Here is a 144,179-nt window from a genome sequence, read left to right as displayed (position 1 = left end):
AATCGACATGCTGATTAAGCATCGAGTGCAACCGGTGTCCACAACTTCCCCGTATACTCCTTTTTGGATACTTGGAGGTTGACTTGAAAGGCGAAGGGGTGGATGGGTGCACTAACCATTGGATCATCTTCAGCATTTCCCTCCTCCAAGGCCTCCCCATTGGTAGGACTCTTCATCACCTTAAGTTGGGGATCTTCTTCCAGAGGTTGTTGGCCCAAATGACTCTTTTCTGGTGGTATCTGGGGCCTTCTCTTTACTGCCGTGGTGGTTGGTGCACACGTTTGTGGCATTGGGGCTGGAGCAAAGCACTCTGATGATCTGTGGCCACATTGACAGCAATGGTGGCATTTTATTGGCCACACGAGGGAAGGAACCTAGTTACATCTCTAAACTTAGGAACCGCCTCATCACATTGTTCCGCTATCCATCCTGCAGCTTCCCCCTCATTCATCCCTTTTTCCATTGTCAAGAACTCTTCTCTGTAGGAAGGTGGGGTAAGAACCTGTTGGGGCATTGCAGGTGGGACTGGACTTGGTGGAGGGGTCAATCCCTGGGTTGGCCACTGTCCAGTTATCTGCCATGGTGCCATCTGCTGAGGGAGAGCAGATGCCCACTGGCATCTCTCACATCCATGACCTGGGAAGGAAACCCATTCTGAGGTTGCTTGATTGACAGGTTGCAGGCCCACCATCAGTTGATGGTTAGGGGAAGAAATGACCCATGTTGATGGTCAAGCTGGTGCCCACTGGCATCTGTCCCATCCATGACCTGGGAAAAAAGCCCAACCTGGTGGTGCTTGATTCACAGGCTGCAGCCCAAATATCGTTTGCTGGCTGGGTGTGTGTGTGTGTGATGTTGGCCAAAATCCTTCCTGCTGGCTGGTTTGAATTCCCCATTTTAACTGGGAATCTGTCTTCAACTCAGTTGCAGGGTAATGTGTCATTTCATTTATTGCTGTTTGGAAGGAGTCAAAATCTTCACTCTAGTTTTTTTCCCCCCAAGCCTTGGCTGGGGAAGGGAAGCATCACTCATGTTTAGCTGCTGTGCTGAAGTTGATCTGGGACTTTCATTCTCTAGCCATGCGGTGAATTAGTTTTTCCAGTCCCCTCCGGTTGCATCTTTCCAGACGCTATTTTTCTGAAAATTTCCTCTCCCACAAATTCCTTTGCTGCTTGGGATATATGTAGAGAAGCGTCTCATCTCAGCTTCTTATCTCAAAAAGCTTTCTCTTAATTGTTTGCTGATATTTTATACTGACCCGATCAGCGTTGGGAGTCAGCACCCCTCACCAGCCCCGTGCCGGAGTTTTTAGGTAGATTCGGGAAAATGTCAGCGTTCCAAATATCATCCAGAAATAAATCAGAGTCCAAGGCAGAGCTTTCCTCAAAGTTCCAATTTAATAAGAGAGACATGTTGGCACATCTATAGCAATCCCAAATCTGAAAGCTTCCTGGGTTCCCACCCAGTTGAAAGTTGAATATCTTGCCCCCACACCCACAGGTTCATCACATGGTCCAATCTTCCTCTGCCACGCTGGCATTTGAATTTCAGTGAATGATTTCATTTTCTTGGTCATCGAAGAGCATTTTCTCCCCCAATCTTTTCAGAACATATTTTTTAATACCTTGGATCATATTCATATATTCTCTATTAATTATTAAGATCTCTACCATGAAAGAGGAGATTATATTTCAAATGTAACCATTTTCTCAGATGTAGTCATCATTAGTCATTCTTACAATTGATTAACTATTTAGCAATACTGGTGATTGAAGTACTACTTTTATTATTGAACTCTGTCAGCCTCATTTCCCTTCCCAGCCTCAAAGTGATTCGCAATGGGCCTCAGACTTTTTCTTAGAAACTCATTAGACAAAACAAACACCCAGCCTCGGTGGCAGGATAAAATGTATTACATTTTTCATTGTGGTCGCGCAATTTTGTAATATCCCAAATCAAAGATACTCCAGTCCCTTCCTTTCCCTAGATGTCTTCCTTCCTCTTACCTCGCTGGTGGTTCATGGCCTCAGCGCCCATCACTGCCACCCAAAGAGAGACGTGAAGAAGCAATGGGCTTTCAGAGGAAGCAATGGGCATTCAAAAGATGAGCTGGAGCAGGCAACCCCACACGTGGCAGGATGGGAAAGGAGATTGGTTTTCAATCCATCCCATTTGAACTTCTCTCACACTGTTTCCTCTCAGACAGAAAGAAGCTTGGCTAAAAGGTCTTCTGGTGCGCCGTGTCCCTGCAGGCCAGTTACCTTGGAGACAAAGGGAAGATGGTGACAGAGCAGAAAAAGAAAGAGCAGCAGCAGAATTAGGAGGGAATAGCAACGGAGCCTTTTTACGCGCTCCCTAACTCCATCCGTCCGAGTTGGAAGGAAAAGGAAAAATCTCTAGCAGGCGGGGTCAGCAACTCCTGGAAGTGCAGAGCCCTTCGGGTTAACTTGAAGTGCTGCTGCTTGATTCCATGGCATAGATTTGCCAAGTCTCCTCCAGGATGCCTTCATTTCTATCGCAGGGGTGTTCGAAGTGATCATCCATGAAATAAAGTGTTTCCCAGACCCAGTAGGAGGAAATTTCTTTAGACAAGTGTGGTAATACTTTAGACAAGTGTGGTAATAACAATACTAGAAGTGAGTTGGATGTTCAATTAGGACTAGGGACAGAAACCATGATTCATTTCCCTTTCTGCTAAGAAAGCTATGGGATGTGTGGATTGGGATCCTGGTGTGCTTCCATGCCAAACATGCCAAGATTATTGTTGTGGACATAATGTTAGAGAAAGTCCTAGGGTGCCTGAAATCCCTAGAAAGAAAGGGAGGAGATAACCAAATAAACATCAGATATACAAAATAAAATTTCTCCCAGGCTCAATTGTTTTCCCCAACCATCCTCTAGATCCACCCAATTTTTCTGTCCCCCAGTATCTGCCCTGCATCAACCTCTCCTTCAGAAAGTTATGCAGCCTTTAACCCCATTTAAATAGCCTTAAATGTTGTGATCAACTATTGGGCAAACTTAATGGGATGTTTGTGTTTCATGTGTGCCTTATTGCAATAATTATTTGAACTAATGAACTAACAGTAACAAAATCATTACTCTTGGCTAAGTAAAATACTGATTGCTGTTTTAGAATAACTTGCCAGAAAGCCCTGAGATACAGTTTTCTTCCAAATAACTTTGGCATCAGTCTATATATCATATATAGACTAATTCATTCCTAATAGTTAAGTATTCCTCTCCTTCCTTTTTTTTCAGAAGGAAGACAGATTGGATGGATAGGAACAATGAAGTTTTGTTTGCATACAAAGGTAACATTTAGCATATTTTTATGCTGAGCTTCATTTCACCAGCTGTGAAACATTCTGTTTTGTGAGAAACAATAAACAACATGTGAGCTATTGTATGCATGTTTATTCAGAGACAAGAACAACAATGTATTGTTTGGATTCATTCATATATATATAAATAAGATATGCCCTGTTAATAAGCCAATCGGGCTTTTCAGAGCATGCACCATAATAAGCCCTCCCCCGAAAAAAAGCCCACCCCAACTATTTAAGTGCATGCGCAACTGGTCCCCACCATTACCACTGGTTGCTTTACATGCAAACAACCAAGGTGAGGAGGCGAGTCCGGAGTGGGGAAAGGGGGGACATGCCCCACGCACACAGCCCTTGCCATACCTACTGGGACAGTTTGCTGGGCAAAAAGAGGGCCCTCCACAAGAAGAGCAGCTGTGAAGTTTCCAAAAGTTACCCTAATTAATTTACGAGCCCCGAGATGAAATTCAAAGTAAAACCATTCATTTATTAGGACTAACATCTTGGCACGAACTTCTGTGTAGCTGAAACTAAATCACACTTAATGGCGTCTAACCTTTACCCCTGTGCCCTGTCCCCTCTGGCTGAGATCATCAATCACATTCTCCAACAGGACGTTATGGCAGGGTTCTGGACATGCGCATTCACATCCCAGTACAGAAATATGAGACTTTTACTCTGGCCAAAAGTATGCATGGAATTTCCCTCCCCTTCTCAAGGTGATAATAGTCATGGAAACGCATTACGCATTGACATCTGGCTCCCCTCACTTCCTGAAAGCGACCTGTATAAAACAAAGCAATTTGAGTACAGGTGTATAACTTAGGGATGTGTCCCTCCCCCAGGCTTGCTTGGATTTTATGCATGAAATTTTGCTATAAGGCGATCAGCCTGGATATTTCTACTTTTCACGCAAGATGCTTCTGATAAGGGGTAGCCCTTCCACTGATTAAGTATTGGAGTTGTCTCCTGTGCCACTTTGAATCAAGGATACGCTAAACTTCATAATGGGTTTGGCCCCCTATGACCATAGGGCCCAGGAGCTCCCAGGGTAGTGGTCTCAGAGTGGAACCAATCATGGGTTTTAAGAGGCTGCTATGGAATGCTGGGTGTATCTTCCCCAACAATCGAGGCAGTTTCAATTGCACTGTGACTGGGTTGATGATCTTTACTATAGGAAATGGTCCCATAAACTTTGGCCCCAGTTTCTTGCTAGGCAGTTTTAATCTCAACTATTTTGTGGAGAGATAAACCTTCTCTCCCACCTGGAATGGCCGTTGCGGAGCCTGGTGTTTTTCTGCCTATTTCTTGTAGGTTTGTGCCGCTTTAACCAGTGCCTTTTTGACATTTTCCCAGGTCACTTTCAGCATCGACATCCAGTCAGCCAAGCTGACTGAGGAGGGGGGATCCTTTGGATACTCAGGCATTGGGATGAAGTCCATACCGCTCACTATTTTGAATGGCATGAGTCCTGTGCTACTGTGGACAGCATTATTGTACGTGACCTCAGCAAAAGATAAAAGATCTGCCCAATTGGACTGCTGATAGTTCACATAACACCTCAGGTACTGCTTTACCATGGCATTCAGTGTCTCTGCTGCCCCATTGGTGCTCGGATGAAAAGCTGAACTAAGACCCTGAGATGATCCAATGGACTGCAGGAATGCCCTCCAGAACTGAGCCGTGAACTGGACTACTCTGTCTGAGATAATTCTTCGAAGTACTCCATGCAGTCGGTAGATATGCTTCACAAACAGTTTAGCTAGCTTGTGAGCTGAGGGTAGTCTGCTACAGGGTATGAAGTGTGCCTGTTTGGAGAACAGGTCTATTACAGTCCAAATCACTGTGTTTCCTCCACTTTTTGGCAACTCTACTATAAAGTCCATTGCAATCTCCTCTCACGGCCTCGTTGGCTCTGCTACTGTTTGCAGTAGTCCAGGGGGTTTTCCTGGTCGTCTCTTCATTGTGGCACAAATGGTGCAACTTTTCACATAACTATCTACATCTTTCTTCATGCCAGGCCACCAGAATTGCCTCCGGGCTAAGTGTAAAGTCTTTAGGAACCCAAAGTGGCCTGCTGGTTTGGCATCATGACTCCTCTGGAGAACTAGGGTACACAGGGATTCTGGGATGTAGAGTTTTGCCCCCTTCCATGCAAGGTAATCTCTCTTTGTCAAGATGTGTTGGTTGGTTTGGAACCAGGGGTCTGCTAGCAGTTCAGTTTTGAGCCTCGTGGTTAGGTCGCTTGCAAGTTGGTCTTGCTGGTCACTTGGGCAGTGGTTTGGCCAGCGGGAATAATGGCATCCACTATGTGCTCCCATTTACATTTGTACTGAGGCATGTGGGAGAGGGCGTCAGCTAGAAAGTTCCTCCTGCCTGGAATGTGCTTTAAGACAAAATAAAAATGGTTGAAGTATTGAGCCCATCGGACTTGTTTGGGTGATAGTTTCCCTGGGGTCCTAAGCACCTCCAGATTTTTGTGGTCGGTCCAGACTTCAAATGGTTTCTGGCTCTCTTCCAATAGGTGTCTCCAGGTTAGCAGTGCCCATCTCACTGCGAAAGCCTCCTTTTCCCATGCGGCCCATTGTCTCTCTGTGTCTGTGAGCTTGTGGGAGGTGTAGGCGCAGGGTTATAAACTTCCTTGGTTGTTTCTTTGGAGTAGCACCACTCCCACTGCCACATCGCTGGCGTCTGCCTGGATCATGAAAAGTCAGGATGCTTCAGCACTGGCTCCTTTGCAAACATTTATTTTAGTGTCTCAAACACCTCTTGGCAGGTTAGGTCCCATGGTAGGGGTTGTCCCAAATGAGGTTTCGTTCCTGGGATCCCTGTCTTCAGGAGGTCTGTCAGGGGTTTGGCAATCTTCGCAAAGGAGGGGATGAATTACCTGTAGAAGTTCGCGAACCCTAGGAAGCTTTGTAGCTGTCTGTGGGTACGAGGGGGATGCCAGCTTAGGACGGCTTGCATTTTCGCTGGGTCCATCTCTATTCCCTCATTTGATACTCGGTAACTCTGGTAGTCTAACCATGCATGGTGGAATTCGCATTTTGATACCTTGACGTACAGGTTGGCTGCCAGAGGTTTCTCCAGTACTTGGTGGACCAGGGCTACGTGGTCGTCCATGGTCTCCATGTAGATAAGGATATCATCTAGGTAGACGAGAACCCCCTGTTTCTTTCTCTGTCCTTTGCCTTCCTTTCCTTTCCTTTCCTTTCCCTCCCCCATTCTCTTCCTTTCCTGTTTCTTTCTCTTTTCTCTGCCTTCATTTCCTCCCCCATTCTATCGTTTGTTTGGAGTCTCACAAAGACTCATTTCTAGCAATGTTTACCGATGTAGAGGAGGGTGGCAGGTGGGGGGGGGGAGATGCCAGGCGCGCGTCCTAGAGCTACCAGAGATTGACAGCTCCGCTGAATTCTTTCGTCCAGAGAAGCTCCTTGTAAAAAAACCTCACAAGTTGAACTCATGAGGTTTTTTTTTACATGGGGCTTCCCTGGAGGAAACTGCAAGGAAAGCAGAGGAGCTGTCAATCTCTGGTAGCACTAAGACGCACATCTCGCTTCTGCCCCCCACTGCTAGCCCTCACTAAAGGGAGGTTGGGGAAGGGAAGCAGCCAGGCAGCCATTATCATTGGGGCTTGGTGGGAGGTGTTTTTGCTTGGAAGGGAATGGGGTGCAAGGTGCGTTGCTGGCCTGCCAGCTCCCACCCCATCACTAATGGTAATGGCTGCCTGGCTTCTTCCCTTCCTCAACATCCCTTTAGCGAGGGGCAGGGAGAAGCGAGATGCATATCCTAGAGCTGCCAGAGACTGACAGCTCCTTCGCGTTCTTCGCCCTTTCGCCTATTGAATCCCCTTGTAAAAAAAACTCATGAGTTTTTTTTTTTACAAGGGGATTCAATGGGCAAAAGGGCAAGGAATGCAATGGACCTGGAAAAGTTAGAGGCGTGCCTTACTTCCCCCCCACCTGCCACCCCTCACTAAAGGGGCGGTGGGGAAGGGAATCAGTCAGGCTGCCTTTACCATTGGGGCAAGATGGGTAGTGTTGGGCCGTGAGGTGCACCTCTTACCTTTTCAGGTCCATTGCGGTCCTCACCATTGTGTCCAGGGAAGCCCTGATAAAAAAAACTCTTGTGAGTTCAAGAAGTTGATTGAACTCACGAGAAGAGGGTTTTTTTACCAGCCGCTTCCCTGAGCACAATGGCGAGGAACGCGATGGAGCTGGAAAGGTAAAAGGCGCACCTCGCTTCTTGCCTGCCCCAGAAAATAATTTATTTATTTATATTTGATGCTTCTAGACCGCCCCCTCTCCCAAAAGGGACTCGGGGCGGTGCACAGTCCATACAGAATATAACAAAATACAATAAAAAAGTTAAATATGTACAGTTGGCATGGAGGAGGTTAAAATGCAATTAAAAGAACTGTACAAAGCTAATATAAATATAAGTTTTTAAACCCCTAAAATAGACACAATAAATTAAAAAACCCCTAAAATAACCAGATGATAATACATTTGCCAGGAGGGACAGTTGTAATTATGCCAGGCAAATATGCCCTCCCCCTATAATAAGCCCAAGGACATATATCGTGGGGCAAAAGAAAATAAGACCCTGTCTTATTTTCGGGGAAACACAGTATATATATAGAGATCACAGATCAACTCCATAGGCAAGACCCTCATGTCCAGAACCAAACGCCTAGCCGACAAAGACCACCTGAAAACTGAATTACACACTCTCACAAACATATTAATTTCCAACAGCTTCCAAAGAAATACAATTACCAACCTAATCCAAAAGGAGACACCCCCAAGAACTGAGACACAGAACAGGACCCCCAAACATAAAATTTCTTCTTCTTCCCCTCTCTTTCCTCCCCTCCTCCTCTCTTCTCTCCCTCTTACCTTCTCTCCTACTCTTAATTCCCCTCCCTTACTTCCTCTGCTTTTACCCTTTCTTCCTTTCCCTCCTCCTCCTCCTTCCCTTCTTCTTCCACTCTCTTTCCTCCCCTCCTCCTCTCTTCTCCTCTTTCTTACCCTCTCTCCTACTCTTACTTCCCCTCTTTTGCTTCCTCTGCTTTACCCTTTCTTCCTTTCCCTCCTCCTCCTTCCTCCCTTCTTCTTCTCTCTTTCCTCCCCTCCTCCTCTCTTCTCCTCCCTCTTACCCTCTCTCCTACTCTTGATTCCCCTCCTTTATCCCCTCTGCTTTACCCTTTCTTCCTTTCCCTCCTCATCTTTCCTTCTTTCCATTGTTGCCCTTGCTTATTTACTTTCTCTGATGGGTTCTCGGGGTGGCATTTCAGGAAACTCAACTTTATATTTTCATACATATCATTTTCTCTGTTGCATTTTATTTCTAATAATAATTCCACTTGTATCATTTTTAAAAATTGTTTACTTGCATTGCAATTTTTTTTGCTCTTTTCCTTTGTGCATGGTTTATGGTTCTTTTAGCAAGCAGGTTTTCATTGTGTGAATGGGGCCAATTCAGGCTCCTGAGCTTGGCTCTTGGGTGACAGGTTTGGTTGTGGATTTAGATATAGTTAAAAGTACCTGGCAGTGGCAGTGGAAAACATAGCTGCGTGCATGCCCCACACAATTACAGCCCGGAGCAGGACCTAAGCCCCTTCCTCCCTCGCAGGAACACTTTCCCTCCATTACGAAGTCTCCGAGGCTAATTGTACGGGGTATGCGCCCGGACCTATGTTTTTTACGGCATGGAGCTCTGCACGGCCACTCATGAGCCCATCTGCAGGGATTTCAAGGAACGTGAGGTGGAGTCTAAACTTTAGAGTTGTTCCAGTCTCAACGACCCCTGTGAAACGGTCATTTGACCCCAAAAGGGTCGCGACCCACAGGTTGAGAACCGCTGACTTAAAACATGTGTGCAACATCTGTAGGAAATATAGAACCTTCAAATCCCCCTCCCTAACCTAGGTCAATGGTGAGGAGAAAAATGCAGCTAATGTTTTATAGATGGGAAAAGAAGGAAAAAAGAAAGTATCCCATTTGAAAACAGTCATGTTCTTTATTAGATAAGACACATGCAAGTCTTCAGATAATAACCCTTGGGGGGGGGAATTAATCTTCAAAGTTCCTATAGAGACATCCCTTAGTAATCTGTCAATCTATCATTGTTACATTTTTGCAAAAAAAAAAGTTTCGTTATTTATTAGATTTGTATTGCTGGCCAGCTTAATTAACTTTGAGCAGTTCACAACCCAGAATTAGTTCTCAGTTTTGTCCCTCAAAGAGAAGGTCATGGTGCACTCCGACCTCAAGAACCAACATTGGACCCTGTTGTAGATAATGTTCATCTAGTCTCAAGTGGTATGCTTTGATCCTGAGCTGACCAGGTTTTATTCCAGTGCATGGAAATTGTGCAAGTTTTGTATCACAGCTTCAGCAAGGGAAAACCTGCCAGACAAAATATGGGTGTGATGATGCTGGGTAGGGGAACAGGAAGAATTCCTTGGTCAAAATAAAGAAACAATGGGAAGCACAGGAGAGGGTAGATACGGGATGGTTGGTGCACAGCAATTGGAGCAGGTACTATGAATGTTGTCTGAAGAAATTACAGCAGATAGGAATCAGGGGAAGCAAAAAAAAAAGAGCAGGGGAAGATGGAGGAAGAACATGTGTGTGCACAGTATCTAGCTGAAGGCTGACATAATCTGAGTCAGATAGTCTGTAATCAGAACAGAATAGAATAGAATTCTTTATTGGCCAAGTGTGATTGGACACACAAGAAATTTGTCTTGGTGCATATGCTCTCAGTGTACATAAAAGAAAAGATACATTGTCACAAATCATAAGATAAAACACTTAATGATAGTCATGGGGCACAAATAAGCAATCAAGTCATACTAGGAAACAATAAATATAAATTGTAATGATACAAGCAACAACATTATAGTCATACAGTCGTAAGTGGGAGAGAAGGGTGATAGGAACAATGAGAAGATTAATAGTAATAGTAATGCAGACTTACTCATAATGTATGAAAAAGCACTGATGGAAGTGTCCTAGACTTTGTCAGCAATGTGCTAAAGTCAAAAACATAGCCAGAATCAAGAGCAAAAATACATAAAGTGATATGCCAAGGTTGCTTCCAGCAATGGAAGGCAATTCCTGCACAGTTTAAATCTTGTCCTTCCCAAAGATACATAGCTGAGACTTTTCTTGCTCAACTGTTGCCAGTAATGAGTCGTCAGCCTTACTTTCAGAGACAGCATCATGCTGTTTGCTTATGAGGTGCTTACTTTTTGCAGGGTGCAGGATTCATGGAGTAAAGGGATTTGCCCTGCTTCTTGGCAACCATGCTGGCTAAAGAAGAATCAATGCTGGCTTAGGAGGGATGTGAGGGTGTTTGTGATGGTCACAGTTATGAGGATCTGTTAAAGAACCACTTGTTCAGTGCTGTTGTAAGTTCAACCGGGGGCTCAACTAGTGGTTGTTAATTACTTGTATTCTTTTGTCTTATGCTGTGTGTGTGTGTGTGTATGTGTGCGTGCGTGTGTGTGTGTTTGTATGGAGGGGGGGTTGTATTCTTCTTTGCTTTAACAATTGTCAGCCATCCAGAGTTGTTGGTAGTTAGGTGGCACATACTGTATATTTAACAAAAAATTAATAAATTATTATTATACGGTTAGGTTGAGAAATCAGTATAATGGGTATTATTTAAAATTGTAAAATTCAGGATTGATCCTTTAGTTCAGTAAGCACTTCTTGCAACTTATAATATATTACTAAATAATCTTAGATTTTAGAGAAAATTCAATAATTTTTTTTAAATGCCCATTAAAGACATAACAAGATAAGATCCTGATACATCATATAGCATTCTATATATTAAAAAGCAGCTTATGGGTCAGTTTTATGAATATATGTATCTATATCTATATCTATATCTATATCTATATCTATATCATCTATATCTATATCTATATCATCTATATCTATATCTATATCTATATCTATATCTATATCATTATATCTATATCTATATCTATAATCTATCTATCATCTATCTATCTATCTATCATCTATCTATCTATCTATCTATCTATCTATCTATCTATCTATCATCTATCTATCTATTTATCTGTCTGTCTAATCCTATCTATCTATCTATCTATCTATCTATCTATCTATCTATCTATCTATCTATCTATCTGTGTGTTTTCGTAGATTTTCCCAGGTGTAGGTATGCTGGTCTTGTTGTATTCCAACCACTGCCTAACCAACACATACTTCATCCACAATGGACAAAGATACAAACAAATAGAAGGAGCACCCATGGGATCAACCGCTTTCTTATAGTCTATCCAAGCCATGAACAGCTTGGTTCGTCTTTTCTTTGAATTCTTTAGGATTAGCTTGTCAATCAGCAGTTGGTCCTTTGTTCCTCTTGAATTTTTGCAGCATCCTTTCTGTTCTACAGAAAGCAAATCATTTCTTTCCAAGTATCCGTAAATTTGGTTTGCAATGATACCAGTAAGGAGCTTGTATGTTGCTGGCAAACAGGTGATTGGCCTATAGTTTCCAGGGTCCTCTCCTTTTTCTTTATCTTTTTGGATCAAAAATGTCCTTCATTTGTCATCCATTCATCATTATCAGGTGTTTTTAAGATCTGGTTCATTTGGGCTGCCAATCTTTCGTGCATATTTGTAATTGTTTAGCCAGAAACCATGTAGCTCATCTGGTCCAGGTGCACTCCAGTTCTTCACTTTTCTTGACTGCCTTTGCACCATTTCTTTTGTTATTTTCACATCTTCCATTTTATGCACTTTAATAGAATCCTCAACCTGCTTGATCCATGTTCCATTTCTGTTGTGCTTCTTGTTATTTTCCCACAAATTCTTCCAGAATTTCAGAGCTTTCTCTTTATCAGGCTTTTCATTTGTTGTTACCCCATCTCCACTTTCTAAATTCTTATAAAACTGGTGCTGATTTGCTCTGAACTGTGAGTTTTCCTTGAACTGAGTTACTTGATTTTCATACCGTTTAATCTTTTCAGCAATGGCAACAACCCTCTGCTTCAGTTCTTCAATTACTACCACAATCTCCTTATTTTTCAAATTGTATCTTGCTTCCAGGCTGCTTTTGACCTGCTTGTTCTTTAGCTGACCTTGCCTTAAGTTCTTCAAGTTGCTCAAGTCTCCATGAATTTTTTTGATCTTTAATTCCAACCAAATTTTCCACTTAGGCTTCCCCTTCTTCCCTCTTTGGTTTCTTTTTATTTTCAAACCCAATTCTTTGGTGGTTATGAAGGCTGCTGCATGGTTTGTTTCAGCTAATGTAGTGGTTTGAATGGTTTGAACAGTCTCATTGACCTTTTTTAGTACATTTCTCAATTCTTTCCGGTTCACTTGGTTCAGCTTTGGCAAATGTGTTCTTTTAGCATCTTCCATTTGATGCTTTATTTTTTGTCAGCTAATTGAGCACTATCTGTTGGTGCTTGCTCTTCAGTGCTTCCTTGTTCTTTATCTTCATCCATTTCAGCAGCTTCTTCCTCTCTTTCTTCCTCAGTTTGCTTTTGAGTCTGCAAATCATTCTTGATATTACTCTTCTTTGTTGGTATACTCAGACCATTAGTTGCTTTCTCTTCGATTCCTGTTAATTCTGCTGTAGTGAAAAATTTGTGCCTCAGAATTACACGTCGTTGGTCCATTAGCCTTTGTTCACTGATATCACAGTCCATGTGGTTCACCTTCCAAATCTGATACATTCGTTTTTGAAATCCATGTTTTTCTGGTTCAGACTGATAGTAAGCTTCCATTATAGAGATGTTTTCCTCCCTATTCCAGATTTTTCACTTTTTTGCTTTTTCTTCCAGTAGCTTGTCAGCTCCATGCCCTGGTTGCGTAGCAGAGGGAGCTGAGCCCTGTAGCTCATTTTGTGCAGAATGCCCAGGAGCCATAGCATCCAACAGAACCCTTATTAATCCGGGCGACGGTTCAACCAGCATAAATTTCATTTTTCTCATTTTCACCATGTTTGAATGGATTGTGGAGCAAATTTTGTCTGGCCCTTCACCTAAGACGTGTCTGAAATGGTCGCACCTGTTCAGCATAGCCCTTAGAATCACTAGAGTGTGCAAGCCCCTCCACCACGACAAGGTAAAGCTCCCCGGAGGGGTTGCTATTATTATTAAAATAAAAAACAACCTGTATTTAGTTGTATTTTTATACCAATGATCTCCAAAGCTACCGCTACCATTAACTTCATAAAAACATAAGATACGATGAAAACTTCAAAGCAGAGACAAAATGAAATGGACATTTCCAATAAAATAGTAGGAACAATAATGACCATTTGTTCTCCAAATGCTCTCCAGGACAGCTCGGTCTTTCACAGTTTCCAGAGGGCAAAATGATTGTGCTGATTCAATTTCTAGAAGGAGTAATGTGGAGGTGCACTGGTTATGAGCTCTTGTCTTCTTCACTTCACAAACCTAAAAAACTCCATTTAAATATGTTTGTGGCATGGGTTTGGTAGGTGAAAAGTACATTGGTGCTAACCTATCTATGGTTTTATAAGTGAAAACCAGTACTTTGAATTATACCCAGAAACTTAATGGTGGCTAGTCCAGCAACTCTCAAATAGGTATTATATGGGTCTAGCAACTTTGACTTGCTAATATTTTAGCCATTGCATTTTGTAATGATTTCTGACTCTGATGTTGAGTGGTAACCCAAGCACGTCAATAAGTGGCTAGGGCTGCAAGAAGTGCTGTAACTAATATACCAGTTGTAATTGCAAAGTCTTCCAGCTATGGCCCCTATCTGCTTATCTAGCACAAAAGTTTGTGTACATCCTACACAAGTAGAACCATAAAAATAGCTCTGAAGGATTCTACATTATATCACTAGGACTCTGATTCATATTCTAAGCAAGTGTTTGAAAACCAGTAACATTGACTGGCCACCATTCTGTGGATCCAATCTCTATTTATGATACAATGTCAGTATCAAGCCAAATAATACCAGGAAAGGAAATCCCTCTTCATGAGGATGTTTTGAAATCTTATATGTATTTTGGTCAAATAGCAACAAGCTATTAGAAATCTTAATACTCCTCCTTCTAAAATATGGTGAAATAAAATTGTCCTAAAGCAACCGTCTAAAAAATAAAGAAAAAACAACAACACCCTTGTAATGGATGTGCTTTTCAGAATTACAGAAGAGTACAAAGTAATCAGCAGAATTTGAATAGCTTAAGCCAGTCAGACAAATAATTACTATCAGAGCCTTTAAAAAAACACACTATTATCTTCTTATTAGGTTGAGACGATGGTTAAATGTGTTCTTATATGTGATTTGTTAATTGGGTTTTAAAGTTTTAGGGTCTTTTTTTAACTTTTACATTACTCAAAGTCATAGATTATGATTTGGGGTACATTATCCCTTTTTAACTTACATTAACTGAATGTATTTAATGCTGGCAAATATACCAGTAACATAGCTCCACATGCAATAAATATGAGTGCTTGAAAGCTACTGTGCTTGCTGTGGGAATTGGGGATGATGAAAAAAAAAAAAAACAGAAGAGCACATTTGATTACTGTGCATGAAGTAACCTTTAATTTACAGTATACAATGATAAATTAAGTAATTAATTTTTTTATCTATCTGTGACACCTTAAGCAGCTGCTTCAATCTGCCTAATGGTAAAGTCAGCTCTGCCCCACTGATACGTGATCTGATGCCTTTGTTTTTTTCTCCTAATTTAGCAGTCCAATCAATTCCAGGCAAGCATCTCCAGGCCACTAAGTTGCCAATTTATTATAATTTGAGAAAATAAAGAGCATTTTTATGAGGGAACCCATAAAGCCCTATTAAAATACACACCATGGTTTAATATCATCACTTCTCTGTAGACTTGTCCACTCAAAATGTGGGCCCAGATCATGAGGAAGGGGGAGAAGGAGAAAGAAAGAGGGAGGAAGGGAAGGAGAGGGAGATGGAGATGAGAAGGTGGGGGAAGGGAGGGGTGTATGTAGAGGCTAGTGTAAGTTGGACTTTGGTTTTAGCCAGCAGAGTGACTTTGAGCCTCTTTCTCTCTCTCAGCCAGAGCCACCTCACAGATTGTTGTTGTGGGAAAATAGGAGGAGGAGGAAGTATCTGTTATGTTTGCTGCCTTGAGTTACCTATACAGAGTAAAAAAAGCAGGGGGGGGGGGGAAATCTAACAAATAAATAAAATATCATCTCTAACCATCTCCTCTTCCAGGACTCCTTTGACTTATTTAGTTCTAAACATTAAGGCCACCACCCATTTTAATCTTGAATCCAGTCCTGAATGAACCAGGAAGTAAATCAGCCTTCCATTTAGAACCAGACATTCACGTAGAAATGTGGCATTCTGCTGTGCTATAACGTTTTTTCTGTGACAACATTTTTATTTACCAAAAAGGTCCAAAGCTTTGCTTTCTCTATGTCTTATCTTAATTTACAGCTTTACTCTAGCGAAGCAGAGACATTCCCCACAGATCAGAATGAGTGAAGCAAACATTCAAGCCTAACGGTCCAAGAGATATTGGATAAGTGCTTAAGAGACTTGAATTACAGTATGTTGTAATCTACAGTGTTTTTTTTATGTCAAACAAGTAATTATCATGTTGGACTCAAATTGGGTTTAATCTTACCCGCTGAAGTCACGTCTGGAGATGGACATGACACTACCTGCAGGACCACATGAAATTTTAGTGTAATATTAATGCAGCAAACTAATTCTGTCTACCCCCTCTAATTCTCATCTATCATAGATAGGGCAGCAGTAGCCCCTTGAACAGTTCCTTTGCTTTGTCTGGCTTTCTTATAACTGATCTTTGTGAGGTCATAGATACTCCATCTAGATATTCTTTAGAATTAGTTGTCATGGGCTCACTTCCTAGTAGAAGAATTCTCTGTCACTTGAGAATCATCATGATCTGAATACTGCATTCAGATGTCTCTCCCTTTTGATTGATTGTGCACTGTTTCTGCCTCTTTCATTGCTGTATGAGGTAACATATTAAGATAACTAATGTTTGTGTCTAAGTCTCCCAGACATGGGGATTAATGTTTTTACTTGTATTCTTTACAATGTAGCATGGAATACTCATTTCCTAGATAAATTTAGACATTGCAGAAAAGTGCCTTTTCTATTAAGAAGTTTAATAATTGTAATAATGTATGGTCCAAAACCTCAAATTAGGTAGTGATTAATACTGATAACTTGTCTAAAGTTGAAACCCATGATACAGTCTGATACATTTAGCAACCTTGAAATTGGTATACATAATTTAATTTCTGTCCCAACAAATTGACCAGTATATTATTCCATGCACTGGGAGATTATAACAAATAAACAGATCAAAAATATTCAATGTATTTACTTTCCTTCTATAATTATATATTTTGAAGACAATTGTATATTTTGAATATATTGATTATATATACACTGCTTTCATATTTTTTTAAAAGAATACATATAGACTTTATTGCATTAATGGTTGCTCTTTGTCATATTTGATCCAGACTTTGCAAGGCAGCAAAATTATCTTGTCCCATTTTTTCCCCACAACAATAATGAAGTGAGCTAGAACACACTGACATAGAGAGTGACTGAGCCAAAGACATCAACTAAAAGCAATGAAATCAGGTTTTCCCCATGCTGGTCCATTAATCAAATACAGTGTTTTTACAGTGTTTCTTTCATAGCCCGAGATAAAATGGGTTGCTAAGTGTAGTGATTAAGGCAGCAGGTCATAAACAGCAATTTTTAGACCTCCTTTAGGCATAAAGTAACCTTAGCCAGACACTCTTTTTCAGCCCTAGGCAGGAGGCAATGGCATTTCTGAAATCTTGCCAAGAAAACTGCAGGTAGTTAATTAACCAGGCAGTTTCTGCAAGTCTCACAAGAAGGCATATTCTCTCACACAAAAGGGTAGATCACAACAATGTTGACATTAAAATTTGACATACAACTAACATCTCTCTAAAGTGTGCAAGGTTGCCTTGACCTATGGCTGAAATTATCTAGAGATGTAGACATATGTTTTTACTACTACTACTACTACTACTACTACTACTACTACTACTACTACTACTACATGCTTTATTCATAAAACATGAAACTCAGCCAACTGAACATTCAAAAATGCATTACAAATACCATTGACTGGTGCTAATGGTTGATACGGGTTGCTGCCAGTGTCTTAGGTATCAACCAAGTACCTTCTTAAAATATAAGATGTTCCAAGTAGCGTAGTTTTTTGCAGTTCTGCTTGTGTTATTGTAGGAAGCTGCTATTTTTTGATATACAGTATCTTATAAAACTCTTGGACATGGTACCAAGTGCCCCAATGACAATGGGTATCACTGTTACATGCTTCATCCATAGCAATGTAGTTTTGATGGTCAGGTTGCAATATTTTGTTATTTTTTCTAGTTCTTTTTCTTCGACTCTGGCATCTCCTGGAATAGCAATTTACTTAGGGGATGTGTCATTGCAGAGAATTCCACAGTTGGGAAGAAATATATTTCTGTAGCAAAATGTGGTATTAGATGTGAGGTAAATGTACCCTTCTAAATAGTATCCTAGGCCCAATTTGGTGTAATAATTAAGACATCAAGTTAGAAACTGGAGCACCATGAGTTCTAGTCCCTCCTTAGGCCCATAGCCAGATGGATGATCTTGGGCTAGTCACTTTCTCTCAGCCTTAGATAGGAAACAATGGCAAACCATTTCTGAAAAGCCTTTCCAAGAAAATTGCAGGGACTTGTCCAGGAAGTCTCTGTTGCATTGGATATAACTGAATGAAAGGGGGGAGGAGTATTATTTTGCTTCTCCCAGGCAAACAGTTAGAACTTGTCCTCTTAGCTTTTGAGTAGACTTTACACCTCTTGCTATCTGGTTTTAGCTGTGGTCATTATTTCGTTATTAAGGTTTACTTTAAAAAACACCTGTTTTAAATTTCATTTAAGTGAATAAAAATGTTCTACCTGGAAAGATAACATTTTGAAGAGAAAACTTTTATATGAAAGAATTACAGGTATAGAACTGGTGTTATTTCCCTTTAGAGAACTAGCAGAGAAATATTTGTGTCTGTCCTGGATCTCTAACAATGAGATCATAGCAAAACATGCAAGCCCAGTCTTATTATGATGTGAATTTTGAAATTAGCTAAGCCTATTTCACTGCCTCTTCCTGCTTTAATTGGATACATAGATTAAATGAGTTGCATTTTTCTGAGCTGCCAGTATGCTTCTTAAGGCTGGATCTAAATGTCAGATAGCTCAAGCAGTGAGTGTGATTGATGGGAGGGGGGGAGGAATACCACATTCATATCATTTGGAATACAAATGTCTCCAGCTCACAGTCCTTAGCTGCCTTAACAATCGAGAGTAATTTCCCCTGACAAATAGTCAAAATATAAACTGATCTTGAGAGCATGAAATTCCAGCAAGCAATGACAACATTGGATGTGCTAGAAATTATTCATTCTATGCCTTTTGGCACATGAAGCATCTTCATGAGTCTGCTTGGTGTTTCCTACTGAGTTAGTCTGCCAGTCTGGAAAGCTATATTTCCCAGAAGACTGTCAGATATATTGCAGTTTCAATATGCTAAGCATAAGAAAAGAATTAATGATTTATAGAGAGGCCTCCTGATTTTCGCTACTATCAAATACATTTGGAGTAAAAATAAGGTCTTCATTTTATAATATTTAAAGATACACATAGGATTGGCAGGAAGTCCCATTTTACTACCAATCCAATTCTAATGAAGTTATAGTGTACTTCCAAATTTCAGACTTGTGAAGAAGTTATTTCCTATTAGCGTATCATTCTGAAACAATATTATGAAAAGTTAAACAGCATAGGTGATGTTAGTCACCTTTAACAGGTAGGCAAATACAATAGGCTATTAAAAACCTATTTCTGTTTGTGTGATTCTGCTTAAAGCCCATTGGGATATTTTTGGGCTATTTGAATGTAATTCTTATGGTGAACATGCAACATACCAAGAAAAATCTATGATCATTATTGATACACAAGGAGATATCCAAATTTGCACAAGGAGTGTATCAAGGAGTGTATGGTATAGTTTTATCTGCAAATGACACAAATATCCTTTTATAGGTAGTCCTTGAAAAAAGATCTTACACTTTAAAAAATCACTTATGACCATCTTTCACACGACTGTTGTTTGCAGCATCCCCATGGTATGTGATCAAAATTCAGATGTTTGGCAAATGACTCAAATTTATGACGATTGCAGTGCCCTGGGGTCCTGTGATAGCCCTTTGCGACCTTATGACAAGCAAAGTCACTGGAGAAGTTAGTTCCACTTTACAACCGTGTTACTAACTTAACAACTGCAATGTTAACGATTGTGGCAAGAAAAGTTGTAAAATACAGCAAATCTCACTTATTTGTTGGCTCAATTGTGGTCGTAAGGCAAGGACTACCTGTAATTGGAATAAAGTTTCTTCTTCCTGTTGATCCAGGAATAAGAAACTTACCTTTACTAAGTAAATTTTGTATATATAGCTGCTGAAATTGGAGGAAAACTGTAGAGTCAAAAATAAAAGTGACACAATTATAAAAATAAGAGGAAAAAAATCAGAAAAATAAATAATTGGATCTTGAGGAAATAAGCTTCATGACTGGAGCAACTTCAAACTGTTGTTAATATTGTATAAAATTCTAGGCTACTTGCTATTAAATCAATTATCTTCTCTTTCCAAAGCTTTGAGTTTAATGACTTTGAACATTCATATGCTGTAGATTAATGAAAACCTGAATATAAAACGGACAGACCCCTGTTTTGAGGTATATTTATAACTTTATCATTTGCAATCTTTTCTATCCCCCTCTTCAAAGCACAATCCAATATTCTATAACATTCTGCCAATTATTTGTAGGAGTTCTGTTTGTGTTCTTACCATTTACTTGATATAGATAGGTCTCATTGTGATAAAAAATAATATCTCCCACAATCTCAGAAATGCTGGGATCTGGATATTTTCTAGCTCGCATTGCAAATTGAAAAAAAAAAAAAAACCCTCTTGGAAGGAGGCCTAAGTCACTTAAGCAGCCAAGCAAACTGTATTGTTGTATGCTGAAAATCACCAAGAATTAAACTCTAAAAAGAGCTATTTTTATCTTTATCTGCTCTACACAAATCATTTACTATTTACTTAACTTCTAGTGTATTGGGATTCTTTTTTGTGTGTGTGTTCTTTTAATACAGTACATATTTTTAACATATTCTGAAATTCCATACTATTGTGTCTGTGTTCAAATGTATTTTGGAAGACTGCCATTCCACTTTTTTATTAATGTTCTTTTTATCATTTATTTATTTTTCATTTATATAACCCTCCATTTCACAAAATTATTGCATTTTTGTAGTGATTTTTTAATTTATTTTTAATCAGGTGTACAAATTCTTAATAGTGCTTTCTGAGTTCTTTTCTTTTTCTTGCTAATGTACTAAAGATGACACCTTATGTCTTGATTTTTTTTAAAAAAAACATCTATGTACATGTAGATTAGAAAATTAAGCTATAAACTTTTTCTAATATTTTGCCATAGTAAGTAATATATTGCCATCTAGTGGCAATTTATCCCAATGTTTATTCCTGAGTCAAACATTCATTTTACTGTAAGGAATCAGTTTACAGTTAATATTATGAACACACAAAACAATAATTTGATGTAGCTTTTTCACTGACTACATTGACATAGTAGACAATTTAAATAATACCAGAATCATTTAATAATCCATAACAATATAACATTAATATAATTATAGTGTTTATAATAGTAATTAGTTAATGCTAGAGAAGTGTATAACAACAATTGATAAAATGTCAGTAGTAGACACCATTTAATAATCTATATATTGAATTAAATATAAAAATACACTAATGAAAAATGAGTCTTAAAAATATTTTGGTTGTGTCTATCATTATATATATAATGACAGTATATATCTTTTTGCTTTACAGGGTCTTATATAACCTCATCAAAGGCAAATGCATCAACCTATTATATGTATCCTTTTTATTGTTGCTTCGGTGTTAACCTTTTGTGCTTTCTCATAGTCGTTGTTATATATTTTCTTCACAAAAAAAAACCCCACAAAAACATTTCCAGGCATTGTTTGAAGTGCACGAACAGGAGAGAAAACATCATAGGCCAAATCTTAAATACTGACTATTGTGGTCAAAACTTTAAATATTTAATTCAGCACTGAATAGAATAACATTGATGTTTGAGGGGAAACTTAGTTGTCCCACTATAATGTACAAACCGGACAACTAAGTTTCCCCTCAAACATCAATGTTATGTAAACAAATAAAACATTGATTCCTAAAAGAAATGGGATGATTGTATCTCAGGGTATGAATGTGAATTGAGATTTATTTGTTCTTTTGACTATGCTGACTATTACTTTGCATACTAGGGATGCAGAGGCTTAGTGGCTAAGACACTGAGCTTGTTGATCAGAAAGGTCGGCAGTTTGGCGATTTGAATCCCTAGTGCTACATAATGCCTCTGTGTAATCGCCAGTTAGAGGGAAAAAAATAAAGCTCAGAGAGATATGTTTAGTCCTGCCCTGCCATGGGAAGGGGTACAGAAAAGCGGATTTGAGATTGATAAAAGCCTTATCCTTTAGGATGACCAAGCCCCCACACATTGCGGTTTTCTCTCCCCGACCCCCAGAAGCACTTTGCAGGCCTCCCAAACTCTCTGCATGCCTCAGTTTTCAGAGGGTTTGGGAGGCCTGCAGAGTGCTCCGGGAAGCCGGGGTGGGCAAAAACTTTTTTAAAAAAATTACCTTTTCAAAATCTTGGTGAGTATTATACTGAGGTGTTTTATAATCCCAAAAATATGGTACTTTAGTATATAAAATAAATAAATAGTATATGAAATAACATTCCTAAATAAGACTTGCACTTTTACTAAACCTATGTTGTGGGTAAAGAAACAATAAAGATAACTTTGTTGGTCCATGAGGGAGGAAAATTTGGAAATAGTCTTATTATGATTAACCAAAATCTCCCCATTCCCCAAGGGACCAAGCTTTTATAATTTCCAGAGCTTTTTAACAGTCTGGCTCTTATAAAAATGTAGAAAGGAGAGAATTTGAGACTTTTTTCTTTCTTGCCATATCTCATACCTTTTTCTTTACTTAATATGCCTGACATCAGATTAACAAACCCTAATCTAACTCTATCCAGGTCTGGGGACATGAATGCACACTTGGCTCCATGTAAATTGAAATTTATTTTGATGTTCCTGAAAATTTCTGCTAATGAAAAAGCATTGCATAGCTTCTCTCTTTCATATTTTTTCTTCTTTTTCCTAGCTGAAAAAAAGACAAAAGCAACAGTATGAAAACATTGGACAGATTACAAATCAAATATGTCCTATAAAATTTTATAAAAGAATCTTGACAATTCTAAATAGATTCACATGGAAGGATTCCTTCAGATATTATGTTTGTTAGTCACTTTGTGCAACTGTAAATAATGACCCCAAACATGGGGAAAAGAGGGTCCAACTAAAGTTCAAAGATGAAATAGGAGAAAAATTCTATTATATTTCACTGACATTCATTCAGTAATTGAAGTTTTAAAATATATGATTTTTTTTCATTTATAATTTGAGGGAAATGTATAATCAAATTTGCCTTGTAACTTTTTTGATTATTTAACAATTCCAAATTATCTAGCAAAAGAATATAGCTAAACATAATTTTGCTTCTTTGAATAACACACAAGTCCTAATAAACTAGTCTCAAGTAGCTGTCACAGTTATGTGATGATATATATTGTTTCATATGTTGTATTTGGAGTTGTATTTATCTCCATATTGTAAAAATGGATTAGTCTGGTATACTACTATAGATTCTAGTAGTGTGGTGTACTACATTAGTATGCAAGAATGATATAACACATAACAATGTGTCCGAATTTATACTACAGTGTAGTGGGGCTGATGGGAGTCATATATTAGTAACTATAATATTTATTTGGAATCTCATTTTGAAAATAATAAAGGATTCCTGCAAAAAAGCATTTTTCAATAGTTTTTTTTTTTGTTTCTCCTTTTTGATTCCTAGTAGTTCAAATAAAGTCCTTGAATTGGTCTCCCTTGTTGCCAGGTTTCACGTTAACTTTATTCCACCGACAGAGACACTATTTCCAGGGGCGTTTAAATGTAAATTGTAAATGGAGTCCTAAGGTAAAATAGTTGTTTCTTAGCAACCCAGATGACTTGAATACAATTATGCACTCAGGCTTCTTTGTGCCACAAACAGGCATAAACATCTTCCAGAACAAACACGACTGTGAGTTTTTCTCTTTGCTTGGTTTGCTCTAACATTTTGAAGCAAAGTCTAATACAGCATGAGAAAGGTGAAGGTGAGTAAAACTATTTAACATGTTTAATTCATTCTACATTTTACTCTGGTTACTTTTTAACATATGCATTTGCTTGTTTCAGAGGAAATCATGTGATTTGTCGTTGCGGTCTATCCTCTTATATCTCATAGTTTTGTTGGAACACATGCTATCTAACTTGCGAGCTAACTGGTGATTTCGTATATTTATTTGTTACTGATGATTCTCTGCCATTCTTCCCCAAAATAGCTATTTTCATAGCACTGAGTTTGCTTGACATCTTTGAGTTGCTGCACAAAAAAACAACAATACCCCATCTTGAAGTACAATGTTTGTTTCTCTTCATTATGTTCTTTAATAAGTTTTCACAACTTTGTTAAAAGAGATTCTTGCTATTTTGCTTGTAAATTTTTTGTTTCTCTACCTAATTCTCACAGCGAGTGCCATGTTGCATAAGCTTGAGATGTGCTGCAACTCGAGTGTTTTATATGCCTTCCAATTATTAGTTCTGAGAGAGTTTATTGAAGGACATTCTTATGTAAATGTAATAATATGCACTGGTGAAAATATTATGAGTGTACATGAAAGGGAATTATTGTAATTTTAGATATTGATATTAGAATAATACATTTATTTACTGCTGTAGAATACCAAATTAATAACCAATAATAATAAAATTTATTTTTTAAAACTTTTTTCAGACTTAAGGGAGAAGTACACTATGTTTCCTAGTGCCCTTATCAAGAAGTCATCCTTATGTTCTTTTGACTCAAAAGAAAAATTTTCTACAAACCTCAAGTTAGCATTAGAACGAAATCAAATCCGTATATCGCAGTGCAAAGCCCCTCCAGAAAGACAAGGGTGGATGTGCCAACCACCAGATTTTAGCTATAAAGTATATTTATCTTCACGTAAGCCAGTTGGACAGTTCCAAGAGCTGAAAAAAAAGGAAAAAAAGAAGACATTTTTTGAAGATTTACATAGAATAAGATCAGGATTGATTGTCCCAGAGGACAATCTGGGAAAAACAGAAGAGGACAAACAAACAAAGATTGTTACCAGCTTTCCTTATACAAGCTCCTATGAATCCAAGTTAATGTTTGTGAAGATGGGAAAATTTACTAGCAACATATACCAAGATCCCAAACCATATGATTACAGACAGGTAAAAGTTCAGCGGAGGCTGAAACAATAATCTGTATAATTGTCCTATATGGGACTTATGCTACTTTATACAGGTGATATCAATCCTATTTTGTATGAGCTACTAAACAATAATAACGATCGGGTATCCTTTGAGAGGCTCAAAAACAAGATGGGAGCTATGACCACTCAATCAAAGCCTTACCCACTTTTGAACACGAGTGGCAGACACAACACATATAAAAAGGGGGCAGGACTTTGTCTGAACTGCTATTTTGAACACCTGTAAGTGTTCTCCAACAAATAAAAAAGTGCATTTTCTGTGCAGTAGTACACTTGTAGCAAAAGCCTTGGCTATATGAAGATTGTGGTGTGGATCATATTTAACTGCCCTTTGGGAGGGTTAGTTTATGTGGCTAATAATAGCCTTTGAAAAATTTCTTTGAAGCCACGGGGGTTCTCAGAAAATTATTGAACTATTGGAATATTTATCTTCAGTCCCCTTGCTAAGTTAGTGCTTGGAGAATTTTTGAGTTTTCTTATTAGACTCAAGTACTTTTAGACTAGTTCAACTTAAAATTTATTTCTTCCACTTATGTTCCATTGGTTTTCTCCACCCGTTCACAGCACGAATTACTTGTAAATTAGCCCCTCTGTGATATTGTTAAATTAGCAATATTACTTTCATTGCTGTAAAACTTTGAGAACACAGCTGAGACAATAACCTTTCCTAATGTAATGTTTTCATGCAAGAGCTGTTTTTGAAATGATTCATATATGGAAATTATTTCATATTTTTATTCCATAATATTTTTCACAGGAAGGTCTCTTTGTAGTTCATTTGTATTGCCTGCACGATTGTTACAAAAGATAGCATTTTGAGAAAACATGGTACCTCCCCAGAATGCACCAAATAGAAATTTATAATTGTGATTAAGGATGTTTTGTCGGTTTCCTTATTGGCTTCTAGACTTACAAGATTGACATCAGCTCTCATAATCAGATAGGAAACATGACCAGATGCACTAATTCTACTTTATTGTAAGGCTACATTAACAGAATCTTGCAAGTTTCAAGGTATAAACTTCCTGCCACCACTTCTAACTGCTTGCCTATTTAGGGTGGGTCTTTCCTAAATTTCTTTCTTTGATCTATAAGCTATTGGAAGGGGACTCCTCCCTCATCTGACTGTTTCCTAGGTAGCATCTCTTCTCTCTATCCCCTCAGGTCATCCAACTATTCTCTCACATATTGTGAACTTAATTTTAAGGGACAAAATAGTTATATCCAGAATAAGTTGAATAACATCACCTTGAAAAACCCTACTAGAGTTTATACTGTATATCCATCTTACTAGGACTGAGAACTGTTTTAAACAGCTCATCTCCAATCCAGTTCATTAATGGTCAAATCATTGATCTGTTGTCCAGATTTGAGTGAAAAGGAGAAATAGTTTTATTACCATTAATGTGTTTATGAGACCATATGTATAAAACTTGCTCAAACATCTTTAAATAACTGATTTGTGTAATTGAGATCTTTAAAAGGTAAGATATGCTCTAAGATGATTTTAGAGCATTACAAGATCAATATTATGCCACCATAAGTCTTCCAGCAATGTGTTTATGAATTAAACTTTTACTTTGAAATAGACTACAGAATATAGGGAAGGGTGTGGTGTGGTATGAAACCTACTGCAAGCATTTATGTGTGGCCAATTATCAAAATACCAGACTAATTGGAAAACTTATTTCTGACTTAAAAGGACTGTGTATTATTAACAGACTGTTTTATGATCTTTAAAGCCTCTAAAGAAATGAACATATGGTTTATCACTGAAAATGTAGCAATAATTGATAGCAAAAAATGTCAGTCTTTTTCTGTTCTTTCTTTTTTGCATAAATTCATTGATCAGACTATGGTTAAAAAAAACCAATACACATATTTATAGTACATTATACCTCTAAATGTTCATTTTCTTTTGCATTCTAACCCCAAACATGCATTTTACTATTACCACATTTCCTGAACTGCAAAGTATGAAAACTGAAAGATAGCTTCATTCTGATCTCTATCTTAGTTTTTGAAAGAGTGAGAGCAGATCCTTTTACCTTAAGAGAAAAAACAAATAAAATGTTTTCTAGTAGCCCAAAAGAAATTCATTTCAATTCCTGGATAGATTGATTAATTACATGCCATCAAGTCATTGTCAACTCTTAGTCACCATGTAGATAATTTTTGTCCATGATAACTGTGTCCCCAAACTCATATTTCAGATCTCCCATAGTACATCTATTGCCATTGTAATTGAGTTTATTCACCTTGCTGCTAGTTGTCCTCTTCTTCTCAAAGGTGCTTTTTCAAAAACTGGACTTTCTTTTTTCCTTAAGGAAGAACAACAAAACATTTTGCTTCTCATCCAAAACTCTCCATCAGTTGTGATGGCAATTGGGGGAGGGGGAATGGAAGGATAGATATTGACAGTTGAGATTGAATGGTGGAAGTTGGAAAGATACACTCTAACCAGGTAATATGGGAGGGGAATGGAAGGATTGTATTTCTTTACAGTGATCTGGTTGTTATATTCTCCCTTAGAGCTCTCGAGGCCACTTTGGGGGGTTTTCTTTGCCCTAAGAGTCACATGAATCAGAGTGCAATTTGTGGAATTTTCTTGGAACTGCTGCAAGCTCCAAACTTAATTGCAGAAAATATTTCTTCAGCAACAGAGTGGTCAATGCCTGGAAAGCATTACCCAACTCTGTTGTTACATCCTCAAACTCCTAAAACTTTAACCTTAAACTGTCTACTGTGGACCTCACCCCATTCCTAAGAGGTCTGTAAGGGGACCTGCATAAGCACACCAGCATGCCTACCATCCATGTCCTACTGTTCATTTCTTATGCATATACTTATACCTGCTTATACTTATATGTATATAAGTTATATTCATACTTATACTTGTTTTATCATACATGCTTGACGAACCAAAGTAAAAAGGGCTTTATTGTCTACTGGAGATAGGTTGCATTTTATGCCCCCACCCTTCTCTGTTGTGAATGGCCTTTTTTTCCCAAAAGAACAGGTCAGAAATTATCCTTCCATCCCATACCACAGTCTCAACTATCAGTCCATCCTCCTCCCCCCCCCCCCCCATCATAACTGATGAAGCTTCTTGGATGAGAAGAGAATTGTCGTCTTCTTCTTCCTCAAGGAAAAACCATCCAGTTGCCTTTTGAAAGAGCATCTTTGAGACCACTATGACCTGGTTGACTGGGAATCTCTGCAGACAATCCTCTTCTTCCCTTATCTTTCCTAGCATTAGAAGCTTCTCCAGAGAGTTAGATCTGCACATAATGTATCCAAAGTAAGATTGAGTTTGTTCCTGAATTGTTTAATATTAATTGCTTATTTTAGAGTAATTATTCAAAAGATCCATTATGAATGCCTAATTGGAGACAATTCATGAAAAATGTCTTTAGAGTTGCTTGCCATCAAAACATATCTTTCTCCTTTGTTTCCCCCCTCCCTTTGCAGTATGAACAAAGAATACCAGATTTTGTGACAAGTTATGCCAGGGATCCTTTAAATCTAAAGTTCAAATCACAATGCTTAAGCAAAAGTAAGTCTTTGCTGATGTGTTAAGGTAAGTATGAAACTTTGAATGGATCATATAAACATTATAGTTTAGCATAATCTTCTCACATTAATAGATATTGAGATGAAGATACTTCAAGAAGTCAAAGAGGTGCTTGAAATTTAATCTATGACCATTAATTTTCTGGAGTGAAAACATACAATATATACATAGGTTGAGCCCTTGTAGCTATTTGTTTACTTTTTAGAACAAGTGCAAGAAAGATTAGCTGTTAATGATTGTTAATAAAATATTTGTTATGAGTTCCATTTGGCACTCTATGTATAGGATTCTTGTGCCAACATTAATTATTGGAGATGTTTAATGTTCAACTAATCTTTACATATTAATAAGTATAAAATTCAATAAGTAGCCCCATTTTATATGTTTAGGGCATGACAAATAGTCTAAGCTATATATTGTGTTCTCCATACTTCACAGATACAAAAATAGCAATGTTAAATGATAGATTGTGATCCATGAAATTACCTTTGGTGGAAAGTGCTGCAGTTCTTCCAAAATTTCACACAAGATTTAACATAGATCCCCACAGTTAATATTAGCACCACTACACGTTTTGCGCAGTGCTATAGTAATGTGGAACAATTGTGTTGGTCAATAAGTTCCAAATGAAGGATTTATTTTTTCTGCTTTCATTCTTATAATGTAAGATAAATTTAAGCCTACAGCTCTTATTTCTATTGAAGATGGAAAATATAGTCTAATGGTAGCCCATATTTTTTTTAAAAAGAACATCTTCAGATAACTGAAAATAATTGGGAAAATAATGAATCGTTGTATTAGGTACTCAGTAAAGAAGATAAAATGCTGACAGATAACAAATTCATCTGCAATTTTGGGTACGTTTTATTTTACAAAAGTGTATGTGCTCCACTAAGAAACTTTGAAAAATATAGAACATAGAATAATAAGAGTTGGAAGGGACCTTGGATGTCTTTTACTCCAACTCCATGCTCAAACAGGAAATCCTATACCATTTCAGACAATTGACTCAATCTCTTCTTTAAAACCCTGCAGTGATGGAGCACCCACAACTTCTGAAGGCAAGCTGTTCTATTTTGATTGCTCACCATCAGGAATTTTTTCCTTAGTTCTAGGTTGCTTATCTTCTTGTTTAGTTTCCATCAATTATTTGTTGTCAGTTTGAAGATACAAGACATTGAATAGGTAGGCATGTCCTGACCATCCCCCTGATTTGAATTTAAATCAGGGTTTCCAGTGAGGATTCATGTTGAATTAGGCATCCCTGAACGACCAGGGTAGCACTGCAGTGGAGACCTGAAGCCAAACAGTAAATTCTGACTACTGCAATCTTCCCAGATAAAGGAGAGATCGTAAGGTCACCCAATTGGATTCTGAACGGTTGCTCCTTGTTAATAGATTGCAGAATCTGAGGTTTTTATAGTTGGTTCCTGAGTTGAGGGAGAGCAAAGGCTCAGGCTGGGCAAGTTTTGGCCTAATTTTCTTCCTAGAAACAATTCAGAGGCTTCGTTTAGTTCTCCTCCACCTCACGCACAATGCCAGATCATATTAGGCGGGGCCTAAATCTAAACTTATAATTTGTACTCAAATAGAAATATTCCCATCAAGATATATATAGCACATATATAGCTTTTTGTATGATGCCCATACTTGCTTGCCTATTTGCCTGTTTGAGGTTGATTTCTGTCAAGTATGTTTAGCTCTAGGTAATGTCAATTATTAATAAATAATATCAGTAGTCCTTGACTGACAATCAACATTTAGCTCAAAATTGTTTAATGTGAAGTGCATTTGTTAAGTGAGGTTTGACCCATTTTTCGACCTTTCTTGCCACAGTTGTTAAGTGAATCACTGCAGTTGATAAGTTACGTGGATCTGACTGTTAAGTGGATCTGGCTTCCCTACTGACTTTACTTGTCAGAAAGCTGCAAAAGGTGATCACATGATCTTGGGACACAGCAACAGTCATAAGTATGAAACAGTTGCCAAACATATGAATTTTGATCACATGATCATGGGGAAGCTGCAAAGGACGTAATTGTGAAAAATGGTCATGAGTAACTTTTTTCAGTGCTGTTGTAACTACGTTGTAACTAAATGAACTTTTGTAACTACCTGTATAAGGAAGAAGACATTTATTGTGGGAAATAGGATCTTGGACTGAGTAGGTCTTTAATCTCATCTATAGAATTCCTTTTACTTTTTTCAGTTCTACTGAACTTGCAAAATTGGTGCCTTGCATGTCTCTAATTCTGTCTGTTTCTCTTTTTAATAATGTGTGTTGCTGACCAAAATCAAATAGTTACTGAGCTGGAAGAGTATTCATTATTCAGTATTTATTAGGAATACTGTACTTAATGTTTTTAATAGGCAGTTACTGTAATTATAAGATTCAATCCACTATCTGCATACTTTGCAAAGTGCCCAATGATACCTGAGGGAGAAGTTAGATGAGGATTTTTTTTTGGGGGGGGGGTAATCCTATTGCTCAACAAGTTTTTTTCCCCTGGAGCCATTTTAGGGATACTTCTGTGAAACTTTGCGGGTGAAAACTTGCATCCAGATACTTTTTATTACATTATTTTCATTTTAAAATTTGATGTTAAAACAACTTCCAAAGCTCTCTTTTTTGTAAATAGTCTAGACATGCTTTAAAATGGTTATTTCTTAATTGGTTATGGATATAGTAGACTGAGCAGTTTAAAAAAAAACCAAAAAAGGAAAATCCACTACCATCTGATTACCAGAAAATTACTGGTGTCCATGGATACCTTACTTGAATACTTTACATTGTATTTTAAAAATGCTCCTGCCTTTTCTAAAGTAATAAGAATAACACACACTCTGCTTATTATTAAATTAAGTGCAGACAATTTGCATTGTATTTTCAAGTCTGCCTTGGATTGCAGGATTAAGTCCTTCTATTGTTAACAATAGTGTGGTATGGTTATTAAGCACAAACTATTGTTTGTTTGTGAATTTGCTTCAGTTTATGGACTGCCTGCTTTGAAAGATGAAAAAAAAAAGTCCAGCTCAAAAGAAAAATTCATCACCCACAAGCCTAAAGAATTGAAGTGGGATTCAAAGCTATTTCTACGCAAGGAGCCTTGGCCTACAAAAGCTTGTTCCTTTACGGTTAGTATAAGTCAGTTTGATACTTCTGCATTTGTCCATAGTTTTTGAGCATTTTTAAAAGAAAAAATTAGTTGCTGGACTTTTAAAAGCCTCAGCAAATGTTATTTGCTGGAGTTTAACCTCCATGGAAACAATCGAGAAAGCAAATATCTAAAGATGTATTAAAAATCTAGTTCTAGACTTTCCTAAATTCCAAGAGTAGTTATTGCTAATGAACTGATTTTGAAAATGTAACCTTTTTTTGCTTTGCATAAATTGCATCATAGGAAGTATGCAGGGGTGGGTTCCAGCTTCTGTTACTGTCGATTCACTCAGGGATGCACTTTTCATGTGCTTGATGCACACTATGTGTGCATGCACAGTAGTAAAAAAATTGCTTCTGCGCATGTGCAGAAGCAAAAAACAAGATGGCAGCCCCTACCGCATCACCGATACAACTGGTTCGGGGGCATGGTCGGCCGAGTTACTACCTACTCGGCCAAACTGGTCCGAACCGGTAAGAAACCACCTCTGGAAGTATTTTCCCCTACAATTCTTATGTTATGTAATCACTCACACACTCACACACACTCACTCACTCAAAATGCATAAGATTTATTTTCTTTTGTCTTTTAAACTATTTCTATAAGAAATCTCCTTGTTGTTCTGATTCATTGCACAGTCAGCCACATGTTTGGATTGGATTTGGTTTTTTTTTTATTTATGTTTCAAATCTTTATTATTTTGTTATTAATCTTTATTATTACATTATTATTTTGCTGTGACTTCCAATTTAGTTTAAAAAATACTCTTTTGACTGCAGAAGTATTTAATTGTAATTCCAAACCTTTTTAATTATTTTATTTTCAGAGGCATAGAAAAAATTGGGGTGCACCTTGTGCAATTATAGATCGTGTAGAAGAAACATTAAGCAAACTGTTGCTGAAAGAGGCAAGTGATTTTTCACTGATAATTTTTAGTGGCCTACCAAAATATTTTAGTTTTGCTTTCTGAATAGATTAAATAAATATAAAAAATGCTTAACTAACTTTTTCTTTTGCTGTTACTTGGTTGATAAACATATAAAATATGATTTTGAACTTAGAGATATCTCCAATCTTATGTCCCAAAACTGTTTTTTCCAAAAGGCAATCTGACTTTCTCGGGGGTTTTTTTCTTGAAATCTTTCACTTTTTATCCAAGAATCTTCTTCTGAAAAAACACCTTTGGGACAACCATAATCTGGGTGATTGAGAATTTCATAGACTACAATATTTTTTCCTTGAAATAATTACTTTCATATTTCATGATAACTTGTACGATATACTCTGAGCATATTTTTTTAGGACATAGCTAGAATTTGTTTTGGCCTGGAACAAACATGGTTCATTAAAACCACTGTGTTATACATATTTTGTTTTAAAAGTAGCTTGTTATTTGAACTCCTGAAAAGTATCAAACAATATTGAGTCTTGTTGTGTAGCTGTTGAATTTTTAAAAGATGCTAACTGTTATTATGAGGTAAAAAGTTGCACAATTCGGCAGCCAGTGTTGCTGTCATTGGAGAGTTAGATTTTTTTTAAATGATAAAAGGTAGAGGTAGAGGTTCCCCTCACACATATATGCTAGTCATTCCTGACTCTAGGGGGCAGTGATCATCTCTGTTTCAAAGCCGAAGAGCCAGCACTGTCGGAAGATGTCTCCGTGGTCATGTGGCTGGCATGACTAAATGCCAAAGACACACAGAACGCTGTTATGATAGACAAATGATAGACAACAACAAAAAAGAAGAAGCATATAAAATGCTGATTAGTTAGACAAGTGGTGAGGAGGAGTTTATTAAATAGGTGCATTCTAGGAGAAACAAATGAAGTTTCTGTGGGTTACAAAGGGCATAAGATAAATTGCTGGAGAGGAGAGAATGAAAGAAAAGAGATCTGAAATAGCAAGATTAGGATGCATGTTCTAAGATAATGTGCAAATGGATTCTGGCAAATCCTTGGATATATTTTCTAGGAATCATGGTGAGTGTTTGTTCAATTTTTTCATTCCAGGCAATTAAAAATCAGAAAGAAATCAGAAGGAAAACAGCAGCAAATATAAAGCAAAAATTACCAAGTATATCTGTTCCCATTCAAAAACAACAGCTGACTGGAAGGAAGGAAGAAAAAAATTTACCCAAAACACTCCATTCCCCATCACTATCCTTAGGACGATGTGAATGGTCAATGGCTAAGGGCCTGAGCCTTGTAAAGCCAGAACCTTTAGGTTTCTTGCTGCCCACAGGTATAGCTCAAACTGTAGAGGAGCTGAAATACAAGGAATGAAAATATTTCCAAAAATATTTGCCTAAATGTTATTACTATTGCTTCTTAACATTTAGAATCGATGGCATTCTGGCTAGTATAGATAATTTATTTCATATGTATGCACCCATGCTATTAGTTAATGTTAAATTAAAAAAAACAAAACACATGTACATACATAATATTTCATTTCATTTTCATTTATTAGCACTTATATACCGCCCCCTCTCCCGAAAGGGACTCGGGGCGGTGTACAGTCCATATTAAAAAACACCAAATAAAATACATGTATGCATAGGAGGAGGATAAAATAGGCCAAAACTGTACAGCTAATAAATAAACAATATAAGAATTTAAAATATCATACAATTTATGCACTATCCCTCTAAAAACCCGTAAAAAGTATATGCCAGGGGGGCAGACGTTGTAAATTATGCCAAACCAGCCAGTCGGAACAGGTGTGTCTTCAGTTTCTGTCGGAAGGAGCGGAGGTCAGTAGTGGTTCTAATGTCGGGGGGGAGGTCATTCCAGAGGGTTGGGCCCATCACAGAGAAGGCCCTACTCCTCGGTGTCGCCCGTTGGCATTGCCTCGTGGACGGCACCAGGAGAAGGCCCTCCCTGTGAGAGCGGATTGGCCGCAGGGATGTGTGCGGGAGGATGCGATCCCGCAGGTAATAAAAGATCATAAAATGTCATTATATAATTAAACTGCTATCAGGACTTTGATTAATGTACTTTAAAAGAAGAGCTAAATTATTATAAATATAATTGTTATTAATATTATATTATAATCATTATATTGTAAATAAGAATATGTGTACAAAAATACAGATAGTTCTATTCAGTAAGTGATTGCTCAAAGCTATAATGTCACTTATGAGGGGCATGTGAGAACTGATGACAACCTGTGAAGTTGTGGCCATTGCAGCATTCTTAGTCACATTATTGTGATCAAGGTTCTCTGTGCTCAAATTGCAATGACAACATTGAGTGAGCTGTTGTTATATTAGAACAGGGTGCGGAACTATGTCCCTTTTATGGCTGGCTCAGGATTTCTGAGGGTTGAAATCCACAAGTCATAAAAGGGATGTAATTCCCCATCCCTGCATTAGAAAATTCTAATGTTCCCTACCAGGGGTGGGTTTCAAAATTTTTTGAAAGAAAGAAGCCGATCTTGGGAGAGACCTTCTCTCCCCCTCCAGAGAGCCCTTACAGGGGGAAAGGAGGCGGGCTGGTTTGATTGTGGATGGGTGGTTTGTGGCTGGCATTCATTGCTTGTTGGATGGCTGCTTTGTCGGCGCCTCCTTCCTTCACACGGCTGAGTTCTTTGCTCGTTGGGGCGCTCCCCTTCAGACAGCAGACTAGTTTTCAGCTTTAATACTAAGCCACGCCCAGGCTCCATGCTGTCTCCTTGTTGCTCATACAGCAAATACTGTTACAGTTTCCAAACAGTCCCCATTGGCTGGCCCAGTTGCCATTTCTATTCATTGGCTGACGTTGTTGCCTATTCCAGTCTATGAACCTACTCTGACACTCTTTTGCTTCCTGGACTCATTGACTTGCCCTGCAGGATTTCTTGCTTTGCAGCCATTGTGCTCACAGCACTGGGCTGAACTACTTGCAGCCAGAGGCTGCTGGAGATGTGTGTGTCAGTGGTGGGATTCAATTTTTTTTATTACAGGTTCTGTGGGTGTGGGATGGCTTGGTGGCGTAGCAGGAGAAGGATACTGTAAAATTTCCATCCCCTCCCCACTCCAGGAGGTTACTGCAAAATTCCCATTTCCTCCCAATCAGCTGGGACTCAGGAGGCAGAGAATAGATGGGGTCAAGGGCAGTCAGAGGTGGTATTTACCGGTTCTCTGAACTACTCAATTGGTTCTCCAGAACTGATCAGAACCTGCTGAATACCACCTCTGTGTGTGTGTGTGTGTGTGTGTGTAAGATTACTTTGTTCTGGGACTTGCCAGAAATGTGGGAGCGCTTGGGTAAACTTGAAGCAATGAGCTGCCCAGCTGGCTGTGTTGCCTCTGTGCCATGCCCTGAGTCATCACAATATCTTTAAAACAAAGGTTTTCCATGAATTGGGGACCAGAAACAAGATCTTGAAGGTCATTTTGAAGTGCTCACTTCAAAAAATACATTAGGTCAGTGCAAAGAAATGAATGGAACTGGGAGGAAAATACCTTAAATATCAGTGATTTGGAAGACTTTGGGGGATGTATACCTCCAAATTTAATAGTCCAAAGAAATGTCATTTGCATTAATAATCTTTTTTTTTTAATCTGAATTTATTTTTTTCTTTTTGTATTTCTTTTAATAATGAAAACTGTTGTGACTTACATTTTCTCAATAACAAAGGCAACGTCTGTTTGGTCTCTGGAGTAAAGGGAAGCCAGAAAAAGATTGGGCATTTTATTCTGTTTTCCAGGAAGTGTACTTATTAATAAGCAGAACAGGAATTATACTATGCTTTGATATGAAATAGTTTTTCTTTGATCCTGAAAAATACTTAGCAGTTTTGTATTGGTTTTTTCCTACCAAGGAGCTCCCTAAGACTTCATTCACCTCTTGAAGTTTTGGATAGAAACAAATACTTTATTTCTATCTATTTTTAGGAGAGTAGAGTTGATCTCTAAATGACATGTGAGTTAGTTTGGAATACAAATGATTTTCTTCCATCTGATTTTAATTGTCCAACTCTTAAAGCTCCTCCAATTTTTTGAAATCAGCAGAAAAACCAAACATTGATCTGAAAGAAATTTGAATCTATCACTTAATTTCTGTTAGCTAACTGCATAACACTACATTTCCTGACTAATGTCAACAGCACTATTGATTATCTGCCATCAAGTCATTTTTGACTTTTTATGACCATACAGGTAGGTATTCACCATGGCCTTTGTGTGTCCCAAATCTGTCCTTTGAAATCTCCCAATGGTGCATTCATCTCTACTATAACTACCATCTACCTTGATATTGGTCATCCTTTTCTTCTCTTTCCTTCTCCATTCCCAACATTAGAGTCTCTCTTAGGGCAATTCAAAATATAGCATATTCACTAAGTTTGGTAAAGACTATATCATGTATTAAATAAATGAATAGAATAACAGAATAACAGAATTGAAAGGGACTTTGGAGGTCTTCTAATTCAACCCCCTGACCCTGCTTGGAGCACCCACAACTTTTGAAGGGAACCAGTTCCAATGGTTAATTTCTCCATAGTTCTAGGTTGCTTCTCTTCTTGTTTAGTTTCCATTCATTATTTCTTGTCTTGCTTCTGATGCTTTGGAAAATAGGTTGACCCTCTCTTCTTTGTGGTAGCCCTCAGGTTTTAGAATATTGTTATCATGTCACCCCTAGTCCTTCCTTCCATTAGATTAGACATACTCAATTTCTGCAACTGTTCTTCATATGTTCTAGCTGCCAGCCCTCTAATCATCTTTGTTGCTCTTCTCTGCATTTCTTCCAGACTCTGAACATCTTTTTATAATATAGTGACCAAAACTGGATGTAGTATTCTAAGTATTCTAAGCAGTAAGTAATACTTCATGTGTTTAGAAAGCAGTAGTAATAGTTCATGTGATCTTAATTATATTCCTCTGTTAATGCAACCTAGGATTGCATTGGCTTTCTTGGCTGCTGCTGACCACTGCTTGTTCATATATTTTAGATTAGAATAAAAGAGCTGGAAGGGACCTTGGAGGTCTTCTAATCCAACCTCCTGTCTAAGCAGGAAACCTTACACTACTTGAGATAAATGGTTATCCAACATCTTCTTAAAAACTTCCAGTGCTGGAGCATTCACAACTTTTTGATTCCACTGATTAGTTGTTCTAACTGTCAGGAAATTTCTCCTCAAAGTTACCTCTCCTTTATTAGTTTCCACCCATTGCTTCTCGTTTTTGGGTGCTTTGGAGAATAGGTTGACTCCCTCTTCTTTGTGGCAGCCCCTGAGATATTGGAACACTGCTATCATATCTCCCCAGTCCTTCTTTTCATTAAAGTAGACATACCCAATTTCTGCAACCATTCTTCATATGTTTTAGAGCTATCTGGTTCCTTAAATTCTGATGTATTTCAAGAAGATTTCTGATGATTATGGATGGAACAAACTTTCTATAGCTTATGTTCTCACATACTGTATATTGTAAATATACAAAATCAGATTATGTTATTACAACGTTCTCTCAGAAATGGAGAGCACATAAACATTTTAATAATACATATTCTTGCTCAGATTTGGCCTATTTCCTTGAACATGTATTTATTATTTGTATATATACTTATAATCCCCACTACTCCAGGAGCAAAACTTAGTATGTCCTGGTTTTTTTCCTGACTCTCAATTTTTCCATTCTTTAAAATATACTAGGATGATAGATGATAAATACCCAAAACTGGATATGGCTATTTTCTACTGAGGAAACACAGGACACCCAAAAAATTGCAAACTGATGGAAATATGTCAAACAGAAAAAAACAATACCAACCGCAACCAATACACCATCATAAAAGGTTCTGAAAATAAGATAGGAGAGCAACAGAACTTTTACAGCAGATTCACCCTTTCTGAAGGCGTGAAGCACTTACTTTCACCCGCCTGAACCTAAAGCACTTTCTTTCGCCTGCCTGAGCTCTGCCGCGAGCTCAGGCGGGCAAAAGAAAGTGCTTTCGTCAGTGGGGTGTCGGTGGAGAGGAGAGAGTGCCTGAACTCTGCCATGGGCAAAAGAAAGTGCTTTCCCCTAGCGAGCTTTCCCCCATGGTCTGGGCCAAGCTGCAAATGATCAATTGGCGGCTGCCGCTCAAATAGGGCGCTTCTTGGCGGACTGGAAGTTGAAGGGAAAAGAAGACTTTTGCCATGCTGGGAACGTCATGGCAAAAGAAGCAGCTGGTGAGGTTGCTGGGAGAGAGCCCAGGAGGAAAGGTGCGCACGCAGAGGAGAGGAGAGGAATCTAAGGCGAAAACAGCACGTGGCTCTCTCTGACGAGCTTCCTCGCCCCTCGCTGCTTTTCTCCGGTTGCTGCATTTTGTTGGAAGTTGCCCCCCCCGTAAATCTGATTGTAATGACATCAGTGCCTCACCAGCCATAAACCTCACCGCATGTCACTGCAGCAGAATAATAATTTTGGGAAACTGGAAGATATATTTCAGTTCAGAGAACAAAGCTTTTAGAAGCTATAGATATAATATTCTGCCTTATAGGATTGATGTTCTGTCTTATTTATATTAAAGGTCTACATAACAGGGCATAAGATTATACTAGGACCATATTGTACAAAATGATCCTGTTCATCCTGTGAAATCTTGGATGATTAAGCAAATCTTCTCTGAAGGGGGCCACATCAGTATGGAACAGATGACCTCCAGGGTGTTTTTGACTTCTTTGATCCTATTATTCCAGAAGGTTTTGAAGAATTTGTTAGCTTTCAAGGCCTAAATTGATGGTACTGAGAACCGTTTGATTGCCCAAGCCTTTTAATTTGATTTTTAAAGGGCTACGAGTTGTTTATTCAAATATGCTTTTATTTATCGTGCTTTATCATATATTTATTCTGAGTCATTTTAGTAAATGATCTAAAAATTGTGTAGAATAAATGATAATTAAATTAGAACTCTTGCATATATACAGCATTTCTCTTTCCTGTTAGAAACAGGAAAGAAAGGCACAATTATCTCTGCACCTTTACAATAAGAGTAACTTTTAGATAAAATTAATCAGCTACCGCCTGATCGCCTCTTTAAAGTGCTCTGAAGCCTGCAATGGAATTCCTGAGGCTAAACTGAAGAGCATTTGGCTTGCAATTCAATTAAAAAGCACTTTGAAAAATGCATGCAAAAGGCAAAAATAGTGAAGCTGTGAGCTAAAAGTCTTTCCAAATTGAAATATAGAGCTAAAGGGAAAGTAGAATCTTAGCCTGAATATGTACTTAATTTAATATTTTTTCTAGACACTTAAAATAATATTAATCCACTTGTTTTTCATATATATCTAAGCAGTGACGTGCAGTGAGGTTTATGGCTGGTGAGGCTGGTGACGTCATCAAATCGCGTGGTTGCTCCGATCGCACGGGTGCAGCCCAAACGGAGAAGTTTCTCTTCTCAGAAATGTCAGAAAGGGACAGGCAGGCTGCCACAGCTCCACTGAGAAGACATTTCTGAGAAGAGAAACTTCTCCTTTCTCCTCCCCCTCTCCCCCCACTCCCTTCTAGCACAGATGATGTTACCTAGGCATTTTTTGCATCGGGTGAGCCCGGGATCCTTGCAAGGGGAATGGGACCACGTGTGCAGGAGGCTCCTCAGCACCAGCCTCAGATCAGTGCGAGCCACGGTCCTCTTCCCCTGTACACGTGGTCCCCTTCCCCTCCTTCCTCAGCCAACATGAAGGGGACCGTGGCTGCGCTAATCTGAGGCTGGCGCTGAGGGCCTCCTGCACACATGGTCCCATTCCTCTTGCAAGGATCCCGGGCTTGCCCGATGCAAAAAATGGCGAGATCGGCGCAGTTGGGGCTGCTGCTCCGATGTGCAGGGAAGCTAAACCCAGCCGCGCGCCTCTCCCAGCCACTTTCGCGGCTTCCCGGAGTAATTTTTTTTAATTTTCATGATGAGAGCGGTGAGGCTTTGCCTCCCCTGACTGCACGTCACTGTATCTAAGCAATCATATCTAATGTTCCTTACTCCTGTTTTTACATAGCAACCTTATGAAATAAGTTAGGTTAAAAGAAAATGACAGGGGACACAGTGGCTCAGTGGCTAAGACCGGGATGGCGAAACTATGGCACATGTGCCACAGGTGGCACATGGAGCCATTTGTCATGACACGCGAGGTGTGCCCTGATAGCTGACTTCCGGTTTGCTCGTAGGGCCATTTTTAGTCCTGTGGAGGCTTCAGGGAAGCCTCCTGAAAGTCCCTTAAGCCTCTGGAGGGCCTCCGGGGGGGGGAGGCTGTTTTCGCCCTTGCCAAGCTCCTATCAAGCCTCTGGAGCCTGGGCAGGGCGAAAAAAGCAAGTAAAAAATGGGGGGGGAGTCCCTCTCATGCACGCATGTGCACTGGGGGGATCACACGTTGCATTATGGGTGTGGCACACCCATGCACGACCCCCCTGTGCTCCCCCCTTATGGCACACGAGCCAAAAAAGGTTTGCCATCCCTGGGCTAAGACGCTGAGCTTGTTGATCAGAAAGTTTGGCAGTTCGAATACCTAGAGCTACATAATGGAATGAGCTCCCATTCCTTTTCCCAGCTTCTGCCAACCTAGCAGTTCGAAAGCATACAAAAAATGCAAATAGAAAAATAGGGGACTTTGGCTTTGAAACAGAGATGAGCACCACCCCCTAGAGTTGGGAATGGCTAGCCCATATGTGTGAGGGGAACCTTTACCTTTTAAAAGAGAATGACTGGCTCAAAGTCACCCAGCCTTTGACTGTGGGGTTGATTAGAGTTAGAAAGAAATAGGTTGTCAGAAGACTAGAGTGCCACCTTATATAGTCAATATAGTGCTGTGACCATGTGGTTTGATATCTCAAATAATAAAAAAAATATGATGAGAGTTTCTTCTTACAGCTTAATGTATAGTTCAAATTTTGGGAGCAATCTCCAATTTGCCATCCGTGTAAGTGGTGTGATGAATTGTAAAGAAAGATTCTAACAACTCACTCTCTCATTGTGTTAACACCACAAATCCCAGAATTCCTAGCTAGAATGATTTATGCTGGCCAGAATTCTTTGGAAGAAGATAACTTTAAATTATCAAACACCACCAATTTGAATATTTTAAGTAATTTTTCAGATTCATGCAGTTATGTATTAGTCTGAATGTAAAGACCTTTAAAAACTGTGGTGGGTATTAGGTGAAAACTACTTGCAAAGGTGACTGAGATGAGACAATGTTCTCCCTAAGGAGTACTTCTAGTAAGAACTTGTTCAAATGCTAAGTAGGAAAGTAGGAAACGTACAGAATGTCAGTGGTGCAATCAGAGATAGATGACCTAATTAAAATGTAGTTTCTCCTCAAGATCTAAAAATATCTCTCAATTACTGGCAATGCAAATTTCTGTCATTCGAAAAAGAAAAAGAAAATCCTTCGAAATTCTATATCCAATATATATAGGGATATAGTGATTGAGATTTGCCAGTAATTGGATCCCATCTTTATTATTTTTACAATTATCCAACCACCGTCACCATGTCAGGGTGGTGAACATATCTTCCTCTCCTCCTCCTATTTTCTCCACAACAACCACCCTGTGAGGTGGGTTGGGCTGAGAAAGACTAGCCCAAACTCATTCAATGGTTTTCATGACTAAAGTGGAAGTTTAACTCATATTCTCCATTTTAAAGTCTAATGGTGCCTTAACCATTAGACCAAATATTCTCTCTCTTGTGCAATGTGTGGATATATAGAATGGATACAGTGCTTTATTTTTCACTTGATATAATTTTGCATATCAAACATTCATTCTGAAGAAATGTAGATATATAGAAAAGACTGTGGCCTGTGAATCCAAAACATTTATCTAATATCTTCCCAATATTTCAAAATAATTTACTAATTGTAAGTCAAAAGAAAAAAGAAATAGCACTAAAAAGGTGAATTACTTTTTTTAAATAAAATCTCTAATAACCAGAAAGACAGTTGTTTAAGGAAGATTAGTATCTCCTGGACAATCTGGATATTTATTTAAGAGTCAGATACAGTAACTCTAGGCAGCAAATAAGGATTAAGTATGAAACATAACATAGCATAAATACTACAGTAACCCAAACCAACCGGATAAACATGAAAATCTGAATCTAAAAACATACCAGTTCTAATCTAAGGAGTGAAACCAGAGATCAGCCAACAGTGCTCATTTAACCTCCTGGCCTCAAACATTGGGGATCAGTCAGTTCTTTGGTGCCTTACAAAAAGCCAAAATAATCAGAGACATCCAGATCTTCAGAAGATGTGCTGTTCCAGTTGATGTGCAAGACAAGACACTCTGGCAAAAAATTTCAGGGGAAATTTTTTTCATTTATTCCTGCAATGTACATGCAGAACTAAGAGAGCAAGAAGATTGATAAAATACAATATTTTTCTAATTTGTCTAAGGAGAGCACATCTTCCTCCTTCTGTCCTGGGCACAAGAAGCACGGTTGAGAGTGTTTTAACAGTTTAGTGGTAACAGTGTCTCAGATAGAAAGTCCATACAGAAAGAGGTAAGGACAGCTAGGAGTTGATTGGAAGCTCGTTTCCTGTTATTCAGTATATTGCTTATAAGCGCTATGTACTTAGTGCTCAAAGCATTGTTAGAGACCCCACACATCCACTTTGCAGTCTGTTACTGTTGCTCCCCTCTGGGAGTAGGTTTTGAAGTATTTCTAGCTAGGACTATCTGATTCTGTAACAGCTTCCTGTCCTATGCCATCCATCTGTAAACTCACAAGATTCACTTTTCTTGCCATTTATACATCTGAACTAGATTGTGTTATTTCTCTGTGTCATATAACATATGCGGGTATGTGGGTATATGCATATTTTTCATTGTATATTTATTTAGTCATGTTTATGTAGTGTACATTGGAGGTGGTGACTTTTTGAGACCTGTATGCAATGAAACTTCATTTTAATGTATGCCAATTAGCATACATTTAAAGTGACAATAAAGTCTAAGTCTAATTTGATTTTCAATTTCCAATCAGTTTTTTTTCTCATAAAAAGTATTTAGATTATATTCAGCCACCTTTTTGCATACCTGGGCCAGGTGTTTCTTTCAGAGCTGCATTCAGAGACACTATAGAACTATCACAAAAGCGTAACTGTATACAAACCATATCTGAGCACATTATTTTCTTCACACTGTGGGAACTGTTTTAGGTATTTTATCTTCACATAAGATCTCATACTATCTAAAGGGCTGTGGGTTGTAGTTCCGCTATATGATTTCCTGTCTTTAGCCCTTTTTTTCTGTTGAAAAATAATAATGCTGTTTCCTTAAACTGCAAGAAATGGGGGGGGGGAGACAGAGAAACACACAGAGAGAAACAGAGAGAAAGAGAAAGAAACAGAGAGAGGGGGAGGGAGAGACGAAGACAAGGAGAAGATGAGAGGGAGAGGGGGGAGGGAGAGAGAGGAAAGGAGGGAGGGAGAGAAAACATTTCCTTTGAACAGGATTAATGACATTTATCACCCAGTCAGAAGAAATGGGTGGTACATAAATATAATAAAATAAATAAATACATAAATAAATATTTAAAATAATGTTAAACCAGGAATATAACCTATATTAGATCTAATAATGACCTTAAAGATTTCCAGCTAAAGTAATGCTTATTTATTTTTATTTATTTAATGTTGCATGTAGTTGCCCGACTCTCTGAATGCTACTTTAGGCTGTCTATAAACAATAAAAACAAAATCACATTATTCCAGCAATGATCATAACGAATCAACAATAAGAGCAAAGCACAGTCATAGCACATCAATATGTACTTCTATTCCCCCTTTGCAAGTGTATTAACATCCTGGTCCTAATATCTAAAAAGATGGCCTCCAATGTTAGCCTAACAGGGAGTTGAAGCCAGTCAAATCTTGGGGAAAGGGTGGGGATGGGAAGATTATTCTATAGGGCAGGTGTCAGGATCTGAAAAATTGTTAGGTTACGAATAAACTCCGTACTAATATTATATAGTGCAAATTTTTGCCTATGTAAATTTAATCTGCAGATGTTTTTTATAAAGATTTAATTTGACATTTGATTTTGTGAGACAAAAGATAGTGGTTAAAACATCAGGCTAAAAAATAGTACATCATGAGTTCTGGTCCTGACTTAGGCACAAAGCCACATGGGTGACTTTTGGCCAATCATTTTCTCACAGTCCTAGGAAGGATGTAATGGCAAATCACTTTAGAAAAACATTGCCAAGAAAACTGCAGGGGCTTGGCAGACAGTCTCTGAGAATTAGACACAAATGAACAAAAGGAGGGGAAAACGTTATCAATTGAAAAATTCATCTGATTCTTAGTAGTCAATAGTCATCTGATCTATATTTTCAGTACATTTTGGACATTTATCTAGCTAACAAAGATTTACTGGGGTAAATAAGATGCTCAAAGAGCTTAAGTCTCTATCTGAAAATTGCACAGTTGTTATTTGTTTTTATAAAAGCATTACTTGTATGCAAAAATAAATTTGTTTGACCAGAAAAAGATTTTTTGCTGTATCTGTTTCAGAAATATAAACATATCTATTTAGGCAGAAAATAAATTCTTAAAAATAAAGCACTTCCCATGACATCTTAAAGACAAGTCCCGTAATAGCCTAAAGAGAAGCAATGTTATAGTTATATCTATCATAATGAAATTTTTTCCATGCTTGTATGCCAAAATCAATGTTAATTTTCTGAATCTACTGGATTATTTATAATTCTTCACAGGGTGAGTCTTTCTCTGGTCTAATATTTCCATAGTTGTTCCAATTGCAGATAACTGCTTATTAGATGTTTGCCCTATGTTTATAATATGCATATTGTACTAAGACAGAAGTGCTTAATCATGGTGATTGTTGTTGTTTTTAATAAGTTACAATTGGCTGGGTACGTACTTCATGCTAATTTCTAAATTACAGCCAAATGCCAAAGTTCACATACCATATTAAACCAAAATCAAACAATCCATATTATGAATCCAGAGATAGACAGTCTTCTTACAGTGACTACTGTACCCAACGTTATTTCTCCACTACACTGTAGTGACTCATAAAGTCATCTCAAATTACCCAACCTTCACTGTGTTGAAATAATAGTAAGGACAGGTGACACCAGATGTATTGTGGTAAATCTCTTAAGTCTTAGCTTTAAGTCTTTGCTCTAAGTTGCTAAGATGAAGAAATTCTGGAAGTTGAAGTCAACTCATCTTGAACTTGCCAAAGTTGAGAAACACTAATCTAGAGTTATGTTATCTATACAATGCAGCAAAAACTGGCTGGAATTAATTTCCACTCCTGCTCTCTTCCCAATGTTTCTTCTGCACTGTTTGTCTGCTTCACAAAGTGAGCATTTGGCTCCTAATTCTATTTCATTGCAACCTCTCCATCAAGTCACGAATATTTTTGTTCCAATTTTAGTTGGCATAGTCCCCTAAGCTGGTTCTGCATTCTACCAGCTGAATTAATTTATTCAGTAGAGAATGGTATATGTGAAGCTGCATTCACATAGTGTTTATGAAACCATATTCTTAAATAACCATCAACCTTGCTATATAATAGTCACTAATTGCAGTTTGCTTATTGTAAGGGCTGGATTCATATGACCAATGTAGCCCCCTCTCCCCTCCACACCATGCCGTTTACGACTTAGCTAGATATGGACATTTGCAGTCTTGCAAATCTTATTTTACCCCACACATTACATCTCTCACATTCAGAAGTTCGAATGAAATGTATGTCAGGATGACCGGAGATTCTGACAGCAATCCTGCCGTACGTCCGTACGTTCATACGTTCAAAGAATGTCCTCCCTAAAAAGGGTAAACATAAAAAAGGGGGTAACGCTTTATTTTTATCGATTTGTTTGAAAAAGGCGTTGACTGGATCTTTGCGCTATAAATGAACTTGTAAAGAGAAAACCAGGTTGTTGGAAGAAAAGCAAGTTTCGCAGCCCTTTGGCCGCCCCGAGGTTTCCTGCTGGCTCTTCCTGAACGAACTTGCTGTTCCCCGAGACAAGTCGCCTTTCAACCGATCGGAGGCGCGGTCAGTGGACTTCCCTGTTCCCAGTGGAGCGTCAAGGCAAGAGGCGGCTCTCTTGCCAAGCCAGCCCAGGTGCGCTTCCGAGCTTAGCAAGGCGTCGGTCGTCTTCTGAGCTGGAGGGCTAGTAAGAAAGTGTAAACAAGACACGCCTATCGGGACGGCTCCCCCTCCCGGGGCGCTGGAGGGCCCGGGCAGACTAAAGTTTATAAAGCGGAGAGAGTTGCTTTGCGTTTCGCAGATGAAACTGAGCATCTGAGACGTGCACCCGACTGAAGTGAGGACTTTGGTTGGTCTACTTGGTTTGACTGCTTGAAGCAACGAGATGGCACCTCCGGAGCTTTATCACAAAGAGTTTGCCCGGGCAGGCCAGAAGGTCGGGCTGCAAATCTGGCGTATAGAGAAGATGGAACTGGTGCCGGTGCCCGAACCTTTGCATGGCGATTTCTACGTCGGCGACGCCTACCTGGTGTTGCACACCTTCAAGAAGAGCAGTGCCACCTTCTACAATCTGCACTATTGGCTAGGTAGGGCGGCTGGGTCATCTGCTGGGATGGGATAATTAATGGGGCGAAAAACAAAGCTACCTAAAACCATACTAAACCTTAAATAAGCTTTCTTGAAACTAGAGCTTCCAGACGGATCAAACTACAATTGCCAACATATTCGATCAACTCTGGCGTAGTCTAGGGATGAGCAGGATAGCTCCATTGCAGAGATATAGGGCTGGAAGGAGAAGTTAAGCATGATAGTCCAACATGTATTGGAAGAGGAACTGAGTTTAATAGTATCCAACAGAACTAAAAGTACCCACTACTTGGGGAGGGGTTAATTATAGTCCAAGACATCTGAAAAGTGTTGCAGTATCAGGAACATGCTTGAGGAAAACTGACTATCTTTGATAACTGAAGTTGCTCTCAGTTAGGAGGAACCAATTTGCTGGAAAAGCAGCTATTGTTCCTAGTGGATTTAGAGGGGAAAAAAAGAAATATCTCAGCTTTTAGTTGAACAGAGCACAAAGAGCTCAAAGTGAATTTAGGAATGCATGAATAAGTCTTTCTGTAGAAAATACTCAGCTCACAAATTATTGCTCGCCAGATGTTGTATGGCTGCAACACATTTAAAGTTTGCTATCCAAGTGTTACCCAACTTCACTCAGCTTTTCCTTGCAGTATGTATAGCAAAGGTTGTTGCTACAGTTTGATTTAGTGGCATAGGCATGTATAGCAAAGTTGATTCTGGAGAACAAAAGTTACATTAAAATGTTACAAAAAGAAGGGAGTCTTGTACACTAGTTCAGCCTTTCCCAGTTTAGAATTCTCCAGATGTGTTTCAACTGTGGCTTTTATAATTCATAACAAAACTGTTGGCTGTGAGTTCTGGGAGCTGTGTTGCAACATGCCAAGTTGAGAAAGTTTGGATTAGATTGTATACGTCTGGGATAGAAATACAAGTATTTTGTACTTTGCATTAGGCACATGTACAATAATGGTGATTCTATTGATATATGAAATAAAGTCTACAAATGTATAGTGATATTCCTATAATGCAGCCAGATTTCTGGATAAGGTTACCTGGCATTGGCAAGATTTCATCTCTGCTAAAGCAGCTGCATTTGCTGCCAATTAGCTAATGATCAGATTCCACATTTTGCTTTTTCCATGTAAATCCAGTCAATTTGGGAGCAGGATATCTGATAGGTCATCTGTTCTGTTCTCAGCAGTCCAGTTGCATTAATCAAGATTATCAGTGTCAGCAGGTAAGTTATTTGTACGATCTTCTATGTAATGGCATCAGCAATGATACTGTGACCTGGAATTGGTGAGGTTTCTACTTAAGGGAGACCAGTTAGCAAGATACAGCATCTCCAGATTAAGTGGACAAGTTGGCATGAGAAAGTATTTATAAATTGCAGAGTACATCACAATTTACTTGATTTACATTATAGCTTCATTATTCAATTGAAGAAAATTTCATCATTTGCAGCAGTTTATGTGATTTGCATACTGATGCAAATTATTTAATTTGTTATAACTGGTGCAAATAATATGATTTCCATAATGACATGAGGTAAACTGCAGTGGCAATTTGCTCCAGTTAGTTGAATCAATCTCTAGAAAGTGAAGGTTTCAAGGTGTTGAACATATTTTATGCACTTTTTAAAGACTTATTGAATGTTGAATGAATGGTTCAGTGCTTTTTAATTTCACCTTTTAATTTATGCTGTTTAATTTATTGTCATTGTCAAATTATTTCAGTAACATATTCAACATTACTTTGTGATGCATTTATGTCAAATGTGTGAAATAAATAATTCAGGGTATTTTGAAAGACAAATTCCAGGAGGATGAAGTCAATTTCATATCTTATACTGTAAGAATTGCAGAAAAGAATGTCTTATCAAAATAAAGCCATTATATTTTTATAGTACCACCAGGAGCTATCTGGTGTAATAGATATCACTTTCTTTTTCTGAAACTGGATTTTCGTAGTGCTGGGCAATTATGTATAGCAATAGCATTTACACTTATATACTGCTTCACAGTACTTTCCATCCCTCCCTAAGCCCTCCCTTCTTCCCCTCTGTGTGTTTGTGTGTGTGTGTGTGTGTGTGTGTGTATGTGTACAACCCTCGCTTCTCTCTCACACACACACTTTCCAATTCATCAGACAAGAGTGTTGGTTCATCTCTGTAATTTGGATTATGCTTAGTAGAAATAATTATTTCTGGGTGAAGAAGTGATGTAAGGACAGAGGGGGAAAAATGTCAGCCCATTTCTCAGGATTTCCTTATCCAAATCAGAACATGAAAATAAACTAGAAAGGAGCTGAGAATACTGGCAAACTGAGGAATTCCACATTTTTACTATGAGGTTTTGCTATTTTAAATACAGTACAATGGTATGTAAGTATTCTCTGTAATTTGTAGCTGAGATATTTAAGCAGCTTATGACATAGCTTTTTTTTCTGGCTCAGTTTTGTGTACTTTTTATATGTTTACATGTGAAAGAAAAAAAAGTCTTCAGCTGCTTAACATGCTTCTTTTAAATATTCAGCTATAGTTACAGTGTTATGCAATATAAAAGCATGTTTCTTTATTCTTGATTTATTTAAAAAATATTCAACTTTTTCCCCAACATTCAATATCAGTGTTCTCTGCATCTGATGGAAAATGATTGGTGCTTAAATATATGAAACTATTTTGCTAATGCTTCTGAGGTAGACATCTCTTTAAATTACAGCTAGACATGCTTTAAATTAAATTTGCCTGGATAATCTTGCATTCACATGGGAGTACAAGTTTCATTACAAAAATGGTGTTCAATTCAGTAGATAGAATTCAACTTTATTTTCAAAAGAAAATAGCCTCCGAGAAAACAGAATTTGGACATTTCAGTTACAGAGATAGTCCAGACATCAAGCTAAATGAAAATTTGCAATCCTAGTTTGAAAGACAAGAGCAGAAATTTGCTACTGATAAATGATTTATCAACAAATTATTATTCCATAAAATAGACTTCAAGTGGGGGGATATGCAACTCTGTTACCATTTCAAAGGATAGATGATTTATTGTTAGTTTGGAAATGAAATCAAGCTATAATTTTAAAGCAACGTATCTGTTCCAGAATTCACTTCTTTCAGCTGTTTGTTGAATAAGTTTGTATAGCAGCCTCACAAAATAAAACAAAAATAATTATGTATTTACAATGTTGTGTCTAACCAAAGTGAACATATGACTGGTAATTTCACTAAAAATTGGTTTCTTATTGCAAACATTAATTTGCCAATTCATCTCTACCCCAAACCACCCAAACGATGCCCTCGATGTGATGTCCCGATGCCTGGAGGTTGTGCAGATCTGGATGGGGTGGAACAGCCTCAAGCTCAATCCCTCCAAGACTGAGTGGCTGTGGTTTCCGTCATCCCGATTTGTGCATCTTCTTCCATCTTTGATGATAGGGGGAGAAATTTTAGCCCCCTCAGAGAGGGCCCGCAATCTGGGAGTCCTCCTGGATAGGTGGCTTAGTTTAGAAGAACACCTGATGGCTGTGACCAGGGGGGGCTTTTACCAGGTTCGCCTGGTACGTCAGTTGAGCCCCTTCCTAGATCGGGATGCTCTATGCACAGTCACTCATGCCCTTGTCCTTTCTCACCTGGACTACTGCAACGCTCTGTACATGGGGCTGCCCTTGAAGAGCACCCAGAGGCTTCAGCTGGTCCAGAATATGGCCACAGGGGTTATCATGGGGGTACCTAGGTGCTCCCATGTTACACCCCTTTTAGGTGGCCTGCACTGGTTACCGGTTGTTTTCTGGGTGGGATTCAAGGTACTAATTATGATCGTTAAAGCACTCCATGGCTTAGGCCCAGGGTACCTACGAGACCACCTACTGCCACCAGTAGCCTCCCACCGTCCAGCGCGATCCATAGGAGGCTTCTGAGGCATGGAGCAGCGGTGAAAACCAAAGGGAGTGTGCTCCTGACGTCATGCCTTGGAGCAGTGGGGAGGAGACAAAGGAATGTCATGCATTGGCGCAGTGGGGAGGAGACAAGGAAGGTGGTTCTGGATGCCCAGCAACGAAGGGCTAATAGCCGTAAAAAACAGCTACGCAGTTACAGGAGATAATTGAATTCAGGTTGTTGTAATTAGGCTCCTCTCAAGACTGTATTTAAGGAGGGACTTTCCGCAAGCTGTTTGCAGAAATCAACATATCTACCAGAACTGGAGAAGCTATTGGGTCTTGTCCTTTTGGCAGGCTGGATTGCTGCCAAGTTCTCGTCTGTGCTGGATTGCTGCCAAGGTCTTGTCTGTGTGTTAATAAATCATCATGCAGTATCTTTGTCTCGGCGTGCTTTGGTGTATGAAGAGCACTTATCTAATTTCCTTTTAACTTTTGTGATATGTGTTTTTTAATGTACGCCGCCCTGAGTCCTTTGGGAGAAGGGCGGCCTATAAATCCAATAAATCCAATCCAATCCAGATAGTGCTCTTATCATGTGGCATGATGGTGTGAGTTGTGTCTAATTTGTAAAGTGAGGTAGTCTCTTATATTTATTCATCACTCTGTTAACATATCAAATGACCAATTTTCCATATGGTTCATTGAGGAAAGAAGACGCTTGATTTCTACAAGAGCTGTGGTGGCTCAGTGGTTAGAATGCAGTATTGCAGACTACTTCTGCTTCCTGCCAGCTGCCTGCAATTTGACCATTCGATTCTCACCAGGCTCAAGGTTGACTTAGCCTTCCATCCTTCGAGGTTGATAAAATGAGGACCCAGATTGTTGGGGGCAATATGCTGATTCTGTAAACCACTTAGGGCTGTAAAAAGCACCGTGAAGCGCTATATAAGTCTAAGTGATGTTGCTATATATTTAGGAGAAATGGAACTAGTTACAGTATTTTGGTATGATGAATAATACAAATCTTTCTGAAGGAGTTTTATCATTTTATAAAGTATTAAAAGATCGCAAAGATCATTACACTTTCCTGAAACATCCCACTTAGCTTGGATGATGTCAAAAAGGAAGGAGCAGTGGAAGTCATTGAAACAAGACCAAGCTTAGAAGAAAAGAAATTCATTGCAGATGGTGTCCTGATTCTTTAGTTTTATTAAGTGCTTTTTGGTAGTTCCCATTAAAAAAAATGAGCTTAGTTTTTTAAAAAGTGAAATTTGCTGATCCTAACCTGAAAGATGGTATTAGTGATATCTTTGCTGTGAAGACAAACCTTCAGCTTAGTTTGGATATGCAGAACTAAAACAATTTTTGGAGATGAGCAACCCCAACATAAGTAATTTTCAAAGCCAAAGTGGGGAAACTATGTAACTAAACAATAATGGAAGTACACAGATTTAATTACCTAAAAATAATGAAAGTACACAGATTTATTTAAGAAATAAATAGAAGAAAGAAAATATAAAGCATTGAGATTATAGGTAGACCTCCCTGTACGTACAAACAGTTGCTTAGTAACTCTTTAAAGTTTCAATGGACTCTCCAAAAGTTACTTACAACCTGATTTCAGACCCAGGCTCCCATGGTTATGTGATTATATTTTGGCTGCTTGGAAACCAACTCACCGTTATGGACATTTGCAGCATTCTGTGATCATATGGGCACATTTTTTGACTTTTTTTTACTGATATCCTACCAAAAAGACCCATTGGATAAAATGGATTTGCTTAATTACCATCATAAAAAAATGTTGAAAAGCTGGGTCTAATAAATGATTCCTCAACTTACAATGGTAATGATTTACGACTGTAATTCCAGCTCAATTTCAGTTGTAAGTCAAAGATTACTTTTAGATAATTGAGAATACATCTATAACTGAGGAGAAAGCAAAAAAAATTGTCATCAACTATTTCTCTAAGTAGAACCATACTACACTTTCTCATAGGTAAAGAATGTACTCAGGACGAAAGCACTGCAGCAGCCATCTTTACTGTTCAGCTGGATGATTATCTTGGAGGGAAACCTGTGCAGCACCGAGAAATCCAAGGCTACGAGTCCACACAATTCGTTGGATACTTCAAAGGAGGCATTAAATATAAGGTATAGCATGAAAATAAGAGACTTTTTCAAGAATTGTTTACATTAAAATATCAGTGTAATATTAAATGTGGAATCAAAGGAGGTCGCAACCCTCCTATCCATTTTAAATAATAGGCATAATTACTACCAAGCCTCTTTAGCTAAAGAATTATGAACTCAGTGAGAGAATTCAGTTGACGAACTCTTAGATTAGTGTACCTTCTTCAGTGTACTAGAAAGTTGTTTCATGAACTATAGTTTCCTGGCTATCAAGGATAATTGTTAATGAAGAAAATGACAGGAGTTTTTTTTCCCTCTAAGTGTTACTGATATTTTTTTTTCAGATTTAAAAATTATAGTAACATAAGGGAAAAAATAGAAAAAAAGAAAAAGCAAGAAACAAGAAAAGTCATTAAAATTGCTGTATTGTTCTCTAATTAATTTTTCAGAGAGTTTGGAAACCTAAGCAACCGGGCTGCAGAATTTTAGTGATGTCAACTGAATGATAGTGGAATTAATTAAGCCTTAAATGTTTTAAAAATGTTAAGATAATATTTTAAAAGCCCCCAAAACTAGAAAAAAATGGGAAACTGCTTCTAACATTCCCTCTCTGTTTGCATTGTAGCCCTGTTTATTATAGCTTCTTTCTGCCAAAAGTACCAAAAGAGATATCTGTCTTTGATGTGAAGTGATTCTCGTTTATCTCCCATTTCTGCAAAAGTCACTTAGATGGAGTTGTTATTGCTGATTACACCTGAATGCGGGAGAACTAAAGCAAATAAGTTTTATGGTTTGCCCTTATGTACTGGAAGCTTCAAGCATATAGTGCATGCATAGTATCCAAATTTAAGTTTTCTGGAAACGTGTTTTGTTATGATCTCTTAATACATGCTGCTAAAGCCTAGGTTCTTTGATGTGCTTGTTCTTCCAGGCAGGTGGCATTGCTTCTGGTTTTAAGCATGTAATTACAAATGACCTCAGTGCTCAGAGACTCCTACATATCAAGGGCCGGAGAGTAGTTAGAGCTACAGAAGTCCCCCTTAGCTGGCAGAATTTCAACAAAGGAGACTGCTTCATCGTAGATCTTGGAACGGTAAGTTGTCACAGATCTCATGTTTTCAAAACAAACAAGAGAAAGTCCTGCAAATATCATCTAATGCATAAGTTCAAACCAGAATGTCTTGTCTAGCCTTACTCTAATTTGAATGCTTTGCCAAATGTGTTGGTTAATAATCCCCCCTACTGAAAATCTGAAAGCACCAGGTTGAGAAAAGGTTTTCTGAAATTTATATGATTTAAGACTCAATATTAAGCATCAGATGAGGTTTGCTACTATTAATTTATAGTTATAGCTTGTACAAGTTACAAAAAGAAAATTTGCAGGAAATCCTGTTTCTTGGAAATCCTAAATTTGTCAAATAAAATCTATATTTTATTTAAGAAATCTATAATCTTATCTTTAAAAATGGGTGTATATGTATATATTTCCCTCTGTGTATGTTTTGTTTTGTTTCATTTCTCAATAGAAAATAGAAGTGCTATTGAAGAACTGAAACAATTCTATTCTCACAAGATAAGAGTCAAATTTGATATATCCTCCATTTAGTTTCCTCCCACTATATATGGTCAGGAGGTATGATTCATAGATAGGGATTATCATGGAATGTGGGCCAAGTGTCATAGACAGAATTATAAAAAAATACCATTGATACAATTTTACTGCAAAAGGAAACAGAAATTGCAGAAGTGAGATGCTCAAAAACAATGGGACGAGAATGAATTACAAATACACCTGTCCATATTGTGGGCTTGAGTAGGCCTTTTAGATCACAAGTTAAATAAGAATCTGAAATGTGAAGCAGCTGATAAAAAGATAAATTAGATATTAGGATTCATTAATATTGTAGAAGCATGGAGTCCAGGGTATGAAAAGTAATTGTTCCACTCTATTCTATCCTGATTAGAGCCCACTTTTCTATGCACCACATTCATACATTACTCTGACAAATTGGAGCACATTTCAATGATGGCTACCAAGAAACTAGGGAGTGGAAACCAAACTTTTGAGGAAATGTTAAATGAATGCATACAGTTTGTTTAATCAGTGGTAGATTATTGAAGGGAGATAAGCTATGAGTTTTCAGATAAAGAACCACATGAAGTTGTAAGTTCTTCCTCCTCAGGGTTCTTCAAATAGAAGCCACTTGGTCATTTGTCAACAATTATGTAATGCATCCTATTTTCTGCAAGAGGTTGGATGAGGTGATGCCTAAAGTCATTCCAGCTTTATGGTTTTATGATTCATGTCATTTAGAAGATTGTGGTCATTTCTCTGGCAGGTAGACAAAGAGAAGCATGGAAATGTAAAACATGGCTTTTATAGACACAAAATGTTTTCCTAGTGGCAAGAATATGGTAATACAGTTTTTATTCATAGAGATTTGGGAAGACAGAAGTTTGTTATTCATTAGAAACAGCCTGTAGTAATAAGTATGGAAATTAAATGGGCCAAGACCAAATGCCAGGCGCTGTTGGTCAGTGCTATGACAAGGAAAGAGTTTTGCTATTGAGATCTTGCTTTCTTCCCTTTCCTACTTGCTGTAGAAAAGAAGAATATCTTTATTGTCTTCCTTATTCTTTTTTTAAAAATACTAACTGGCAAACAACACATACACCAACTTTCAAGGAGCTACATGGGCCCTATATTAAAAGTTTTTGATCCAGGCTGTCATGGAAATAATGTCTCAATTTGTTAACAGTGGAAAATCCCAGTCTGAACAGGATGTTTCTCCAGAGTTCTGTGTGGGGAAAAGCAGAAGCTATTAATGGAAACCTTGAAACTAGTTCTTTTCATATAAGTGTATAGCAATGATTGTTTTACTTCTGATGTTCTAAAAAGCACTTCAGGACCTTGTCTTGCCTTCTTTTGTTTTAACTCTACTTTTACCATAGGAAAATTGAAGCAAAGACAGAAATTGCTACATAAAGGGTGATGGTATTGCCTGTATTTAAATCAATTTAACTTCAGCTAAAATTAAGTGTTAATTGAATAGAATTACATGCCAAGCAATCATTCATGTAATATATATCTAGAACAAATATTGAATATTTACTAAAACAAAATTTTGACATTAATTTTTTGTCATATGCTTTAATACCATTGAATGTATTTGTAAATTCATATTGCAGTATGATTTTAATTTTTGTTCCTGTTTTGGGATGTATTATGTGCAATAGAAATTGATGGAAATTCAAATGCTCCATGATATCAAAAATAGAATTAGTTCTGTAACTTTTTCTGAGCAAATGTACCCCAATGTTCGTAAATGAGAACATGCTATTTGCTTAACTGTTAGTACTATTTATTGCTAAATACCATCCAGTATTAACAGATTATCACATTTTCCCTTTGCTCTATTTCTGGAAATAAGAGGAAACGTTTGTAGCAATGGATCAGCCGTAGCCCCAGAGCTGTCAATTTTTGTACTTGGGTGGCTGAATCATGTAGAATGAGAATGCATCCCATTTTCTTTATATGCCTTTTTATTGGAGGTATAAGAGTTCTGAGTTCGCCTTTTAAAATCCTTGTTGTAAGTCTTCTGAGTTCAGGTAGGTGACCACTCAGTCAAGATGGGTATCTCAAAGTATTAGAGGATTGGATCTAATTTGTACTTAAAATGTGTTTGTCAGCAAGAACAGAATCAATTTCTAATATGAGATAGCTTATACTAATTTTCTATGTTTTTCATCACATTTTTTTCATTAGCTAGATGTTAATAATTGGCAGAAAGGATCCTTTGAGAATAAATTTTGGAACTTGTGATTTGGAATGTATATGCATAGAGAAAAAAACATGTGCAACAACTCTGCTTCATGTTATGAAAATAGAACCTTCCTTGTGGAAATATAGAAGCTCCTGATTATTAAGGTTAACCTACTGGATTGCATCATCTCTATTCTGGAACTACAATTCCAGAATTTTATGGCCATAAAATATGGAAAGCAAATCGGGAGGCACTAAGCTTGAAAAGACTGGCCTAGAACTTTTCAGAAGAAAAAAACCTTTCATAAATGTAATCCATATTAATATTAAAAGAACAACATATAAATTCCTGTGAAGTACAAAGGGGGTATCACAATTTTCTCAACTATGATTCTACATTCTAAGACAAAACAAAAAAGAGAGGAAATGTTTAACTTCTGCATTTGGCAGTGAAAGACAAGCACCTGGAATTCTGAAAATAATTTCAACAGTAAAATACATGTTAAGGAGGTTTGCTTGGATTGGGGGCTCATGTTCAAGTCCCTGTTGATCACAGAGCTTAGTGGATGGTGGCTGTCTCTCAGTACCCCCTCACTGATTGTACGAAGGAAAGTCCTCAAGCATCCTACATTTTTCCTACTTTACATTCATGCTTTCCTAAGTGAATTCTGTTAACTGAAATTCTGTTTGTTTTGTTGTAGCATATTTACCAGTGGTGTGGCTCTACCTGCAATAAATATGAGCGCTTGAAAGCTACTCAGGTTGCTGTGGGCATTAGAGACAATGAACGGAATGGGAGAGCACAGTTGATTGTTGTGGATGAAGGAAGTGAACCCCGTGAGCTCCTAAAGGTATCAAATTCATTTGCTTTAAAAATGTCTGTTAGTTGGGTACTTTATCTATCCTGCCTCAGGCATAGTTCCAGATCTCATGAATGATTTTTTTTTTTTTTTTTTGGTATATGTGAGACGGAATAAGCATCTTGTCAAGGATAGAAAAGAACTTTGATTAAAACTCTCATCCTGCAGTCAATATTGATTTATGTCAGAAGTATCAAAAATGCAGCCCGTAGGCAGGATGCGGCCCATGATAGACTCAGAGTTGTCCCACAGGGCTGTCCTGAAAATGGTGAGAGACAAGCCTGTGCTGCCCCGGGCCTAGCCCAACCCGGCCATACCCACCCAGTTGGCCACGATGACCATGCCATGCTCCCCCCCATGGGTAAACAAAATCCTGATACAGCCCACAATGGGATAGACATTCCTGATTTACATAGACCAGTAGTGAGCTGCAGGCTGAAGAAAGTGAAACAAACCCCAGAAAGGAATGGGTATTAAAAAGTGACCTGATGTAGTTTGAATGAGTGAATGAATGAGCAAATTGAAATGAAATTATCCTATGAGACACCAGATAATATCTCAGTAATTGGACAACCCAGTATAAAATAGGATCAGGTGTATCAGGAAATAAATGTTTTTATTCAAAATTTGCAGAGTAAATGTTTGTGTATTTATACAATAAACAGATTTTATTTCATTCTCCTTCTTCAAGGAAATGTAGAGACGTGAACAGGCTACATTCTTGAGTTACCTAGGAGAAGCAATCATATTTAGTAAGAAACCATACGGATATGACTTTGGGGCAAGCAGAGACAAGGTTTATTTGTCATAGTGTATAAGAGACAACCTTATATGATGATAGTATAGAATTCTGTTGAAAGAATCCACTGTGGAAATCTTTATACAACAATGCTATATTGCTCTTAAGGAACAGTTTGAAACCTGGGAAAGAAACAATTCAGAACTCTTACTTGAACCCCCATACTTCAATATCACACCAACAGTGGCTGAAGAGAAGGCAAAATTTGGATCCATGCATAGTGATAAAAGTATAGCTGTCTCTGTCCAGTTTGTTTCAAAGGAGACAAAGACAACTCAAATTCTGTGAGCTTTGGTTTTTTGAGAAATAGTTATGAAAATGACAGGGGATTTGGTGTCAGTAAATTCAGAAATTGAACAGAAAAACAAAAACTTGCTTGGAGGATGATTTGCTTTGTTTATAGGTAGCTGTACTTTCCATATAATATAATTTGGAATAATATAATGTAATATATGCATACACACACACACACGCACACACACACACACTTTTCCTGTACTTTCAAACTTTTTTAGGCTGTGGAATCTGTTGTTAAAAAAAAAAAGAAACCCCAGAATTCCTGATCAAGATGCAAAACTCTTATGATGGAAAATTGCCTATGATCAAGCAGACTTTTTTTAACCTTTACTCTCTCACAGAACTCCTGACTATTTATTATATTAAAATGGCAGAACTGAGTCAAAGGTAATGTATTCAATTTATTTTTTTAAAGTCCTTGAACGAATACAACATGTGATGATTATAATCTCTAAAGCACAGATTTCTCTACAGAGAAGCCAACAAGAAAGTTATGAGTTTTTGTTCCTCTTACTCAGGATTCTAATTTGCACTAGATAACTGCATGTTGAAAACTATGGGATAGATGTATCTCATTAAATCTTGGAAAGGAACACTTATTTTTTAACTAAATATACTGCCATTTTCTTCCCCCTTTCCTGCTGGCATTATTTCAAAGTATAAAATAACTTCCTTATATCTTTCACAGAATTATAAAAGTTAAACAGCACATTCCCTTTTCAACTTGCAGATAAGATGATAAATGATCCATGCAGGGTGACTTGACATTTAAAAGGCACATGTCAAACCTGCAGAGAGAGAAAGAGAGAGAAAGAAAGAGAGAGAGAAGGAATAGCGATGTAAAAAAGCACCAGATGGGATAAAGTAATCTGCATTTTCATTTCTGCCCTTTGAGTAATGAATTTGAAGTTCTCTGATTTGACTGTAGCTCTAATCCCATCTTTTAGAAGCATTAAAATATCACAAATCTGCCGTGCTGCTATGCAAACTTTTTGAGAATAGTGAAATAGTGGCTGAAAGTACTATAGTTACAGTATTACAAACAATTAGCAACTGCAGACTTTCTGCTTTTGTGTTTTCAGTGGTTATTTTATCCTTAAGACCATTGGACCATTTATCAAAGTAATTGACCATATGCTTCATGAAGCGTGCAATAGCTGTTAAAGACTGAGGGTGGTGGGTGAGCATTATTTTATTGTATCAGCGTGCATTAGATTTATTGGGAATCAGCAGTTCCCAACTTTCTGGCTTTGCGGACCGATGGGGTGGGGGGGAAGAGGGGATGGTTCACGTGAACAGTGGGCAAACGTGTACCAGTGGTGAGTTTCAATTATTTTTACTACCTATTCTGTGGGCGTGGCCTGTTTTGTGGGTGTGACTTGGTGGTCATGTGACTAGGTGGGCATGGCCAACTTGTAAAATGTGGTGAAACTCACTTAACAACGCCCTTGCTTAACAACCAAAATGTTGGCTCAGAAACTCTGGCATTTGAAGTGTGCAAGTCTTAAAGCTGTCAAGTTACAAGACCCTCGCACCCCTAACCCATTTAGAAAAAAAAACCCAGGGATGTTCAAACTTGACAGCTTTTAGACTTGTGGCCTTCAACTCCCAGAATTTCTCCTCCAGTCATGTTGGCTCAGGAACTCTGGCAGTGAAGTGTGCAAGTCTTAAAGTTGTCCAGTTACAAGACCCTTGCACCCATAACCCTTTAGAAAAAACCCTCATGGGTGTTCAAACTTGACAGCTTGAAAACCTGTGGACTTCAACTCCAATAATTCCTCCTTTCCTCACTCAGCTACTATTGCTCAGCTGCCATCCTGGGGTGCTGCCTGGCAAATGAGGTCTTGGGAGGGACCTCCAGAGAGCCCATGTTGGGAGACAGGCTGGTTTGAATGTGGGTGAGCATGTGGTTTAGTGGCCAGTGCCTCCTTCACTTGTTTAGGCAGGTGGAGAAAGAAAGGAGGCTCATGATAGCCAAGGGCGAAAGCGCTCCCGTTCACCCTTGGTGGCGGGGGTGCTTTATCACGTGCCTCCTTTCTTTCTCTTCCTGCCCGAACGAGTGAAGGAGGTACTGGCCACTAAACCACCCGCTTGCCCACATTCAAACCAGCCTGCCTCCTCTCTTCCGGCATGGGCTCTCTGGAGGGGGAGGGAATGTCCCTCCCAAGACCTCGCTTGTCCTGATGGCAGCCCAGAACAGTAGCTGAGCAATTAGTTATCTGGCGCGGTGGCGGGGCTCTTGCCATCGCTGAGAGCATCGCCACTTCTTGCCATCAGATTCACCAAAAGCCACTTCTCGCCATGCCAGATTCACTAAAAGTGGCACCAGCAGCAATGGGACATGCTTGGGGAAGGGAGAGCCAGAACTGACTACCCAGGATTGTGCTTCAGCCACTGCCTTGAAAATTTCTGTTTTGTCAGCTGGGAGGCTGGCAAAAACGTCTCCATTTCCCTGTCACTGCCAAATGGTCCATGCCCTCCCCCTACGGACTGACACTGCAGGAGGAAAGAAAAGAAGCCGATCTTGGGAGGGACTTTCCTTCCATCGCCAGAGAACCCATGCTGGGAGAGAGGAAGTGGGATGGTTTGAACGTGGGCCATTTGGGGTTGGCACCCCCTTCGCTCATTGGGGCAGGTGGAGAAAGATAGGAGGTGCGCGATAAAGCATCCCTGCCACCAAGGGCAAAGGGGAGCATCTTCGCCCTCAGCTATTGCATGCCTCCTTTCTTTCTCTGCCTGCACAAATGAGTGAAGGAGGCACTGGCCACTAAACTGCCCGTGTTTAAACCAGCCCGCATCCTCTCTCCCGGAATGAGCTCTCTGGAGGGGGAGGTCCCTCCCAAGACCTTGCTTGTCCTGGTGGCACCCTAGCGATAGCAGCTGAGCAAGGGAAGGAGGTGTGCCATAAAGCAGTCCCGTCACCGCCCCCAAGGGCGAAGGAGAACACCTTCACCCTCAGCACCTCCTTTCTTTCTCTGTCCGCCCGAACAAGCAAAGGAGGCACTGGCCACTAAACCACCCACCCGTCCGCGTTCAAACCAGGCCATGCCCTCTCTCCCCACATGGGCTCTCTGAAGGGGGAGGGAAGGTCTCTTCCAAGATCTGCTTCCTTTACCTCGCGGCACAGTTCCGGGACAGTGGGGGCATAGCCTTGACCCCTGCCTTCATGCTGCCTCCAGCCCAGCCCCGCGCAATCACCCTGCCACCCCACAGACCTGGGGACACTCCTGGATCTGCTGGATGGTCGTTCCTTTGTGTCCCATTGCTGGCTGCAGTTGGCTTTCTCCTGGCTGGGAGAGACTCTCTGGGGCAGCCCTGCCACTCTGGCCATGCACTGAGCCCCAGAGCAGTCACATGGCAGGTGCACATGGGCTGCTAACCAACCCAGGGTCCGCTCCAAAATCAGCTTCTTTGAAGAAGCCCCACACCCACTTCCTTCTCTTTGGGAAGCGGTTTGCAAAGTCCCAGTTTTGCAAGGTGCTTGTCAAAGAGAAGGAAGTATGGGCTTCTTACAACAGCTGAGTCCTCCACTCCAGCAAAGCAAGTGAGTGGGTGGGACAAGCATGGTGCAGACAGTTGGAGTGAGTAAGTGGGGGGACAGGCCAGGGGAGGGACCATTCTGGTACGGGGCCTCCAGAAACCCTGATACACAAACGGATGCCGGATTTCCACTGGTACGCACATACTGGACCAGATCAGCTGAAACCCAACTCTGATGTGCATGCAGAGCTCCAGTTGTGTGAGCAGCAGGCATGCACATGCACCGCTCACACAATGGAACTGTGTTCACACAAGCCTGCTGCTTGTGCAAATGGACCTATGCGGGTGCATGTGCTTGCCTGCTGCTCATGCAAGTTGAGCTGTATGTGCACATGCACTCCCCCACTGCTTCTGTGGTCCTGTTCTGAAAGGCTTACAGTGAAGTAGTGGGATTTGGGCCCCCCTGATTTAGACAACATGGACCTGAATCTGAAATAACAGTATTTGATCTTTGCAGTGATAAAAGTATAGAAATTACATTACTATGTTATAAAATGAAGATAGAGCATAGCAATTGAGATTGCAACATAATTTCTTCTGTTTGAGAAATGTTTGCATGTAGAAATACCCATAAAATTTCTGCATCATTTATACATAAAACTGATTTTATTTATTTTATTTCAATGTAAGCAGAGTTATCCTGTTCTTTTTTTGTTTGTATACATAGAAGTCTTTTAATTTTTTCTGCTTTACAAGTAGCAATTAAATAATGTTATTAATTAACCTGCAATTCTTTTTTGTAGTTCCAAATGGGAAGCAGATCTCTTTTACAAGTAGCTAAATTTCTAAACTTTAATTTGAAAAATATTTAAAGTAGTTTATCCTGGCTTCATTATTCCGAGTATGTCACAATTATTCCATGGATTTACCTATATTTTCTATTCACGATTTTTACATGGCAGAGTTTTTAAATGTTCCTTCAGTGACTATACATAAACTAGAATATATTTTTTTCTCATAAAATCCAAGATATTAAAAAGTGTTTTTTCTTCTGACACATCAAAGCAATTTTTTGAAAGGAAGCTTTTATTTATTTAATTTATTAAGCAATTAATTTATTCATTGACTTTCAATATACTCAATTGGTTAAAATCCATAGAACTATAACTAACAAACTGAGAATATCATTCTTTTAATAATACAGAATTCACTGGCCAGTCTGTCCAACTTTATGATTACAGAGTGACTGGCACGGTGGGAATTCCTACTGTGGGAATTATTTGGTTAACTTGAGTGCTTTTAACATGAGGACAATTGAAGTAATCTATAGCAAACATGTTTTTCTTTATTTCTTTCTCACATCTGTCATGACGTTCTGCTCATGCTTTTCTGAAAAACAAACTTTAAAAAATTGTTTGAACAGGACCAGGATTGGCTCCCATTGCTTAAACTAAAAAAAAACACGCTTAATTCAAATGCAAACAAATAATTTTTAAATGCCATTTAGGAGCGTTAGATTTGGTTGGCAAATCTCCTGTGTATCATTGCCTTTAAAATAATTGATTTAGGGATTAATCACATATGCTTTGTAGAGATATATGAATAGGATCTCCCATAATTTGTTTTCCCATTACATATGTTATTGTTCTAAGTGTAAATTGATAGTTAACTAGAAAAGGGTGTTAGCCAGATGAAGCAACAAATAAATAGTATAAAAGGTGTAAGATAAATCTTTAAAAATCCTCCATTTGGATTTAAACACAAATGATTATTCTGATCAGAAATCTTTCTTTTAGTAATCACAAACTTAGAACAATTAACCATGGGCCCATGGCTGCGTTCACTTCACCGTGCCCCACCCAACACAGCTGACACATTGTGGGTGTTTATCCTCAGCTGGCCCCCCATTGGTGCTTTCCCCCCACCATTGGTCACCTGTCATTTTTCTGCCACCCCGTCATTCCAGGTGATTCACAGAAGAACACTTGTTCCCAGCCAATAACGTGTGGGACAAATAGCCACACATCTGGGTGCTGGGCTCCACTCCACAGCTTCTGCTTCCACTGCCTGTTGTGTCCTCCCTGATCCTGCTCTGCATTCAGCTTCCCTTGGATGCGCTAGTGTTGCAAGGTGGATATGGGTGCAGAGCGGGGTGAGGCAGGAACAATAGGTAATGGCAGCTGCTGCCTCCTGAAAGGCTGGGAAGGAGAAGGCCGTGCCCCTGACTGCTCTCCCATCAAGTGAACTGCCTGGAGAGCCACCAACCTGGCATAGGCAATCTTGAGGGGCCAGGGCAGCTTCAAGCTTTGAAACCGTGGCTTTGCTTATCGACCTAGAGCCAATTTGTTGAACTGATGGGATTTGAGGTCCCTGCGCCAATGCTTGGACAGGTGCTTCCCAGGGCAGGATGACCAGTCACCAGAGCCATTTGTAAGTATAGCTTGTGCAACTCCCTCTGGATCACTTGCAGCACTGTATTTTTTTATTAAAATTTTTAAATAAGTTTTACAATTATTTTCCCCCTTTCCCGCCCTCTTCCCCCAAACCTACCCCTCTTCCCTCCCTCCCTCCCTCCCTCCCTCCCTCCCCCCAACCTCCCAGAGCAGAATACAGGGTATAAACATTTAACAACCATATGCTAACATAAGCTAACTAATTTTAACATGCTACCATTCTTGTGCTTTAACTCCCCCTTTATTAAACTAACTTTAAATAAATTGTAGCATTCCTTATGCCTTCATTCATAAGCTAACTGAATTTTTTTAGTCCGGTATTTGTTTTGAATATAGTCAATCCATCTTCTCCAGTCCAGCTTATACTTCTCATATGAGTGGTCCTTCAGATATGCTGAAATTTTGGCCATCTCTGCTAAGTTTACTACTTTTAACATCCATTCTTGGATAGTGGGCAACTCTTCCTTCTTCCAATACTGCGCCACCAACAATCTTTCAGAGTCTATTTCTATCAATACATTATACAACCTTTTTATATGCATTTGACCCTGGTCCCTACTTTGTTTTACCAAATTATCCTCATTTTGGATAATACCAGTTTTCTGGTCTTTTTTCCATCTAGCCTGTAACTGTCCATACTGAAACCAGGTTTGAGTTATCCTTTCCTCTCTTAGTACATTCAAATATTTTAACTGTGGTACACCTCTATCCATACTAAGAAGTTCTGAGAATGTAATTACATCTTGTTTTTGTTCTATACTTATGTTCTCTATAGAGTGTCTGGGCACCCCTCCCTCCATAGGTATCATTTAACCTATATTGATATTTTTTCCAGACACTCAATCACGCTGAAGCTTTCTAAGAGCTGCCTGAAAATCTTGCTGAGATTTCACCTTCAGTCTAGCTCCTCCCACAGCTTCTGTGTTCATATTTATATTTTCTTGGACTATCATCTGGGCTTGTTGAGACTTTAATTCTTGTTCTTTACGTTTAGTGGCCACCCGGGTTTGTCTTTGTTCCATAATTTCTTCTGTTTCTTGCAGTAAACTCACAACCCCAGTTTGTGCCTGACTATCTTGCTGCCTGGGGTCCTCTGTCTCTTTTCTTTCTTTGGGACCTGGAGATGGAAGGCATCCTGCCTTTAATACTATACTATAAAAATCTTTTGCCTTCCAGACAGTTGAGACAATGTCTTTCTCCCAGGTAATTCACCACCAATCCGGCTGGGGTCTCCCATCTGTATTGAATCTGGCGATTTCTAAGTTCATCCACTAGAAATGCATAGTCCTTTCTAAATCTCAACATTTTTGGGGGGATTTCCTTCAATACTATCACATCTTGACCTGCCACTTGTAGTTTATTTTTATAGGTTGCTTGCAATATTTCATTCCTAATTTTCCTGGTGACAAAATAGATTACAATATCTCTTGGCAGTCGTCTTTGTCTGGCAATCCATGAATTAACACGGTAAATTTTGTCAATTTGCCAGGCATATTTGGCCTTTGGTTCCCCAGTTAATTGAGCGAAAGTGGCTGCAAAAATCTCTCTTAAATTTTCTTGGTTATGTTCTTTCAAACCCATTATCCTCAGGGCAAATTCCATTGTTCTATATTGTATCATTGTAAGCTCCACCTCCGACTTATCAATTTTACTTTGTGCCTCCATAAGTTTATTGTCTAACTTTATATTAGACTCATTAATTTCTTCCACCTTCTCATCGAGAGATGTTACGTAACCAAATAAGCCATTTCAAAGTATTCAAATCAAGCTTTTTAACAACCAATTTATTCAGTCCAGAAAATCCACCTATTCTCTCAAGTCTTCCAACAACACTAACAAGCACTTAACAAGTGCTATTCTGCTTTCTGCTTCACTTTCGCTTTCACCACACCCTTTATTATTCCGGCGCCATTTTTTAAAGTTCCCTTTAGGTTTACAGAAGGAGATATAATCTACGGAGTTAAGGCTTATTTATTTATTTATTATTTATTTATTTATTTATTATTCGTATTTATAGACCGCCCCTTCTCCCGAAAGGGACTCGGGGCGGTGTACAGTCACTAAAATGCGTTATAAAATACATACATAAAACAATTAAATAATTAAATACGTAGGTGGAGGAGGTTGCAAGACTGTATATAGAATAATAAATATAGTACATTAAAAGCTCATTAAAACCCCAAACCCAATTAAAATGAATAAATCCCCGGGAGGTAAAACTAAGAAAGTGCCAGGCCAGCTGATTGAAATAGGTGAGTCTTTAACTTTTGCCGGAAGGAACGGAGGTCGGTGGTAGTTCGAATGTCTGGGGGGAGGTCATTCCAGAGGGTTGGGCCCATCACAGAGAAGGATCTACTCCTAGGTGTCGCCCGCTGGCATTGCCTAGCAGACGGCACCAGGAGGAGCCCCTCTCTGTGTGAGCGAATAGGTCGCAGGGACGTGTGTGGTAGGATGCGATCCTGCAGATACCTAGGTCCTATGCCATGGAGCGCTTTAAAGATGGTAATCAATACCTTGAAACGCACCCGAAAGGCCACAGGCAGCCAGTGCAGCTCGCACAGGAGAGGTGTTACGTGGGTTATGTTGATCTCCTGATTTGTTCTGCCTGTGTCTTGTTCAAATGTAGATTAAATGTTAGAACAGCAGAAGTGGTCGCTGCCTTTTGTTTTTGCAAAGGCAGAAGCATCCCGAGATGAAGAGATTGTCGGGCTTCCTGGGGAGTTCACACCCTTCATACCACAGAATTACTTCTGGGGCCGCTGGGGAACTTTACCCTATGCCAGACTGCTCACGTCCCCCTCTTTTCCCGAGGTTTTTTTCCCCAAACCGCTAAACAGCTGATTTATGCTGTCCTAGCAGCTTGTTACTCAAACACGGGGCTGGCATTCCCGAAGGCGGCACCACCGGAAGTGGACTTGCAGCACTGTTGAGTGTTCCCTTCCTTGAGATTTAGATGGACAGAATAGGACATGGGAGCAAATGGGGGGGGGTCTCTGCTAGGGTCTCAAAGCTTGAACTTCACTGGCCCAGGAGCCAACCACAATGTCATCCACCCTGTCTCGTCCAGGTTGCCTGTACCAGGTTGAGGTGGCTCACATGGGCCTGAGGGCTGGTTGGGGGTCTTCTATTTTCCAGCTTTTCAGATGGTGGCAGTGGCTGCCGCCCATTGCATCCTGCCTGGCCTCACTCTGCACTCAGCTCTTCTTCAGAATGCCAGTGTGTCCCAAATATTAAGCTAAATATTAAGTTGAAAGACTTCTCAGAGGACTACCCCAATGATTTCTCACATAAAAATTTTCAAATAAATGGACATTTATCAAACATTTCAAGGGAAACTCTTGCAATGAATGGTTACACACATCATTTCTTTCTTTATGCAAGCTGAGACATTCTTGTATAAAGTGATTAAACAGCTTTCTTAAGAAATTACGTTTTTTCAACTCTTTACACTTAAATTACAGTATACTCAATCAACTTATCTATTCTGTATCATTGTGTCCTTAGCATGTTAACTACTCATAAGATCAGAGGTGCTTGGATAGTTATAAATGACGTTCAAGACGCTACCTTGCAGTTATCAATATAGTCATGTCTTCTTTTACACAGAAAGTTGTTATTAAACTGTTACAATTTATTGGAAGAAAATGAAATATTAAAAGTTTTAGTTCCACCAAATATGGAAAATTAAATTTGGGGTTGAAATAGGGCACTTGCTAACTAAAAACAGTTTATTTTTCGTAGGAACTAACTGTGAAGTTTCCAAGAGTTGCCCTAATTAATTTACGAGCCCCGAGACAAGGTTCCAAAAAACCCCATTCATTTATTACGACTAACATCTTGGCACGAACTTCTGTGTAGCTGAAACTAAATCCCACTTAATGGCGTCTGACCTTTACCCCTGTGCCCCCTCCCCTCTGGCTGAGGTCATCAATCACATTCTCCAACAGGACGTTATGGCAGGGTTCTGGACATGCGGATTCACATCCCAGTACAGCAATATGAGACTTTTACTCTGGCCAAAAGTATGCATGGCATCCCCCCCACTTCTCAAGTTGATAGTAGTCATGGAAATGCTTTAGGCGTTGACATCCGGCTCCCCTCACTTTCTGAAAGCGACCTGTATAAAACAAAGCAATTTGAGTACAGGTGTATAACTTAGGGATGTGTCCCTCGCTCAGGCTTGCTTGGATTTTCTGCATGGAATTTTGCTATAAGGTGATCAGCCTGGATATTTCTACTTTTCACCCAAGATGCCTCTGATAAGGGGTAGCCCTTCCGTTTGATTAAGTATTAGAGTTGTCTCCTGTGCCACCTTGAATCAAGGATACTCTGAACTTCATAATGGGTTTGGCCCCCTATGACCATAGGGCCCAGGGGCTCCTGGGGTAGTGGTCTCAGAGTGAATCCAATCACGGGTTTTAAGAGGCTGCTATGAAATGTTGGGTGTATCTTCCCCAACAATTGAGGCAGTTTCAATTGCACTGTGATTGGGTTCATGATCTTTACTATGGGGAATAGTTCCATAAACTTTGCCCCCAGTTTCTTGCTAGGCAGTTTTAATCTCAAATATTTTGTGGAGAGGTAAACCTTCTCTCCCACCCGGAATGGCCGTTGCGGAGCCCGGTGTTTGTCTGCCTGTTTCTTATAGGTTTGTGCCGCTTTAGCCAGTGCCTTTTTGACATTTTCCCAGTCGCTTTCAGCATCGACATCCAGTCAGCCAAGCTGACCGAGGAGGGAGGAATCCCTTGGATACTCAGGAATTGGGACGAAATCCATACCACTCACTATTTTGAATGGCGCGAGTCCTATGCTACTGTGAACAGCATTATTGTGCGCCACCTCAGCAAAAGATAAAAGGTCTGCCCAATTGGATTGCTGATAGTTCACGTAGCACCTCAGGTACTGCTCTACCATGGCGATCAGTCTCTCTGCTGCCCCATTGGTGCTTGGATGAAAAGCTGAACTAAGACCCTGAGATGATCCAATGGACCGCAGAAACACCCTCCAGAACTTAGTCGTGAACTGGACCCCTCTGTCTGAGATAATTCTTCGAGGTACTCCATGCAGTTGGTAGATACGCTTCACGAACAGTTTAGCCAGCTTGTGAGCCGAGGGTAGTCCTCTACAGGGTATGAAGTGTGCCTGTTTGGGCAACAGGTCTATTACAGTCCAAATCACTGTGTTTCCCACATTTTTTGGCAACTTTACTATAAATCCATTGCGATTTCCTCCCATGGCCTCGTTGGCTCTGCTACTGTTTGCAGTAGTCCTGGGGGTTTTCCTGTTCGTCTCTTCATTGTGGCACAAACGGTACAACTTTTCATGTAACTATCTACATCTTTCTTCATGCCAAGCCACCATCCTCCGGGCTAAGTGTAAAGTCTTTAGAAACCCAAAGTGGCCTGCTGGTTTGGCATCATGACTCATCTGGAGAACTAGGGTACGTAGGGATTCTGGGATGTAGAGTTTGTCCCCTTCCATGCAAGGTCATCTCTCTTTGTCAAGATGTGTTGGTTGGTTTGGAACCAGGGGTCTGCTAGCAGTTCAGTTTTGAGCCTCGTGGTTAGGTCTCTTGCAAGTTGGTCTTGCCGGTCACGGCGTTGCCGTCTGGTGGTCACTTGGGCAGCGGTTTGGGTAGAGGGAATGATGGCGTCCACTACGTGCTCCCGTTCGCATTTGTACTGAGGCATGCAGGAGAGAGCGTCAGCTAGAAAGTTCCTCCTGCCTGGAATGTGCTTTAAAACAAAATCAAAATGGTTGAAATATTGAGCCCATCGGACTTGTTTGGGTAATAGCTTCCGTGGGGTCTTAAGCGCTTTTAGATTTTTGTGGTCAGTCCAGACTTCGAACGGTTTCTGGCCTCCTTCCAACAGTGTCTCCAGGTTAGCAGTGCACATCTCACTGCGAAAACCTCCTTTTCCCATGCGGCCCATCGTCTCTCTGTGTCTGTGAGCTTGCGGGAGGTGTAGGTGCAGGGTTGTAAGTTTCCTTGGTTGTTTCTTCGGAGTAGCACTGCTCCCACTGCCACATTGCTGGCGTCTGCCTGAATCACGAAATGTTGCTCAGGGTCAGGATGCTTCAGCACTGGCTCCTTTGCAAACATTTCTTTTAGTGTCTCGAATGCCTCATGGCAGGTTAGGTCCCATGGTAGGGGTTGTCCCGGATGATGTTTCGGTCCTGGGCTCCCTGTCTTCAGGAGGTCTGTCAGGGGTTTGGCAATCTTTGCAAAGGAGGGGATGAATTGCCTGTAGAAGTTTGTGAACCCTAGGAAGCTTTGTAGCTGTGCGAGGGTGATGCCAGCTTAGAATGGCTTGCACTTTCACTGGGTCCATCTCTATTCCCTCATTTAACACTCAGTAACCCAGGTAGTCTAACCGTGCATGGTGGAATTCGCATTTTGATACCTTGACATACAGGTTGGCTGCCAGAAGTTTCTCTAGTACTTGGCGGACCAGGGGTACGTGGTCGTCCATGGTCTCCGTGTAGATAAGGATGTCATCTAGGTAAATCAGGACCCCCTTGTAGAGGTGCTCATGCAGCACCTCGTTTATTAACTGCATGAATACCGCTGGGGCCCCTGCAGCCCGAAAGCATCACTTTGAATTGAAGCTCCCTAGGGGGCAGTTGAATGCTGTTTTCCACTCATCTCCCTCTCTGATACATACTCAGTAGTTTGCTTCTCTGAGGTCTAGTTTGGTGAAGACTTTTCCCTTGGCCAGATGAGACAGCATGTCCTTCATGAGGGGGAGGGGGGTATAGGTTGTGTACGCACACCCCATTTATCCCTCGAAAGTCCACACATAATCTCATGGTTTCATCTTTTTTTTCTTTGAAGAGGACTGGTGCCGCTACCCGTGGCTTGGCTGGCTCAATAAACTCCCTTGCTAGGTTTTTGTCTATGTATTTGCACATCTCTTGCATTTCCCGGGGTGTCATGGTGTACAGTTTGGGCTTGGGTAGTTTTGCCCCAGGGATGATTTCAGTGGCACAGTCTGTCTCCTGGTGGGGAACATCGCACTCGGCCTCTCTGCGAGATCCTGATATTTTATCGGAATCAGTTCGGCCTCTGGGGTTTTGTTGGATGTGGTTGCCAGTTGTTCTCGTGGGCTTTCTTGGGGAGTTTCCAGCGTGGGTGGTGTTTCTGCTTGCTGGTGTGGGAGGGGTTTGGCCCCCCCTGATATCCTAAGTTTTTGGGTACCCCCTTGCCCTACTTGTCTAGCCAGGAAAGTCCCAGTATGACTGCGTCTGTCATTTTGGGGGCTATTATGAATCGAATTACTTCCCAGTGATCTGCTAGTTCTAGCCTCACTGGTTCAGTTAGGTGGGTGGCATAGGCTCCTCCCATTAGGGACCCGTCAACCTGCTCGAACTGGATCGGGTGGGCCAGTCTTTTTGCTCTGATCCCCAGTTTCAGGACTGTGGTTAGGTAGATCAAGCATCTTGTACAGCCTGAGTCTATTAGGGCTTGAAAATCCCCTTGGTTTCCTGTTTTTGGGGCTGTGAGGCGTATTGGAAAAAGGAAAGGGTGAATTGATTCACTCACCATTGGGTCATTTTCTCCCTCGTCCTCGCTGTCATATGATTCGGGCGACTGGTTGTCGCTGCCTGGAGTTCCATCACTTTTGCCTGAGGGGAAAGGGGACTTTGCAGCCTCGAGGGCTTTCCCGGACATATTGGTGGTCTGTTTGGACCCTCGTTCTGGTTGTGCCCTGGGTGGTGGGTCTGGCCTTGGTTTGGGGGCTGGGGTTGGGCATGCAGCTGCCATGTGGCCCATCCTCCCACATCTGTAGCATTTCAGCGGACTCTGAGGGAGGGCTAGTCTCAGAGCCTGCTGTGGTGCTGTGGTTTCCTGCCGGTTGGGTGGTTTCAGGTCGGGTTGACCTCTCTCTTGTGTGTCCGGTTGCTTTGTCATGTTGTTGGTGCGCAGCCTGCTGTTGACTTTTGTTGCTACTTGGAACCACTCAGAGAGTTGATTTGGGATGTTGCAGTATGCAGTTACCTGGGCAATTTGCTTGTCCAGGCTTGTTCTGAAAAAATGCACCAGCAGCCGCTCTGGTAAACAGGGTAGCCTTTCTATGACCCTCCTAAATTCACTGATGGGCTCTTTGATGGGGCGGCCACTCTGCTTTAGGTTGCTGAGTTCCTCTTCCGCATATGAATCCTCATTCACCTCCTCAAATCCGGCCTCTAGCAGTTGCAGGAAGTCATCTATGTCTTACAGTTGGGGGCTCTCCTCTTGTGGAGGGCGGCTAGCCATTCCCTTGCTTCTCCCTCTAGACTCTGTGCGATGGTATTCACCATGGCTTTGGGGGATGGGTAGAGGTGCCCAGAGCGTTCTAGGTGGATATCAGCTGAATCAAGGAATAGGGCTAACTGGTCTGAGTCTCCGTCAAACTTTCCCCTGAATTGGGGTGGGTCTTTCAGCCCTAATCCCCCAGCCTCCTGTCGGCCTTGGTATTCTTGCGCCTGATATGGCTGGTCATCTTCTTCACCCCTAGTTTGGAGAGAGGGAGGGGGTTGCCTGCTCTTGGCAGCCTGCCTGCTGTGTGGGAGAGGCACTGGTTGCTGTTCTGGGCTCCTTCTCCTTCTATGGGGGGAGAGGGGGGGCTGCGCTCCAGTCTGCATCTTTCGTTCAACAAGATCAGATGTCCCTCCCCTCTCTTTTGGACGACATGATGGGTCCTCATCATGAAAGGTGGCTCGGTAAAAATCCTCCCTCTATTGCTCTTTTGCGCTCCCTCGGGAGACATTTGGGGCTTTGGGAGCCTGGCTTGTTTCCAGTCCCCCCATGCCAGCTGGCTTGAGGGACTAGGGCAAGGGAATTTCCACCAGTACTTATCTCCTCTTGCTTCTGCTTCTGAGAAAGGCATCCCTGTTTGGCTTTGCCGCATACCTCCAGCTGCAATCAATCTCCTGCTGCCTGATTTTCCCTCCAAGCAACCCAAACATGGGGGGGGGGGAGTGCTCGTAGAGCCCGGGCCTCAGGAAACCCTGAAAAAAAATATTTTAAAAGTCAGTTTCAGCTATCTGTGAAGTTTCCAAGAGTTGCCCTAATTAATTTACGAGCCCCGAGACAAGATTAAAAAAAAAACATTCATTTATTAGGACTAACATCTTGGCACAGACTTCTGTGTAGCTGAAACGAAATCTCACTTAATGCCATCTGACCTTTACCCCTGTGCCCCCTCCCCTCTGGCTGAGGTCATCAATCACATTCTCCAATAGGACATTATGGCAGGGTTGTGGACATGCGCATTCACATCCCAGTTCAGCAATATGAGACTTTTACTCCGGCCAAAAGTATGCATGGCATTCCCCCCCGCTTCTCAAGTTGATAGTAGTCATGGAAACGCTTTAGGCGTTGACACTAACCATATTCCTCCAATTTCAATTTCTTTTGAAACCAAACAGAAAGTTAACATTATTATGCTTTTAATGATAGATGATTAGGCTGCTGTAGAATAAAACCATATTTCTGAATCCTTTGTGTAGTTGAGCGGTGCAAGTATGACTAGATTCAGGAGGTGGTTAAAACTTATCTTAAAGAGTACTTCGTTATTTAACACTTCTATGAAACTGCTGGGAAATATTGTTTACTTTGGAGTAAAATGTACCTGACATGTTGAAAATTCTTTCACTGCCATTCCAGGCCAAATTGGAGATTCTGTGAAAATCTTGAACAGGTTTTAGGAGGCTGTATTAGATTAGATTAGGGGATGGATTAGATTAAATAGGATGGATTAGATTAAATTACCTCAAAACAGAGTTGATATTTGTTAGTAAGTATCTGAGATACACTAGGACCATGATAGCGAACCTATGGCACGCTGCCACAAGGGGCATGCGGAGCCATTTGTCAGGGCACGCGAGGCGCTGCCCTGTTAGCTGGCCAGCGCGCATGCGTGCGCTGGCCAGCTGAGTTCACCTTTTTAAAAGCTATTTTTCGCCTTCCCCTGGCTCCAGAGGCTTTATAGGAGCCTGGGGAGGGCGAAAAGAGCCCCCTGCCCCCCCCGGAGGCTTCAGGGACCGTCCCTGAAGCCTTCGGAACACTTAAAACCACCCTCCGAGCAAACCAGAAGTGACTTCCGGGTTGCTCGGAGGGTCGTTTTAAGCGTTCCGAAGGCTTCAGGGACGGTCCCTGAAGCCTCCCTGATGCCTTAAGCGCTCTGAAGGCTTCAGGGACCGTCCGAGGCTTCCCTGATGCCTTCGGAGCGCTTAAAACGACCCTCCGAGCAACCCGGAAGTCACTTCCGGTTTGCTCGGAGGGTGGTTTTAAGCGCTCCGAAGGCTTCAGGGACCATCCGAGGCTTCCCTGATGCCTTCGGAGCGCTTAAAACGACCCTCCGAGCAACCCGGAAGTCACTTCCGGTTTGCTCGGAGAGTGGTTTTAAGCGCTCCGAAGTCTTCAGGGACCGTCCGAGGCTTCCCTGATGCCTTCGGAGCGCTTAAAACGACCCTCCGAGCAACCCGAAAGTCACTTCCGGTTTGCTCGGAGGGTGGTTTTAAGCGTTCCGAAGGCTTCAGGGACCGTCCGAGGCTTCCCTGATGCCTTCGGAGCGCTTAAAACAACCCTCCGAGCAACCCGGAAGTCACTTCCGGTTTGCTCGGAGGGTGGTTTTAAGCACTCCGAAGGCTTCAGGGAAGCCTCTGGACAGTCCCTGAAGGCTCTGGAGGGCCTCCGGGGGGTCGGGGGAGGCTCTTTTCGCCCTCCCCAGGCTCCTATAAAGCCCCTGGAGCATGGGGAGGGCAAAAAAACCATGTAAAAATGGGGTCGCGCATTTTGCGCACATGCGCACTGGGGGGGTGTCGCGCATTACATTATGGGTGTGGCACGCCTGCACTCGACCCCCCTGTGCTCCCCCCACTTGTGGCACGCGAGCCAAAAAAGGTTCGCCATCACTGCACTAGGAACTCAATCCTGGATAATTTAGGTGGAGCATGACATTCATTTACTTCTGAAAGATTTGGTTCATGAATGTCTAAATTAATGGTTCTTGCCGGAACAACAGATTAAGCCATGCTTGGAATGGCTTTAGCCCAAATTTACCTGGGACAATAATTACAATCTTTCTTTACAATAAAGAAGCCAGTTGACATGTTTTGGAAGCTGCTACTTGTTAAAAAGGGCAGTTGAGGTTTTTTTTTTAAAAAAAAATCCTTGAATTATCAGCCTTTAAGTAGTTTTAAAACATTTAAAACTTTAAAACTCTTTAAACTTTAAAACAAAAACCCAAATGCATTAAAACAAAGTTTAAAACTGCTTAGAAATCTCAAACTTCCTTCTCACGAGGCTAATTACAGGAGCACAAAAACCCCTGAAAAATTTTTTGGAAGCCAGTTTGAAAGTGTAGTCAAATAGACCTTGGATCAATTGTACCCCAAGTTGTCCATTCCTGTTGTTTTCTTCAGTGTGTGCCTTAAAAGCCAAGTATTCCAGATGTACAATATTGACTTGGTAGATGTCTCTGAAGTTACTTGCCTGCTCTTTCTCCTACTTCTAACTTAATGCTGTTACCAGAGAAAACTGGCAAGTACCGGCTTCCTCTTTTTGCCCTTTTCACTCAGTGCTTCTGCCAATGCCATTGGACTTCCTCTCCAGGCCATTGTCTGATGCTCTGGTTTTTCCTCAGCCACATCTCACTTTTGTGCCCACTTCCTACAAGGAAGTGCCATGTGCTAGTCTGAGACAAACATTGCCTATGTCTATTTGGCCTATGGAGATTCTCAGTCATCCAGGTCATGATTGTCTCAAAGGTGCTACAAAGTCCAGTTGCCTTTTGAAAAAAAAGTACCTTTGAGATTAGGCCCACTAAGCATTTTCATGCATGTAAAAAGGAATCCTCAGATTTAATCAAAATGTTATTTCATTAATTATAACCCATTCAACTGAAAACATCTTAGAACAAAGGAAATTATGTTCATCATCATGGAGGACATATGAGAAAAATCCCTGATCATGACTTAACATAAAGATTGATATGTAGAAGCAAAAATGATCATCCAAGCAACCCACATAATTCAGGGATTTCATAAACAGTAGTTTAAAATAAGACTAAAAACAGACTGATCATCAGTATACTGTAATTGATGAAAAAATGATATATGGGGTGGAATTGGAGGAATTGTTTAATTTGGCAGTTGATCATTTTCCCAACTACCCTGAAAATAATTACTGTTAGGTCTGATCTTAATCTCTCCAGCAAAGTAAGAAAGGGCCATATATACCAGGAATAAGATAATGCCACTGTACTTGCCAGCTGTCAAATACAATTTTATTTATATTATTGCATAATATCTTGCTAGGACAGAAAAATATAGAGATAGCTTGTTGTTTTAGATATGCTTAAAGTGCTTTTGTTATCTTTATACTATATTGCTTTGCTGTTTCTCCCTTATCAAATATTTGCATTGTCAACATGGAACTCTGCATCATAAATATATATCCTGACCTGGGTAATACTGCGTTGCAGTTATCGTATTTAAATCTATTCTGGTTAGACATTAACTTCATTAAGCCAAATGAAGTTAGTTTTTCTTTACTAAATATGAAGAGAATTCAGTGATGTATTTATACTGGACAGTGAATTTCCAACACTCCCACATTGAGCCTATGTAGCTCAATTTTTAAGAATTTGCTTTTGTGATTTTCTCATTTTAATTGTACAGATATAGTTATATCTTGAAATTATATTTCTTTCTACCATTAAAATGTGTATGGTGTCCAAGAACCTTTTTTTTACATCCAGAATATCAAATTATATAAACTTGGCAATTGTTAAAAGTGTGCATCTGTTTTTGAGATTTGCACAAGATTTGGCCCTTAGATAAATATTTATAAATAGGTTCATTTTAGTACTGAGCTATCTTCATCGTTATTATGTGCCTTGGTATCAATGCATTCTGTCATTCATTAACAGGTGTATAAAATGGGTTTGGAAATTGAGCAGGCTTAATTAGTACTTGTATGGGAGACTTCTAGGAAATATCAGAGCTTCTGAGCTAGTTTGAAAATTTAAAAAAAACCTCTCGGAAATGAAGAAGGCAATGACAATCTACTTCTTCCAGGAAAACCAGTGGACATATTCATGGAGTCACCAGAACTCAAGCTAAACTTAAAGATTTTATCTTTCTTGTAATTGGTCCAAAATATTCCTAGTTTTGGGGAGGCAAGGTAGCGACAGAATGGTTTATATAAAATGACTTATGTAATCTCTCTTAGTAACATTTTTCTAAACCTTTCAAAAAATTTAATAAGTTCGTCCTGTTCATTGATGTACACATACCATAATTTCCATAAATCTTCTTTAAGTATTTAGTTTGTTCTTTGATACTGTATTTTAAATTTTGACAATGTGACCAGACCAACTAATAGGTAGATTGGTTTTTCCACTTGTTTGAATTTTATGATAGAAAACATAACTGAAATACATATTTTAGACTTTCTTGAAAGATGTATATGTTTAGAAAAGTACACTTTATGAAAGAATAAATTCAAGAGAACATTATGAAATATTTCTGTGTGAACTTCCATGGAAATTGGAACTCAAAGGAGTTACAAAGAAACACTTATGAAATTGGCATGGGCCACAACAGGAAGAACTATATCCTTTGGCATTAATCCTATCTTGTGGACTTATTAACCAATGGGCTGTCAGTCAATTTGGTTTGGAGCCACTGCTAAGTGCTTGCCTTTCTGCTATTGTTTGGGCATTTGTGTTTTCCCAGTGTTTTCCCAGTGTTTGCATGTGGTAGCTGAGGATTGTATTGCTCAGTCTTGCAAAAACATGAAGCTGCTTTAATAGGATGAAAATCGGCCTGTCTGTGTATCCATATGCTGCAAAGCACCTTTCTGGAATCAAATGTGAAAGATAGTGTGACACTACCAAATTCTTCAAGGCTTAGTTTAGAGTCATTATTGGGACAAAAGTAAAAAAAGAATCAGAAAATATGAAGAAATCACATAACATATAAAAACAAACAATAGGCATAAGCTGAAAACAATAGGCATAAACTAAAAACAATACCAGAAGCTACCAGAATACCAAGAAATGCCATGTGCCCCTGATGGTGAACCTATGGCATGCATGCCGCAGGTGGCATGTGAAACCATTTCTGAGGGCAAATGAGGTGTTGCCCTGTTAGCTCCAGTGCGCATGCGCATGCTGGCCATCTGATTTTGGCCATGATTTTCGGCCATTTTTTGCCCTTTGGAGGCTTCAGGGAAGTCTCCTGAAAGCGAAAAACAGCCCAACATGCAAACCGAAAGTTCGGGAACAGATTTCTGGTTGGCATATTGGGCTATTTTTCACCCTCTGGAGGCTCTCTGAAGCCATTTTCGCCCCCCACCCCAGGCTCCTAGAAAGCCTCTGGAGTTGGGGAAGGCGAAAAACAGGTCCACCATGCCAAAAGCATGCCAAAAGCGGAGGGAGGGCGGGGTCGCACATGCATGCATGGGGGGGGGTCACATGCAGGTATGGGGCAGGGCACATAGAATTATGGGTGTGGGCATGCGTGCGCATGACACCTCCTGCGCTTCTCCCGGCTTTTGGCAAGCAATGGCAAAAAAGTTCGCCATCACTGCCATACGCTGTTCAAGACAGGAGGAATCCAATGAAGTGATCATATTTTTAAATAACTTTTGCTATGATTATAAAGCAACTATTTATAGTTCTGCTACCATTATAAGCAGAGAATAGATTTGGGTCAGGATCACATTGCTGAAGGCTGGTTTGCTCATGTGAGCGCTTTGTGTGCACATGCCCAGTGCAGTTAAAATTGTTCTGCGCATGTGCAGAACTCAAAAACAAGATGACTTGGAGAACCGGTTTTAGGGCATGTCAGGCCTGGGTCGCTGCTGGTTCCAATGATTCAGGCTGCCAAACCCCTACCGGTCTGGCTGAAACGGTCCGAACCGGTAGGAACCCACCACTGGCTGAGAGAAAGTGAAATATTTCCATTGGATAAATATGTGAATGAACAAGTTTAATACTCACTACCTTCCTAGTGTGTGTCTGTTTCAGATCAACCCCTTGTGATCCATCTTTCCAAAGGCATGAGGCATCTGACTGAAGTTGTAAAATTTAGGTGGGCTTATGTTGATGCCACTTTGAAACAACCAAAATCACCCCAAAAATGGTCAAGAATGTTTATTCATAAGTAAAAATAGTTATTTTATTTATATTACTTTGACATCCTATCTCTCTTTCAACCCAACTTCTTTATGTTCAGGTTTTAGGACCCAAGCAAAATCTTCAGGAAGGCAATGACAATGATGACGAGGCAGCTGATATTACTAACAGGAGAAATGCTAAACTCTACATGGTAAGAATCCTCTTTGTTATGCAGTTCTTTTTATATGAAGCAATGAAAGCATGGTCTTTTAATGGTTTGATACAGCTACTGTGATATACTTACTTTCATACCCTTCCTGGCAGTCTAAATCAGTTATTCAAATACTTTCAGCCATTTAAATCTATGACAGATTTACCACATTAAAGATATGCAATGTATATCCACAGGTACTGTACTGGTTTGGCAAGTACAGAAATTGGTGAAACATGCTTCAAGGTAATCCTTGCTTAACAACTGGTTGCTTAATGACAATTCAATGTTATGACATGCCCTCCAAAAGATAATTATGATCCATCTCAGACATTACAACTACCACACACAAACTCCACAATCATGTGATTGCATTTCAGGTGCTTAGTAACTAGGTTGCATACATGACTGACTGCTGCGTCCTAGTCAAGTGATCCAATTTTATGACTTTTTTTGACTTGCTTTATGACTATAATAAAAATGGTTGTAAAAATTGAGTCAGGTCACATGGTGATCTGTCAAATGACTGCATGACTTATTAATGGCTCAGTTGTAGCTATTAAATAAGGATTACTCATTTAATATCATCATGAGGATTAATATCATCACATATTGTAATTTACATATTTAAATTTGTATCAGGATTCAAAATCTAATGCTGGTATTTGGATTATGACATTGTAAGAGACCATGCTGTGTTCATCCATGGCTGTTGCCTGTTGCCCTCAACCTGACACTTTGAACCTATGTTCTAATAGCTTTACCCTTAAAGGTACTATGTTTATTTTCTGTATTAACTGACGCCCTATTAAAGCAAACATTTTATGGAGGGTGTATATTTACATTTAAGTAAATGCAAATGTGGCTTCCCTTGAGATCATCCAACTGAAACCTTGAAATAAGGAGAAAAGTGAATGGACTATTATGCATGTTGATCCTCTACCCAGTTTCAAGACTTTCACTATCAACTGAATAACAGAAAAGGACTTTTGACATTTTACAGTCCTCCATTCCAGAAAAAACATCAAGTGCTAATATTTGCCTGCAATTATATGCCTAAGTAATTACAAATGTATGCAGAAGCAATTATAAATAGTTATTGTGTGAGAGAAGAGAAATTGTCAGTCCACTGCTTCCCTTAGGAAAAGGTGATCAAGAAAAAGGTGTCAGCTATTCTCGATTACCTAGTTATTCTCAGTGATTAACAATAAGAACCACTTCACAAACAACACCTCATGTTATTCCTTAAATTGAAATTATAAGCTTTATCCTGTTTTTCTGGCCTGTGACTTAAACAATAGAAATTCTTACTGATTTTCATTGCTCATACAATTTCAGAGTGACAGCCTCTCTAAAGAATTTCAGTGACTTGATTTTAATGCTATAAAATAGTTAACTTGATTTTTGAATTCTAATGCATTATAAGTGAGAAAAGAAATTACCTAAATTATAAAGTATAATAGTACAGCTCCCTCTTCTGGAAACAATGGGAGATGAAGCATGAGAGCACACCTGGTTCTTTGAGAAATAGAATTGAATGAAACACTGATTCACCACCTTTTTATGTCTGGGGTAAAAGAAAGCTGGCACATATTTATAGAAAGATGTTTGGCACTGTAAAAGCATCACCTTGAGTAACTGGAAAGGATTTACGTATATTTAATAGTGTTATATTTGATCCTGTACAGCTGGTTCATCTTTCCAAAGCATGTGATATATTTACTACTAAATAGACCGTATTCGGATAAAGGATCTTTACAGAGTAACAGAAAAGCTTCTAATTTGCAGTCCCTGCTGGTTTTAATGCTTCCTGTTTTTAGCATGACTAGGAAATTAAAGCGTATGTAGGAAAGGCTTTAATTTTTGGCTTCTTGCATATTCATTTTTTATAGCACCAATTTGTTATGTCTAATGAGATGAAGGCAGCAATTGTTTTCCTTCCCTTCTGCTCCAGGAAAAGAAATTGGGGTTATTAGGAGATAACTCAATAAAGAATGTTATTAGTAAACCTTCAGCCTCTTTTCTTTGCAGAGATCCATCTGTAATAATTCATTTTTAAAGTTTTAATGTACATTATTTAAGATTACTTAATTTAAATAATTACAATTTACTTAATTTTTATAGTTTTAATCTAAGGTCATTACCTTAGGGGCCACAGTGGCACAGTGGTTAGAGTGCAGTACTGTAGACTACTTCTGCTGACTATTATTTGCCAGCAGTTTGGCAGTTCAAGTCCCACCAGCTCAAGCTTGATTCAGCCTTCCATGCTTTCGAGGTTGGTGAAATGACCCAGATTTTGGGGGGCAATGTGCTGATTCTGTAAACCGCTTACAGAGGCTGGAAAGCACTGTGAAGCAGTATATAAGTTTAACTGCTATTGCTACAGGTTTTCCCCGAAAATAAAACGTCTTATTTTCTTTTGCCCCACGAAATATGGCCTTGGGCTTATTGTAGGGGGAGGGTTTATTGTTTTGGGGCTGCCGGGTAGCTGCTGCTTTGCTGCACAGCCTCAGGGGCAAAGCAGCCATGAGGTAACCATTCTAATGAGCAACCACCTGGCAAACCCCCTCTCCAGCCAGGCAGTGTCATTCGCTGACCTAGGAGGTATTCCTAAGGCGCCAAGGCATGTGATGCTCTGCCCACTCCCCAGCTCCTGCAGCTTGGCACATTAGGGATACCCCCTAGGTCAGTGCATGGAGCTCTGCCCGGCTGGAGAAGGGGGTTGCGCGAGTGCCTGTTCTTCGCCCAGCAAGCATGCCTCCCAACCTCACCATCCCCTGGCCAAGGTCTCCCTGCAGGGCCAGGGTGCTGTCGCCGCTTTCGCCACCACACTCTAAGCATAACTTCTTCTTTGGCTTCCAAACTCCAAAACTCCGCTGCCGAGTCTTCCAGCAGCAGCCGCTGTAGGAGTTCGCTGTATGGTTGAGGGCTGACTGCTGGACAGAGATTCTTCTGGACAGAGAGTTTTCCGGCAGCCAGCCCACAACCATAGAGCACACTCCTAGAGCAGCCGCTGCTGGAAGACTCGGCAGCCGAGTTTTGGAGTTTGGAAGCCGGAGAAGAAGTTATGGTCAGAGCGCGGTGGCGGTGGCGCCCTGGCCCTGCAGGGAGAGCTAGGCCAGGGCATGGTGAGGCTGGGAGGCATGCTTGCTGGGGGCGGAACACATGCTTGCGCAATCCCCCTCTGCCGGGCAGAGCTCCATGCACTGACCTAGGGGGTATCCCTAATGTGCCAAGCCGCGGGAGCTGGGGGGCACGTAGAGCGCCACGTGGCTTGGCGCCTTAGGGATACCCCCTAGGTCAGTGAATGGCACTCTGCCTGGCTGGAGAGGTTTGCCGGGCGGCTGCTCATGAGCGTGGTCACCTCATGGCTGCTTCGCCCCTGAGACTGTGCCTGGCTCTTCGGGAGCCAGTTCACAAGGAAGCAGTCGCTCGGCAACTCCCCCCTCTGGCCAGGCACCACTCCCCAACTAGCGGTATCCCGAAGGTGCCAAGCAACGTGAGTGCCTTTCCCCCTCCCCCCGGCTCCCGCGGCTTGGCGCCTTTGGAATACCGCTAGGTTGGTGAGCGGTGCTCTTCCTGGCCGGAGGTGGAGGGGTTGTCCAGGGGGCTTATTTTCAGGGGTGGGCTTATATTTTTGCCCACGTGAAAAATGTGGCAAGGCTTTAGTTTCAGGACAGGTCATATTTTCAGGGAAACACGGTATTACAATACCCTGAAGCAAAGCCAGTAAAATTAATAAAACAATAGAAACCAGATTCTAGTCTTTTGTCTTTTGTTGCATCAGGAGTACACAATTGAAAGTTGAATGAAGTGGCACCCCCTGTATATCCTTAGACACATACATGAACTTTAGAAGTAGTAACCATGTGAAATTACTTGAAATGTGATTTGATCTTAATGTGAATGTCCTGCATATTCAGGTGTCCGATGCCAGTGGCTCTATGAAGATTACACTTGTTGCAGAAGAAAATCCCTTCTCAAAAGCAATGCTTTTGTCTGAAGAATGTTTTATATTGGATTATGGTGCAGCTAGACAGATATTTGTATGGAAAGGTAAATGGAAGTCTCTTTGCTTTCTTTTTAAATACTAATAGAAGTTTAAAATGAAAGACGCTGGCCTCAGAAGAGAAAATTTGACATGACACAATTTTCCTAGCTAGACTGTTATACTCTTAGAAAAGTTTGTCAGATGTTTTTTTTTTAAAGAAAATGAAGTTTGAAGGCCTTTGAATATCTGGATTCAACATATCACTCTGGCTTCCTGCTTTATTACTGTAACTACAGAGTAAAAATCTTTTTTTTTAAAGAAAATGACCAAAAAGAAAAGGAGAAATTTCCTAAGATTTTTATCCACCAGAAAGAATTTGCTTTTGGGGTTTCCACTATCATAGTCCTCCAAGGAAACCTTTGTTTTGCATGTGGACATACATTGATTGATACAAATTCTGAAGTCTTTGTATCTGAAGAGATGAAGGGTCTTTGTTTGCTTTCATTATCTATAATTGGCTCTTCGATAAAAGTAAAACTGTTTAGGACATGTAAATGGTAGTGTTGTGAAGTCATTAAATATGTATTTATCATAGATTTTCTTAGGGGTGTGTGTGTGTGTGTGTGTGTGTGTTGTTTTTCCTGTTCTTTTCTTTGTGGCTTGGAATGTATTGATACTGTAAAACATTCATCATGCTGGGAATACTGTTAAACATGATGGTGGTGGGATTCGGGAGTTAAAAATCTACTCATCTTAAGGTTGCCAAGTATGAAAAAGCTGATATAAAAATCTACTATGATAGATCTCTTTCCTGTAGTCAATAAAGAACACAAACCTGACCAGATTAAATTAAGTTTTTGATTATAATTCATAACTACCACTTATCAAAAGCTTTGTTCTCTAAATCAGTGAATAATATAAATCGCTACCATTTTGCTGGAATCTTTTCTATTATGACATTTGAAGTTATGCTGCCCCTCCCCCCCAAAAAAAAATCACATTGCGCTTAGACTCAGCAATAAATAAATAAAAACTGTCAGTAATAGTTCTGAAGAAGTTTCTGATGTGTTCTTTCATCTAATGACTTCATGGTTATAATATGAACTGTCACTTTATATTAATAAGGTAAAAATGCTAATCCAGATGAGAGGAGAGCTGCCATGAAATCAGCTGAGGAATTTGTTCAACAAATGAATTATCCTCTCAACACACAGGTATGTTTATTTAAGAAACACCTGCTGTTTACATAAGATTTCTAAAGTCATATTAACTACAGGTGTAAGGCTATCATAATCCAATTACTATGGGTACAACTGAGGTAGAAAATATATTACCTATATATTAAAATGTTCCCAATATTCAGATAGAAAAAATATTTACTATTTCATGTCCAGGCTTAATGTTTTCGATTTATTATAAAAATTAAGATTGTCAAAATTAAAAAAACTAAAAAAACAGCAACATAAAATCCTAAAGTAAACAAAAAGCCATAAAATCAATCTAACAAAATCTATTACCTATATGTGATTTAAAAAGCAGCAAAGTCTTCAGGCATTATTAACAATTGTTAGAAATACCTAGAGTAATACCTCAAAAAAGATCCACCTACTATTTATTTTGCGTGAGCATAAACATTCATGTTGATTATTCTATGTACTTAAATGCAACAGAGATTTCAAGCAGTAAGAAAGAAGTAATGATCACTTACCTGGAAAAGAATTACAATAGACAGAGGGAGGACAGGGTTTGGAAAAATCTGAGTAGTTGCAAATGCATGATAAAGCTTTCTTGTCTGTCAGGTAGAAATAGAAAAAGAGAGTCAAGATTTGCAAGAAAATGAACTACTTAAGTAAGAAAAGGCAGCAATTTGCAGGCTCCAGCAACCAAAACTAACTGAAAGGCAAAAAGAATTGGCTGGAAAAGTGATTAAAAACTTGTAAGAATTGATAGCAAGAATGAGACTACCTTCTTAAAGCAAACAAAGAGCAAACAAAAAATATCTCTTATTTGATATATTTCAGAACATTAATCTGAAAACTATTTCAGCATTAATACTTGTGAAACAAATCAGTTTATGTAACCAAAACTACAATTTATTATCAAGAAGAACTAAAACAGAGACTATGTTATTATCAGAAAAAAAAACACATACCAAGTAATATAATGGTCATAAAAGCCAATTCAAACAAAATTTAAAATTTAGAGCTAATCAAAATAAATTCTAAAAGAATATTGATTCCAAGTACAGATAATTCTCGAGTTACAAGCATTTCCTTAGCAAGTGCCCAAAGTTACGCTATAAGCGCTCCCTAGCGTTTGCGTTTGCGAACAAGTCCCAAAACTATGATTCCTGCAGCACGGTTGTGGGTTTACATTTTTTTTACTATCAGTTTGCTCATGTGCATGATGCCTCCCACTGCCACCACTACCAGTTCACATGATTTGGACCGAACCAGCAGAAACCCACCTCTGTTGCAGCACCATGGCAGTTTTTCACCTTTACGAACAACTGCAGTGGCTCTGCAACATTTGTCCTGAATGTTGCCGGCTGAAATGGAGCTTCTGAGGAGTGAATCTGCCCCTCCAACACTCCGTTTGGGCCTCCAGAGGCCTTGCCTAACCCACTGCAGGCCAAAATGGAGCTTCCAAGGGATGGATCCAGCTCTTAGAAACTCCATTTCGGCCTGCAACAGGCTAGGGGAGGTCCGTGGAGGCCCAAACAGAGCATCAGGGGGGAAGAGTCAACCTTCAGAAGCTCTCTTTTGGCCAGCAATCTGCCGGGTGAGGCTTGCAGAGGTCCGAACCAAACTGTAGAGGGGCACGCACATCTGACAGGATGGAGAGGAGACTGCTTGCTAGATCTTCACAAGGTAAATGACCTGGCATGGCAGTTTGGAGGGAAGCAATTGTAGGGAGCATGAGGTATTTCAGTGGGTCAAAGTCAGCGGTTCTCAAATAGTGGGGCGCGCCCCCCTGGGGGGGCGCGAGGCTCCGTAAAGGGGGGCGCGAAGGCTCCCTTTCCATCTGGGTGCAACGGCGGCGGCGTGGGCGAGGCATAATATATCCCGGCTTGAAGTGGCAGCGCTGGGGACTGCTCAGAGACTCATCAGAGCCGCGGGCTGGAGCTGTGCAAGAAGCCTGCTCGGGCGGGGGTGGGAGGGAGGGAAGCATGGCTGTCCCAGGCTTCCCTCCCTCCCCCCCCCAGCCCAAGCAGACTTTTTGCACAGCTCCAGCCCGCGGCTCTGATGAGTCTCTGAGCAGTCCCCAGCGCTGCCACTTCAAGCCGGGATATATTCTGCCATGCCCTCGGCGGCGTCTTTATGCAGGTAGCTCGCCTCCCCGCCAGCAGCTCCACCGCCAACATTCCGTCTGGAAGCGGAAGCGCAACAGCCACTGTTGGGGAAGGGACAAAGGGGCGGCGGTCGCCCGATCTTGCCACCGCCACCCCTTCGCCCCTGGTAACGGCGACTGTTGTGCTGCTGCTTCCAGCTGGGATGCTGGAGGAGCTGCTGGCAGGGAGGGAGGGAAGAAAGGGAGGAAGGAGTAAGGATAGACAAGCAAGAGGGAAAGAGGAAAGAAGGCAAGCAGGCAGGAAGGAGGCAGAAGGAAGGAGGGAAGAATGGAACTGGAAGGGAGGCAGGGAAGGAGGGAGGGAGAAAGGAAGGATAGGAGGATAGGGAAAGAGGAAAGAAGGCAGGCAGGCAGGGGGAAAGAGGAAGGAGGGAACTGGAAGGGAGGCAGGAAGGAAGGGAAGGAGGAAGGGAGGGTGGAAGGAAGGATAGACAAGCAAGAGGGAAAGAGGAAAGAAGGCAAGCAGGCAGGAAGGAGGCAGAAGGAAGGAGGGAAGAATGGAACTGGAAGGGAGGCAGGGAAGGAGGGAGGGAGAAAGGAAGGATAGGAGGATAAGGAAAGAGGAAAGAAGGCAGGCAGGCAGGGGGAAAGAGGAAGGAGGGAACTGGAAGGGAGGCAGGAAGGAAGGGAAGGAGGAAGGGAAGGTGGAAGGAAGGATAGACAAGTAAGAGGGAAAGAGGAAAGAAAGCATGTGACTACGGTGGGAGTCGAGGAAAGACCGGTGTGCTATGTTATGCAGAGGTGTACTTATAACAATTTTATAGACAAATTATACTATTTACAGTCGCGCGGGGGGGGGGCGCGCGAAATGTTTTCTTCTTCCTAGGGGGGGCATGACAGAAAATAATTGAGAAGCACTGGTCAAAGTGGCCTTGGGTGGTTTTAGGCAGATGGCTTGTTCCATCATAGGCCCCCAATGGCCTTACATATCCTGAAATACCTCGTGTGCACTTAACGAGTCTCTAATTTGATTAGCAAATGCATGAGCAAAAGGAAGGAGTGATCCTTTCAACATACGAGATATCATTTCCATGAATCCTTGGGTTACAAATGGAATGGGCAGGCTCCATTACATTCATAACTCAAAAACTACCTGTACCATCAGAGTGGATTAATGTTTGTAAACCTAAGCAAAATTAAAATAAATATAAATGAATGTAAAACATTGTTAACATATCCATAAATATTTAAAAACAAAGTAACGTTACTTTTCGGGACAGAACTATGAGATCATCCCATTTAAAATAACAAAAGGACATTACTGAGAGTTACATTACTGAAAATGGATTAGAGAAAATTGTGTAAACTTTTAAAGAGAAAAATGGTTCAGAAGTAGTAAAAAAATGAAGTTTGCTTGAAATTGATAAATTGCATGCAAGTTATAGAGGAAAAATGATTTAATGATTACTTTTAGACAATGATCCCCAACCTTTTTGGCACCAGGGGCTGGTTTCATGCAAGATATCAGCAGTTACATAAAAACTATGGTTTCACTATCAATAAGAATTACTTGTGAGGTGAATTCACTATAGCATAATTGAAAATGACAGAGCAAAAATGTATACGTTGTCACCTTCAAAGTGATTATCTGAAATATATCAAACCAAATCATTGTCATTGAAAATAACTATAAATTGTTTATCAGTGAAGCTATTCCAAGAGACCAAGGCTGAAAAGAAGGAATGAGAAACTATTACAAAATACTAGTGTTTGGAAATAGAGATTGCAAATATTGGGAAGAAATCTACAGTGGTGTCAATTGTGTTTTGGTCAGTTCATGGGCCCCTTGATAGGATTTAAATCTTTAAGAAGAAAGTCAACAATATTGGCTGAGACACATGATGAGTAAATTTGAAATAATAATGATAATTATGCAGTCTTGTTTGTATTCCAGAATATTATGGAATATGATCCAATCTTTAAATATGCCCTATGATCTGGGGCATAGTTAGAGATTGGATCAAGTACTGTTTGATACATTTTCCCTACAATATAGGATGGTGATGGCGAACCTATGGCACATCTGCCAGAGGTGACATGCATAGTGGGCATGCACGCCATTGGCAGCTGCTCTTCTGGGTTACGGCACACTCTCTTCCTGGTTCTGGCGCGCTTCATGTGAAGACCAGCTGTCTGGCCCTCATGCACGCAGTGGAACCCAGAAGTGCAGCTGGATGCCACGCACATGAGCACCAGCCAGCTGCTCTTTTCCAAGTTCTGGTGCTCCAGGGCACCCATGGTCCAGTTTCGGCACTCGGTGCTGAAGGAGGTTAACCATCACTGATATAGGAGGAAAATAGTACTATATATATATATTTCTGTGATTTGACATATAGATTCAGATTCTTCCAGAAGGAGGTGAGACACCCATCTTCAAACAGTTCTTTAAAGATTGGAAAGACAAAGATCAAAGCAATGGCTTTGGAAAAGTGCATGTCATGGAGAGAGTGGCAAAAATTGAACCAATTGAATTTGATGCCAGCAAGTTACATGAATCTCCCCAGATGGCAGCCCAGCACAACATGATAGATGATGGCTCTGGGAAAGTGGAGGTATTTATGCATATTGACCTTATATTGCTGTCAACTTCCAATACTTAATTGTTTTGCTTTATGATAGTATTTTTGTAATATTTTTATTATCACAGTACACGTTGTAATTGAGGTATTTTGGCTCATAAATATAAAACTTTATTGCGAGATACACGGACATATCTTTGCACAACACTTTCACTATTAGCAAGTGCAGCTGCAGCAAACTTTACACCTCGTCCTCAGATCAGGGGACGGGTGATTGATTGTTCTTTCACTTCTGCATCCCCACCCAGGCTTCAGAAAAGCCTTTCTTGGTATTAAAGGGGAATCTTAGAGAAAAATATCAGGGAGGGGGTAATTTTTATTTAAACTACAAGTAAGGAAGAGATAGAAAAAGACCCCCCCCCCATTCCTGCATGCGTTATTCCCAGTGATGATTGCTTCCTGTATCTATAATTAATTAAGGGAAGTGAGACGTGTTTATATTCTGTGGATTAAAACAAAACTTGGAAGTTTCGTTGTTTGTTTCCATTGAATTCCCAAGATATCTAGAACTGAATCCAATGAAGTGGAAAAGGATTTCCTCAGTTGCAGATCCCTTGCAGATTAAAAAAAATCTGTTATAATTTATCCCCTTCTAATTTATATTGCACAGGAAGATGAGAATTATTATACTGTGTGATTTCTTAACAAAACACAACATGCATAATTTCTTCAATAGTGTTCCTATAGACAAGAGATCTCTGTTGAAGCCACAAATAAAATACCATTTAAGGGTTGTAGGATACTAATTCTTTCTTTTTCTCAGAGTCATAGATGTCTGAGGTACCAAATCTGAATTAAGTAAAAGTTATTATTTTGACATTTAATATTAAATTATAAGTGTGTCTTTAATGTTTCTAAATAGGAAAAAAAGTAAACTTATTCCTTAATATGCCCCAGGATTTATTTATGCTACAAAAGATTTCAGGCAGATTATCCGTCTGGAAATGATAGTGTATCAAAAATTCTGTTTGAGGATCTGCAAAAGCTATGTACAGTAGTTTCCCATTCATACCTTATTTTTCTTAGATTTGGCGAGTTGAAAGTAATGGCAGAATCCCTATAGAACCTGGTAGCTATGGGCAGTTTTATGGTGGTGACTGCTACATCGTATTGTACACCTACCCTAAGGGCAAGATTATCTACACATGGTATGTTTAGTTAATGTGCTATTATTGTGTTAATATGATTTGAATAGTCTGTCTGAAAACCTTCGGTTACTTCAGGCATAGAGACTCATACTAAGCATAGTTCCGTGCTTCAGCTTGTCTTAGGACAAGGATGGACCTCCTATTATTTTGGGGTAGCTAGAATGGATGGCATCACCCTCTGCCAGTTCTCAGCTTGTTCAGAAAGGGACTTTCACCTGAGTTTTCTGAGCTGCATCAAAAGTGGTTCCTGACACCTTATTCCATTTTTAAAAATAAATATCTTCATTCTGATTGATTGATATGACACCCTACCCAGTCTCTACTTTTGTTTTAGGCAGCCATTTTGTATTGGACTAGGTAAGGTAAAGGTAAAGGTTCCCCCGTGCATGCCTACCTGGAAAGATTGACCTTTTGTTTTGGGGGACTACTGGCTATTCCTTCGCTTTTGTTTTAACTGAGATAAATTGATATTCCTTCGCTTTTGTTTTAACTGAGATAAATTGACAAGAGTTCACTCCAGTTTCTAGTCTTTGACAGGAATCATGCAAAACTGTTTTTACCCCACCATGCTCACAAAAGGGAAAGGAATTGACCTTTGCTTTTCTTATATGGGTGAAAGTGGAAAAGAACCAGGAAATGTAACAATTGTGGTTGTATTACTCATGGCCTAGATAAAAGATCTGGCTATCACTGTGGCCAAAGTGGAAGAAAATGTTGAAATCTGGAAAGATATTTCTTAAATTGGCTTAAATTCCAGCTTGGTTTATACAAGAAAGGCAAGCAGCTGAAAACCAGAGAGAGAGAAAACTCTTCAGTTTTACTTCCAAAATAGCTCCATTTACAATAAAGACCAACTTTGTTTTAGATAAAAGATATATAGCCTCAGTCCTTTGACTTTTGATTCTGTCTCACTCAAACTGTGAAGTATAATACATTTGTGATGCAATGAGTTCTAAAAAGTCTGGAAGAGAAAGCAGTTAGCACAGCTAGTCCAAAATTGACTGAGTCTAAAAAGCTGGAGGACACACCTCAGAGACTATGATGTCATGTTTGGTAGACTCAGTCCTATTGGATACTGACAGAGTTAAGCCATGCATGGCTGCTGTCTCCACCTGCCCAGAGAAGGGCATATCAGGTAAGAAACTAACGCCCATTTTATGATAAACTTAAGATTCCTTTATGTCCCTTCTATTACTATAGAACAGAATTCCTTGTTACTTATTAGTGTCTGCCTTGATCCTAATCTTTTAAATTGTTGATCATTTTAAGTAGCTTTTGGAATAAGATTACTTATATAAATTTTGTATTTCTATGGTTTCATTTTTTTTCCAAATGTATTCTCACCTCACTACTTTATGCTTCTTGACTCAAAAAAAAGTTATGCTTTGTATAATCTTGGAAAGATTGATTTGAAATGAGATTTAATTGTACTTCTTCCGTTCATAGGCAAGGAGCTCATGCAACTAACGATGAGCTTACTCATTCAGCATTCTTAACTGTCCAACTTGATCGATCACTTGACGGACACGCTGTCCAGGTTAGAACTCTATTGGGAAATATGAAAATCTTGATGGTACAAACTTGAGGGAACATGAGAGAAATAACAAATAAAGCAACAGTGTTTGGTATGTAATTTAAACCACTTTTAAATTGCATACCAAATATATTCATATTTTTCGAATCAGTTTTAACAAGAACATTAATTCATTTTTGGTCTTTATGGATATTTTTAGCTATTTTTAATGCTGCTTGTTCTTTACAGAGAACAAAAATATCTCCTTACTTTTTGTTACACTTAAAGATACAATTAGGGATCTGGAGGCTAAAATTTATGAAGAACATTTGTAGGAATTGGGTATGTCTGGTCTGGTGAAAGAAGAACTAGGGGAGACATAATAGCAATATTCCAATATTTGAGGACCTACCAGAAAGATGAGGGAATCAATCTATTTTCCAGAGCACCAGAAGACAAGACAAAAAGCAATGGATAGAAACTAATCAAGGAAAGAAGCAGCATAGAACCAAAGAGAAATTTCCTAACAGTGAGAACAATTAACCAGTGGAAGTTGTTGGTGCCCCATTTCTGGAGGCTTTTAAGAATTGACTGGACAGCCACTTATCTGAAATGGTACCGAATCTCTTGCTCAAGCAGGGGATTGGACTAGAAGACCTCCAGTGCTATTATTTTATGTTCTAATTAGATTTTGAAAAGGAAACAGATTTTTCAAAATCCTTACTAAATAATCTAGACTGCAGTTAGGTTATTAGTCACCAGATGGCACTGCTGCCTATTTTTACAACAAATATAAAGCTCTCCAAATGTTAAATTCTAAATAGTATTGTGCTCTTTTTCTAGGAATGTCCATAAGATCATGGCTACCCTCTTCACTATTTATTAAGTGTCTCCATGGTCAGACTCTGGATTATGTACAACAATGTAACCAGTTAAAACAAGGCCAGATAATAACAATTAAAAACCAGAAAAACATAACATTAATAATTATCAAGTAATTATAAATGTGTCTACAGTCAGTTTGGACCAAAACTATGATGGATAAGAATGTTTTTGTCTTGCAAAATGCAAGTTGGGAGGATGAGTCTATAGTAATTCTAAACCATATAAGGACCAACCAAATAGAAGGCAAACTTCACACTAGAAGTGTGAATAAAATTGTAGTAATCTCAAATCTCAAGACTGTGTTTAAAAGATTGATAGAGACTAGGCTTATTGTGCAAGATGAAATGCCATTTGTAGCAAGTAGGGAAACATCCAACCTCGTATGTGCTCACTTTTCAATTCCTTCATGTCCTCTCCTACCACCAAGTTCAGGGAAAGCTCTTTGAGGAGATATGCCATCTACTTGAACAACTTACTTTTGGAGTCCTGGTGAGAAACCAGGAATTAGTATATTTTTCAAGTTCCTAGTAATCCATAATACTTATTGTGTATGGCCAAGGGGCTATGTTGCTTGAATGTTTGCAACACTTACAGGAAACTGGCACCCAATGTAGATTGTTGAAGGAAGCTCTGATAGTCTTCAGTGCCTATAAAAAATATGGTGTCTACAAAGAATCACTTCTTCCCTAACCTGTAATGCAGATTGTTCTCGTGTTGTTTCTACCTATCATTCTTTTCCTCCACTCACAACTGATTCACTTTAAGGTACAATTAGCCAACTTCACATTGTCCTTTTGAAACTGCACTATAACCCAACCAAGTTACTTAAAAGTATTCAAACAGATATATAAAAATACTGTACACAAATGGCCTGAAAGAGGAGTAATATTTTGGAAAACATCCATATTTTCCAGGAACAGAGTTCTGTAGTTGAGAAAGACTGCTTCCTGCCTACCTTTCTGTTTATCTATGTTAGATACTAGATTGCTCATTTTTGGGCATAAAAATAGTTCTGAAGGGGGAGGAAGAAAAGAACAAATATTTTTAAGAATAGATGATGATTGATAGATAGATAGATAGATAGATAGATAGATAGATAGATAGATAGATAGATAGATGATAGACAGACAGACAGACAGACAGACAGACAGACAGACAAGAATAGAATATGAAATAATTGAGTTGGAAGGGACCTTGGAAGTCTAGTTCAGCCCCCTGCCCTTGACAGGAGATCCTAACTATTCTGGACTTCTTTTGGCTTGATGGGATGGATATATATGACCATAGAAAGAATTAACAGATCGGAGTAATAGAGTTGGAAAGAATTCTTTATTAAGTGCCTCTGCTAGATAAAGATAGTTTCAGGAAAAATATTTTTAGTAAAACCTAGAAATCAGTTTTCCAAAGTTCTTTGTTATTGTGCTAATTTTTTGGCCACATCAGTTTTTTACATTTTTAATAATATGGATTGAAAAATGTACAACGCTCTTCATATATATTGCTAATGGTCCAAAATATGTCTCAGGTTTTTGGCAAAGCAATTTAGTACAATGTAATTTAGATTATTTTTGGAATGTTTGAAGAACAGACAGTGTTTAGGGAGTGTTAAAGAGGTTTCTTGAAATAGATGTAGGGTTTTCCTATGTGTGGTAAACACCCCTGCTTTCTTCTGAATTTACATGCAAATCTTCCTGAATCACAGAGATACACTCACTCAATTTTACTTAAGGAATTTTTTAAATTGCCACAAGCATGTCATACTGTTTCTATGGTGGGAGAGAGAACAGACTTAAAGTTATATAACTGTACCACATACTTGCTATAATCTTATTTTAAAGCTTACATTTTTTAAATCTTGTTTTAAAGCTTAAATTATTCAAGAAATGATTCCTGCCAAGATGTGATGGAGATCTATTGTTGAGGCTAGAACTGGGCAGTAGACTTTCTCATATAAGACTTGTAAAAATATCCTGTATTTTATATTAAAATACTTTGCAGATTAGAGTGAGCCAAGGCAAGGAACCTCCACACTTGTTGAGTTTGTTCAAAGATAAGCCACTCATTATTTATAAGGATGGGACCTCCAAGGCTACAGGCCAAGTGCCCCCTGCTGCAACTCGCTTGTTCCAAATTCGCAGAAACCTTGGATCCATCACCAGGATTGTAGAGGTAACAAAGTCCCATTCAGAATTTTGTTCTCAGTATAACTAAATATAGTTAGTTACAAAAGTTAGTTCGTTCAAAATCAAGGCCAATTATTTTCTTTCAGATCTATCTCAGACTTGAACTTTATGCCTTTTGTATTTATGCTTCTTCTGCTATAAATTATTCTAATGAAATCTATCCAGTTTGCAGCTTAAGCTAATTTGCATTCAATGAGCAAATTTCCGTATACATTTTGGGATATTTTAGCCAATAAAAATAATGCATAAAATTGTATTAGAAAAGATAAATTTTGCAAAAGAAATCAACTTTCTTTTTTTGGGGAAAATATTTTTAAAAATCTATAGACTAATCCATCCATTAAAAATTGCAAATGTGTACAAAACTGGAACAAAATACACCTCAGATAATCAAAATAAGAAACTGAATAAAACAATTGAGGTGAATGTACAGCTGAGAAAATACAATTCTTTGCTTAAGAGCTCCCCATGTTCCTTGTGTCTGTGATACTACTTCATAACATATTTTAATTTACAATACCATAAACCAACTTGTCTCCAAATTGCAATCTAATAAATTAAGGACAAGTCTGATTAAATACAAATTAAATCCCATCTTCTCTCCCCCACGCCAAAAGAGTCCTTCCCTAGAATATTGATATATTTAAAGTACATGAAATACTGGTTGCACTTCTGATTTCCTTGTTACACTGAACTTATTATATATTTTCTGTTCCTATTTTTATGATTATTTTGAGTGTGTGTATGCGTGCATGCGTGCATGTGTGTTTATGTGTGTGTAATGGAAACTTGTTTTGAACTAGTTATTCTTAAGATTATAAATGACAATTTGTGTCTCAATTACATAATATTTGATTTCAAGGACTTACCTCCTTAGCTCAAGCATATGAGCTTAAAAAATTTATTTTGCTTACAATATAAAGTTCAGAAATGGGGGCAAACAGAAAAAAATGAATTTGTCTTTTCTTTATCTCAGGTTGATGTTGATGCAATTTCATTGAATTCCAATGATGTTTTTGTTTTGAAACTGCCAACTAAGTCTGGGTATATCTGGATTGGTAAAGGAGCAAGCAAAGAAGAAGAAAAAGGTGCTAAGTATGTAGCTGGTATCCTAAAATGTCAAACTTCAAGAATTGAAGAAGGTCATGAACCCCGTGAGTGTGTAAAAATAAAATAAAATAAAACAAATCTCGGCATGGCATGGTAATCAGGAAGAGAGTCTTTAATGTTGAATGGTAATTTTTGTGTGGTTACTTTTTAGAGGAATTTTGGACTGCGCTTGGTGGAAAAAAACAATACCAATCATCACCCCATTTGGAATCTGAATCAGAAGACCATCCGCCTCGTCTATATGGTTGTTCTAATAAAACTGGCAGGTTTATAGTAAGTTTAAGAGTTTTTTCCAATTTACTATGATTGTTTATTTCTTGGGCATAATACATGTATTTGAATATGTTTTAAGTAAATAAATTTTTTTTTGCAGGAGCATAAAATATAAAGGAATATTTTATAAAAAATCAGATATTAGGTCTTGTCATAACAGCATCAGGCACTTGAGGTACCTCAGCAAAATGATGGTGGAAACAACCTTGTTCCTTTTCTATGTACATCAGTGTTACATACATGTTCAAAAAACCAGGATTTCATTTGCAATGCTGTACTATCATTTTGCCTATTTTGATCCCTTTCCCACAGATGTTGCTGCTTTGAGGTTGATGGAGTAATATTGGGACACTATACATTAATTTTCAATTGTTTTCTTCTTGTTGACATTTAAACTTCATTCACTATGCTATTATATGGTTCATTGATTTAAACTTGGTCAAAGTGATACGGCTTCAAAACTTTCCGAATTTAGTATGCAACATGCTACATATGAGTTATATAAAACCGAACTTTAGAAATATAGTAAAACAATTGCGTTGTTTAAGAATTCTGTCATCTGATCTAGAAAAATAAAAATAAAGAAAAGTAATTTAACTTGAGTTAAATGCAGATGATTTTAAAGTGTGCAAGTCCTTTGCACACTTTATGATCAGATCAGGATGATCAGAACAAAATTTAAAACAAGTGAAACATGTTTATCCTTTACCATTACTGTACATACACAATTTATCAAAATAAAGGGTTAATATTTCTGATTTTCTAATGAAATTTCAAGCCTACATTTCAGTTCTACACTCTTGAAATCACTAATTTTGAACTTTGCTTAAAGTAGGATGATAAGATTTGAAACATCTAGTGAGCATATTCTCTTAATGATATAAATGGGGCAAGAGGACATCTTAGCAGTTTCTGCATTTGGTAGGTTTATATTACAGCTAATCAAATGAGAATACTATAATCATGAGTCAAGTAACAGGTGCAATACAAACTCCCACACACATCTGCTCTCATTTACAAAAACATACTGTTCTGTACTAAAAGTTTTTGTCATGAACATTTGCTAATTAATCATTTTTTTCTTTAAGTATAGTAAACTGGTGCCCAATTAATGTTATAGATTTATTATTATTTATTCTGTATTAAGATCTTTTATGAAGATAGTTTGCAGTAAACAGGTTCATTGTAACCTGTAATTATAATGCCATTGGAATATTTTTATTTAATGTATTGTCCTCTGTTTAGATTGGCCAAGAAAAGGTGTGCCATATTGTTGGGTTTCTTCACATATGCATCTGAAATTATATATGCTGGTGTATTGGCTAAGATTTCTACGGAAATCTTGTAGTCTAAGCCATTTTGGTGTACTGCTTTTAACTATAAGCTCCTGTCTTCATGCAGGGTACATGAACTATTGTTTATTTAGCATTATACTTAGCTTTTGACAACTTTCTTCCCTTACTTGACCTGAATTGCTAATGTCATTTGGCTATGACCATCTGTAGCCTCCTTATAGTTGTTATGTTTTTCAGCTTTTGCAGTCTTATCTACTTTTCCCTTTTTTTCTCCTTGTTATACACCTGCCAATTAAAATATATGAATGTGATGTTAACTTATCTAATTAATAAGGAGATCTTTTAGTTTAGCATGGGTGTTTATAAGAGAAATGTATGATTCAGTAAAATATTATTTCCTAAAGATTGAAGAAGTCCCTGGAGAATTCACTCAGGAAGATTTGGCTGAGGATGATGTCATGTTGTTAGATACTTGGGATCAGGTAAAATAATTTATTTTACTAGAGGATTTCTGTATGACAGAAACTACAGTATAGAGCTAAGTGTACAATATGTACATGATACAAAGATATGTGTCATTTAAAATAAAGATAGGCAATTACATTTTGAATTCTTTATCCAACAAATAGAAAAGGAGGAGAGAAAACGGGTAAGGTTGAAACAATTTTTACAATACTTATTTTATGTTTTTAGATGACTGTGTTTGTTTTTTAAAAAAATCTAGAAAAAGAGTGAAAAGTAATATTCACATGCCTATATCCATTTGAGTCTAAGCTCATTCCTAACCACAACTTCTTAATGTAAAAAAGTGAATTATTTAAATAAATGAGATTAAGATATAATCAAGCTATTTAACTCTCATCAGCTAGCCATACCCTTACTGGGATTCAAAACTGGGGTATTTTTACATATTAGACAGGTATATTAACCTCTAAGCCACAGGCTCTCTTCCCTTATCAGCTGAGCCAAATAAATGATTACCATATTTTTCAAAGTATAAGACGCACCTTTTTCCCTCAAAAAAGAGGTTGAAAATCTGGGTGCATCTAATACACTGAATACAGCATTTTTGCCTCTCGAAACCCTGCCCCCTTTGCAAAATGGCTGTGCAGAGCCTGTAGAAGGCTTTCAGAGAGCTCCTGGGGGCTGGGGAAGGCAGAAATGAGTGAACAACGTGCCATTTTTTTGCTCAATTTTGCCCTCCCAGCCCCCAGGAGTACTCTATAAGCCTCCTTAAGGCTATGCAATTTTCTTGGCAAAAAACGGGCCCGTTTTTGCTCATTTTTGGGGGCACCCCCAGGAGCACTCTGCAAGCCCCCTAAAGGCTATTCATGCCTTTTTGAGGGGGAAAATGGGCCTATTTTCATGAAAAACGGGCCATTTTTGGGAGGTTTGCTGAATGCAAAAACTTTTTTTTAATTTGCTTCTTCAAAACCTTGGTGCGTCTTATACTCCAAAAAATATGGTAAGTCTTATGTCAAAGCACCTGGTATGCCCAAATATAGAAGGGAGCATACTGCTTCCCATATGTATGTATGTATGTATGTATGTGTATATATATATATATATATATATATATATATATATATATATATATATATATATATATATATATATATATATATATATATATATATATATACATACATACATACATACATACATACATACATACATACATACATACATACATACATACATATATATATATATATGCTGGTTTTGTTGTATTTGGGTCTTTTCCCGTGTAAGGTTGAGATTGTCTTTGCATATGGAAATGTCAATGGACAAAATGAGATTGAGGAAGAAATGCAAGATGGAAGATTTTTTTAAAAAAAAAACTTGCACTAGATACTAAAATCAAATTGGGAGAGAGGAGTTTTTTAAAAAATATTACTCAATTCCATTATGTTTAGTCAATGGCTAATCCTTATTTAAGATGCTGGCTGGCACAGTAAAACTTTTTTTTAAATGAGTTATGCAAGAATTTAATCTTTAGTGGTTTAATACTAATTGTTTTATTATGGCTTTATGTATTGTAGGTTTGTATGTTCATGTTTTATTATAATTTTTAACTTTTTGGAAGCTATCCAGTAGAATCCTATTAAATGGTAGGGTATTAATCAAGTAAATTAGGGAACTCTTTTAGAATGGAGAAGTATTGCCTGGAAAGTGAAAGTCTTGAATGAATATGTCAGCTATGAAACAATACCTGGTTTTCAAATGTAAGGAGGAAGAATATGTTTGCATAGTAAAATAAACACTCAGACAATGCTTCATGCAAGAAGATACATGTACAATTTGGTACTAAAATAAAACATGAAAATGCATTTGTTGGCATAGTAATCCTTAATTTATAACTACTTATTTAGTGAACATTCAAAATTATGTCATCACTGAAAAAAATGACTTATAACTAGCTGTCACACTTATAAACATCAGTTTCCCCATGGGCACATGATCAAAAATTGGGTGCTTTACAACTGGCAAATATTTCCAGTCATGTGATCGCCATTTGAAAACTTTCTAGCCGGCTTCTGATGAGCAAAGTTAATGGGAAAATCAAATTTGTTTAATGACTGTGATTTACTTAACAACTACGATGATTCACTTAATGATTATGACAACAAGTAATAAAGTCAGTCATGACTCACTTAAAGACAGTCTCACTTAGCAATGGCAATTCCAGTCCCAATTGGTAGTAAGTTAAGTACACCCTGTAGTGTTTTAGTAAATGAGAAAAAATAATGGTTTAAACTGGACACAAGTTTCCTAACTTCATCTGTAGAATGATTTCCAAACTAAAATTCAAAAGATGATATATGGGTTTTCCCCCCCTTTTCCTTGTTATTCCAAGGTATTTGTCTGGATTGGCAAAGATGCTAACGAAATCGAACGTGCTGAATCAGTTAAATCCGGTAAGAAAAGAAACTAAATAGTTGATTGATTTGCAGTATGCTCATATTTTAAGTTCAGTGTTTCCCTTCAGATATGCACCTTATACTTCTCTATCAACGTAACAATTGAAAGCAAATAATTCAGAAGAATATTAAATAGGAGTTCAATAAGACATCATTTTTCAAGTACATTCCTAATTTAGTTATATTTATTCCTAGAAGACAGTATGTTATGATGAGTAAGATAAACCAATTATTTTTGTGACAATAGCAGGTGCACATTTGTTTGTACAACCAGAATCATCCTTTATCACACTTCTTTTACATATTTTTTCAGTTGTTCATTAGTTAAATTTAGACCATTTTGCAAATCCATATTTCTATTTTTTAAAATGCCTATCCAATATGTATTACAAAAATATGGTAGCAAAGCACTGTAACTTTTTCTACCTGCTTGCTGCCATCTAAAGGTTGCTCAGGTTTTGCTTTCCAAATATGGTATCCTGGGTATTTTGCAAATGGTTGCAGTGTTTTAAACACAGTGTTGATATGCAGCTGCATACAAGCCTGAAAACCCACAGTTAATCCGGTTTCTTCTGCAAGAGACTGATTCTATACTGAGATGATGATGCCTTCAAACTATATGGTTGGCACAGGTTTAATTGAAACGGCTTTTCAATAATAAGAAAACAGGTATTGAAAGATAAAGTTTATGTAAGGATGGGTTGCTTGTGTTTTAAAACCACTGAAGTGTAATGGCTTTTAACTGCAAGTTCTCTTTGCATCACCGGTTAATTGGTTCATTATTCGATCTTGCATTTTGTAGTTATAATGAATTATTTTAAGTTTTTTCTTTGGCTGTTGCTCTGAATATCTTGACATTTGTTCGAATCTATTTTTTAACTGTTGAGACCTTTAAACTATGTTTATAGAACATGCTAGTACACAATAGAAGTAGTTCTCACTTAACCATAGATGTAGTTCTCATTTAACAATTATTCATTCAATGACTGAAGTTACAGTGGTGTTGAATGAATGATTGTTGCAGCCACTGCAACACCCTAACAGTACAATAACTTATCATCAACCCAGTCATGGACAGCCTATTCTTCGTAAAAGAGGGGTTAATGCAATAAAGGAGAAAGACTAGATTGTATTGTGCATTTTGCTTAGTTTTGGTTTAATGTATTGTGCAAATAAAATCAAAGTACTGTAATTTTAAATTCATTGTTTGTGCCTCAGTATCATATATAAATCCATCCATCATAATTCAATATGAAGTGTGAACCCAATTTATTTCAGTGATTCAGATACCAATGCATATTTGCATACACATACACACACACACACACATATACATACATACATACACACACACACCATTTTTTTCTTTAAATTACAAATAATTCTATTCAGTATTAAAATACAATACTAAAATTGCATTTGCATAGACAATATAAAATTAAAGTTGAAATCTAAACTGTTGTGTCAGAACTTTCAGTGATTGAACATTCATAAAATTAGATAATTTTTAAATTATAAAAAGGACCAGCTTATCATAGATAATTCTCTTAAAACATAAGACACACAATAACAGCAGTTTGGTTTAGATATATTAAAAATAATTTCATTCAATACCACCCATCTTGTGCTCTAAGATTAGCTGGGAGTTCCTCTTTGTGGTTCCTCTGGTATGTTTGTCTCTGTTTGCATGACCATCTCAGTGATGGTATCCAGTAATGGGACTCTCTTTTCAGAAGTTTGGCTAATCCTCAGATTGTCCTATTTATTGTAAACAATTCAAGATTTATGTGTATAGGAAAACAATTACTCGTTCAGCATTCTGTTTTAATGTTGCTGATTATTTATCTAATGATTTTTTTTAAAAAAAATCTTATTTTAAAACATGATTGATTTTATTAGAATAGCTCTATACCAGATTTCTCATACTCCACTTGGCCTCTAGGATTCTCTTAAGGGGAAGAATCATGTAGAAATTAAATAAAGCGATTTCAAAATTAGCTAAAAATAGAACATTATTTTGCAGTGATATATTGTTATTGTATTATTTCCCATATATTTCATGTATTTCAGCCAAAAACTACATTGAGACTGATCCTTCTGGAAGAGATAAAGGGACTCCAGTTGTTATTGTAAAACAAGGTTTTGAACCTCCAATATTCACAGGCTGGTTTTTGGCTTGGGATTACAACAAATGGATGAACTAATAACTGCAAAGCACTGAACCATGGAAAACATATCATAGCTGCACATTCTCCAATAGTTTTGATTGCAAAGGGAATTAAAAACAACTATTATTGAGATCCATGTCTTAAACTTGGGTGTATATTTAGGGAATAAAACATATGTCACATTCTACAAGCATAAATACATGCTCCCAGCATAATTATAAAATGTCCTTTCATAAATACATTGTTCGGGAAGAAAGAAATCTAAAATATCTGGGCAACATTTAGGGCTATCATTGTCAATTTCACTGACAGAGCTCCACTCTGAAAAGACATTATGGAATTTCTATAGCTTAGCCTTCTTTTCTGCCTTTAGCTTGGCTTATTATGTGCTTGTCTATTATTAACCCCAGTGTGATTGAGTACTAGCTCAGTAATGTATAGCTTTCTAATTAGGTATTTAGGAAAGATTGGTCTGGTTGTCCAAACTTTTCTCCTGACTCATTCTGTTGGTGCGGTCATTTTAGTTTTGCTTATACTTCAATCATAAAACATCTATTTTTCATCTATTTTTATGCCAAGTCATGGACAGTAATCACAACTTAACTTTTGAAACCTGACATTTAAAGACCCAGAGAATTGTACAACCCAAGGAAACTCCCAGTTTTTGAAAGAGACAACTATGCAATACCTGAGCTTCTGTCAATGCTTAAGAAAGGAAGTGAAAATAGTTGGTGTTTATATTCCAAATTATTTAAATACTCTTCTAACCTTTGCATCTTATAAAGCTCTGTAGGAAGAAATCTATATACTGTTGTTCAGAATAAAGAGTTGCCAAAAACAATGTTATTTATATTCCGTTGACATCTGAACATTTTAGAAAAACTTACTGATCTACCTTGGTTCTGTTATGATCCTTCACACAAACACAAAATTACAATGTAATGACCATTAGATGGCGTGAAAGAAATACAGAAAAACTCGTTAGTTACTATTGTTTATTGAGATTTTGGCAGCACTGATCTGGTAATCCTGTATTTACTGATTGTAAGAATATATCTCAATAGTAGTATTAATTTTTTTGTTTCCAGCTTAATATGTTCTGAAATGATTTACATTCCAGAACTTGTAGTACTTACGAGAAACAAAACTTATGCATTATTAATTGGATTGGTATGTCTAGATCTATTTACTATATGTTCAGTTTCTGATTAAAAAAACATTATGGAAGCCTGCTTTGAGTTATGATTCTCCCTTCCTTGACATGACCAACTATATTTGATGAGAACACGAAGGATCAAGATGAATAAATGTTATAAAAAACTGAGAATTTTTCAGTTTCTTATTGATGAGAAGCTTATGGTAAATTAAACATGAGATATGATTTTAAATATGAATTTTATTCTTCCAATTAATAAAGCCTATAATAAAGCCAATTAATCAAAACTATTGTTAAACTGTTGCCTTCCTTTTATATAATTATGTTTGATTTATTTACATATTCAGGTAGTTTATTATCTTGATCATCTTCTAAAGAGTTTGTTTAAAATATACATAGTTAGTTATTTTGGCAGAAATAATCATTTAATTTTATCTGTTTTCTCCAAACTATATCAGAATACAGTGTATAAATTTCTACCCATTCCATTATCATTGTAAGTCTGAGAGGCATATTAACAAAAACACTTTAAGACAATTATTAAGCTTTACACTTTAGTCTATCACTGTGTATCACATTATATCAGGAAAATAAGTACAGATAGTACTTTACTTAATGACTACAACTGAGCCCAAAATTTCTCACTGTTAAGTAAAATATTTGTTAAATGAATTTTGCCCCATTTTACGACTATTCTTGCCTCAGTTATTAAGTGAATCACTGCAGTTGATAAGTTAGTAACACAGTGAATCTTAAGTGAATCTGGCTTCTCCACTGACTTTACTTGCCAGGTGGTCACAGAAAGGGATCACATGACCGTGGGACACAGTAACAGTCATAAATACGAACCAGTTGCCAAGTGCCTGAAGTTTGATCACGTCATTATGGGAGTCTGGAAAGATAATTGTGAAAAAGGTCATGTCACTTTTTTCAACTGTTGTAAATTTGAACAGTCACTAAATGAACTAAACAAAGACCTTGGAGGTATTCTAGTCCAACCCCTGGCTTAAACAGGAAGCCCTATACCATTTTAGGTATGTGGCTGTCCAGTCTCCACTTAAAAACCTCCAGGGATGAAGCACTACATCTTCTGAAGGCAAGTTGTTCCACTGGTTAATTGTCCGCACTGTTAGTTGCTTCTCTCCTTGATTAGTTTCCATCAATAGTTTCTTGTATTGGTCCTTTTGGTGCTTCGGAAAATAAGTTGTTCTCTTCTTTGTGGTAGCCCCTCAAAACATGGAATTCTGCTATCATGTCAGCCCTAGTCCCCCTTTCCTTAGACTGGCCATAACCAATTATTGTAACAGTTATTCATAAGCTTTTGTCTCCAGGCTCTTAATCATTTTTATTGCTGCTCTTTGCACTTTTTCCAAAATCTTGACATCTTTTTGTAATGTGATGATTAAAACTGGATGAAGTACTCTAGATAAAATCTTACTAAGGATTTATAAAGTAGTACTAATGCTTCGTGTGATTTTGATTCTATGCCTCTATTTGTACTGTACAACCAATAATTGTATTAGCTTTTTTAGCTGCTGTTGTAAACTGTTGGCTCATGTTTAAGTGATTATCCACTAGGACTTCAAGGTCCTTCTCACAGTTATTGCTTTTGTGCCAGGGTTTGCCTAATCTGTACTTATTCCCTTGGTTTTTCCTGCCTAGGCGTAAAACCTTGCATTTATCCAAATTAAATTTCATGTTGTTGGATAGGACATATTGTTCAATATCTTTTTGAATACTAAGCTTGTCATCTGGGGTGTTGGCTATTCCTGCCAGCTTAGTGTCATCTGCAAATTTGATGAGATCCCCTTCTATTCTCTCATCTAAGTCATTTATGAAGATATTGAAGAGCATACTGGGCCTAAGACAGAACCTTGTAGTACCCCACTGCTTACTTCACTCCATGTAAATGTAGTATTAGTCCATTAAAGTCTACTCATTGAGTACCATTTGTCAGCCAGTTACAAATCCAACTGGTGATGATGCTGTCTATCCATTTTTCTAGTTTACCAAGAAGTAGGTTGTTGTCTATTTTGTCAAATGCCTTGCTGAAGACTAAGTATACTATGTCTACAACATTTAACTGATCTACTAATTTAGTCATTCTGTCAAATAATGAAATAAGATTGATTTGGTGTAATCTATTTTTAACAAACCTGTTACTAATTATAGCTTTTTTGTTTCTAGAAGTTCACAGATCTGTTTTTTGATTAATTTTTCCAGTATATTCTCAAGAATTGATGTTAGGCTCATTGGTCTGTAGTTTCCTGGGTCTGTCCCCCCCACACACACTTTTTTTTAAAGATGGGAACCACATCAGCTCTTTTTCAATCCTCTGGTAATTATCTAGTGCTCCAGGATTTTTAAAAGCTATGGTAAAATGATTCTGAGATAACATCTACCAGTTCCTTCAGAACTATCAGATGTAATCCATCAGGTCCCAGTGATTTATAATCATATAAATCACTGGAGGATCATACAGTCTTCCAAATATCGTAAGATTTGGAATTCTATCCATGAGGAAAAATATTCCAAAATGTCTAGATTGCCAGTCCAATTCTTAAAAAAAAATACATATTGCCTCAATTGCTACGTTATATGAAAAAAGGGAAGCATCAGAAATAATATACAAAGGTACTGCAATTGCATGGTCCAAGATTTGAATTTAAGGATGCCTTTTTTCAAATAGAAAAATCATTTAAAGATGGATAAATGATGGGGATATTTGGTTTAATACTTTTAGAAATTTAGTTTAGCTTGGAGAAATATGTGATTTTATACTGCAATCATTTAAACCAAATACAATTTCATGCCACAAATATTAGTCTAGCCTGGAAAGACTGATTTAATACCACACACAATCTTAGTGTAGCTAATAGACTATTTTGACTTTATACATGAAAGCTGCGGAAACTTTCAAATGCTTAGGATTCTGTTCCACAAAAGCTGATTTATGTCACATAGACATAATAGTTTCATGACAAATATTGGTTTAAGTTAAAGAGGCTAACACGTAAAAACTGGCTTACTCAGAAACATATCTATTTCATAATCTAAATATTTTCATTCCCCCCCCCAAAAAAAACTCATATAGCAAAAACTAGTTTAGCAAGCAGAGACTTGTGACTAAAAACGGTTTAATTCTGGTTTAATTCAGGTATAGATTATTTTATATAATCTAACATTGATTTAACTTGGAAAAGACTAGTTCAGGCAGATTTACGAGCTTTGCAAATACTATACCAATCTATTTTGCAAAATTTTTATTCCCACCACACACAATGCCTTAGATCAGGCATGTCCAAAGTGCGGCCCGGGGGCCAAATGCGGCCCTTTTTCAAATTGCAAGCAGCCCGCAGCCTCTTCTCTCCACTGGAGTTATTTGTTTAGTCTTTCATAAAATACCGTATTTTTTAAAGTATAAAGATGCATCTTTTCCCCCTCAAAAAAGAGGCTAAAAATCTGGGTTCACCTTATACACTGAATACAGCATTTTTTGCCTCCCAAAACTCTGCCCCCTTCACCAAAATGGCTGTGCATAGCCTTTAGGAGGTTTTCAGAGTGCTCCTGAGGACTGTGGAGGGCATAAATGAGCAAAAAACGGCCCTTTTTTTGCTCAACTTTGCCCCCCCCCCAGCCCCCAGGAGCACTCTAGAAGCCTCTTAAGGGCTATTCATGCCCTTTTAAAAAAAAGGCCCGTTTTCACGAAAAATGGGCCGTTTTGGGAGAGTGCAAAAACTTTTTTTTAAATTTGCCTCTTCAAAATCTTGGTGCGTCTTATACTCCGAAAAATACGGTAGTTAATTCGCATTTAATGTTAAGGGTTCAAAGAATGTCAGGCTGAATGATCGGCCCCACACATTTTCACATCACCAAATCTGGCCCTCCTTGCAAAAAGTTTGGACACCCCTGCCTTAGATAAATACTTGTGATTTCATTCCATACCCTATTTTGTTAAAATATGTTGCTTTCATGTCACAATCAATAGCCTAGCTTTTAGCAATTACTCAGAACTGGTTTGAGAGATCTTGTGATTTTATAAACTAGACCCCGGGGTAAGTAGTCAAGATTTGGGATTCCACACTACATAACCTGGATTAGCTTTGATTTATAGTTCCATACTATAAGTGCTGAGGCAGAGAGCTTACTTGTGAGGAACAGCAGGTACAACAGCACCTACATTATGAATACACATCATACAAAATTCAATGTTAAATTTAAATAACTTTTGATTTGACAACCTGGACTTGAGGAATAAAGCCAGGCTATAGTACTAATAAGGGATGTTGATCTTATCGATCAGAAAGGTCAGCAGGTTGGTGGTTCAAATTCCTAGTGAGCTCCTGTTACTTGTCCCAGCTTCTGCCAACCTAGCAGTTCTAAAGCATGCAAAAATACAACTGGGAATATAGGAACCACCTTTAGTGGGAAGGTAGCAGCGTTCTGTGTGCCTACGGCTTTAGTCATGCCAGCCACGTGACCATGGAGACGTCTTTGGACAGTGCTAGCTCTTCGGCTTTGAAATGGAGATGAACACTGCTCCCTAGAGTCGGCAACGACTAACACTTATGTTCGAGGGGAACATTTACCTTTATAGTACTAATAACTGGAATAACACTGGAATAAGATTGGAATGGCTGTCAAAGTTAATTATAATTAAGTAGCAGAGAGAAGAATCTCTGGCTTAGAAACTTCTTGTGGGTATGCCTTTTATCAACATGAATATATGTGAGTGGAATTCTGAATTAACATTGCCAATTTTCTAATTAGAACCCCCTGTACATTTATTTACGTAGGAATTAAGGGGGCATATGTTTTCATGGCTAGGGGAAAGGGGTATTTTAAAATCTCTTCATCGAGTAGGTTTGCTTTTCTGTCATGGCGAGTTTCTTTTAGGAACAGGAAAAATTAACATTTTTTCGGGAAAATCATCAGGTAACCAAGGCAGCGTGAATGCCTCAATACGATCAATACAAAAGAATGTATTGACCAATGGCCAATGCGCCCGGTCTGCCATTCACGTGACCTGGCCAAGAAGCGCTAAGGAAGGTGAATGCGTAGCGGGGAGAACTCCGAGGAGGCGGCTGCGGGGCTATTCGGGAAAGACATGCCGGAGGGGTGTGTGCAGAGGAAAGTCTAATAGTTCTAAAGCGTTTGCTTCGGCTCTTTGCCGGTTGATTGAGGGCATTATTTGAAAACGGTTGCTAGGGAACGAGTGCACGGGAAGGCCAACGGATGAACTCTTCGGTTATTGCGCCTAATGTAACTGGGCTTGTAAAGTGTGAAAAGCTGGTTGGGCAGAGCGCCTCTGGTCATCATTTCACCTCATGAACCTTGAAGATACCCACTTCCCCCTCTTTCCGCATTTAGGAAGGAAAAGTAGGAAGGAAAAGAGGATTACGAGCAAGGCTCCCAGAAATGAATCTCAATGGGTGGCAGGAGTAGCCATGTCAAATCGCCCAAGAGACACAGTTGTTCTTTAGCCCTGGCAGGGTGTTTCCTGCAAGAAATGGAGGGCGGAATCTAAAGCCAGACCGAAGAGGCAGCTTCAGTTTCAGCGATCTTTTTCCTTCCTCTCGAAAACAGGACGGGAGGCAACTCCCTTTCTGTTAAAGGCGTAAGAGGGATAGGCACTGCAGCACATTCCGTTCTCAACAGCTATGAATGAAGGAAAAAGCGGCGGGAGAAGGCGGGGGTAGAGAACAGGTCAGCTCCGGAAAGGTAACGTTGCAACTTCCTCCTGCCTTCACGCGCTTCAGCTTGACCAATGAGGTTCAAACAGATTGGGCAATCGGGTTGATGGGCGGCTGTTGGAGCCAGTAACTGAAAGGGGAGAGCAGAGCCTGCAGAGTGGTTTTCCTACTTTGCCGCCCAATAGCTTCCTCGGCAAGGCCGCCTTGATCCAATGGCGAGCGGAGCGTGAACGACGGGGGTGGGAAGCATGACGGGTTGGGTGAAACGGTAAGGAGGCGCGGCCCGACCAGAAGCACAGGCGGGTTTTGCTGCAGCGTTGGAAGGTACCTTCTCGGAGCTTCTGGGGAAGAGGCGGCGAGACTTCGCTGAGCAGCGGATGGTGATTTTCTGCTTTCGTGGCTTGCTTTTTCTGCCCTGCAGTCGTTGTCTGGTCTGACCCCCTGCGTTCGTCTGCTTGCCAGGGAAGCAGGATCGTCACTGGGAGCCTGGGACAGGCGAAGAAGTCTTGCGGCGGCGGCAGCAGTGGGCGACTGGTGCCCTCTGCTCGCCGCGGGCCCCTCCCCTGCGATGGGGAATGGGTTGTCGGAGCAGACGCCGATCCTGTCGAGCCTTCCTTCCTTCCAGTGCTTCCACATCGTGATCTTGGGTCTGGACTGTGCCGGCAAGACCACCGTTCTCTATCGATTGCAGTTTAACGAATTCGTCAACACTGTGCCCACTAAAGGTTTCAATACGGAGAAAATCAAGGTGACGCTGGGAAACCACAAGACCGTCACTTTTCACTTCTGGGACGTCGGAGGCCAAGAGAAGCTGCGGCCCCTTTGGAAGTCCTACACCCGCTGCACGGACGGCATCATTTTCGTGGTGGATTCCGTGGATGTGGAAAGAATGGAAGAAGCAAAAACGGAACTTCACAAAATCACACGGATTTCAGAGAACCAGGGAGTGCCTGTGCTCATTGTGGCCAACAAGCAGGACTTGAGACATTCACTGTCGCTTTCGGAGGTGGAAAAGATGTTGGCAACCAGCGAGCTGACCTCTTCCACTCCCTGGCATCTGCAGCCCACTTGTGCTATAATAGGAGATGGTCTTAAAGAAGGACTGGAGAAACTGCATGACATGATAATTAAACGAAGGAAAATGCTGAGGCAACAGAAGAAGAAAAGATGAGCTGCTGTGACTGTAGGGGTGAATTCCTTCTTGGTATTTGACAAAAAAAAAAAAGTCAGCAGCACCAGACTTGCTCATTTGGATCTTGTACAGATTGATTAAACATGCAGCCTGGTGGGAAGTTTTGCGGGCAGATGATTTTATCATTTCTCTATATGTAATTGGACACTACTACTTTAAAAAAAAATAGCTCTCTTGTTACCTAGTACAAAGAGTTCAGGAAACAGATGGGTGGGTAAATGTAATCTGGATATCTAAATAACCAAATAAAACAATGAAGAGTGGTTTGCTTGATGGTATAGTCATGTCTGAGAGAGTGCCTTTGCAAGAAAATTGCATTCAAGGCATTAGTTTTTCACTTACTGCTTGTGTCAGTAGGGTGTTTAGATGAATATACAGCTTTAAAACAATATCTATTAACGTCTAGATCTAGACAACCAGTATTTAAGAGGCTGTGAATGTGAAAGATTGGTTGAATGGTATATGCTTTTAACTGGTTTCTCTTAAAATACTATTTGGAACGCAAATGATTTAAACTACCACTATTGTGGTAGTCATATTATTTGTAGCTTGATAGAGAAAACAATATGGACTATGTAAGAATATGGATGAGTTTCCTGATAATATAGCATGTCTTGGTGTGTAGGAGTTATTTAGAAATAGCTGTACATCTTTAAAGCAGTACTAATCAGATTTGGACCATACTTATTTGTTCCAAGAAGACATGTTTTAAACAAAAAATCCAAACAATTAGACAAATGTAAACTATTACCATATGGAGTTTCAGGATTCTTATAGTGCAATATTACCTTTAGATTAAATTGATGGCAATAAAATTTGATAGTGGTTCAGTATAAGTCAAACTAACATCAGCAAAGCTACATATACTTTATGCCCAATATTGTTGAAATGTACTGCCAGGTTTTTGTAAAAAAAATTTTTTGTAGTACTAGGAATGTACTGAATCTTTATACACTTGAAAACTTTGACACTGTGGAAAACAAGAGTTTAAAGATGACACACCTGCTCTAATTATGCTTTAAGCTTTTCTTGTTTACAGTCATGCAAACAGTGTTTGACATGTAATATTGAAACATGTTTCTTATTGGTACAATTTCCCCCCCCCCAAAAAAAAAATCAGTTGGTATGGGTAACAGGTCAAAGGGCTAAAGTGAAGCCTGTATTACTCTACTGGTGCTTTGAGAAATTATAATTACAATACTAAATGAACTTGAAAAGAACATAGATTTGTCCTTCCTTCAGCACAACCAACAAAGTATAATTTTATTGATCAGATATAGGGAGGGTTAACTAATGTTCAGACTGTTAAGAAATAAAAAACTTCTGCAAAATCAAATTTTATAGCCAGAAACTGGTTAGAAGGTAACCAAAAATGCACTTTAGTGTTTTCCAATACTGAAAGTGTAAGCTTTTTTTTAAAAAAAGAAAAGAAATCCTGATCCTTTTCGAAAGAATTGAAGTAGCTTCTAATGGAGCTTTTGTATGGTGGTTATATGTATCTGCACTAGTGACATTAAAAGTCACTTAATGTCTATATTTATAGAAATGTAGATTACTTCTTAAACCTCAATAAACTCAATTCCAAGTAATTCATTGAAACAGAAGTTGAACACATTTTATTATGTTGATTTTGCTTTTTATTAAGACTGCATGAAACTGAATTCTATTCATGTGACATTTGTAAAATGTGACAATGTTTTAAAAATCACTGGTATCTCATTAGAATTTTAATGGCAATTTGCATTATGTTTTGTCTATAACAATGAAATATAATTGTTGATACAATTTCTTGTCTCCGTTTTGTGATTCTAGTGTCTGACAAGTTTTAATACACAATAAATATTCTCACTAAGTTGTAGAATAATTTAGTTGTTCCAAAGGTGTGGCACATTTCTCTGTAATCTTATCTTAGTATACAAATGTTTTTCATTTCTTCCCTTGAAGTCTGTGGTCACTCATTCAATTGAATACAAAATGGGGGCTAGTTCTTGTGTCTCTAAAAATGACCCATGCACACAACTTGGCAATGTATTTCTGATAATACTTGGAAGTATTACTTATGCAGCTACGATGTTTATGAACAGTGGTGGTCTATTTCGGTTCTGAGATCATCCATTAATTAAACTCCTATATTTTATGTCATAAAAGCATTTTAAAGTCCTAGTACTTTCTGTGCTGCAAAAATTGAGATACAAAGGTTGGTAACTTGTTAAAGCAATGACATTTTTGCTGTTTACAGATTGAATTGTCAATGGAACTGATCAAGATAGAGCCAGATTTGTGCTGTTTTTGAAGCTTGGTAAAAGTATGCCCATCTAAAACTACAGATTGGAATTTTAGGGGAGGTTATTTTGCAGTTTTCTTCCCTTACCCAATAAAATAAAAGCAAAAAATGTTTGTTTCCTATCCCCAAGGAAAGAGGTGGGTTTGGCATTTTTCATTCTTTTTTATTCTACCACAACCCCTAGTATTGAATAAACCTTGTTCACCCTTGTTGATGAGGTATGTATCTCTAAAGAACAAAAATACTCTTTAGATGTATGTTGGGCTCTTACAAGGTATTGAGACTGGAAGCAAAATCTGAGGAAAGTTGTAGGAAAAATACTTCCTTACAAATATTCTAAGACTGATGTGGATCAATATGAATCATTGCACAGGGTAGATATTATTTGAATAGGTTGGATATATTTAATGGGGCTACCTAAGCTACAGTTTTGGAAGTCAAATTGTGTTCCTTAAAAGATCAACATATCATTTACAGTATTTTATAAAATTCTGTTTTTATACATCTGTAGCTATTTTAAATATTCTAGAGTTGGGTGAATTAAAAATCGCCTGTTTCCTATTTTAACTAGAAAATAAAATACAAAATTACATCACAGATTCTAGCTATGTTTTGCACTGGTAATGTTTTACAAATTGTGGCAGGGTGGGGGTGGGGGGGTGACGATTGGTTCTAGGCTATTAAGCATTTAAACAATGATATTTTCTCATTCTAATCTGATAAAGTAGTGCCAAGGAGTTCAGCCAGACATATAATCTACACAAGTGTTGATGGAAGGGAGTGACTAGCTACTATTTATTTCTTACTATTTTTCTTTTGAAAAGAGGTGCACATTCTTGCAGATTTTGCAAATAAATGCCATAGTTTGAATAATGAATAAAAATGGGGAGAAATTGAATACCTTTTCTTAATTGTGGGGACAATTCTTTATATCCATGCCAACAGTTTTGTTCAACCTTGGGAATGTTGAAGTTTTCTTTTTTGGAAGAAAGTGAAACTGCTGGGAGATTTTTTTGAGACTTGCACAACAAGCTGCTGATCCTTTAGAAGCAATGATCCGAAGACCCTTACCAAAGGCTGGCTATGTTTGGCAGCATATAAATACTTCAAACAAAAACATTTTTCTTTAAAACTGTTATAAACAATTATTAGAAAGTAGCAATTATACACATTCAGAATCCAAATGAGTGTAAACATTGGCTGAAATTATTTCACCAGTTTACAAAGGGGATTTTTTGCAGGATTGTGTTTCCCTATTCAGGACTGTCAAGAAAAATCCTGCATGGCAGGTTATTTGAGAGGTTGTGAAAAGACATTTTAGATATAAGGATTTCTAAATATATCCCACTGTTGCTGAGATCAGATGAGCATTGTTATCCAGTTCTCAAAGCTCTGCTGGCCAACTTTAGGACTTTTTTTCTCACTGCAGAATGTAGCAAGGCTGTGTTCACTCTGGGGTATGTGTAAGCAGGATCACGGGATAGAAATCAGAAAACACTTGTACTATAGAGCTTTTATATTCCCATTTTAGAGTAGGGGTCATTGCCCAAGTTATCTATAAAAGTAATATATCTCTATTATCTTGGAAATGCAAGTTGGCCTTGTTTTTAAAAATTGAATAGGCTTTAGATGAATGTATCAACAAGTACTGCTACTTCATTGTTTATTAATTTGAATCACATCCCCAACTTACTACTTTACTATAATGTAGTAGTACTGTATCTTGTTCATTAATAATTCATTCCTGCAAAGGCAGGAAACTCAACATTCTGAAAAATGTGTATTAACATGATAGGCCACCCTATCCCATTCCACCCTCCTTTAAAAAGGATGGGCCCTGAACTTTTTATCTAATACCTCTCCATGCTTTTATCAGTGGCAACAGCCTTCATGACTTGCTCAGTTTTAGAATGGACAGAAGTATCTGACTAAGCAACATTTGAAAAGTAGGTGTAAAAGGGATGTGGCTTCTCTTCATATAGTACAATAAAACAGGGAAAATATTAATTTTTATTGTGGACTGAGCTGTTCCTAAACGTCTTGGAATACAAGCAACAAAAAGTTGGCAAGCCTAACCTTTTGCTTTCATTCTGCTTCTTTCTCACTATACTGAAAATTCTGTTAAAAGTGGGTTTGCTTTTGACTACATCCTATCAAACACGTAGATCATTATTCTGGTTAGTGTGTGCTCTATACTATGTAACCTCAACCAAGGGGCTAAACTATATGAAATATTGGAGACTTGTAACTGATATCTTCAACCTATAATTTGTGTTAATCATTCTTGCCTATAAAGGAATCACTTTTTTAGTATATGAATGCAGAACAAGACATTTAGCTTCTGTGACTTCAAATATACATTTTCAATTAATCTTAAGCAAAGCAAGTGATGGTCTTTTTCTCTGACTTTCATTATTTGATATGGGTCAAGCACAATGTGAAATACATTGAAGGTTTCATTTGACTTTTTAACTATGAGTTGCATTTTATTGAGCTTGAAAGCAGTCTACAAGACATATGTGTTACCAGTCAGATTGCTCAATGTGCCACCTTTTCTTTGACTAAGGTCAGTGGGGGTTCCTACCAGTTCGAAGTGGTTCGGGTGAACCGGTAGTGGTTTGGTGGCCTGCCATGCCCCTGAACTGGTTCTCCAGGCAGCGCTGTAGGCGCCGCTATCTTGTACAATTCTGTGCATGCGCAGAATAATTTTTATTGCATTGCACATGCATGCAAAGCACGCATGAAGCACGTGTGTGGCACACACATGAGCGAACTGGCAGTAGTGCCTACCGGAACTCACCCTGACTAAGGTGATGGACAATTTAACATATTTAATGGGCACCATTATAGGTAATACATTTATCAGACTAGTCTGCAAAAATCTATCACTAAATGGCTACAAAGAGTTTTTGTGTCTCTTGGAGCCATGTAATGGCTGTCCATATTTATGCAGTCTGCTTCTGATAGACAAAATAGGGAAGGGAATCTACAGAAACCCTTTATTCCCCATGTAACTGGCATTGTGGCAAGCGAAACTTGATGGATGGATGAGATTTGTTCTCAATGCTCTTCAGCAAGTCTTTGGGGCAAAGATGGAAAAGGTATGTGTTCCATGTTTAAGACAGGGATGCTGAATTTTGTGCACTGACTTTTTAACTAATAACATTCATTAACTTGCTTAAAACAAAATATATTACTAAAAAAAATCAGTCACTCCCTTCCATATATACACTGCTATTCCTGCAAAGGAATCATACAGATTTTATTTGTTTTCTTGTTATTTAAGTAGCTGCATACCACTCAAGATTCACAAAGAAGCTTTAAATGGAGGCCAGTGCTATGGGATTTGGCTGACCCTATGATTGTCACTATATTTTCTCTTTTCGCTCAGAAAGTACAATAGCTTTAAAAGCAATAAAATTATTTATGTGATGCCTGGCTTCAAGCATCTTATTTTTGGAATTCTGTCAAAATATGATGATTTAATTTGACATCACCACTAAGATGTACACAAACCAAAAAGAACTTTTTTTTTGTAATATATACAATTCAAAATTTACTTTTTAAATAAAAAAGTATTGGGCCATGAATCTTGAAAGTTATCCAAAGGTTTTTGAAACTATCTTTGGTAGTATTTTAGGATATGAGAATTAGAGTGCAGTACTTGCCTATCTGGATAAATAAGTGTAGCAATTGCAAAAATATTCAAATTCTTCCACAAGTGTTAATAAACTAATCAACAACTCAGAGGTGTGTTGCTCTTAGTTCGACCCGTTTGGCCGAACCAGTAGTGGTAATTTGGCCTGGATTGCAGAACCAGCAGCGACCCAGGCTAGCTACACCCCTGAACCGGTTTTCCATAGTCTTCTGCTGTTGCCAGCATGTTTCTGCACACACACAGAACAATTTACAGTGAACTGCATGCGCGAGCAAAGTGGCATGCACGCGTGCGAATTGCGCACAAAGCAAACCAGTATCAACCGGTACAGGAACCCATCCCTGCAGCAACTGATTCAAATTAATCCTTTCCTCTCCCAATCTTTCTGCAATAACATCTTCCTGCTAGAGCTGCTGATCTTTTTGCTATACTGTTATCTACAGGCTTTCAACTGAATGCTGTACAACAGCTGTAAAAAATATGCTATATCCAATTTAGAATGGCATGTCTAAAGACAAGATGTAATTTTTGAAATGTTATCAACTATTGTTTACTTATTTACTTTCTTAGTTATTTATTTCATGCAAACTGGATCAGACGAGATAAGCTGATACAGCTACTTCCATCCTGGGTCTAAAATTCACAAGATAGCATTGGCTAGTTTACCTTTCCTTCTGTTTTGACTTTGAGGCCTTATTTAACAGCTGCATAACAGAGAAAAGTTCAAGATGTTAAGATTGTGAAGGGCAAAAGCCAATGCATTTTGAAAAACTCCTCTAGGCGGTTTTGAAATCATGGACACGGTTATTATACAACTAGTAGGACCAGATGTGTTTTCTTTTCAGATCGTTGCCACACTGAGCACCAACTGAAGTAACAATAAAGGAACATGGTCTCTTAAAGTCATGGATTCATATTGTGGAAATGGCTTTATTGGACTCAAATCTACTTTATCAAATACATTACCATTGCCTTACATGCACTTGCATAAATGATTTAAGTCAGTATAATTTTTAAATTGGAAACATATAGAATAGATGCATGCATCTCTATGTAATAATACCAAGGGCAACACATACTTCAATGTAGTAGAGAAAAGCTGGAAACAGTGCAAGAAAAAAAAGTGCAAATCACTCTTTGACAAAAATCTAGACTTTGGAGCAGGTCTAGATTAAATTAAGAAGACTTACTGAATTTAAAAATACTTAATTTGTGTTTGGTCATTTATTTTTGTTTGTTTATTGCTTTAACCCAAGTGAATTTAGGTATGTGTTCAAAATGGAAAAAGTGATATATAATAACACACACAGTATAGTAAATTCAACGATTCTGGGGATGATCATATACATATATAATCAATTTCTGAAGCCTTCTGAAAACCTAAGTTATCAGTAGCTTTTAGACAGTCGTAAGAATGGAACCATCTGTGGGGTCACTGAGTATCCCACTCTTGCCATCAGTTTGGGAGGGGAGTTAGGCTGGAAAGGGAGCCCCTCCCAACAGTGACTGCTGCTGAACTTCTTCCTATCATGTTTGGAGATAAGAAGGAACTTTAGGCAGACATTTTTATTGCCCATATTGCATAGCAGAATTTGTCTGGGAAAAGTGTCATTTTTAAATAACCAGGCTTCAAGCCATTATGGTTTTATAAGTAACAATTAGCATATACTATGCAGAGTTCCTTTTTGAGGGAAATGGGAAGTTTAGAAATATGAAATATAAATGAATGAGTGAATTGCATTTAGAAAAAAAAACGGTAGCCATTGCATTTCCTGCAGCAACCATGCAATATGGCCTTATTGAGATTATTTAGTAAAGGTAACAAGTAACACTTTGGAAGAGCTGAAATAGCCAAGATTAAGGATAGTGGACTATGGACAGTAAATATATAGTAGCAATTCAGTTGAAAACTAATTTCACACTGTCTTTTCATTTAAAGGAAGGTATACAACTTGACTAATTTTGTAATCCGCTTTATGACACTTAACCAATATTCTCATTTAACCTTAAAACTTCCATCTTGATGTGTTGGCCTACAATTTTGAAATAGCATTAGGCCATGATTACAACTAAATATCTGAAATTAATATTGATAAGGACATAGTGCCTTGACTGCAGATTGAACTAAACGTTTTTATTGAATAAGTTATAACAAGTTGAATTCACCCAAATCAACTCAAAACTAAGCAAAATAATTTAAGGGCTGGTGTGATGCATATACTCAGTTTGTTATGCTAGCTTTTGTATAAAAGTTATATAAAGTATGTATGTACGACATGCTATATTAAGATTTGGGATAGCCTATACATGCATAAAAACATTCAGCTTAAGACCCATTTTGGTTCAGAAGTCAACCTTATTCCTCTGGGATGTATTCTGGCAATTGTACACACAAATATTTCTGCTGTATAGTCTGAGTCCTGGTAACTGTATTAAATGTTCAATGAAAATTAACACAAAAGCAAGCTGCAAATTAAACTTTTGCTTTAGGTGTACAGAAAAGCATATGCATAAAGTGATCATTCAGTATTCAGAGATACAAATCACAAGTTCAGGGAATATCAAAGAGTTGTCTGTTTCCAATTCACAGTTCATTCTGGTAATCCAAACAGCATCAGGCAGAGCTTCAAGAGGGGAAGCAGAACATTATTTATCACAAAAAGCCAGAAATACAGATGTTCTCTTTTTTTTAGTCCTTATTACAATTGGTTGAATCATGCTTCTTTCAAGTAGATAACTTTGGTTATTTTAATCTGCATAATTTGTGATGCATTTTGGCTCCCAAGCCTTTGCCGACCTCAGGTGCTGAATCAGCCTGCACCTGTGTCTTCTCAAATTTCTCTTCCACTGATCCATTTTACCCTCCTACTTACTACAGTGCGGTTAATGTATTGCTTGGTTAGGCAGTTCAATTTCTAAATATGAAGAATGAATCTGAATTCTAAGAAATTGAGATTTATCTCTGTCCCACAATTAGTATTGGTTGATAACACTGACTCTTCAAGAGATCTATCTTTCATTAATTTATCCAATCTCTTTTTAAAACTATACAAATTAATAATGTTGTTATCACCACATTGTATATTGATTAATTCCTTAGGTTGATTATGAACTCTATGACAAATGGATGCTAAAATGAGAAATATTTAACACCATGATCTTTCTAAATGGGGTATGTCAGTTCTTCGGGGAAATGGTATCTTAATTTTTGTTCAATCTTCTGAAATCAGAGGAGTAGTTATGCAAAACATATGGGACATGCTGTATAAACCCACAATAGGATAAAAAACTTTACATTCAGTAAAAATCCACATTTGAACAGGCCTAAGTAAAAAAGTTCTTTTTTGTAGATTTTTCTTGTTTTCCTCTGTTCCTATGTATTATGACATTTTTTTACTAGACTGTCCCATTGAAGATTTAATGCATTATTATTGGCAATAAAATTAGGATGTACGGTGAAAACTTGATTTAATGTACCAGTTTGGAGGAGGAATGTCTGTTAGTCCCAGGACAGCAGTTTGTAATGTTGTATTATTTGTGTAATGATGTCTTTATCTAATGGCATACATCTCTGATTAATGTAAATTTAATTTCCTCATCTGAACTCCTTTTTTGGGGGGAAGGGCAGGGGGAATCGCAGATGGAAATTTAATCCACTGCATCCAAAGTCTGCTAAAATGGGATCTGTTAAATCAAGGCTAAAATGGGATCTGTTAAATCAAGTACTAAATTTTTGCTATGGGATAACAGCATAAAAAGGAGTGCAGATGGAAATAAATAAAATATTTACAAATGCTAGTGGATTAATAGAACTACTGACCATTTCTTAATGCTTGTAAATCTAAGAATATCAGAAATAAAGGTTAGGGATAGAAGAATAATTCTGTCTAATAGCCATCAGAGGTGTTTAAATAGCTAAATTGCTGAAAAGGACTTCTTGGTTGCCCCTGAAATTGTGTTCCCCATATCAGGGCTTATCCAGAAGGACTCCTAAATTGTACAATTGGTTCTTAAGGGAATGTTCAATTCTATTTAAGATCTGTAAAAAATAACTGCCTTTGGATTTTGTGCATGTGATGGAAAAATGAAATTTTGATTTTGGTTTTAATGATCAGATAGGTTTGTTGTTATAAAAATGGATATTATATATTATGATATAAAAGTAAAAAGTTGAGGTTGTAATATTATCTTCTACTGTGTTAAAGAGAATACTCTCAGTACCTTTTTTCCCTTTCCCCTTTCTACTTCACACTTTGTTTTTTCCCCTTTCTCCTTCATTAGTTCATATTATTTTTATTTACCTTTGGGTTTTATATTCTGATAAACTAATAAAAGTTGACGTTGGCAAAAAAAAAAGGTGCTTTTTCAAGAGACAACTGAACTCCCTTGTTTTTCTTTGAAGACATTTCACTTCTAATCCAAGAAGCTTCTTTGGCTCTGACTGGATGGGGGGAATGGAAGGATTTATACGCCTTGCATTCTTGCATTTACATTCTTTCAGCAAGTTATTAAGGCACCTAGAGGTTTATCAGTGTTGTCCAGGTCACCTGAGTGGTGAAGATGGGTGTGGAGCCTTCTTGGAATGGTTGAAAGGACTGTGTTGTAGACTGCTGATAGATGATGTCTATAGACAGGTCCGGTTGCCTTTTGAAAAAGCACTTTTAGGTGAAGTCACAACTCTTTTTTTTAATATGCATATTTAAAGAAAGCCAAGCAGACTCTAAGCCAGAGTTTTTCAAAGTAGCCAATATCAATTTGCAAAAATCAATGGGTCAGTAAATGTCTGGGGTTCAAAAGGGGATTGATAATGATGGAAAGTTGATTGAGGTCAGTTAATCTTTTGGGTCTCTTTAGAGTTCCTCACCAGTCCTTAATCTTGAAGGTAAGGTATCTAAGGATGAAGTAATTTATCTGGGGTTGGATAGTTAACCGCCAGTGAGAGTGGCCTTGAACTAACGATGAACTAACTGAAACTTCATGAAGGGGTTAATGTCCTGAAGAGTTGGGGAATTTGATTTGACATGTACAAATTTTTTGGCTGTCTAAGGAGGCTTTATCACTGCAGCTGTAATGTTTAGTGCTGTTCTAATATTGTTCTAATTTCAGGGACTACTATTGTCTTGCTTTGAAGAGAAATTATGCACATCAAGATTATTACTACAAACTTAAAATTTTCTCAAAGAGTAACAGGGCAACTGAGGAAAGTTTATCATTGGGTAGAAAAATGTAGAACAAAAATTTCCCTTTGAAACTAAAAACCTTTCGTCGTTTGCATTGTTTTACAGAGCTTTCAGATACAGGAGATATTACCTGAAGCTTGTTAAAAGTAAATTTTTGTTTTTAAAAAGTTATTTTCATGGAAACCAAAGACTCCTTATGAAAAGATCACTTGTTTCATTATTTGCACAGTAGCATCTTATTCATTTCCAAACTGTGGAAGCAATTTCTAGAGATTAGTCGCTTGTGCTAAGCCTTTCTTGTCCAGAAATGCTCTTGATAATGTGAGTTTCTACATTCTGTAATATAATCATGTAACCATGAACTAGGTTATGAGTGAAAGAACAGAATTCAATTTATTGTATATTCATTTGTTGGGACCCCACTGTGCAAATATCAACTTTCCTGACTTCAATAGTACAGCTAAGACTAGACATTGACCATGGCCTGGCAACCCTGATGTACCTTAAATAATTGTGCAAGTAATTGCAGGGTTCACCATGCCACTTCATGGCCTAATATGAACTCAGACATTAGCAAGGTGCTTACCACAGTATTCTTATTCTTACTATTTTCATAAATATTTCATAATTGAAAAGGTTTGACAGAGTTGCAAATTCTAGAAAATAGCTTTGATCACTGCTGCAAAGAATCTTGTGGTACCTTAAAAGAACTGAGTCTTTGAGAAATAGAAGCTCCTTCATCAGATGCATGGGGGGGATGTACAAGCTTTTTCAGGAGTTAATATTTTTTATAAACTGGACTATAATCTAGAAAAGTTACTGAGAGTAAAAATTGTTAGTCATTAAGGTCCTACAAATATTTTTTACAGTAGTGGATGCTCATTCCAAATTTAAAATATTTTGTTAGTAAAAACAACAATCAAATATGTTTATTTAAGTGTTACACATATAGTGTTCAAAGCTCATCTCCAGTAAGAATATTAAATCCGGAGTTGAACATTACAGAGTTACATCACAGCTTAAAGTGAAGCAAGTCTGTTCCTCCCTATCTGTGACATAATAATATGTGATTAAGTCATGTTTTATTGAGTAAATCACAAGGGTTCAGTTTGTATAAACATTACGGTTCAGCAAGAAATGCAAATTCTGTCACTAAGCAGTTTTTAATGGTAGTCTAGGTAATAGAATTGGCATAGTTAAAGCTTATTTAAAGTACTAGTATAGCTTTTAGTAATTTCATGAACTCCCCTGACATTCTATTCACATAAATCCACAAACTGCTCTTTAAAAACAGTGCTTTCTGTTTCTATGCCAAGAAGGTATACCAGCAGTAGCCTCCTTCTTTAGTAGTGAGGAGTCATATACTATATCAAGTTTGATACAAAGAGTAAGAAAAGGATCATTGCACAGGTTTACCTGACATGCTGGTTGTACCCAATCCTGGACTGTAAGGCATGTTATACAATTACTTATGCTGTTGTCATTCCATGATTGGATTATTGCAATATGCTCTACATGAAGATCACTCACTCAGAAGATCACTCACTACAACTGCTCTAGAATGCAGCAGAAGAGGCAATGTTGAGTATGTCTCAGAATGCTCATATGACATTACTGGCTATTGATGATCATCTCGATACAATTCAAGTTGCTGTTTATCACATATGTATCATCCATAGCACAGCAGAGGTGGGTTCCTACCGGTTCACACCAGTTCAGTGGAACTGGTAGTGGAAATGGCGACTGGATCTCTGAACTGGTAGGGACGGCATATTTGCCACGCCCCCAAACCGGTTCCCTGGTTGCATCTTTTTTTTACTTTTTAAAATGTTCTGCACATGCACAGACCTATTTATAGTTGCCTATAAAGACCTATTTATAGGCAACTATAAATAGGTCTTTTATACCTATATCTAAAACATGTGTAATAAAATACAATTGTACCGTACAATTCAGTAGTGGGTTTCAAAAATTTTGGGAACCTCTTCTGTAGGTGTGGCCTGCTTTGTGGGAGTGGCTTGCCGGCCATGTGACTGAGTGGGAGTGGCTTGGCAGTCATGTGACTGAGTGGGAGTGGCTTGGCAGTAATGTGACCGGGTGGGAGTGGCCAAGACAATGTCACTGAATTCTTTGCCCCAACGAATGATCTACAAAAAGAAGATATAAAAAAGGAAATTTATTATTTTGTGCACTTACTACTTAAATAAGATTAAAATAAGTACACAAAACAATAAAAGAGCTATTTACAGAAGGAAGATGACTGTCCTTGCCAGTCTTCAGTATCATGGACTCCAATGAATCGCCTGCATAAAGAAGAGACACAGAAATGAACTCTTCCATTGCGTCCACTGCATTAGGATGAAACGAGCACACAAAACAATAAAGACAGCTACCTACAGAGGAAGGATAATTGTCCTTGCCAGTCTTCTATATCACACTTGCTCCAATGAATGGCCTGCACAAAGAAGAGACACAGAAATGAACTCTTCTATTGCAGTGCAAACTACTGTCCATCTCCCCGTGCTCAGAAAAGCAAGTCCGGGTAAGTCCTTTGCTGGCAGGCAGGTTCTAGGACACCTGCCCACCAGCAAATGATCTTCCCAGACTTGCTTTTCTGAACATGGGGGACGGATGGCACAAACTACCGTCTGTCTTCCCGTGCTCAGAAAATCAAATCCGGGTAAGTCCTTTGCTGGTGAGCAGATTCTAGGATGCCTGCCCACCAGCAAAGGACCATCCCCAACTTCCTTTTCTTCCACCACTGTCCCCACTCCCACACCCGTGCTTGCTGGCGGACAGGCATCTTAGGCAAGTCCGGGGACCTTGCAAGGTCCTTGAACTTGCCAAAGACGCCAGCCATGCTGCCTAAGCTCCGCTGCCATCCCCACTCCCACGCCCATGCTTGCTGGTGGCCATGCAGCCCTGGGCTATAAGCGAGCCCGGGATCCTTGCAAGGCTGCAAAAGATTACCAGCCTCACTTATAGTGCAGGGCCATGGCAAGCCGCTCCAGCTGGCCTGCCCCCCCCACCCTGCGCTTAGTTGCAGCTTACTTACCTCTTTGGAGTTGGCAGGCAGCAATAGAGAGCCAAGCAGGACAAAAGGTAAGTGGGTTTAGATAGGGCTCTTTGAGGTGGGCAAGGCAACTGGTGAGCCAGCCAATCAGTGAGCGATGGGCAGGGCTAGCATAGTGTGGACCATCAGGGGGAGCAAACACTCGAGTGGTTTCTGGATAGGCGGAGGTGGGCGAGCAAACTAGCGGCCTCCAGATGGGCAGGGGTGAGCGAGCGAGGGGGTGGGGCCAGTTCCACCGGTGGAACCGGTTCTAAACGGCATGCTAGATTTGTGGAACCTCTTCTAGCGAACCGGTTAGAACCAGCAGGAACCCACCCGTGGTACAATTGTACGGTACAATTGTAACAAACCGCCCGTAATACCAGCAGAAACTGACCCCTGTACCACAGGGCCAGGCTACCTGAAGTATTTATCTTCCATGATTTGTGCCCTTCTGGTGAGATCAAAGATGATGTGTTTCAAGTTCCTTCAATCAAGAAGCATGTTTATTTCAAGAAATTGAAATTTCTTCTTAATTGTAGGTTGGGTCTCTTTTTGGCAAGCTTCCATCCATTGCATTCTGATTCTTTGGAGAATAAGTTAACCATATTGTCTCCGTGATTATCCTCACAGTTAGGAAATTTCTCCTTAATTCCAGGTTGCTTCTGTACTTGTTTAGTTTCCAACCATTGTTTTTTGTCTTGTCCTCTGGTGCTTTGGAGAATAATTTGACCTCTTCTTCTTTGTGGTAGCTCCTCAAATATTGGAATACTGCTATCATGTCACTCCTTAGTTATTCTTTTCTCTAGACTAGCCAGACCCAAAGCCTGAAGTCATTCTTCATATGGTTTAGTCTCCAGGCCTTTCATCCTATTAGTTGTTCTTCTTTGAACGTTTTCCAAATTCTCAACATCTTTTTTGTAGTATGGTTACCAAAATTGGTTGCAGTATTCCAGGTGTGGTCTTACTAGGGTTTTGTAAAGTGGTACTAATACTTCACATAATCTTGATTATGTGCCTCTGTTCCTACAATTTAGGATTGAATTACCCATATTTTTCAGAGTATAAGACACACCTTTTTGCCTCAAAAAAGAGGCTGAAAATCTGGGTGCATCTTATACATCAAATAGAGTATTTTTTGCCTCCCGAAGCCCTACCCCCTTCACCAAAATGGCCATGCATAGCCTTATGGAGGCTTTCAGACAGCTTCTTGGGACTGGGGAGGGCAGAAATGAGCAAAAAAACAGGCCATTTTTTGCCCCCTCAGACCCCAGCAGCACTCTATAAGCCTCCTTAAGGCTATGCATGCAATTCCTTTTGACAAAAAACAGGCCTGTTTTCGTGAAAAATGGACCATTTTTTTGCTCGTTTTGCCCCCCCCTCTCAGGAGCACTCTACAAGCTCCCCCAAGGCTAGTCATGCCTTTTGTTAAAAAAAATTGGGCCCGTTTTGGGGAGATTTGCAGAGTGCAAAAACTTTTTTTTTCTTTCGGAAAGCTCTTTAACTGATTGATGAGAATTATATTGATCAAGTGCTGTGCTAGCAAAAACAAAGTCAGGTGCTGCAGATTGTCAGCGATTTCCTTCTCCAGGACATGGATAAATACACCTGAAAACATCTACCTACCTATCTACTCTCTCTCTCTCCCTACCTACCTACTGTATTTCTCTCTCTCTCTCTCTCTCTCTCTCTCTCTCTCTCTCTCTCTCTCTCTCTCTCTCTCTCTCTCTCTCTCTCTCTCTCTCTCCAACCTACCAGCCTACCTACTCTCTCTCTGTCTCTGTACCTATCTACTGTATTTCTCTCTATCTCTTTCTATTTCTCTCTCTCTATCCCTCTACCTATCTACACACTCTCTCTCTCCCTCTGTCCCGCCCTATTGTATTTCTCTATCTCTCTATCTCTATTTTTGTCTCTCTCTCCATTTATCTATCTATCTACCTACCTACTTACCTAACTACTCACTCTCTCTGCCTACCTACCCCTCTCTCTTTCTCTCCCTCTCTAACCCTCTATCTATCTACCTACTTTTTTAAAAAATTGCCTCTTCAAAACCTTGGTATGTCTTATACTCTGTTGCATCTTATATTCCGAAAAATACGGTAGCTTTTTTGGGTGCTGTTGCATTTTGCTGGCTCATATTCAAATGAGCATCCACTAGTACTCCAAGATCCTTCTCACAGTTGCTATTTTTGAGCCAGGTCTTGCCTAATTTGTACTTGTACCTTTGATTTTTCCTGCCGAAATGTAAAGGTTTGCTTTTCTCCACATTGAAATTCATGTTGTTGGATAAGGTCCATTGTTCAAGTTTGAGTATGGCTTGTCAGCTAACTACAAACCTGGGTTCTCATTTTACTGACCTCGGAATGATGGAAGGCTGAAAATCAAACTGTCAAACTGCTGGCAGCCGGTAGGCAGCAGAAGTAGCCTGCAGTTTTAACCCACACATAGGGTGCAACAGCAGGCCTGCATATACTCTGCCCACTTCCTAGTATTCACCCATCCATTAGCCTGCTTGCAAGCCATCTTGGACTTGTAACTTGTTATTGGCTTCCCCATTAACTTTGGGGAAGTCAGTAGACATTGCAAATCATCGTCTTGTGAGGTTTTCACTAAGTGTCCCACTTCCCTCACTTAATGATGAAAATTGGGACTTCCAGGATAACGATTACTAAGTGGTGTGATCTCATAACATACCCTTTTACCACTACATCATTTAATGATGGGAATTCTCCGTCCCAATCACCATTGTTAAATAGGACAGTTTACACTGAACGCTGCATGTGTTTGTTTTGTCTAATAAAATTCCATGCCTTGTGACATCTGTTGTTACTGTGGTATTGTGTAGAATAGTTTCTGTTTCAAGGGAAATTCCAAAGATCCTACATAATCATTATGAATCATTTCATATTTAAATTGTGTTAATTTTATAGAAGTTTATGATCAAGCTGTTTCAGTTCTCCAAAATAGGAGAATATTTATATCTACAAAGCATTCTTTCCTGAGCTTGGCTGTCCATGCAACAGAAAAGTACAAAACAAAACATTCAGACTTGCTGGAAACAGACATACCAATTTAGCATACAATTGAAACATTTAAAGGTAAGTTACTTAGCAAATCAGGATTGCCCTCAATGATTCATACCTGATAATGAACAGTCTGGCTGTTGAGGGAACTGTGACTTGGAAACAGAATTCTTGATTCTACTTTACTGGGGGAAGACACAAATTAAATCAACAATTTAGCATGATTGTAAACCACAAATTACTCTCTACTGTGAGAAGAATGCAGTTTACATTTTACAGTTTACAGAATGCAGTAGATTTTTCTTTGAGGAATGATTTGGCAAAGCGAAGTAAAATATGTGCTTTGTAACTATCGTTTGGTGTCATTTACTTGACAGTAGGATCAAACAGAGAAGGATTGAGAGTGATGGTACTCTGTCTAATCAGTAGAATTATGGAGGAGAAGAAAATTGTGGTCCTTGTTGGATGGCCGCTATATGAGGTGTTTTTTAAAAAACTCTGTGCACATTTTGCTTTGGGAATAAATTAGTTAAATGATTTCACAAAATGTTTGATATTGGTCTGCTGTCAAAATCACTTTCATATGATCAGTCTAGACCACTGAAACAATCTGACATTCTGTCAGATTTTGACTTGTGGGAAAGAGAGAAAAGGAGACTTTCTTTTTTCCACAGCAAAAACTGAAGGTGTATAAGATGTGTTAGTATGCTAGCAATCAAACAAACGAATGTGCACATACACACATATATGTCTATGCCTGTCTTAAAGCTGACCCCAGTGAGATGAGCCACATTCTGACATTATATACATGGCTTGCTTATGTGCACTGTTTTGGATCCTGAGCACTCTGGACTGACAAGAATGAATTTTCACACAAATTAATTAAGCAGTGATTATGTAGGCATTTGACTGTGCCTTTTCTTTTCCTCTTTCATCTGTAAGGAGTGTATCCTCAGGTAAGAAACAGGAGAGTACACAATCAAATCATTTCTTCTCTTTTGCATTACCCACAGAAGACAGGTTGGCACCTTTGCATACTTGTACCCTAAAGTATTTTGTTTCATCAAAAAGAACAAAGAATTCTGCAACAGCTTAAAGAGAACTATTTTAATGCAGTCTGCATAGTCAATTTTCAAAAAAAGTTCTATGGCAGCTTAAAAAACCAGCAGAAAGATAACTATTTTATTATAGTCTAAACTCTAAAATGTTGTGAATAAGAACACTTTCCATGAAATGTGTCTGATTTACTTGGTGTAATACCATAATTGTGCTCAACTTTAATGTGGCCATAATAAGGGTGCCTATATTAAATATTTTTTAATATTCACAGCATGAATTAAGTCAAACACTACAATAATAACAGAAGTACAATATACTGATTGCTGTTGTGGTTAGGAAACCAGACAAACAATGTGGCTGATTTGTTAGGGTTAAAAATTCCCTCCCCTCATCCTCAAAAAGAATTAAAATTCATGCCATCTTTGAAAGTTAGTACCCTAAGTTGTATAATGTCAGGTGAGACTCAATGGATAACACTTAACTTTTCTTTGTTATATTCCAAATATAGAGCCTCATACTTAGAATTAAGCTATGGGCTTCAGTGCAATTTGATGTAGTTGTTGTGGAGATTCAGCATTTGGCAAAAAGAGTTTAGTTTAGTTAACTGTTTAGTTAACTTGCATATAAGACAATTAATTGAGACCTACGTCTGATCAGACAGTCAGCTGTGTGATTAAAAACCATATACTAATATTATTTATTAATGTTAGCTACATATTTGGCTTCCATTCATTTTATATTCATTAGTAAGGAGAAAAGTTATTTTGATATAAAAGGGATATATGTGTCACAACAAAGGGCAGATTGCAACTTTTAAATGACGATTTGAGAAGAAGAAATGGAAAAATAAAGAAGATCAGAAATGCATAGTGCTTTATATGAATCTTCAAACTGAATAACAAATAAGGAGAATTATGAGATAACCCCCATAGTCTTTGTGTTTGTACCACATAACACAACATTAAATTTTGATGGGTAACAAGAATATACTTAAACTCTTAACCACTGAGGATGTTTTATTTCTACCGAAGAGTCAGCTATAGTTACCATTATATCTGTGCTGGCAATTTGGTTCATCATAATGGTTTGCTTGAGCTACAGCCTGGAAATATGTCTCTGGCTAGCATTCCAAATTGTGGCTATAATAAGGAAGATCTAATAATAACTACAATTAGTCCTAAAACTGAAAGGATTCTCTCTGATCCTTTAAATTACAAGGACTTCAAACAGTAGCAAACTCAAGATTGTTCAGGTGTAGGTGGATCATGTTCTTTTCTTCTTAAACAAGGCTGTGTAACTTTTTTCAGACTGAGAACCACACCTAACCTTGGAGTGGTGTACCGGGTGCCATCCTTTTCAAAATAAGGAATAGATCCAGAATGAAAACAAATTATCTGATTTATATTTAAAATTAGAAGAATTAGAAGGTTTAATAATTTACTCACCGGTCGTGTACTAAGCCTGTGATGGTGAACCTATGGAATGCATGCCACAGGTGGCACACAGAGCCATTTCTGGGGCCACGTGAGGAGTTGCCCTGTCAGCTCCAGTGCATATGTGCGGACTGGCCAGCTGATTTTTGGCCTTGACTTTCTGCCATTTTTCACCCACCTTGTAAAACCACCTAATGCGCAAACCAAAGTTCTGGAATGGAACGCCCTCCAGAGGGTGAAAAATGGCCCTATGGGCAACCTAGAAGTCCGTTCCTGAACTTCTAGTTTGCGTATTTGGCCATTTTTCAACCTCCCTAGGCTCCTGGAAAGCCTCTGGAGCCTGGGAAGGGCAAAATATGGACCTACCAACCAGGCCCACCATAAGTCAGAAAACAGGCTGTTTCCAGCCTCTGGATGGCCTCGGGGGGGGGGGGGGAGACTGTTTTGACCCTCCCCAGGCTCCATGAAAGCCATGCGCGCATTCGTGGTTCAGCAGGGGGCATGGCATGGAGGAGCATTAAATTATGGGGGTGGCCACAAGAGATGGATTTCAAAAAGAAATTATGTGACTGGGTGGGCATGGCCAACTTGTAAAATGTGGTGAAACGCACTTAACAATGCTCTTGCTTAGTAACCAAAATTTTGGGCTCAATTGTGGTCCTAAGTTCTCTTTCTTTTTTCTTTTCTTTTCTTTTCTTTTCTTTTTTTCTTTCTTTCTTTCTTTCTTTCATCTCTCTATCTTTCTTTCTCTTTCTTTCTCTCTCTTTCTTTCTCTCTTTTATATTTGTCTCTCTCTCTTTTTCTCTCCCTTCCTTCCTTCCTTCCTTCCTTCCTTCCTCTCTTTCTCTCTCTCTCCCTCTCTTTTTCTTTCTCTCTTCCCTCCCTCTCACACTCACATCCCTTCCAATTGGTGAAAATTTCTGGCTCTCAGAGAAAGGAGGCAAAGATGCTGGTCTGGTGCTTGCTTCCCTTAGCACTCACTGCCACTCGTGTCCTCACTGCTTTCCCAGCCAGCTGCCCAACTAAGCAGGGCAGGTGGGTCCTGAGCTGCAGCCGGGGAGGAGGGGTAAGGGAAGCAAGCCCCATGCTGGCATCTCTGCCTTTCCTCCATTAGCTTGCTTCCCTTACCGTTCACTGTTGCTCACTCCTTCGCCTCTTTCCCACCCAGCTGCCCAGCTAAGCAGTGCAGGTGGGGCCCAGGTTGCAGCCAGCAAGGAGGGAGTGGTAAGGGAAGCAAGCCCCATGCTGGCATCTCTGCCTCCTTCCTCTGAGAGCTTGCTTACCTTACTGCTCACCGCCGCTTGCCCCCTCACCACTTTCCTGGCCAGTTGCCTATCTAAGCAGGGCAGGCAGGGCCCAGGCTGCAGTGGGGTGGGATAGGTAATGCTCTGTCCTGCAGGGGTGGCGGTAGCAAGCAGTAAGGGAAGAGAGCAGTGGCAAGTGGTAAGGGAAGCGTGTGCCAGCCATCATCCCTGCTTCTTTCCTCCGCGAGCACGGCCAGGAGAAATCTGGGAGAGAGGAATGAGAAGGCGATCCCTAGCAGAAGCTCGTCTTTCTCCTCCCTCTCCCCCTGATTTCTCCCCACAGCAAGCTAGGCGGCTTTCAAAGAGAATGAAGCACGGACACTTCTTCCAACAGCAGAGGCCTCCGCTCCTCTTCCTTCCTCCGCTGTTGGAAGAAGTGCCCGAGCTTCATTCTTTTTGACAGCTGCCTTGCTTGCCATGGGAAGAAATCAGGGGGAGAAGCCTTTTTTAGCCTTTATTTCAAACTTTTATACCGCCCCCTCTCCCAAAAGGGACTCGGGGCGGTGTACAGTCAGATTAAAACACATAAATACATGGAAATAAATACAAGCATAAATAAATACTAAATACTTAAAAGAGGAGGCTGTAAAAACTGTACCTAAAGTAAAGCAATTAAAACAATGTTTAAAATAATCCCTAAAAATACCCAATTAAAAATATCTGCCAGGAGGTAAGATAAGACTATGAATGGGCCAAGCCGGCTAAACGAAACAGGTGAGTCTTCAGTTTTTGTCGGAAAGAGCGGAAGTCGGTGGTGATTCTGATATCGGGGGGGAGGTCATTCCAGAGGGTTGGGCCCATCACAGAGAAGGCTCTACTCCTAGGTGCCGCCCGTTGGCATTGCTTAGTGGACGGCACCAGGAGGAGTCCCTCCCTGTGAGAGCGAATTGGTCGCAGGGAAGTATGCGGTAGGATGCGATCCCGCAAGTAGCTAGGTCCTATGCCATGGAGCGCTTTAAAGATGGTAATTAACACCTTGAAACGCACCCGAAAGACCACAGGCAGCCAGTGCAGCTCGCGCAGGAAAGGTGTTACATGGGAGTACCTGGTACTCCCCATGATGGCCCGCGCGGCTGCATTCTGGACTAGCTGCAGTCTTCGGGCACGTCCCAAGGGAAGCCCCATGTAGAGGGCGTTGCAGTAGTCCAGCCGAGACGTCACCAGTGCATGAGTGACCGTGCGTAGGGCATCCCGGTCCAGTAGGGGGCGCAATTGGCGCACCAGGCGAACCTGGTGGAACGCCCCCCTTGCCACGGCTGCCACATGGTCGTCCATTGACAGCTGGGCATCTAGGAGGATGCCCAAATTGCGCGCCCGTTCCACAGGGGGCAATTGCTCACCCCCTATGGCCAGTGATGGTGTCAACTGGCTGAACCGAGGTGCCGGAAGCCACAGCCACTCAGTCTTGGAGGGGTTGAGTTTGAGTCTGTTGTCCCCCATCCAGACCCCGACGGCTTCCAAACACCAGGTCATCACCTCGACAGCCTCGTTGGGGTGGTTTGGGGTGGAAATGTACAGCTGAGTATCATCAGCATACAGATGATACTCCACCCCAAAACCATGGATGATCTCCCCCAGCGGCTTCACATATGCGTTAAACAGAAGGGGCGAGAGGACCGACCCCTGCGGCACCCCACAAGTGAGTGGCCTCAGGGTCGACCTCTGCCCCCCTGCCAACACACATTGCGTCTGGTCGGAGAGGTAGGAGCCGAACCACCGCAGGACGGTGCCTCCAACTCCCATCCCCTCCAGCCGGCGCAATAGGATACCATGGTTGATGGTATCAAAAGCCGCTGACAGATCTAATAGGACCAGGATAGAGGAACAACCCCTATCTCTGGCCCTCCAGAGATCATCTACCAACACGACCAAGGCCGTCTCCGTGCTATGTCCGGGTCGGAAGCCGGACTGGCGTGGGTCTAGATATTCGGATTCCTCAAGGTGGAAACTGCTGTGCCACCACATTCTCTACAACCTTCGCTAAAAAGGGAAGGTTGGAGACTGGACGGTAATTAGCTAGCTCCATCGGGTCAAGGGAAGGCCTCTTGAGTAGGGGTCTCACCACCGCCTCTTTCAAGGTGGTAGGTAAGGACCCCTCGCCCAATGAGGCGTTCACCAAGCCCAGTAGCCAGCCTCGTGTCACTTCCCAGGATGCCAGTACCAGCCAGGAGGGTCACGGGTCCATTAAACATGTGGTGGGTCGCAGCCGTCCACGCAACCTGTCCAAATCCTCAGGGGCAACAGAATCAAACTCCTCCCAGAATGGTCTCACAAGACTCACTATTGATGGCTCCTCTGGTCCACTGAAGGGGGCCCATCCGCTCTGGATCTGAGCGATTTTGTCCTGCAGATATTCCCCAAACTCCTCTGCTCTGCCCTGTAAAGGGGCTTCCCGCGTCCTCTGTGATAAGAGGGAGCGGGTTACCCGAAACAGGGCGGCAGGGCGGTTATCGGCGGACGCAATAAGAGTGGCACAATGTCTACGTTTGGCCACTCTTAATGCCACAAGGTAGGTACATGAATAGGCTCTTACCTGTGTTCGATCAGATTCGGAGCGTGAGGACCTCCACCTGCCCTCTAGGCGTCTCCTATGGCGCTTCATCACCCTCATGTCCTCGGTAAACCAAGGAGCCCGGGTGGGTCGTCGCCGCAGGAGAGGCCGCAAAGGCGCAACTCGGTCCAGGGCCCCAGCGGCCGCCCTATTCCAGGCGGCCACTAGGTTCTCGGAGCGAGAGCGGGTCAGGGCTACAGGGAATGGCCCAAGCTCCGTCTGGAACCTGTCCGGTTCCATCAGGCGCCTGGGGCGGTACCAACTTGGACGGTCTGGTTCCGCCTCCTCGCGGTGGGGGGTAGCGCCAGGGAAGTCCAGCCGGAGAGATGAGTGATCTGACCATGACAGGGGAGTGATGACTACATCCCCTCTTCCCAGATCACTCGTCCACTGTTCAGATACAAAAACAAGGTCCAGAGTGTGGCCACCTTCGTGTGTGGGGCCCTGAATTAATTGGGTCAGGTCCATGGCTGTCATGGAAGCCATGAACTCCCGAGCTACCTTGGATGCTTCCCCCGTCGACGGCAAGTTGAAATCCCCCATAACCACAAGCTTGGGGGTCTCAACTGCCGTTTCTGAGATCAGCTCGAGGAGCTCGGGCAGGGCTGCTGATGCATAGCGAGGAGCCAAGTATACAATCAGCAAGCCCCACTGCCTCCCTGGGCCCCATTTCACACCAAGGGACTCACACCCGGGTATCTGAGGTACAGTGAACTCCCTCGGCTCTAGACATTCCCGTATAACTACCGCCACCCCACCACCCTTACCCAGGGCCCGAGGCTGATGGAATGCACGGAAACCCGGTGGGCACATTTCCACGAGGGGTAAACCACCTTCGTGGCCCAGCCAGGTCTCTGTTATCCCTGCAAGGTCCAGCTCCCCCTCTGAGATCAACTCACTAATGAGGGGGGCCTTGTTGGTCACGGATCTTGCATTGCAGAGCATCAGCCTCAGGCCCTGGCTCTGTAGTTCCTGACCACCTAGATTGCGGGGGTTGGTACAAACGACAGGGCATGTCCAACAGCCACGGTCTCCCAACTGACCTTGTGGTCTTCTCCTGTCCTCGCATCCCCTCCTCCCCACGACCGTTGTAATAAGGCAACCCTCTGTTGGAATGTCCTTCCCCTCCCCCCCTCCACCACACTCACTTCCCTCCTAGACTCACCTGTTCACCTGACACTGGCCCCTCTCCTGGGCAGATTAACCCCCCCCACCCTGAAACCCTCCCTGGAACCCCCTAAAAAGGATAAAAAACATTTGTTTAAAAACCCCCTAAGCTTCCGTTTCCTCCACCTCTCGGGGTCCATAAACCCGTCATCAAGGCGGGCCCTTACAAGCGCCAAGGGCCATGCCTGCGAGAGGGGGGACTCCCGCAGGCGGAGCAGGTCTAACCTCAAATAAATAATCTTAAAAAACACGATGGGGTCAAAGGTGCTGTAGATAGTAAGTGGTCAGTCAGTAGGTCAGGATCTCGGCAGAAGGTGGAAGGCAGTGCCCTGTTCATACTTGGGTAAAAAAAAAAAGGGGGGGAGAGTGATCAAATGTCCAAGTGGTCTGAGTGGTGGAGAGATGGTCAAAGGGTGGTGGCAAACCTAGATGATCCTAGGTGGGTGAGAGTTCATAGAGAGTTCATAGATAGTGATCTGGAGTCCCCATTGGGTGGGGGGCCGATGTTCTTGGGGGCAGATGTTCTTGGCCTAGGCGTCACTCCGGCCTATCCATGGCCCTAATACAGGGCTTCTGGCGGCCTCCGGTGTTCTAGGCCGCTCCCAGCCTCCATTCCAGTCCTGCTCTCTCATGACTCCCACCCAAAATCCAGGTGTTACTGGCTCTCACCCAATGACCTGATGATCCTGGCGTCCATGGCAGTTCTTTCAATGGCTGCTGCTGGTGCCAGCGGGCCTGAGAACATAGGAGCTGCCGGGGGATATCCTGGCAGCGGCGTCGCTCCTCTAACTCTGCTCGCCGCCACCATCACCATCGCCATTGTCAGCCTCTTTTTCCTCTCCTACCAGCCACTCTCCTCCGGAGAGAGGGAAGAGAAGGCCATCCCTAACAGAAGCTCAGCCTAACTCATCTTTAGTTGTGCCGATTAATATATTTTATGATATTATTCATGTGTAATTTAGAGAAGGCTATAATGCTGGGAAAGATGGAAAGAAATAGAAGAGGATAAACATCATTAAGATGGATGGATACAGTCACCATGGGTGCACTGTTTGAAAGATTTGAGGGGCCAGGTTAAAAAGAGATTGTTATGGAGAAAATGGTTGCTAGAAATCAAGACAGATTTGAAGGCCCATATTCAATTAAATCAATCTATGTGCAAGTTATGAAAATTTTGTTATGCTTCACTATCTTATTCTGGAGATTCAGTCAGATGTCCACTGATACAGAGATTGTTTCATACTTAGCATTGTTTCAGGTTGATGTGGGCATGCTCTCCTTTTTAGTCCCTGATTAGTCTGAGCACTACTGTGCCATCATTGTGTTTTTCTAAAGAGCTAAATAGATAATGCTGTGCTACTGAGTCATCAAAATTATGCAATAACTCAGCTAAAGTGCTTCAACTTCATGGCCCTTAGTGGATTTAATGCAAGGCTGAAGTAGCAAAACTGTTTACTTTCAGAATTTAATTTTATATTTATGTTTGAATTTCGATATTCTTGTTTTCAGGTACCCCACATAAACTCTGCAAAGGAATAAATTCTCCTTAAATTATAATAAATCCATTGTACTTTGTAAACTAAATACATTCTTTCTCCTGATTAGCCTCTGGTAACAAGTGACCAAGAATGTAGGCCCAATAACTCATTGCAAATCCATGAAATGATAATGCTAGTCTTCTAATGGGTAATGAACTCTCAGAGCTCTTTTCATCCATCTTAACATCCTAACCACATAGCTAATTGAGGATCCAAATTGCTGTTTTAACTTTTAGAGATTAATTATAACCCCACATTTCAAGTATGCCCATTTTGTCCATATTCTAGATTCTTTCAAGCAGAATAATGGTTTAAAATGAATATAGTGGTAGCTCAGTCAGTACTCATCATTAATTGATTATAGGAGACACAATGAGTAGTAAAAATGATGAGTATCAAACAATAACTAATAAGTAACCTTTTGTTTTGGCCAGAAAGGATAGTGAGTCATGAGACCATTGATCCCAACCAGGTCTAGCTTGCATGTTGAGCACCAAACAAATTAGTATTGGGATAAAATTTTCACATCAAAATGTTTTGAGTGCCAAATTTGACAAGTTTCAAAGCAGTCAAGTTCCAAGGTTCCATTGTAAATAAATGAATTCAATTCAAGTGCAAAACTCTATCTCCTTGAGGATATCGGACTATCCTACAGTCAGATACAATGAACATAGTCAAATCCCTTCCATGAAATATTCCATCTAGTAAGACCTAGATAGTCTTTCTTTTCCATAGAAGCCAAGGCCCTCTGGGATCCAGCAGTTTCTCACACTCTTGTAGACTTTTAGATAGCTATAAAAATTGGCTCTTAGAACAGGACCTGCAATGAAGTACAAGATTAATATGATGTAGACAGTCACCTTATCTGAGTCAGCATATATAATATGCTAGTAATTTAGAAAGTAATTGCTATTTTAAAATCACTTTTACATTTTATACATTTTATATTTTTAATGGGTGTTTAATATTCTCATTAAGCAGCAACTATTTCCTTGTTTATGAACAATTTATATATTTTTTCCACCATTAAGGTCACTGTCAGAAGACTAGATCATTATTCAATGACCATTAGGAACTTTCTTACTAGCTTGTAGAGAGTACTTCATTCCATAATTGCTAAAGTTCTATGGATCTCACATTGTTCTGAATATATGTATAGTGTTTTTCTATAGCCTGCAAGTTTCCACATTAGGGAGATTTCTTTAATTCAAGGTCAGCATGATTGGAATTGTATTTCAAAAGCTCTGAAGAGCACTAGTTTGTAGAAGCCTGCTTTAAAAATATGCAAGTGGAAAATTGATATGAAATGTGTGACTGTGGCCCAAACTGCCTTTTCATTAATATTCTTTAAACATTCAGCTTTCAATGTGAAACAAGCTCTCTCTCCTTGGTTTGCAATAGATAATATTTGAGAAGTCATTGTTATTTTTGATGTTTCCTCAGTTCCAACTGGAGGAACTATATGGTTCGATTATGAGGAATTTTGAGCAACTAAAATAGATTTTTAGCACTACTTTAAAAACTGAAGTGATTGTGCCTGGCAGTATTACTATCCAAAGTACCTCCCCAAGGCCCTTCCTTTTATTTTGATCAAATTAGCAAATAAGTTTGCTTTTATTTTGCTCAAATTTACCAAAGAAAGACAAAAGAGAAAGATTTCTATACCAATTCTTAAAGTGTGAACAAGATTGAATAAACACACTCTTCTTCAGTAATTTATAGAAGGCTTTATTACAAACTTCCTTAACTTGGGGAACTTCCAGATATGTGCACATCAACTGCCAGAATTTTCTACCATCAAGACCATTGACAAGTATTGCAGTAGTTGATATCTATATATCTGAAAATCCTATATATTAAAGGAAAGTGGCTTTAAAATAACCGACAGGGTCCATAGGGCTGGCACAATATAGTCCTTGTGCATGAATTGATACAGGATTTATTAGAATGGATCCATTTATTTATATTTTTATATTTGTTTGGGGTTTTTTGTTTATTTATTTATTTCCGAATTTATTATTTTGACAAACAACTGGAGGTGATAAATATATTCAACTTTCTCCTCCTATTTTCCCCACACCGTCTGAGATGACTTGGGCTGAGAGAGTGACTAGACTTTAAAAAGAAGAAATGCCTGTTTCAAAATCAATCTCTGGAATGGGAAAAAAATATTTGTATGGAAAGAGTTTAACACAGTTATAGAATTGGCTCCAGCCTGTGAAGCAACAAAAACACTAAGAAAGCCAAAAGACATCTCTGGATATTGATATTGAATTATATCATTGTGTTACATTTCAAGGAACCAATGAATGAAATTCTGAAAAACTGGCAGATTCAAGGTTCCCAATTCCCTACCATCTTGGATATCCAAGTTTAGCTACAATCAGTTAAAGATTCTCATTTATTTTATTTTGTATCCATGTAGTCTATTTATAGCCTTTTTTTTTTGCAAGTTCAATATAGCATAAAGGATGGGAAACATTGCTCCTTATTGATCCTCACAACAAAACTCTTGAGTCAGGTTCAGTGTGTGTGAGAGATAAGAATTATCTCCAAATCACTCAGTGACCTGCATCTGGGGCTCTCTTCATGGTTAAGTATCTTAATCACCAATTTTATGGAAGTACAGGATTATGGAAGTGAATTCTGCCCCATATTTTAAAGCAGCAAGTAATGTGTTTAATATTTTCATTTTAAAGCCCAAATCCTCAACTGAACTCTGTCCAATCACAATGGATGGAATTGTTTGCTTTAGCAATGGAAATCTGCTGTTGCATATATTATGATTGATCCTACATTAGCCTGCCAAATTAGCCTTTCCCAATCTAATGAGTTCAGTCAACTCATTGGAAATTTTGGGAATACATTAAAGGGTATCAGATTGAGAAAGGGTAAGCAGTAGCAACAAACAGGAGTAACAATCACCCTAACTGTTGCAAGTTCTTGCATAAGGAAAATTGATGTGATATCTTTAATTGGGTGTGTGTGTGAGAGAGAGAGAAAGGGAGGGGAGGGAGGGAGAGCGGGTGGGCTGAATACCATTGTACTTAAGTACCCAACCTTTAAATAGTTTAACTATCTATGTATGCACAAACTTTTTTTAGGTTTTGGCATAGACTAATAAATTAAGTCTTAGTAAGATCACACTTAGAATACTGCATCCAGTTTTGGTCACCATATTATAAAAAAATGTTGAGATGCTGGAAAGAGTGCAGAAAAGAGCAATAAAGATGAATAGGAGTATCAGAGCTAAACATATGAAGAATGGTTACAGGAAATGGATATGTCTAGTCTAGTAAAACCAAGTACTAAGGGTGATATGACAGCCCATCCAATATGTGAGAGGCTGCCACAAAGAACTGGAGATCAATCAGCAGTTGGTCCTTTGTTCTTCTTGAATTTTTGCAGCATCCTTTCTGTTTTACAGAAAGCAAGTTATTTCTTTCCAAGTATGCGTAAATTTGGTTTGCAATGATACCAGTAAGGAGCTTGTATGTTGTTGGCAAACAGGTGTTTGGCCTATAGTTTCCAGGGTCCTTTCCTTTTTCTTTATCTTTTTGGATCAAAAATGTCCTTCCAGTTGTCATCCATTCATCATTGTCAGGTGTTTTTAAGATCTGGTTCATTTGGGCTGGCAATCTTTCATGCATACTTGTAAGTTCCTTTAGCCAGAAACCATGTAGCTCATCTGGTCCAGGTACACCCCAATTCTTCACTTTTCTTGACTGCCTTTGCACAATTTCTTTTGTTATTTTCACATCTTCCATTTTATGCACTTTAATAGAATCCTCAAGCTGCTTGATCCATGTTGCATTTCTGTTGTGCTTCTTGTTGTTTTCCCATAAATTCTTCCAGAATTTCAGAGCTTTCTCTTTATCAGGCTTTTCATTTGTTGTTACTCCATCTCCACTTTCTAAGCTCTTATAAAACTGGTACTGATTTGCTGTGAACTGTGAGTTTTCCTTGAACTGAGTTACTCCATTTTCATACCGTTTAATCTTTTCAGCAATGGCAACAACCTTCTGCTTCAGCTCTTCAATTACTACTGCAATCTCCTTATTCTCCAAATCGTATCTTGCATCCAGGCTGCTTTTGACCTGCTTGTTCCTTAGCTGACCTTGCAGCAAGTTCTTCAAGTTGCTCAAGTCTCCACAAAATTTTTTGATCTTCAATTCCAACCAAATTTTCCACTTAGGCTTCCCCTTCTTGCCTCTTTGGTTCCTTTGTATTTTCAAACCCAATTCTTTGGTGGTTATGAAGGCTGCTGCATACATCAGCTGGTTTGTATCAGCTAATGTAGTGGTTTGAATGATTTGCCTCATTGACTTTTTTTAGTACATTTCTCAATTCTTTCTGGTTCACTTGGTTCAGCTTTCGCAAACGTGTTCTTTCAGCATATTAATTATTATTATTATTATTATTATTATTATTATTATTATTATTATTATTATTATTATTATTATTATTATTATTATTATTATTATTATTGCATCAACAGAAGTGTATCACAGCGGCCAGTTGTTTCGCCGGATTTGGCATTAATTACTAGTCGGGCCCCACCCAGGGGCCTAGGACGTCGTAATGTATTTTCGTAATATGTGTGCAGATCCAAGCAGTGCAGCCTTTTGCATTTGACTGATGGTGATTTTGTCAATTTTTAACTGTTTTAAATGTAATTCCAGTGCTTTTGGAATAGCACCCAGTGTGCCGATTACCACTGGAATTACCACTGCTGGTTTGTGCCATAATCTTTGGACTTTGACTTTTAAGTCCTGGTATTATTATTATTATTATTATTATTATTATTATTATTATTATTATTATTATTATTATTATTATTATTATTATTATTATTATTATTATTATTATTATTATTATTATTATTATTATTTACTTTATTCATTAAACATGAAACTCAGCCAACTGAACATTCAAAAATGCATTACATTAACATTGACTACTCTAATGGTTGATACGGTTTGCTGCCAGCATCCTAGGTATCAACCAAGTACCTTCTTAAAATGTAAGGTGTTCTGAGTAGTACAGTTTTTGCAGTTCCGCTGGTGTTATTGCAGGAAACTGCAATTTGTTGATATATCTTGTAAAATTCTTGGACATGGTGCCTATTATTATTATTATTATTATTATTATTATTATTATTATTATTATTATTATTATTACAATATTATCTATAAGCATATATTTAATATTTGGATCAATATGATTTATATACAATGCTTCATAATTTTTACAACATCCCTGTAACATATTTTGAATTGTTCCATTCAGTCTCAACTAGAAACTAATTTCTTTCCAGTGATTTCCATTAAGTGAGGAAAATTGGATAGCTCCAGAAGTATTACTTACATCAGGAGCTTATATTTTGGCATTATCTTAATTTCAGAGTTCTATTAAAACTCATAGCAATACAATGATTTGATACACAGAATTGCTGCAATGATAATTATGCTGCTTCTACTACTGATGCAATGGGTTTCTGGCTTCAGATTCCAATTATATGGTAAAATTTTTATTATCAGTGATTTTATGGACTGTAATTTTGCATTTCTATTGGACTTTAGCCTACAATATCCTAAGGAAGTAGGTTAGAAATAAAATCTCTCTCAAATCAATGTTGATTCATGGTGACTCCATGGACATATAAATTGTTTCTCACTGGCTTATTCAGAATTTTTGCATGTGTGTACCTTTCCAGAAATTCCTCTTACCTTCTGAACCCAACAAGGCAACTGTGCCATTTGCTACATATAGTTTACTGTTTATTCACTGGATTTATACCAGTGAATTTTTTTACATGAGCATCTCCCATTATTTGACCATCAAAATTACAGCAAAGTTGATCAAAAGATATAGAGTGATTAGTAGTTACTCAAACAATTTCCATAGCCAAATCCATTCAATGGATTTAAAGTCTCCTTAATCTTCATCTGGGGACATGGTGGCTCAGTGGCTAAAATGCTGAGCTTGTCAATCCGAAAGGTCGGCAGTTAGCTGGTTCCAATCCCTAGCGTAGTGTAATGGAATGAGCTCCCATTACTTGTCCCAGCTTCTGCCAACCTAGCAGTTCAAAAGCATGCAAAAATGCAAGTAGAAAAATAGGAACCACCTTTGGTTGGAAAGTAACAGCATTCATAGAGATGTCTTTGGACTGTGCTGGTTCTTTGGCTTTGAAATGGAGCTGAGCACTGCCTCCTAAAGCCAGGAATGACTATGTGCGACGAGAACCTTTACCTTTAATCTTCATCTACATATTGCTTTAAAAACTTTCTCTTTGAGCATGTTCAGGAAGTGCAAAAA

General features: G+C 39.2%; 2 protein-coding genes across 2 annotated transcripts; both read left to right on the top strand.

Moving 5' to 3' along the window:
- Positions 1-46,753: 46,753 nt before the first annotated feature.
- SCIN (scinderin) lies at positions 46,754-104,795 on the top strand. The gene is made up of 16 exons (XM_081971309.1): positions 46,754-47,168; positions 53,045-53,199; positions 54,110-54,271; positions 57,643-57,792; positions 80,059-80,151; positions 84,075-84,207; positions 85,268-85,356; positions 89,830-90,045; positions 91,099-91,220; positions 92,667-92,757; positions 95,617-95,787; positions 96,778-96,955; positions 97,063-97,184; positions 98,884-98,961; positions 101,337-101,397; positions 103,471-104,795. The coding sequence occupies exons 1-16, from the start codon at positions 46,967-46,969 to the stop codon at positions 103,602-103,604; spliced, it is 2,157 nt and encodes a 718-aa protein (XP_081827435.1). The 5' UTR covers positions 46,754-46,966; the 3' UTR covers positions 103,605-104,795.
- A 5,726-nt stretch (positions 104,796-110,521) lies between these two features.
- On the top strand, positions 110,522-113,759 carry ARL4A (ARF like GTPase 4A). Its single transcript, XM_081970135.1, has one exon. It carries the CDS (start codon positions 110,986-110,988, stop codon positions 111,586-111,588), a length of 603 nt encoding a protein of 200 aa, XP_081826261.1. The 5' UTR covers positions 110,522-110,985; the 3' UTR covers positions 111,589-113,759.
- The last annotated feature ends 30,420 nt before the right edge of the window (positions 113,760-144,179 follow it).

Source organism: Natrix helvetica (genome assembly GCF_964273705.1).
Source record: "Natrix helvetica genome assembly, chromosome: Z".
Classification (NCBI taxonomy): domain Eukaryota; kingdom Metazoa; phylum Chordata; class Lepidosauria; order Squamata; family Natricidae; genus Natrix; species Natrix helvetica.
This window is presented reverse-complemented; position numbering and strand designations above follow the sequence as displayed.

Bases quoted from the DNA above. Each gene is read 5' to 3' on its own strand.
- SCIN (XM_081971309.1), top strand. From the start codon at position 46,967: ATGGCACCTCCGGAGCTTTATCACAAAGAGTTTGCCCGGGCAGGCCAG. The intron at 80,152-84,074 runs GTAAGAATCCTC...CTGCATATTCAG, and splicing joins GAAATGCTAAACTCTACATG to GTGTCCGATGCCAGTGGCTC. The intron at 90,046-91,098 runs GTATTTATGCAT...TATTTTTCTTAG, and splicing joins ATGGCTCTGGGAAAGTGGAG to ATTTGGCGAGTTGAAAGTAA.
- ARL4A (XM_081970135.1), top strand. From the start codon at position 110,986: ATGGGGAATGGGTTGTCGGAGCAGACGCCGATCCTGTCGAGCCTTCCT.